The sequence below is a fragment of the Microtus pennsylvanicus genome, chromosome 13 (assembly GCF_037038515.1).
Source record: "Microtus pennsylvanicus isolate mMicPen1 chromosome 13, mMicPen1.hap1, whole genome shotgun sequence".
In the NCBI taxonomy this organism is placed as follows: domain Eukaryota; kingdom Metazoa; phylum Chordata; class Mammalia; order Rodentia; family Cricetidae; genus Microtus; species Microtus pennsylvanicus.
Genome location: NC_134591.1, coordinates 79,758,276 through 79,875,123, shown reverse-complemented (window position 1 = coordinate 79,875,123; position 116,848 = coordinate 79,758,276). Strand labels below are relative to the sequence as shown.

At 53.7% G+C, this 116,848-nt stretch overlaps 4 protein-coding genes and 1 long non-coding RNA gene across 31 annotated transcripts; 1 reads left to right on the top strand and 4 right to left on the bottom strand.

Moving 5' to 3' along the window:
* Positions 1-15,082: 15,082 nt before the first annotated feature.
* Hes2 (hes family bHLH transcription factor 2) lies at positions 15,083-18,693 on the bottom strand. Its single transcript, XM_075945087.1, has 4 exons — positions 18,417-18,693; positions 18,230-18,325; positions 17,900-17,999; positions 15,083-17,813 (listed from the first exon to the last, which is right to left on the bottom strand). Exons 1-4 carry the CDS (start codon positions 18,459-18,461, stop codon positions 17,581-17,583), a joined length of 474 nt encoding a protein of 157 aa, XP_075801202.1. The 5' UTR covers positions 18,462-18,693; the 3' UTR covers positions 15,083-17,580.
* Positions 18,694-25,440: 6,747 nt separating this feature from the next.
* Espn (espin) lies at positions 25,441-58,471 on the top strand. Of its 10 annotated transcripts, none has more exons than XM_075946469.1 (16): positions 25,441-25,927; positions 28,753-28,946; positions 40,330-40,516; positions 40,618-40,800; positions 40,956-41,087; positions 43,486-43,687; positions 44,473-44,744; positions 45,853-45,900; positions 47,561-47,764; positions 47,855-48,050; positions 49,115-49,141; positions 50,189-50,334; positions 50,407-50,691; positions 55,207-55,286; positions 55,374-55,385; positions 57,547-58,471. In XM_075946469.1, exons 1-16 carry the CDS (start codon positions 25,634-25,636, stop codon positions 57,689-57,691), a joined length of 2,607 nt encoding a protein of 868 aa, XP_075802584.1. In that variant the 5' UTR covers positions 25,441-25,633; the 3' UTR covers positions 57,692-58,471. The 10 variants fall into 10 exon arrangements, with proteins under 10 accessions (XP_075802584.1, XP_075802586.1, XP_075802587.1 ...); XM_075946471.1 differs by having other exon boundaries at positions 25,446-25,927; positions 50,410-50,691; XM_075946472.1 differs by lacking the exon at positions 49,115-49,141 and having other exon boundaries at positions 25,447-25,927; positions 50,410-50,691.
* On the bottom strand, positions 41,679-43,302 carry LOC142834216 (uncharacterized). Its single transcript, XR_012907531.1, has 3 exons — positions 43,277-43,302; positions 42,936-42,984; positions 41,679-42,736 (listed from the first exon to the last, which is right to left on the bottom strand). It is a non-coding gene; the product is annotated as an uncharacterized LOC142834216 (long non-coding RNA).
* A 226-nt stretch (positions 58,472-58,697) lies between the features above and the next one.
* Tnfrsf25 (TNF receptor superfamily member 25) lies at positions 58,698-63,614 on the bottom strand. 7 transcript variants are annotated; one of them, XM_075946483.1, is made up of 9 exons: positions 63,011-63,614; positions 62,412-62,538; positions 62,084-62,218; positions 61,632-61,784; positions 60,591-60,653; positions 60,302-60,400; positions 60,062-60,099; positions 59,454-59,637; positions 58,698-59,301 (listed from the first exon to the last, which is right to left on the bottom strand). In XM_075946483.1, the coding sequence occupies exons 1-9, from the start codon at positions 63,041-63,043 to the stop codon at positions 58,973-58,975; spliced, it is 1,161 nt and encodes a 386-aa protein (XP_075802598.1). In that variant the 5' UTR covers positions 63,044-63,614; the 3' UTR covers positions 58,698-58,972. The 7 variants fall into 7 exon arrangements, with proteins under 7 accessions (XP_075802598.1, XP_075802592.1, XP_075802597.1 ...); XM_075946477.1 differs by having other exon boundaries at positions 62,412-63,614; XM_075946482.1 differs by having other exon boundaries at positions 58,698-59,271; positions 62,412-63,614.
* Positions 63,615-63,749: 135 nt separating this feature from the next.
* Plekhg5 (pleckstrin homology and RhoGEF domain containing G5) lies at positions 63,750-109,388 on the bottom strand. 12 transcript variants are annotated; one of them, XM_075946464.1, is made up of 22 exons: positions 109,178-109,388; positions 94,724-94,800; positions 79,645-79,774; positions 73,421-73,520; positions 73,017-73,077; positions 72,623-72,714; positions 71,909-72,045; positions 71,478-71,626; positions 69,849-70,058; positions 69,587-69,772; positions 69,253-69,348; positions 68,602-68,652; positions 68,343-68,492; positions 67,956-68,066; positions 67,707-67,856; positions 67,487-67,624; positions 67,255-67,374; positions 66,247-66,379; positions 66,047-66,162; positions 65,786-65,967; positions 64,405-65,166; positions 63,750-64,136 (listed from the first exon to the last, which is right to left on the bottom strand). In XM_075946464.1, the coding sequence occupies exons 2-22, from the start codon at positions 94,745-94,747 to the stop codon at positions 64,127-64,129; spliced, it is 3,108 nt and encodes a 1,035-aa protein (XP_075802579.1). In that variant the 5' UTR covers positions 94,748-94,800; positions 109,178-109,388; the 3' UTR covers positions 63,750-64,126. The 12 variants fall into 12 exon arrangements, with proteins under 12 accessions (XP_075802579.1, XP_075802572.1, XP_075802575.1 ...); XM_075946457.1 differs by lacking the exon at positions 109,178-109,388 and adding an exon at positions 95,519-95,647; XM_075946460.1 differs by lacking the exon at positions 109,178-109,388 and adding an exon at positions 95,519-95,621 and having other exon boundaries at positions 94,724-94,797.
* Positions 109,389-116,848: the final 7,460 nt, after the last annotated feature.

Below are 116,848 nucleotides of genomic sequence, written 5' to 3'. Positions count from 1 at the left end.
CAGAAATGCTGCTTGCAAGCACAGCCCTTGCCCTCCCGTCTTCCCAGTCTCCACTGAGATCACTCCATCTAGATTTTTCTCCTTACCACAACACTTCAATTCCTTCCCATTCAATAAGCCTTAAAATTCTCCTGGAGAAGCTAACTTCCTGACTCACCGTGATCTCTTTGCTCTGGAAGCACTCTCTCTTCTAGGTTCTCCCTCCACACCCCCACACCTGTCTTCACCCCCCCATGGCCAAATTCTTCCTTTGCTCTGCTCTCTTCCACTCCCTCTCCACCGTCCACCCCAGAACAGCCTTCTGCTTCCCACTCTGTCTCATGATTTAACTCCTCTACATGACACACAGCTGCAGCCAGCCTCGCCTGTCCCTCAGATTCCAGAGTCACATGGCTGTGCTGGAAAAGGTGTTTTCATTTTTGCTGGGGGCTATTTGTACCCTGTGTGAAGAAGGGGTGCTGTGATTGGTGTAATAAAAAGCTGAACAGGAGCCGGGCGGTGGTGGCGCACACCTTTAATCCCAGCACTCGGGAGGCAGAGGCAGGCGGATCTCTGTGAGTTCGAGACCAGCCTGGTCTACAAGAGATAGTTCCAGGACAGGCTCCAAAACCACAGAGAAACCCTGTCTCGAAAAACCAAAAAAAAAAGAGAGAAAAAAAAATAAAAAATAAAATAAAAAGCTGAACGGTCAATAGCTAGGAGAAGAATGTGGGCAGAACTTCCAGGCAGAGAGAGAACTCTGGGAAGAAGAAAGGCAGAGTCGCCAGCCAGAGGAAGCAGGATGAGCAGGACAGAGATGAAGTAATATGCCTCGTGGAATAATGTAGACTAAAAAAATTACGAGTTAAGTTATAAGAACTAGTTAGGAACAAACCTAAGCTAAGGCCAAGATTTTATAATTAATAATTACGTCTACAAGTCATAATTTTCAGACTGTCTGCACCTTCAAAAAAGTACTACTATGAATTTTTTAAGTATCGAAACAATATCAATATGTAACCCATCATCATATCATTTATGCTCGGCAATGCTGAAGCCTGCATGGGCAGCCCGTTTATGGCGCTTCTCCAGTTGTTCCTATCCTGGCAATCCTAGATGCCTGTGTTATTGTCATACCCAAGTTCCACAGTCTTCCTCTATGCTGTCTAGCCAGTGTTTTCTGGGCCTTCCTCTTTGCCTTATCCTGTGCACTCTTCCAAGCAGTGCTGTCTTCATATATCTGCGTCATTCATTCTCATAACATGGCCAAAGTAGCTCAAGCATTGTTGCCGTATCCTGTAGTTCATTCTGTAGATAGAAATGTTTCTTAATGTCATCGTTGTGCAACCTGTCTCAGTGTGATGCCTAGAATCCTGCTGAGACGTTCCATCTCATACAGATTCAGTTGCTGTTCTGAGGAAGAGACCTGCTCAGTCGTCCTCATCAGCTCAGACCATGAAACCCAGTATGGAAGCCAGGCGGTGGTGGCGCAGGCCTTTAATCCCAGCACTCGGGAGGCAGAGGCAGGGGGATCTCTGTGAGTTCAAGACCAGCCTGGACTACAAGAGCTAGTTCCAGGACAGGCTCCAAAGCCACAGAGAAACCCTGTCTCCAAAAACAAAACAACAAACAAACAAAAGAAACCCAGTGTGGAATATGTAATCCAGGTCAGCATCAAACTCTCTATCCTCCTATGTCAATTTTCCAGATGTTGAGACACAGGAAATAATATTTCTCCAGCACTGTGGGGCTGGAGAAATAGCTTAGCTGCAAGCAGCATTTGCTGCTCTTTCCAAAGTTCCCAGCCCCAGGAGAGGGGCTCACAACCTTCCAGCTCCAGGGAGTCCAGTACCCTCTCCTGGGCCCCTTCTGCATTGCACTCACCTAGCAGCCTTGCTTCCATGCGCAGAAGACACCCATGCACATAATAACTTGTAAAGGCTTACCTCACTCAGGATAGTGTTTTCTATTTCCGTCCATAAAATTCAAGAAGTCATTGTTTTTTACTGCTGAGTAGTACTCTAATTTGTATATATTCCATACTTTCTTCATCCATTCTTCCATTGAAGGGCATCTCGGTTGTTTCCAGGTTCTGGCTATTACAAACAATGCTGCTATGAACATAGTTGAGCATATACTTTTGTCATATGATAGGGCATCTCTTGGGTATATTCCCAAGAGTGGTATTGCTGGTCCAGGGGTAGGCTGATCCCAAATTTCCTGAGAAACCGCCACACTGCTTTCCAAAGTGGTTGCAAAGAGGAACATGGGATATACTCATATTTGGTTTCTAACCATAAATAAAGGACATTGAGCCTATAATTCGTGATCCTAGAGAAGCTAAATAAGAAGGTGAACCCAAAGAAAAACATATAGGCATCCTCCTGAATATTAACCTTCATCAGGCAGTGAAAGGAGACAGAGACAGAGACCCACATTGGAGCACCAGACTGAAATCTCAAGGTCCAAATCAGGAGCAGATGGAGAGAGAGCACGAGCAAGGAACTCAGGACCGCGAGGGGTGCACCCACACACTGAGACAATGGGGATGTTCTATCGGGAACTCACCAAGGCCAGCTGGCCCGGGTCTGAAAAATCATGTGATAAAACCGGACTCGCTAAACATAGCGGACAATGAGGACTACTGAGAACTCAAGAACAATGGCAATGGGTTTTTGATCCTACTACACGTACTGGCTTTGTGGGAGCCTAGGCAGTTTGGATGCTCACCTTACTAGACCTGGATGGAGCTGGGTGGTCCTTGGACTTCCCACAGGGCAGGGAACCCTGATTGCTCTTTGGGCTGACAAGGGAGGGGGACTTGATTGGGGGAGGAAAATGGGAGGCGGTGGCAGGGAGGAGGCAGAAATCTTTAATAAATAAATAAAAATAAATAAAAAATAAAACAAATAACTTGTAAAGGGATTTGATGTGTTGGCTCTCCTGATAGGAGTTGCCTGGATGGCCCATCAATGGCTGTCCACATGCTAGAGAGGCAGAGAACCTGGTCGCTGCTCAGTCCATGAAACTGGGTGCCTCAGCAGTCCCAATCCAAAGCTGCTAGTCTTCGGTCTGCATTGGAAGGCTGATGTCACTCGAGGGTAGCAGAAACAGATGCCCTCCTTCCTCAGAAAAAAGTGGAGACAGTCAGGCAACATTGTTTTTTTTCCCTTGGACTATCTGGGCTGCCCTATTGGAGTACTCTCGAAGACACAACTCAGCTGTATCTCCTATCTCTATTCTGAATCTCTTCAAGTTGACAACACATACTTAACTACATTGAGTAGGGTGTGTGTGTGTGTGTGTATTTGGGTGTGTGTGTTGCTTGTGCATGTGCTGATAGGCCTCAAACCTACTATGTCAAGAGTATAAGACAAGCTTTCTACCACCAAACTACCTGTAGCCAATAAAAATCATAGGCTAAAGATTTGGTCCATGTAGAAGTTTGAATTCACAAATTTTCTGCCATAGAAACAACCAAATGAGCATGATTCCTGGGAATGGTCAGTGTGGCCATGTGGCCTGTCCATCTGACTGAATGGCTGCTGAGCTCCAGGACTCCAGAAGGGATTCTGGGAAAGTGTGCAGATCTTCCATCTCAGCTTGCTTCCATCTTCACATGGAGTGCAGGACCTCTGAGAGCCTAAAGGAGCATCCAGCCTACCTGTGTGTGAGTCTCATTAAGGCCCCCTGAAGGCCTTCTGGGACAGGATAGTACCAGGGACAGGCTAACACAGTACAGAATTAAGAGAAAAGGGGCCGCCGACACCAGGATGTGTAGCTTTAGAGGAGCTCCCAGCCAGCTGCAGCTCCGTTCCCTGTGAGTGGAGAGCTCAGAGGACCTGCCCATAGGGTCGTGCAAGGAGTAATCGGATGAGCATTTCAGGTGCTTGGAAAGGGACCTGGGACAGGGAAACCAAAGGGCTACGTGAACCTGCTGGGAAACTGGGCTGTGCTGAAGTCTGGAGCCACAGGGGTGTTGATGAAGTGATTCAAAGAGTCCAGGCCAGAAAGAAGCCCCTTCCTGATGCTGCCCGGCTCAATCTGAGATTGAGAGAGGAGGCGCATGCTGCAGGGTCCCAGGACCTGCATGTCTCCTGCGTCAGAGGACACAGCCAGGAGAGGGGCCCAGGCCTCCCCATCCTCACGGTTCATCCGTCTCTTCAGCCTATGTTGTATTCTTTGGTTTGTAGATTTGTTTTCTCTCTCACCTCAGAGCACTTATGTGTTGGGAAGAGGTGGAAAATGAGGAAATGAAGGCACACAGGAATGAACGCTTACTGAAACAATACTTTACACACCTGTTTGAAGCCCCTTGCCCGAACGTTGGTGTTTGCCTTTGAGGTAAGAGTCCCGGTGCTGAGGAACCTCAGAGAGCACTCCTCCCCACTCAGAAGCTCAACTGCTGTGTAAACACCACCAAGAGCTTCCTGGGCGTTCCGGGCTAGGGTGTTCATTCACCTGAGAACCCGCTGAGTGTCATGAGGCTGCGACAATGAGCTGACCAGAGCACCTCTGCCTGCCAGAGCGCCAGACCTTTAGTCTAGCTGTGGAGAGTTCAGCAGCTCACCCTCAAGGCAGAGGCCTCCCTGCCCAAGACAGCCGTGCTGTTGACTTCACAAGGCACGTGCAAAACTTTGTGCCAACAACCAAATTAGACTGAACCCTAAGAGTATCAGTGGCTCAGACAGCTGCACCCCAGGAAGACCCTTGTGGTGTCCTCTCTATTCGGAGAAACAGCAGAGATCTTATCTTCTGTCCTTAGTGCTTGCTGGGCAAAGCCCCAAGTATGCTGCCAGCAGGAAGTCTATGCAACCCATGAAGGACTTCCCCGCACTTATTGCTACTGGGAGGAGGACCCTGACCTCCTGTCACCCAGCTCCCAACTTAACTTTTAGAGTCACATCCTCTGGCCCAGAACAAACTCCCTGAGAAACTCAGGACTAATAAAGGACTCCAAAATAGGACTCACTGCCAAGAGGAAAGAATGAAGAGTTCGTGATGAGGAACAGCAGCCATGAGTCTGGAGTAGGGGCATATTCATCCCCCAGCATCACTTCTTAGGGCCGGAAATGACTCAGCAGCCAAGAGCACTTCCAGAGAACCGGAGTTCAGGTCCCAGCGCCTACACGGCGGCTCACCACGCCCTCTTCTGGCCCTGTAGGATTGCGTGCGTGTATTACACCTACGTTTATGCAGACAAAACATCCATACGCATGAAGTAAAATAGGATAGAAACTAACTTTAAATCTGGAGTTAGTCCGTGCCTGGTGACTGAAAACTAACGAGTCGTAAGAAAACAGCTTCAAGATCCCGTCCCTTGACATCCTTGCGCTGGAATCTGAAAGCAGCGCGCTCTGAGTTTGTGGCCTTGTGGCGCCACCTAGAGGCAGAGTACATTTCCACACCATCTGGCAGCGCGCTGAGGCAAGAGCCCACCTGCAGATCGCGCGCGCAGCAAGCAGAAGAAACATTTCTCGGTCAAAAAAAAAAAAGAAAAGAAAAGAAAGAAAAGAAAAAGAGAAAAAAAAAGAAAAAATATTTTTGTAGAGCTGGGGAGATGGCCCCACGGTTAAAAGCAGCTGCAACTCCTGCAGAGGACCCAGGTTCGAGTCTCATCTCTAACTCCAGACCCAGGGATCTGATGCTCTCCTCTGGCCTGTGCGGGCACTGCGAGCTTGTGGAGTACATTTCCATATACAGGCTAAACACGTTTTTAAAAAGTGAACAGTGACTGAGGAATGAAGTTGGCTTCTGGCCTGCACCCACAAAAGGAGAGACGGAGCAAGGGAAGGGGGAAACAAGGAAAGAAAACTAACTAAAAGAAAAAAAAAACCCTAAAGCCGCAGAGGGAACCCCAGAGGCTGAGGCCCCAGCCCAGGAGTCTGTTCCAGGCTCTGAATGAAATTCACAAAGACATTAATCACAGTGAAGAGGAAGCAGCAAGGTGGGGAGAGGGACAGGGTGGCACTCGGTGGCAGAGCACTTACCATCCCGGGAGGTCCTGGGCTCCATACCCAGCAAAAGACAAGACAAAAGAATCCAGAGCTGTGCGGCATGAATCCATCTCCAGGCACCCTCCTTCCGGTGTGGCCTCTCCGTGCTTTCTAAGGAATGAAGATAAGGAGAAGCACTGGCTGTGTAAGCATGAGTTCAGATCAACACCACATCAGATTGTGTCTATAGCAGTGCTGGGGATGGAGACCGGTGGATCCTAGGTGCGCGCGGACCCGCCACTCCAGCTGGCATAGCAAGCCTCAGGCTCAGGAGAGACCCTGTCTCAAAATATAAGGTGGAGCGACTGCAGAGCCGGAAAGACGGCTCACTTGTTCTTGCAGAGGACCTGGGTTTGATTCCTAGCACCCGCATGTTAATGTAGGGTGTGTGCGCGTGCACGCGTGCACGCGCACACACACACCAACTGAATAAGAATTTATTACTTATATTATTAATTTTTGTTTCGTTTTGTTTTTGGAGACAGGGTTTCTTGGTGTAGGCCTGACTGTTCTGGAACTATCTCTATGAGTTCAAGGCCAAGTTGGTCAATATACTGTTTCAGGACAGCCACAGCTATATATAGAGAGACCCCGCCTCAAGAATCAATCAATCAATCAATCCCAAGTGCTGAGATTAAAGGCATGTACTACTGCACAACCAGCTAAAATAAATCTGGGTTTTTGTTTTTTTTTTTTTTTTTTTTTTTTGGTTTTTTGAGACAGGGTTTCTCTGTGGTTTTGGAGCCTGTCAATAAATCTGTTTTTAAAAAATGCTTGTGCCCCATAATTTTATTTGGTTTTGGGCTAATGGTGAATTTTTCTTTGTTTGTTTTTAGCTCGTTCAACATGGGTTGGGCTAAGTTCAAATGCTTAGTATGGGTCTACCAGGTTGTAAATTCTCCCCCAGTCCGCGTGACATCTGGGTCAGATAAAAGCATTAGAAGAAATCTCTGAAAGGTCCCAGGGTAGGGTCAGATGCCTGCAGCTGGAAGATGGAGCGGAGGGGAGGAATGAAAGGTGTGACTGAGTGTAGGGGTGTGGCTGAGTGTAGGGGTGTGGCAGAGTGGGGGGGGACACAGACACGGGACTACCAGAGGTGTGGCTGAGCAGGGATCTACCTCAGTTCTGTAACCTTCTTACCTCTCCTTCCTGTAGGAAGCTGACAGGATGCACAGCTGGGGTTAAGCTGTCAGGCTCCCAGTGGTATGAAGCTGGGGGTTCGGTCAGCAAGTGAAGCTAAGATTTGTAATGGGGTCTGGTTCAGTCACTCTGGAATTCAGCAGAGGTGACTTAGATACTGTTGGCCAAACGCAGCTCTAAACAAGGAAACTCAGGTCTGTGTCTGAGATGCACACCTTCCTCCCTGGACACTGCCATAATTCCTCGGCTCCGAGCCAGTCCCTCAGGGTAAGAAGGGCTCATTATAAAGAGTCAGATGTTTTCATCAAGTCCCCCAGGCCCGCGTACACCAGCTTAATTTAATTTGTGGATACCTGGGAGCTTTGCTCACTTTAGCTCTCGCAAAAGACAGTCTCGTGTAGCCCAGGCTGGGCATTAAACTGCCTTCCCAAGGAAGACTTTGAGCTTTTGACCCTCCTGGCTCCACTTTTGAGTGCGGGGATAACAGGTTTGCACCACCACTGCCGGTTTATTCGGTGCTGGAGATCAAACCAGAACTTAGTGCCTCTTGGCATGCACTCCCAACTGAGCTACCCCAGCCAGCTGGGTTCGATTTACTTGTAATTGACTGTGGCTGTCCTAGAGAGCTGTGGCACATCAGCCAACCAGCCAGGCTCTTAGGTCTTAACAATCCTTAAGAGTCTTCCTGTTGACGCTGGCAGGCTTTCTTTTCTTCAGTCCTCCCTTCCTTCCTCCCTCCCTTCCTTCCTAAGGGTTCTTGCTATGTAACCCTGACTGACTTGGGACTCACTATCTAGATCCAAGCCAACCCTAAGCTCAGAGATCTGCCTGCCTCTGTATCCCAAGGGTGTGTGCCACCACACCCCACCCTTCTGCTGGCTTTTCTGATGGGTCACCAGCTACAGATAACTTGTATCACTTCTACATGATTTCCACAATCTCCGTTTCCTTGTAACTGGAGTAAGTGTGCCTGCTGGCCACCAGCCTTTCCGTCCCTGAGCAGACAGGGAGTGTGTGTGTCTCTGGTGAAGTCTGTTTCCCAGAGGGCTCAGTTAAATAATTTTCCAAGGGACAGCACAATTCCTTTCACCCAGACACGCTACATGGTCATCGCTTTTTTCCAGCCTTTGGCTTTTATGATAAAGCTGTCATGCCCACTCACTTCAAGGCCTTGTGTAAATACATTTTCTTTCTCTTGAGTGTATATCTTGGAGTTAGAATTGTTAGTAGGTCATATCTAGATGCCTATATGCCGGTGATGCCTTGAACTCAGGATGCTGAGGCAGAAATATCTTAAATTCCAGGCCAACCAGATTGAATATCAACACCCACATGCCAGCTCCATTCTATTTGGTAATCTCAAGATTACTTCTCAGGCTTCAGGTTTGTCTGGGTTTTGTTTTTGGGTTTTGTCAGTGTTGTTTGGTTTGGTTTGGTTTGGTTTGGTTTGGTTTGGTTTGGTTTGGTTTGGTTTGGTTTGTTTGGGACAAGGAATGGGGATTGAAACAAGATTTCTCTGTGTAGCCCTGACTGTCCTGGAACTCACTTGGTAGACCAGGCCGGCCTCAAACTCACAGAGATCCACCTTTCTCTGCCTCCCAAGTACTGGGATTAAAGGCATGCACCGCCACCCAGACTAGGCTTCTGATTTTTTACTTATTTTACTTTATGTATATGAGTGTTTTGCCTGTGTGCATATGCATAAAATATGTGTGTGCCAGAAGAGGTTCAAAGAAGTCATTGAAGCCCCTGGAACCTGAGCTACAGATGGTTGTGGGCCACCATGTGGGTGCCCAGAATTGAACTGGGGGCCTCTGGAAGAGCAGCCAGTGCTCTCAACCAGATGGCTGGAGTCATCTCTCCAGCCCCCAAATCTACTCCTTTTGTCTATTTAACCTACCTACATACAAGCCTGCAAGGGAAATGCTGCTAATCTCTGCAGCCCGGCGCCTGAGATATACAGCTCCTCAAGTACCTCAGCCCTGCTCAGCCTCAGGTCTCAAGAACCTCACCCCTGCTCAGCCTCAGGTCTCATGTACCTCACCCCTGCTCAGCCTCAGGTCTCATGTACCTCACCCCTGCTCAGCCTCAGGTCTCATGTACCTCACCCCTGCTCAGCCTCAGGTCTCAAGAACCTCACCCCTGCTCAGCCTCAGGTCTCATGTACCTCACCCCTGCTCAGCCTCAGGTCTCAAGAACCTCACCCCTGCTCAGCCTCAGGTCTCAAGAACCTCACCCCTGCTCAGCCTCAGGTCTCATGTACCTCACCCCTGCTCAGCCTCAGGTCTCATGTACCTCACCCCTGCTCAGCCTCAGGTCTCATGTACCTCACCCCTGCTCAGCCTCAGGTCTCATGTACCTCACCCCTGCTCAGCCTCAGGTCTCAAGAACCTCACCCCTGCTCAGCCTCAGGTCTCAAAAGTCTCTCTGCCCAGCATCCATGTCCTTGCTGGCCACCTGCATCTCCTTCTGTTGTTGATTTTTAATTGAATTCTGTTGTGGTTGAAGGGCATTCTATATAATTTCATTTCCTTTAGATTTGCAGAGCCTTGTCTTCCATCCCAGCAGATGGTCTCCTTGACAACTGTTCTGTGACCTCTTGAGATAGTGTTTGTTTTGCTGATAGCGGCAGAGGACCAACTGAGTTAAATTTGTTGCTAACCTTCTAGTCTTCTACACCGTTCCTGGTTTTCTGTATACGGTTACCAGCCACTTAGAGGGGCGGGTTTTACAGCTTTAACCATACATTAAAATACTATTTTTTTTCAGTCAAATATTGTCTAGACTGGGGGTAGAACTAAGGGCCTCACACACGCCAGTCACATGCTCTGCCACAGAGCCCCAGCCTCAGCCCCCAGCCGCACCTACTGAGGACCTCCTCAGGAACTACACGTTTGTCGTTTGTATCTGTCTTCTTGGTTATGTCATTGCTTCTCGTGTCCCGTTCACCACTGAGGAGCCATAGCATCTGCAAACCGTTTGCTTGGGTGGGTGGGTGGGTGGCTAATTTTTGTTTGATCTAATAAATAATTTTTTGGTTACTCTAGAGGATGGGGACACAGCTCGGCACTTAACAGCTTCTTTTTTGGAGGACTTATATTAGTTCCCAGCCCACGTGGGGTGGCTCACAACTACCTGCAACTCCAGTTCCTGAGGCTCTGACGCCCTCTTGTGGCTCTTTCAGGCATCTGCACTCACATACGCATTTTCATCACACATACACAATTTAAAAAATAAAATTACCAGGCATGGTGATGTAAGCCTTTAATCCCAGCACTCAAGAGGCAGAGGCAGGAGGAATCTCTGAGTTCTAGGACAGCCTGGTCTACACAGTAAAGTCCTTTCTCAAATAAATAATTTATTTTTTATTATTTATAATAATAATATATAATAATAATAATAAATATTATTATTTATATAAATAAATATTTATATAAATATATATAAATAAATAAAAATAAATAATAATAATAAAATATAATAAAATAATTTATTATTTATTTGGTTGGTTGGTTGGTTTTTGGTTTTGTTGTTATTGTATATTTTTCAAGATAGGGTTTCTCTGTGGAATTGCCCTGGCTATCCTAGAACTCACTCTGTAGACCAGGCTGGCCTCGAGCTCACAGAAATTGCCTGCCTCTGCCTCCCGAGTTCTGGGATTAAAGGTGTGTGCCACCATGCCCAGCCAAAATATTTTTTTTAGTGTGGCTACTTTAACTTTATGTTCTGTTTTGTTTTGAGACAAGGTCTCTCACTATGTAGCCCAGGCTTTCTCAAACTCCATATTCTCCTGCCTCAGCTTCCCAAGTGCTAGGATTACAAGAGCAAGTCACAATACCTGAATTTAGATTGTGTATTTCAAAATATTTATATGTTTGTTTTAGTTTTTTGAGACAGGGTTTCTCTGCGTAGCCCTGGCTGTCCTAGAACTTGCTTTGTAGACCAGGCTGGGCCTGAACTCACAGAGATCCCCCTGTCTCCCAAGTGCTGGGATTAAAGGTGTGCGCTACCACCTGGTTAACTACTTATTTTTAAATTACGTATGTGTGTGTGTGTGTGTGTGTGTGTGTGTGTGCCCACATAGGCCACAATGGGGCATCTGAGTAACAGGCTGCTGTGAGCCACCTAATAAGGGTACCGGAACCAAACTGGGGTCTTCTGGAAAGGAAACAAATGCTCAAGTGCTCGTAACTGCTGAGCCATCTCTCAGTTGATGGATTCTGTATTTTTAATTAATTTATTTATTGTGTATACAGTGTTCTATCTGCATGTCTGCCTGCAGGCTAGAAGAGGGCACCAGATCTCATTACAGATGGTTGTGAGCCACCATGTGGTTGCTGGGAATTGAACTTAGGGCCTCTGGAAGAGCAGCCAGTGCTCTTAATAGCTGAGCCATCTCTCCAGCCCCCAGATTCTGTGTATTTTTTATGGCTTTGTATTGTCCACATTTAAGCAGTTCCAAGTTTTCTCTGTGAATCCTAGAAGTACCAAGACTCTTTCCCAGTGCATGAGAAATGGTTTGAGCACAGTATTAAACACAGATGGCATTTCCCACTCTCGTTCTCTCACGAGTGCGCGGTGGTGGCCGCAGCTCCCTGTCCTGTGGTGATATTGTAAAAAGGAACAATAGCAGTGGGGGGAGTCGTGCAGCAGCAGGTTTTATGAGCTAGTGCTTTCCAGATGACCAATGAGGTATGCTACCTAATCTTGCATGGATAAAATATCCATTCAAAATGCTAGGAGCAGGGCTGGAGAGATGGCTCAGCAGTTAAGAACAGTTCCCAGCATCCATGTTGGGCAGCTTATAACCCCACCAATGTTAAAACTATCACAAGACCCCAAGAAGATAGGGTTCTGGGCAAACCCTCTACAGCAGAAGCATCAGCAGGCACATACTCAGCCTGAAGTCTTCTCCCTTCACCCTCCTTACTCCTATGCCAGGAAAGGCCACATTCCCACAGACAGGCCCTGTGACAATCCACAGAGCCCTGCTTCCTGCTGCCCCTAGTGGATATTCCATAACAAGTCACCCTGTGTATGGGGTGTGTCCTCCAGTGCCTTTCTCACGCTCCTAAAATCATTATTCATGATTTATTGGAGCTGCTTTAATTGCTCGAGGCTTTGCCCAGGCCTCTGAAAACCCCAAGAGAAACTAGTTACTCACTGGGAAGCCTCGGTGGGTGGCTGACTTCTCCCGGATATCGCATGCCCGGGCAGCTCTCCCAGAGGCCGGTGCAGCCCAGAGATGTGCAGGCAGCCCACATGTCGGCAGCCCACATAGGAACCAACACTTCAAACCATGGGATGTGCTCTACAAAATTAATATGCAAAAGGCTTAAAAATAATCGGAATTGGGATGGCCTAGATGTCGGGTGTGCTTAGGCAAAGCTCCCAGAGTCCGTGAGGAGAATAAAGTCACCCCCAGCCAGCCTGCCTGAGACTTTAACCGCCAGAAACCCCTTGGCTCTCAATGAACCCCAGCGAATTAGAATTTCCCCAGGCATTTCATGCTGAGCCTGGAAGACAGAAAGGGCTGGAGCCTGGTGCCAGCCAGAGGATTCCACACACTTCTGACAACCACAGACCACCTTGCTGGAGATGGGAGCTGAGATCATGATGGGCCCACACCCTGGTCAGGACTGCCTAGCTCACACATCTCTTGTCTTCAGTTTAAACCCCGTAAGACAGACTACCAAAGTCACGGGATTGCTGTGCTTCTCTGGCTGTGTCCACATGTGGTTGCTGGAAATTGCTCCGGAAGAGCAAGCAGTCTGTGCTCTTAACCTCTGAGCCATCTCTCCAGCCCCACCCCTTCTCTTTTGGAGATAGGGTCTCTCTGTATAGCCCTGGTTGTCCTGGAACTCACTCTGTAGGCCAGGCTGACCCAAAACTCACAGAGATCCACCTGTCTCTGCCTCCCGAGTGCTGGGATTAAAGGCATACCTCCGTGCCTGACAACTTTATCTCTTTTAAGATTATTACTAGCCGGGCTGTGGTGGCGCACGCCTTTAATCCCAGCACTCCGGAGGCAGAGGCAGGCAGATCTCTGTGAGTTCGAGACCAGCCTGGTCTACAGAGCTAGTTCCAGGACAGGCTCCAAAGCCACAGAGAAACCCAAAACCAAAAAAAAAAAAAGTTAAGATTATTACTATTGTTGTGGTGGTGGTTATTAATTATTATGTGGCGGGTGCAGGTGGCCATGGGCTGCATGTGGAGGTCAGAGGACAACGTTGTGCAGTTGGTTATCTCTGTCCACCTTTACATGGGATCTGAGGATCGAACTCGGGTCACCAGTCTTGCATGCAAACCCCTTTACTTGATGAGCTGCTTGTCCCTTTATTTGGCTTGAGGACAAGTGGTCAAACCTGGCTCTTGAGAGCTGCCTGGGTCAGCACCCAGTGTCTCACCTCAATAGCCTCTGTTGCGAGTCCACTGCCCTTTCAGCTTTGCCATGGCCAGAGACTGTTGTAGATGTGCCCCCCACACACAAGAAGATCCCTCAACTCCACCACCCCTCCACAGGGAAGACCCCACAGCCCAGAGAGGACTTAGCAGGATTCTACAGGGATACAGATTCGTCTAGGTGTTTCCTGCAAGTTAGGCTCATTCTGCCCATCCCAAGCAGTGGGACCTCCCCTGGCACTGCATCAACTCACAGGTGGGGCAGAACAATTCGACAGGTGCAGGAGAGGCTTCGTCTACATACAACAAACAGCCCTCTAGTCTCAGTCTCACAGAAGGCAGATACCACCTTTCCTCACTCTCTGGTGCCCGAGGGGCAAGCGGGTCTCCTCCAAAGTAGGCATCTCAGCAAGAGTAGGTTCCCAGGCAGCTCAGTCACCTGACATCCCATCCTTGAGGCATAGTCCTCTCTGCCACTGGAGTGAGAGACAATAGGGACCTTTTCTCCAGCTGGCGTGATGACTAGTTAGATTCAACATACAGACACCCCAGAACAGATATCTGAATAGCTCTTGGTCAGTTATGGACTTGTTTAGGGTCGTACAATGTCTGCTTGGCTGTGACCCATAGCAGGTACTTATAATCACAGCCAGATGGAAGAGAGATAGAACCCTGGCAGCTCGCTAATCTAACCTATCTGGGAAAGTTCCAGTAAAAGATCTTATCTCAAACACAGGTAAAGGCACCTGAGGAGTGACCCTCATCTTCCATGTGTACATGTGCATGCTCACACTCACACCAGGGCCTCTCTGAAGCAGCCTCTATCAAACACCAAAAGAGCCACTGGCCTGCTCATCCCAGGCAGGTCTCTGGGCGCAGTGAAGGAGCTGTCAGGGAGAGGTGCTCACAGCGTCTTCTGGAGAGGATGTGAGTATCCGTGTTTCACCAGCCCTGCTGGGAACTTCAGCCTAGACCTTCCAGGACTTCCAGCACACTCCACTGAGAAACTGGCTCTCTGCCTCAGGCTGAGCACCTCACCCACCTGGGCATGCCAGGGCCCTGGATCTCAGGACACCTGGCCCTGTGAGTCACCAGCTTACCCATGCACACACCGCTTCTGAGCTGCTTGCCTAATGGCCTGAGGCCAGGTCAATACGTGTCAGAGAACTAGAAACCAAAATAGACACTCAGAAACAGGATGTGGAGGACACGGAGCTAAAAGGAGGCTTCCAGTCCGTCCGTTCCCACAGAGTTTAAACCTGTGTGGAGGCCCAGCACTTGAGAGAGGCAGAGGCAGGTGGATCACTAGGAATCACAGGCCAGGGCTACATAGTGAGATCATACTTCAAGAAATAAAATCAGCTCTGGAAAGACGGCTCAGCTGTTAAGCGCACTTGTTGCTCTTGCAGAGGACCCAGGTTTGAGTCCCGTCACCCACATGGTGGCTCACAACCACGGGTATCTAGTTCCAGGGGATCTGAAGCCTTCCGACTTTCTCAGACACCCATGTGCTGAAAGCCAAACACCCATATACATACAACGAATAAATCAACAAAAATACATTTAAACTGGGGTGATGGCACACACCTTTAATCCCAGCACTCATGAAGCAGTGGCAGGCAGATAACTGTTAATCTCAGTAAACTAAAATATCAGTGTCGAAAGCCTTTTGCTTTGTTTTTGAGGTGGGCCATGCAATGGTAGTCCTGGCTAACCCTGAACTCAATACTTGTATCCCCTCCCAACGTTGGACTATAGGCATGTACCATCTTGGTGGCTCGTTTTGAGGTTTTTAGGGATTTAGATTTTTGAGACAGAGTCTCACTCCACAGGGAGAGATGGAGCATACACCAGTGTGGAGAGTTCTCATGTGTGGAGACAGAAGGTTGTCCCGTTAGATTCAAGAAGCCCAGAGTCTATTGGATGAGCTCCGGCCACAGCTGGGCCACAGCTGGGCCACAGGCAGGGTCCTCTGCTTCTCCTGTTCCACCAAGACCCAGGAAACAGGCTGTACTTGTGCCTTGGTGGGACAGCTAGCTCAGTGACCAACTGATGTGGGATGCCCCTCTGTATGCTGTGAATATGTTTCATTGCCATTGGTTAATCAAGAAGCTGCTTTAGGCCAATCCTTTAACAGAGTAAAGCCAGGTGGAAAATCTGAACAGAGATGTAGAGAGAGAGTAAACGGAGTCAAAGAGACGCCATGTAGCTGCCAAAGTTGTAACATGCCGGCACCAGTAAGCCACAGCCTAGTGGTGATACATAGATTAGTAGAAATGGGTTAATTCAAGATGTAAGAGCCAGCTCGAAACATGCTAGAGTCATTAGCCAAATAGTATTGTAATTCATGTAGTTTTCATATGATTATTTCGGGTCTGGGCGGCCGGGAAGTGAACAAGCAGCCTCAGCCAACAGGGGTGTTAGGAGAGCAGGTTCTCAACCTGTGGGTCTCAGTCCCTTTGGGGTTCTAATGACCCTTTCGTAGGGGTCGCCTAAGACTATCAGAAAACACAGATATTCACATCATAGCTCATAAGCAGTAGCAAAGTTACAGTTATGAAGTAGCAACGAGAATATTTTTGTGGTTGGGGGGATCACCATAAAATAAAGAACTGTATTAAGGGGTCACAGCATGAGGAGGGTTGAGGACCCCTGAGCAAGGAACTTGGAGTGGTGGTCAAAGCAAAAGTCAGGTTGTCCAAGGTTCATCACCATGTGAGCCAGTCACATCGAACCCTCTGGCCCATAGCGTTTATCAAGCAACATTGTGTGTCGTGCCCCAGAGATACACAGGTGCGCTCTGCCTGCCCTGCCTCCCAGAATCACAGTCTAGGCCACAGGGCCCAGCACAGCTTCTCTGGGAGCCCCTGCCGTCTTCATGTGGATTTTTCTTTCTTTCTTTTTTAAGAATGCCTCCAACTTCCCCACCTCCTTCCTGTCACCCAAATCAGTGCCCAGGGTCATCATGTACATGGCAGAGCAGAGCGGTGACTGCCCCTTCCCTGGTCCGTCTGTCTCCTTGGCTTTAGTGTCCTGGTCCCCAGCACAGGCAGAGGGAGAAGCAACCTTGCTGCAATGCTCAGCAAATCCCCATGACCTGGAGTGACCATGGTTCATGAATTCTCCTGCTTTCTCCAAGCACTCACTCCTGGGATCTGAAGGCCCCTTCTCTGGGTCTTCAGAGGCTTCTGAGTTTCCATTTTAGGAGAAATAACTTCTGAACAAGTTGCTTATAGTAGCCCAACTGCTTGGGTTCAGGGAGTGGTTTAATGAAGAAAGCAGGCATGGTGGTTCATGTTCCTTCACCTGCCACTACCTCCTGGGTCCCTGCCATCCCAAAGTTTGAGTTCTGCAACCTGTGCTGGGTTCCATTCCTCCGAAGCCACCAAGTTCCTTAAGGCCACGGGGAAGCCTCAGACTTGTCTCATCCTTTGTCACCTGTGAAGACCACTGGGCCTGGTGTATGGAAAAGAGAATGCGTGGAGGAGCAAATTAGGAAGTCCTCCCCATCACTACCTGCAGTAGAGGTCACTGGGAGGGGAAGCCTAGGAGTGGAGGAGGTGGTTCGCCAAGCCCTGCTCAGTGCTCAGAAGAGCTTCAGGAGTGGGCAAAGGTCAAAGCCCTCCCACATCATTGCTCTGTTTATAGAGAGGTTCACAAGCCCAGCTGATATCCAGGCGTGGCTGGGAATGCCGTCACCCATCAGAGCAGGTGGCCCAAGTGAGCTCCAAGACCAGAGGTTGGTCTGCTGCCCACACTGGGGCAGGTCTGTCCCTGCTGAGGCAGCTTTGGCTGGCCCAGTGCCAGAACCATTTCTACCCGTCCAAGTCTGGGTTTCTTCCTCACCCGGCAGACATTGCTTTATTCTCCAGCCCAGACATTCTCTTTTCCTTCCAGCTGAGCCCTTGAAGTCTTCATCATCCGGATAGGTCATGAGCATCGGATTCTTGCTAAGGTGTGGGCGCTCACTGTTCTCGAAGTGAGGGAGATGTAGCCATCATCTGGAACTTCCTTGGTCAGTTAGCCCATCCAGGTCCCGGTCCTGGAACATCCAGGAGCCTACCTACCAGGGCCGCCAGAGGCCAGGGCTGCCCGGAGGAGGCACCTGCGGAGAGGGAGCTGGAGCAGGGGCGGGCGTGGGCTTCTGTGAAGGCGAGCCACCACTGACAGTCCTCTGCCTCAGGTGCTCCAGCAGGCGCGCGCTCACGGCCGGCTCCAAGACGCTGCAGGCCGGCAGCACGCGGGCCAGGCGCTCCAGACAGGCTTGGTAACCCTCGAGGTAACTATCCAAGGACCCTGCGGACAGAGAGCAACGTGAGGCTCAGGTGCAAGCACTGTGCACGCAGCAAAGGCCGTGGGGAGCGAGGAGCGTGGTCACTCACCCGGCGCTGCAGTGGGGTAGGGGGACGCAGGCTGCTCCTGCAGGAAGCGCACGGTCATTTCCAGGATGTCCGCTTTTTCCAGCTTCGAGTAGCGGGAAGTCTGCACCAGGCCAGGCAAGAAAGATACCCCATAACAAACCGGGCAGCTGGGTACCTCGTTCTTGTATCCAAGTGCTAGCCAGTTGCCAGATGGTCTCTACCACTCCATCGCTCAGATCTCTTCAGGAGGCCTTCTGATCCCGAAGGAGCCCCGGGACCATGCCCGCCCACCCGCCCCACTGTGTGCCTCAAGACTCCCCACCTCGGTTTTCCGAGCTCCCAGACACTCACCTCCGCGCCCAGCAACGGCAATACCAGCCCCTTTAGCTGGCTCAGGCTCTCGTTGATCCGTGCGCGCCGGCGCTTCTCCAGCAGCGGTTTCAGACTCTGCCCGAAGGTGGATGGGCGCAAAGGCCACAGTTAGGAAAATCACGGGTGCCTACCTACCCTGCCACGAGTCCCTATCTCCCACTCCTACCTTGCGCAGCTCCGCCGCGTCCCCTACTCTTCTAGGCAGTCTCATGCTCCGGGGAAAAGCGAAAAGCGCGCAGGGTCCGGTACCTCGGGGTGGAGGATCCTTGTCCTTGCTGCAAGGCAGAGCTAAGAACGAAGCCGGGAACCAAGTTCAAAGCCTAGCCCAATCTCGCGCCAAAGAAGTGCGCGCCCAGCCAGCCGCAGGCCTTTAAGAAGGCTGTGTCCCTGCTCCGCCCCGCCTCACGGAGTCCGGCCAGTCGCCACTCCCACCTCCCGCCTTTGTCCCTGCACAGGGTGGGGCTGGAGAGGATGAGTCAGTGTTACCCCCCAGAGATGCCACTCTGGCCTTAGAGTCCCTTCTGTGATAGGGTCGCGCGACGTGCGGGCGCTGACTCCCTGGACAGGAAGGGTGGGTGGGGCCGGTTCTTGACTCTTCTCGCACCCTCTGGCTTCATTCACGCCCACCGGGCTTCGAGCTCCTCCCTGGGCCGCAAGGGCTCCAGCGGCTGCAAAGCTACGAAGCCCCGGACCTCAGGGAGACCATTCGCTCTACCAACTGCCCCGAGCTGGACGTGGAAATCCAGTCCTAGCAAGGTCCGATCTGGTTCTGGCTGCCAGAACAAGAACTGAGGTCGCTGGACCCCTGGCTCAAAACACTTCGTAGAATTTAGGGCACCCCACCTGGTTCCCCGGCTCTAGAGTGTGGAAAGGAAACCTGAGCCCCACTCCCCAAGATGAGGCAACCCAAAATCCTCGGAGTTCATTTTCAATTCAATGGGCTCTGGGTTCCCGATTCCTGCTGTCGGACAGTCGGAGGTCACAAGGCCGGGGAGTAGGGGCGGTCCTGGGTGTGTGCCCCGGCTGCTCCCCTCGGCCCCAGCGGGCCCAGACACGCCTCCACAACGCGTGGCCGTTGCTGCGACAAACTGGCAGGCGTCCCCCGCCCATCTGCTGCCGGCTCCCCGCCCTGGGTCGGCTGGCAGGGCAACGGCCGCCTTCTCGGACCCTGTTGCAGCTTTGAGGCAATCTCAGGCCCAGAGAGCGAGGCTCGCTCAACCAGAGCCAGTAGGAGGCGCTCGTGGGACGGAGCCGGGGAATGCTCTGTCCAGGGTACTGGAAGGACCCCCCTCCTTCCTGCCTTTGAGCCGCATTCCCTTCGCTAGCCCCAAATCCTTGGAAGTAATCCCACAGCAGGCCTTCGAAAACGATGGAGGCCAGTGCACCAGGAAGGGGGCGCAAGGCAGCCTGGGCATGAAAGCTCAGCCCTCCTCTATCTATGGCACACAAGGTCCCACAACCACCACCAAGGAGTTACTTTGTGCAAGCTCAGAGCTCGTTTTCGACCATCAACCCAATGATCCTAACATGAGGATTTGTCCCAGCAGGCCTTGAGATGCCTGATTCCCTAGTTCTCTCTCACAGCCCGGTCTAGCATGCCTATGGGCTAGTCCCTCACCATGTAGACCAGGCTGGCTTCAAACTCACACAGATCAACCTGCCTCTGCCTCCCGAGTGCTGGGACTAAAGGTGTGCGCCACCTCACCCATTAATTATTCCCTAAGAGCTCAAAAAGGGCCGGTGGTGGTGGTGGCAGGCGGATCTCTGTGAGTTCGAGGCCAGCCTGATATACAGAGCAAGTTCCAGGACAGCCAAGGCTACACAGAAAAACCCGCTCCCAAACACAAAAAAGAGAGAAAGAAAGCTCAAAAAAGGACTTTAGAATTTTACAGGGCTCCGTGGTTAAGAGCAAGCACTGGACTTGTCTAGGCCCCAAGCTTGATTCCCAGCACCCATGACAGGTGGCTCACAGTTAACTACCTGTGACTCCAGTTCTGGGGGATCTGGCGCCCTCTTCTGGACTGCTCAGACATAGGGGTCATATGCACAAGTCTACACGTAGACACATATACACAGTTGAAAATAAAAAGGGGGGGGGGCTGGAGAGCAGAGGTCCTGAGTTCAATTCCCAGCAAAGACATGGTGGCTCACAACCATCTATGAGATCTGGTGCCCTCTTCTGGCGGGCAGGTATACATGCAGACAGAACATTGTATACATAATAAATAAATAAATTTTAAATAATAATAATAATAAAAGGATTTGTGGGTCAGGCGGTGGTGGCACACGCCTTTAATCCCAGCACTTGGGTGGCAGAAGCAGGCGGATCTTTGTGATCCAGACCAGCCTGGTCTACAGAGTGAGTTCCAGGACAGTCAGGGCTACACAGAGAAGCTCTGTCTTGAAAAACAAAAAACAAAAACAAAATGACTGTGTGGCAGGGCAATGATGGCATGCACCTTTAATCACAGCACTTGAAGGCCGAGGCAGGCAGATCTCTGAGTCTGAGGCCAGTCTGGTCTACAGAGTAAGTTCCTGGACAGCCACAGCCAGGGTTACATATAGAAATCCTGTCTCAAAATATCAAATGTTTTAAAAAGTACAAAAAAATAAAAATAAGGGGGCCTGGAGAGATGGCTCAGTGGTTAAGAGCATTGTCTGCTCCTCCAAAGGTCCTGAGTTCGATTCCCAGCAACCACATGGTGGCTTATAACCATCTGTAATGGGGTCTGGTGCCCTCTTCTGGCCTGCAGGCATACACACAAACAGAATATTGTAGGCATAATAAATAAATATTTTTAAAAAGTAAAAATAAATAAAAATAAAAAGGACAGCCTAAGGGCCCTAAAGCTACAGAGAAACCCTGTCTCAAAAATAGATAGATGATAGATTGATTGATAGATAGATGATAGATAGATTAATTGATAGATTGATAGATAGATTGATTGACTGATTGGCAGATGGTAGAGAGATAGATAGATAGATACATAGATAGATAAATAGATGATTGATAGATAGCTTTATTGATTGATAGATAGATGGATAGATAGATAGATAGATAGATAGATAGATAGATAGATAGGAAGGACAGTGTGGAGTCCCTTCTCCTGCCAGTTCATTCAACTCATCATCCCCAAGCCCACCCTACACTGACCAAATCCCTGGAGACCGATATGAGGCCCTAGGGTGAAGTGTGGGAACATCCCTTTCCAGAGATGAAGATTGCTATTTGAAGACCTGAGAACATGGAAGCAAATTACCTTTGCTATACCAGTTACCTCAACATTAAGTGTCTCTCCCTACCACTCCCATCCCCACTGTAAAGGAGTTTAACCAGGTGCTGCACCTCTCCCTTCAACCAAAAGACTTTGGGGGTTTGCTAGCAATTTGGAAGATGGGGTCTCTTAGAAGCAGAACTTGGGTGATCAGAGAATGAGTCTCAAGCTCACTATAGCACTATGGGGACACACTCTACCCCTGATGCTACCTGGGATATCAAGAAATGTGCTGGCCCTTGGCTGGAAGAGAAGCCTGAGGATTGGTTTGCACCCAATTCAGGAGTGAGAGCTAGGGTGGGCCCAACAGAGGGATAGGAAGAGGGGGGAGGGAGCCAGAGGGGAGCTGCGGGGAGAGGGGATCAGCCTGAGAGGCAGAGAGAGAAAGCACAACTGTACAGTCAGATTTGCCACGTCCCATCTGTGCCATCTCAGGCTTTAAAAAGCAAAGGATGGGGAGACAGCTCAGTGGTTAAGAGCACTGTCTAGGGGCTGGAGAGATGTCTCAGTGGTTAAGAGCACTGTCTGGAGGCTGAAGAGATGGCTCAGCCATTAAGAGCACTGGCTGTTCTTCCAGAGGTCCTCTTGAGTTCAATTCCCAGCAACCACATGGTGGCTCACAACCACCTGTAATGAGATCTTGTGCCCTCTTCTGGCCTGCAGATGTACATGCAGGCAGGACACCGTATACATAATAAATGAATAAATAAATTTTTTTTAAAAAAAGAGCACTGTCTGCTCTTCCAGAGGTCCTGAGTTCAATTCCCAGCAACCACATGGTGGCTCATTTGTAATGAAGTCTAGTACCCTCTTCTGGCCCATAGGCAGAACACTGTATATGTAATAAATAGATAAGTCTTAAAAAAACAAAACAAAAACTGTGAAATGCCTCAGTGGGAAAGGGCACCAGCCACTAACCTGATGACCCAGGTTTGATCCCCAGGACGCACAAGGTGAGAGGAGAGAACCAATTCCTGCAAGTTGTTCTTTAACCTCCACATACCTTTCACATGTACTGAGAACACCCAACCACACACACACACACACACACATGCACACACACAAGCACGTGCACACGCACACAAATGAATACAAACTTCTCATGCCTTTGTCTCCACAGCTATAAAATGAGAGTTGAATCCCTCTCTGAGCCACTTGTGGTATCTCATGCCTGTAATCCTAGCATCATAAAGAGGAAATGAGATTCAGACATTCAAGACCAGCCTGGGATGAATAACAAGTTCAAAGCCAGTCTCCGAAACAAAATAAAATAAAAGCTCCCCCATGGGGGCTGGAGAAATGGCTCAGAGGTTAAGAGCATTGCCTGCTCTTCCAAAGGCCCTGAGTTCAATTCCAGGCAACCACATGGTGGCTCACAACCATCTGTAATGAGGTCTGGTGCCCTCTTCTGGCCTGCAGGCATACATACACACAGACAGAATATTGCATACATTTTTTTTTTTAAAAAAAAGCCCTCCTATAAGGATTAACCATTTGAATGAAGAGCTTGCACCATGCCTGGCTAGTGGCAAGGGTTTCTGTATTTGTATCACCACTGATGGCCTCTTTAAAACTGCTGGGGAGAATTTAGTGGAGTGGAAAGTCCTGATAGGACAGACAGACACACAGATGAAAGGCCTGGCTCTCAGGCTGAGGGTCAGCTGTGTCCTCAAGGAATCTGAGGACTTACTTGGTACTGAATACAGACAATTCTCCCGCACCACAAGGACGTGTGGTAATACCTGGCTTTATGTCGGAGTCACTGGCTGAGTTGGGAATGACTCGGAGGCTTTTGAGTGCAGGAGCAATGCATGAAAAAGCCATGTGAGGTGTCCAGGGTCAAGGCAGCAACCTCAAAGGGTGGAAGGTCTGCAGGAGTTCTGTCGTGAAGGAAGCACAGGGGAGTGGAGCCCAAGTCCAGTCATCATAGTTTAGAGACTCCTGCCTGTCTACCAAGCAGGCATAGTTATGACACAGTAAGGAATCCAGAAATCTCTGGGGAAAGGTCACAGATCCCAGTAACAGCAGGAATGAGGCCTCACCAGCTAGGCAGAAGTGCTTGGACGCCCTTGAGCACACAGCGAAGTTTGAGTTCACCTGGGAGCTCCAGCCACCATGAATGGCGCCACCATGTGGTGAAAACAGAAATGGTAGTAGAGACTGCTCAGGACCAGGAGATCAACGGTTCGGTGTTCTGCAAACAGCTTCCGTCTCCGTTTCCAGCACCTCCCTGGCTGATGGGAGTTAGGCACTCGATTGGAAAACATCGGCCAGGAATGCGCCTGGGTTCTGACAGACCTCCGCTGTGCGTAGGGGAAGAAGAGGGAGAGCACAAGCTGTTTCAAGGTTGTGCGATATGCTTGCTGCGCTCCCACGGCTCACGCGCTCCTTCCTGGGAGCCTTTGCTCCAGTCCAGCAGACCTTGCCTCCTCCAGTTCCCATGATCTGTGTCCAGCCATGGCCCATAGAGTGGTTTGTACTTACCTGCCTGGACCCTCAAACAGGCCCCAGTGTTCTTTTTTTTTTTTTTTTTTTTTGGTTTTTTTTTTTTTTTTTTTTTTTTTTTTTTGGTTTTTTGAGACAGGGTTTCTCTGTGGTTTTGGAGCCTGTCCTGGAGCTAGCTCGGTAGACCAGGCTGGTCTCGAACTCACAGAGATCCGCCTGCCTCTGCCTCCCGAGTGCTGGGATTAAAGGCATGCGCCACCACCGCCCGGCAGGCCCCAGTGTTCTTGATCACGTGGTGATACCGACTCTTTGGACGAAGGCACTGGAGCATCTGCCTACCAGCCCCCCAGACCTCACATTCTTCATTTCTGATCTCTTGGTTTGACAGCCCTGCACCTTCAAGTTCATGATCCACTCTCTCATCCCCCACTGCAGCCTGGGTTAATCAGAATCTCCAGCATCCTGTTCCAAACAGCTCTAAAACACCTCGACACGCTTGTCCTTCCTTCCTTTCGTTAAGAAACAGATCCTTTGGGAGGCAGAGGCAGGCGGATCTCTGTGAGTTCGAGACCAGCCTGGTCTACCGAGCTAGCTCCAGGACAGGCTCCAAAGCCACAGAGAAACCCTGTCTCTAAAAACCAATAATAATAATAATAATAATAATAAAATAAAAAATTAAAAAAACTACAGAGAAGCCCTGTCTTGAAAAACCAAATATATATATCCTATGGGTTTGGGGTTGGTTTTGGTGCTGGTGGTGCTTTGGTTTGGCTTGGTTTTTCAATCATTGTATTTATTTATTTGGGGGGTCCATGTGCGTGTGCATGTGGGGGTCAGAAGACAGCTCATGGGGGTTGGTTCTGTCCTCAACCCTCTAAGTCCCTGGGACCGAACTTAGGTTGTCAGGTTTGGCAGAAAGCCAAACTTTACCTACTCATTTTTGCTGGCTCCCTCCTTTCTTTCTCTTTCTGCCTTCTTCTGTCTCTCCTCCTTTTCTTGGATCTAGACTCTAGAGACACGTTGGCACGCAGAGAGCACTGGGCACTCGGCATTCTGCACGTGATGAGACATTTTTAAGTTTATCGACAGTGGCGTCCAGTTCCCTGGCTTTGAACGTCCCTTCTTACCAGCCAGATCCAGAACCAGGCACCTTCTTGATGCCCATGACAAACCATTTCCTATCTCCAACTTGCCAGGTTCTAGTGACACTTGTAGCTCCTTGTAACTGCCATCAGCTGCTGGCTTATGTTCCCAGCACCCGAAACAACACGCAGTGGCCACTGGGCCGCTGAATGAACGGGTCTGTGTCTGGGTGGCAGTAGAACCCTACTCAATTTTTTACGTGCAGTAAATCAGAAGAGGAACCTGCTGCGCACCAACCCTTGTCACCCGCCAGGGATGGGGGACGGCTCAGAGCCCGGGAGGCGGGGCAGAGAGGAGGCGTGGCGGGGGCGGATCCAAGGCTTAAGCGGGGCACTCTCGGGGTCCCCGCCCCAGAGCGCTGCAGAGACGGAGTTGAGTCCCAGGGATAGCAGAGCCGGAGCCGACGGACAGCCGCTCGGCCTCTGGGATTCACACTCCTGCGCCGCGGGGAGCCTAAGGCCACCCGCATGACGCCCGGGGGAACCCACTGAGCGCGGGTCACGGCGCCGACGGCGACACCATGGCCTTGGAGCAGGCGCTGCAGGCGGCACGCCGGGGCGACCTGGACGTGCTGAAGTCCTTGCACGCCTCCGGCCTGCTGGTTCCTACTCTGCGCGACCGGCTGGATGCTCTGCCAGTGCACCATGCAGCCCGATCTGGCAAACTTCACTGTCTGCGCTACCTGGTGGAGGAGGTTGCCCTCCCGGCCGTGGCCCGCGCGCGCAACGGCGCCACACCCGCCCACGACGCCGCCGCCACAGGCTACCTCTCCTGCCTGCAGTGGCTGCTCACACAGGGTGGCTGCAGAGTGCAGGTGAGTCCACTGCAAGAGAGGGTTTGGGCCCAAAGAGGACTCCAAGGAGGGGCGGAATATAAGTGGTCTTGGCTAAGCTGAGTCCTGCAGGCTTCTCTTTCCAGAAGGCTTTAGACAAGGTGGGCTCCCGAGACTGAGGACATGGGTAGATTCCTGGCTGCTTGATATCAGGGAAACCCAAAGGGGACCGGACTCAGTAGAGCTGGTATCTCCAAGAGCAGGCAAAGCACAGATCATAGAGGGAATGGCCTAGGCTTGGAGGAAGGTGGGGGCCGTGATGGGCCTTGGCTGACAAATTAGAAGCCTGTGTCCTCCAGGCTCAGGTCTGGAGGGAGAGTGCACAAGGTCCCATAACTTACCGTAGGCCAAGATCCAGATACCACTAAGTCAGGGACAAAGGTAGTGGGACGTGAGGTGGGGGAGTTCTAGGACATAGGAGGATCCAAAGGCATCAGCAACACTGGGCCTTCCAACTCCAAGGTCCTTCCCAGCCCAACCTGAATCTTTGTGCCTGGGATAACCACCTGGTTCCTCTGAGGACCTGCCAGGGGGACATCTGGCTGAAGAGTGGACAGAGAGTCCTCATCACAGAGAACTAGAAACGCCCTGAGATGCCCACACTCCTGGGGGAAAGCTAAGGAAACCAGAGTGATGGAGAGGGGTGGGGCCGGGAGGCTGCCAGGCTTGGCCCAGAGGCTCTCCTAGGCTGAGGGAAGGGATCGGTATGATATTCTGGTTGCCTGAGCAGCCAGCTGAGGAAAGAGCATATCTGATCTCCGCCTGACAGAGACCACTGGATGGTTCACATCTATAATCACAGCACTTGGGAAACTGAGGCAGGAGGATGGCTGTGAGTCTGAAGTCACCCTGGGCCTCAGAGTTGAGACCCTGTCTCAAAAAAGCAACCAAACAACAAAACCCCTACAGACCACTGGGTTAACCGCACACCAAAGGGGCACAAGCCAGCACCAGTCTGGTCTGCAGGGACCTAGCAAAACGCAGTACAGCTCCCAGCTCCGGTCCCCCCTCCTGTGGAAGGGCAAGCCCCGCCTTCCCATCTTTCTGGGAGATTCTTTCCTTACCTTATCTCCTGGCCTTGTTATTTCCACGTGGTCCAAGCCTCCCTCTTTCGGGAGGTGCCTGCCTCCCTGATTCCACATCCAGCACTGGTCAGAAGACTCTCTTATCGCTACAGAGGAGGTGGAAGGAACAAGCAGCCTTGGGCCGGCTAATCAGTCTCGTGTCCTGTACACCCAGAAAGCTGGGGGCAGAAGCGTGGAGGGGTGACCTCGATCTCTGGTCCTGTCCAGCCCACAGATAAACAACTTAGGATTTGGGCCTCAGCACACAAGGTTCCCAGGGCCTACCCAGCTGGTGGCACCTTGAATGCAGGCCATTGGCTTCACACTGCCATCATTACCCAGAAACCCTGAGCTGCGGAGATGCCCTAGAGCCTCGGGCCCATATCCCCAAGAGCAGTGGAGAGGGAAGGCCTTTCTCCAGAGCCAAGTTACCAGACCTCCATCATTGTAGTCCTCCTTCGGCCACCTCTGGCCGGCCCATGGCTGAACTCGGGAGAACAGACTAACCAAGCCTACAAGGTGCAGTAGGGAACTGAGGCATCTTCCTTACTCTCTTATGGCCATGGGCCATTCACTTTCTGTCCCATGATCCTCCCCGCCTCTACAGCCTGACAGATAACAACCCAGTCCCTGTGTCCCTTTCTTCTTTCAGGAGGCTCTGAGGTCTCCCTCCTGAGATTCACCTGCCTCAGGGTCTCTGTGCCTTGAGCAGAGGTGTTGCTGAGGTACCTACCCTCTCCCTGCAGGAGAGAAGAGGCCTCACTTCCCGGTCACCGCTCACAGCAACTCCACACTTTCTCTGGTGTCTATGTGCTGGATGCTGACAGATTGTCAGCTTCTACAATAGCAGCTCTCAAATGCAGCAGCCTCAGTGGGGACATCTGGGGTCTCAGTGGTTCTCTCCCTGCCCATGACCTCAGCCCCTCCCCCCAGACACACACACACACACACATATAGATAGATAGATAGAGAGAGAGAGAGAGAGAGAGAGAGAGAGAGAGAGAGAGGTTCTGGACCCAGAGGGTGTCTGCAGGGTTTTACCCAGCCTCTCAAAGAGCCTGCCACTAGTACACACCCACACCATTGGCTGGCTGCCCCGGGCCCTGCCCACCAGTGCCCAGCAACCTCCTCCTCCACAGGGTGAGGACACAGCTTGTTCCTGAAGCTGTGTGCAGGGGAGTGTGCAGGAGGGCAGCTTCTTGCATGGGGGTTGGGTTGTTGGAGGTAAACCACGATGGAAGGCTCTGTCCCTCCCAAAGGACACCTGGGAATGAGGAAGAGGAGGAATGAGGGCTGGAGGCAAGGGGAATCCTAATGCCAGCCTGGTAGAGACCCAGCTATCCCCTCCCTGCCCGCCTCGCTTAGCCCAGCAACATAGTCATGGGTTCACATGTTTCCTAGGTGCCAGGGCTGCGCACAACTGTTGCTGTGACAAAGGGTGCCATGTCCTGGGAGCCTCGTGTACTGGCAGTTCTCCATCATGCCCCGAAGGCCTCCAAGAGTCCTTTCTACCTATGGCCCAAGGGTCAAAGCCAGCTAGGAGTTGCCTAAGGACAGAAGTAGATTCAAATTCCTGAGATCTATTTCCCCTCCAAAGCATGCTCAGCTAGGCACAGCCGTTCCCTCAAGGGAGGGTCAGCACATGGACATGTGCCCCACCTCCCGGAGGAGGCTGGCCGTGGACTGAGCGCCTGGCAAGAACAGGTTCCGACAACAGCGTTTTAACTAGCTCTCTCACCGCAGGAAAAAGATAATTCTGGTGCCACAGTCCTGCATCTGGCTGCCCGCTTTGGCCACCCACACGTGGTGAACTGGCTTCTGCATCACGGCGGTGCGAACTCAGCCATCACCACAAACACAGGTGCCCTGCCTCTCCACTATGCCGCCGCCAAAGGAGACCTTCCCTCCACGAAGCTTCTGGTCGAGCATTACCCTGAGTAAGAGCCTCTCTTTGTGTCCTTGTTCTGGTTTTGTGCTGGGAATTGAAACTGGGACTTGCATATGCACAGAGTCTGCTACGGAGCTGCACTCCCAGGCCAGGTCGCCCTCTTTGTGTTTTGAAACGGGCTCTTATATAGCTCAGGCTGGCCTCGAACTTGCTAAGTAAAGGATTTGGGCCTTGGATTCCTGATCTATACTTTTTTTCTTTCTTTTATTCGTTTGTTTATTTATCCATATTTCTTGAGATGGGTCTTTGGTTGGCCTGGAACTTACTATGTAGATCAGGATGGCCTCAGACTCACAGAGATCTGCCTACGGGCCTCTGCCTCCTGAGTTCCTTCCAGGCCCAGCCTAAGGGTTCTCAGTCGTTCTGCTGACCACTTCCCAAGGACTGGGATTACAGGTCTGACTACCTACCACACGGGATTTCAGGACTTTTCTCTTAAGGAGGTTTCAGAGGCAAGGCTCTAGGGGATACCTGGAGGCAGCCATCAGTGATAATACCGGGTTCAGAAGCCCAAGCCTAAGACAGGTCCAGACAAAGTGAAACTTCTGCCTTTTACACAGCCCGTCGGGGCCTCTGTTTCAGGCTCTGCAAGCAAATGCTTCTTACCTTAGCCCCCCTAGCAGCTTAGAGTTGGAGTTGAAGCTGGGCGGTGATGGCGCACGCCTTTAATCCCAGCACTCAGGAGGCAGAGGCAGGCGGAATCTTTGTGAGTTCAAGGCCAGCCTGGTCTACAAGAGCTAGTTCCAGGACAGGCTCCAAAAGCTACAGAGAAACCCTGTAATGTAAAACCAAAAAAAAAAGTTGATTTGGTACACTGGGCATGCATGCAAGCCCAGGTCACTCGCCCTCCTCTGGGCGCTTGCCTGGCTGCAGCAGGTGGTCTTCGGTCTGTGCTCGGAGTGATGAGTTAGGGGGTCACCTCCTAGCCTGAGCATGGCCGGGAGAGGAAGGATCAATGATCGAGCAGGTAAGAGGAGAGCCATCCTGTAGTCCCATGATTCCTCCCAGCCCCAGAGCCATGAGCAGGCTTCCTCTAGAGAATCTTCCTGCTCTGCGGCCTCTCAACCCATCCGTGTCACTGGGAGATCCTGGGACAGGATGGGGACATGTTGGGGAAAGAGACTCATAGCAGAGCAAAGTGGCATAGGAGAGCCTGGGGGAGGAAGACAGTCAGGTCTGACCTGTCCTGGGCTGAGGACAAGGACCTCAGGGAAAAGACATGGATTCTCCCTAACGGTGTAGGATGTGAGCAGCCACCACCAGGACCTGAGGCTGAGGGGGCTCCTCAGTTTCTGTCCAAGTATGTGTGCCCAGCCTCAGGAGGACAGGGTTAGACACAACACCTATTCATTTCCGAGGTTGCCTCATGGCCACTGCCCACCAGGGAGCAGACTGGCTACAGGGCATAGGACAGACACTGGTGTGGACATAGGACAGCTCTCAGACCAAGAAGGCCAGGCACCAGTTGTCTCCTCAGCTCTGGGTAGGCAGGCTGGGCCTGTTTGGCATCTGGCAAGGGTTTCCCTGTCTGGCATTGGGTGGGTGGGTGAGCCAGCAGGAAGGAACTTTGCTGGGGTGGCTTCTCTGCATAGCCATTTGGTGGCCACTGAGGTGTGAAGGCTTCGCATTCAGACAAGCAGAGCTGGAGGTCAGATCCAAGTCAGTGGCCCCAGGGACTTCTGAGTGTGGGGTCTGACCTGCCACCATCAGCAGCCCTAGGGAGCGCTGGCCCAGATTCCTGTTAGCCCCTTCAGATTGGGGCCTGGCCATTCCTGTGGCAGGTCCTCAGCTAAGGCTGTGGTTCTGGTGTGCTCTCAGGAGCCCTCCCTCTAAGCACAGGACACCGAGTTCCTAAGATGACAGGTTATGGACTATGGACATGGTCCTGCTCTCACCAGCCTCTCCTTCAGACACAGCACACCGAGAGGTCCAGGCTAGTGTGAGTGCTACGAGCAGACAGGGCTCCGAGCCTGCTCTGTGGATTCCAGTGAGAATCACTAGCCCTTTATGTGCCTTAGCGAAAGACCCCCCATGGGCTGAGATTCCTATAGAGGAAGACTCCAGCTCTGCCGTGCAGCACGTTCGTGAGCTCCAGCCCTTGGAGCCCCTGGAGCCCCTGACTCTCCCAGGTTCTGAGGAAGATCAGACCCTGGTGCTGACTCTGTGCCAAATGACCTCATTGAGGGGCTGCTAGACCACCCAGGAGTCACCAAGAATCTCAGGGAGTTAGATGGAGGGCCTGGGGTCCGATCCCTGCCAGGGTTTGTGACCAGGTTGATAAGAAGTTACCTTTGAACGCATGCCAGGCTAAGCTCAGGCAAGAGAGGAGACTAGAAATTGGGGTCTGGCCTTGGGAGTGGGATTCTCTGGGGTCACAGGGTCCAATCGGAGGACCCCCACAGCCCAGCCCTGAGGCTGAGGCTCCATGCTCGCTGGAGCCTCCCAGGCCTGCTACGAAGCTTGTGAATTATTCACAGGGACTCAGCTCTCTCTGGGGCGTTGGTGAGGGAGGAAGAGTGCCATCCGTGGGAAACTCGATCCTGCCCAGGGAGGCTGTGGGTAACCATGGGCCATGGGGCTGACAAGCTGCAGAGGAGCCGGAGGGCTGGGCAGCTTTGGGAAGGGCCCTACCAGTGCAGGCCTATGTCTTCGGGGCATTTCAACGGGCTTGAGGTCACAGGAACACGGAGTACATTCTTTTTTTTTTTTTTTATTTTTATTTTATTTTTTTTTTAAATTTATTTATTTATTAAAGATTTCTGTCTCTTCCCCGCCACCGCCTCCCATTTCCCTCCCCCTCCCCCAATTAAGTCTTCCCCCCAGCCCGAAAAGCAATCAGGGTTCCCTGTCCTGTGGGAAGTCCAGGGAACCCCCACCTCCATCCAGGTCTAGTAAGTTGAGCATCCAACCTGCCTAGGCTCCCACAAAGCCAGTGCGTGCAGTAGGATCAGAAACCCATTGCCATTGTTCTTGAGTTCTCAGTAGTCCTCATTGTCCGCTATGTTCAGAGAGTCCGGTTTTATCCCAGGCTTTTCCAGACCCAGGCCAGCTGGCCTTGGTGAGTTCCCAGTAGAACATCCCCATTGTTTCAGTGTGTGGGTGCACCCCTCGCGGTCCTGAGTTCCATGCTCGTGCTCTCTCTCCTTCTGCTCCTGATTTGGACCTTGAGATTTCAGAATTCTCAACAGAAGAACTTCAAATGGCCAAAAGACACTTAAGGTCATGCTCAACTTCCTTAGCGATCAGGGAAATGCAAATCAAGACAACTTTAAGATACCATCTTACACCTGTCAGAATGGCTAAAATCAAAAATACCAATGATAGCCTTTGTTGGAGAGGTTGTGGAGAAAGGGGTACACTCATCCATTGCTGGTGGGAATGCAAACTTGTGCAACCACTTTGGAAGGCAGTATGGCGGTTTCTCAGGAAATTCGGGATCAACTTACCCTTGGACCCAGCAATACCACTCTTGGGAATATACCCAAGAGAGGCCTTATCATACAACAAAAGTATATGCTCTACAATGTTCATAGCAGCATTGTTTGTGATAGCCAGAACCTGGAAACAACCTAGATGCCCTTCAATGGAAGAATGGATGAAGAAAGTATGGAATTTATACATATTAGAGTACTACTCAGCAATAAAAAACAAGGACTTCATGAATTTTGCATACAAATGGATGGAAATAGAAAACACTATCCTGAGTGAGGTAAGCCAGACCCAAAAAGAGGAACATGGGATGTACTCACTCATATTTGGTTTCTAGCCGTAAACCACGGAGTACATTCTTTTCCTCTAGTCTACCCCAATTCATTGGACTGAATCTCTCCAGAAAGAGAACTAGCCACAGAACACCTCCCTCCCACTCTGGGCAGGAGGAGGGGGGCCTTCCTCTAAGAACCCTGCAGAAAAAGGGCCCCCTAACCTGGGAGTCCTGGAGACAGATGGGCTGACAGTCTGGGACAGAAACACAAGAAACTCACGGTGACTATGGTGTCTGCATCCCCAGACGGGGCGACTGAAAAGCGTAAACCAGCTGGCAGACTTCTTTGCTTCCAAACTCTTTGTTTGCTTGTTTTTTTTTAAATAGTTATTTATTTATTAGGTATACAATATTCTGTCTGTGTGTATGTCTGCAGGCCAGAAGAGGGCACCAGACTTCATTCCAGATGGTTGTGAGCCACCACGTGGTTGCTGGGAACTGAACTCAGGACCCCTGGAAGAGCAGGCAATACTCTTAACCACCGAGCCATCTCTCCAGCCCCCGTTTGCTTGTTTTTTTAAGACAGGGTTTTTCTATGTAACAGCTCTGGCTGTCCTGGAACTCGCTTTGTAGACCAGGCTGGCCTCAAACTCATAGGCATCTGCCTGCCTCTGCCTCCAGAGTGCTGAGATTACAGGCATGTGCCACCACCGCCCTGTTTGGGTTGACTCTTAACAGGGATGGTAAATCCAAGAGTCCCCTTCCCAAATGCCTTTGCCATGTCTGCTTTTGGCTGTTCTCCAGCCTTTACTGCTGGAGGAGGGCCCTGGGCTCAACCCTGACTGAGCTTTGAGACTGGAGAGTGGGGAAGGCTCTGAGGTCTTCCTCTCAGGCTCTTGGGCCCTTGTCATCTGTGAACATAGCCTTCTACATGTCTCTCTGTGTTTTCTTACTGTTGGACCCCATGACTAATGACGCTCCAGGCTTATCTTCCTCGCTCTGTGTGCCCAGTGTCTGCACACCGTGGGCCTTTGTTTGCTGATTGATGAGGAGTCTGGAATCCTGGGTCTGTGCCTGGCGACAGGTTACTGCCGGTGACCTTATCTGGAACTCCCTTTCTGCATCTCCCTGTGCCCATTTGGCAAAGGCTCCCAGCCTACCCGAGAGGCCGAGGCCATGGTGGGCACAGGGCTCCTGGCCTGGCTGCCTCTTTTCGCTTACACACTTCTTCACCGCACAAGTAGGTCTGAACTCTGCCCAGCTCACCAGTACTGGGGACACAGTTGTCCCAGCTTAGGAGACACTCACATAGGTTGAGAGCAGCCCCGGCCCCCAGTTTAGAGGAACACTTCTACTCAGGGGTGTGTGGGTGTGCAGGCTGTCTGTCCCAGCAGGCAGCATACAGCGGCTCTGCCATAAGCCTTTGTGTATACAGAATGAGCTAAACAAAAGAACAAGAGAATACAAGGGTGATCAAGGCTCGGTGGTAAAATTGGGATGTCTGGTAGGAAGTCATGGCAGGATCCCTCAAGTTGAGGGGACCAGGAAAGGCATGGCCGTGGCTGGGGCACAGCAAAATGAATTGAGAGTCAGGCAGAGGATGGGAGAGAAGGCACGTGCTGGAAATGTCACGGGTGTGTGTGCTGTTTCCGTTGCCGTGACAAAATACTGGATAAAAGCCGTTTACAGAAGGATTGGTTTGACTCAGTTTAAGAAAAGACATAGCCCATTATCTTATCAGGCAGGAGTTTGGGGTAGAGGGAGCAAGTCAGTGGGAACCCAAGGTGACATCGTGTTCACAGTCAGGAAGCAGAGAGTTGAGTGGGAGCGGGTGATCAGCTGGCTCCTTGCTTTCTTCCCGTTTCAAATAGTCCAGTACCCCAGCCAATGGGATCACTTCCCACACGCAGGGTGGATCTTCTCAGGAACTGTCCTCACACACTCACTCGAAATGTCTCCTAGGTGTGTCTAGATGCAGTCAACCAGACAGTGAAGCTGGGCCAGGCTTGCTGCTGGACTGGGACACCCGTGAACTGGGCGAGACCCTTCCTAAAAATAATGCTGTGATTTTCATTTCTCCCCTCCCCCCGTCCAAGCCAAGCTCTTAGCATAAACAGAGATGTGATTGACAAATATCTTGTGTGTTCAGGCCCTTCCCAAACTCCCTTAGGGCAGGTGTTATTGGCAGCAGGAGAATAAGGGCCGTGGCCCTCTGGCCTCAGCCTGACGCTGCGGCGAGGGATCACTCCTTGTTCTCGGTGGCTGCATTGGCTGTAAGCAACTCTCTAAGACCCCCCCCCCAGAAGTAGAGTGCACCCCTTTCCCTAACAGAGGGTCTTTTAGAACATATCATCCTCTTCCCCTAGGAGGAAGACTAGAAACTACTTAGGATCTACTAGGTCACCTCACACCAGCAGGCGATCTTGGAGCAGGGTTTTTTAAAATCCCAGAGTTTGGGGTTCAGAAGGAGGGTAGCAGGGCTGGAGAGGTGGCTCACCAATTAGGAGCATAGGCTGGCTTTCGCAGAGGACCTAAGTTCAGTTCCCAGCACCCACATGGTAGGTCACAACCACCTGTAATGCAAGTTCCAGGGTATCTGATGCCCTCTTCTGCCCTCGGTGGGTACCTGCATACATGTGGCACACAAACATTTATGGCCTTCCACATACACATAAAATAAAAATAATAAATCTTGGGATGGAGAGATCAGGGGTTAAGAGCACTGGCTGCTCTTCCAGAGGTCCTCTGAGTTCAATTCCCAGCAACCACATGGTGGCTCACAACCATCTATAATGAGACCTGGTGCCCTCTTCTGGAGTGCAGTCAGATATGCAGGCAGAATGCTGTATACATAATAAATAAAAAAAATCTTTAAAAAAAAAGGAAAAGAAATACATTTTTAAAAGTCTTAAAAAACAAATAATAGATCTTGAAAAGCAAACGAACAAGGGTGTGGGTTGTTGAGGCTCAGTGCTAGAGTCCTTGTGACGCACGCATGAAGCCCTGGGTTCCAACCCCAGCACCCTATAAACTGAGTGATCCCAGAGCTCAGAAGGTAGAGTCAGGAGAACCAAAAGTTCAAGGGCCATCCTTGGCTAAACAGTGAGTTCTAGGCCAGCCTGGACTGCGTGAAACCCTGTCTAGGAGAGACAGCAGAGCGATTGTCCTCCACCCCCGACTGAACGGGGTGGGATGGGGACATGTATTGTCCCAGAAGCCTGTTCTGGGCCCAAATGAACAGGCAGCAAAGGAGCTGGCGCTGGGAAGGGGCCCTGGTGAGCAGTGCTCAGCCAGTCAGGTGTGGATCTAGAAGACCACTGGGTATTGACCGAAAAATAGCCCTGAGACTTTGACTGGACCCGAGCGAGGTTTGGGGGTGGGTGCTGGGCTCAGAAGAAGGCAGCTGGGAAGGCCAGCACCTCCACCCCACCAGGGGACACTTTGCCCTTCACAAGCTGCCTTAATGCGGACTCACAGAAGAGTCAGCTGGGCGGGAGAGGCTGTGCAGGGAGGAAACAGGCTGAGGAGGGCAAAGGACCCTGTGCTGGAGCCTCACGTGATGGGTCATGAGCGGACGCGGGATGCATGGAAAGTCAATATGCTACAGGGGAGCCAGGCAAGAGGAGTCTGGAGGCCCCCCTTTGCAAAGGTCTCCTGAGATCCTTTTTGTCCCCTTTAGTTGAGTCCCCTGGATCATGCACACACACAGTAGACATGAAGTCTGGCCTGACATACGCTTGGCAGGACCCCTGGTCCTGGCTCATCCTCCCAGGCACAGAAGAAACAACCTAACCGTAGGTTTGAGAATTCAGACAAGAAGGGACACTGTGACCCAGTTTGGGGGAGGTAGGACTTACACCTGGTCCTGATCAGCCCTTGTCATGTTCCCAGGCCCAAGCACACCTGAGCCCACCCACTGGCAAAGGGTTCCTGAGAGAAGGGTAGAGGTCTGTGTGCAGAGGGAGACAGACAGACAGACAAGAAAGGTGTGGACACAGCATGGCTGCAGCTGCAAGTTTTCTCTCTCTCTCTCTCTCTCTCTCTCTCTCTCTCTCTCTCTCTCTCTCTCTCTCTCTCTGGTTCACATCATGGCTTTGTTTATTTTGTATCAAATGATCTTAGCCCTCTCTGCCCCAGTTTCCCTGTTTGAGAAAGGGGAACGGTGCTAACATTCACCCCTAAGACCATAGCAAGGACTGAATGGGAAGGGGCGTGAAACTGGCTAACACTGAGCTTGCAGTGAGTAACCACTCAGCTAAAGTAGCTGTTATAGCTGGGCAGTGGTGGCACCACCTTTAATCCCAGCACTTGGAGACAGAGACAGGCGGATCTCCAGCCTGGTCTACAAAGCAAGTTCCAGGACAACCAGGAAGTTACACAGAGAAACAATGTCTCGAAAAACCAGAGAAAAAGGTAACTGCTACCAGTCAGAAGTCATTCTTCTTTAATTAAGAAGAGTCTCTCTATGTAGCGCTGGCTGGCCTGGAATTCACTCTGTAGAACTCACAGAGATCCACCTGCCGCAGCCTCCAGAGTGATATTAAAGGTGTGCCCCATGACACCTGCCCCTGTTTTTCTTATTAGTCTTCTTGTTCATTCGCACACCCAGTCCCAGGAGTTTTACTTCCTTCCTTATGCTTATCCATAGCTTGGGGATTTCTCCCCAGTGAGAGTGAGGGAGCCTGGGCTTCCTCTTACCTCCATGCCAAGCAAGAAGATGGCTGGTTGCCCCCTTCTCACAGCCCATGCTCTGGGCCTCCCACTCCTCAGTAGGAGTCCTGAGGGCAGAGGTTGACATGCTGGTAATAATGGGGCCCTTTACTATGTGCCAAGGCTCTGCAGGGAGGGGCAGCTAGTGACTGACAGGAGGATGTGGGCACCACGGCCCTTTGCAGTCCAGTTCCTCCTAGGTGGATGGATACCCCTGGAGGGCAGCTACCCACCAACCAGAAGGTGCTGGGAAGACAAAGCTCATAATGGCTCTGGCTTTCTTTGTTGTGTGAACTGCCTTGCCCCACCCTGAAAACTCACAGGCCCTGGGGGTCATTCCCTCTGGCTTCCGATCCCCGGGACCCCAGCACTCACTGTGCCTTGGTTACTGGGTGAATAATTCAAGCGGCTGAGTGTTGGGCATGAAATATTTAGCAGGCTGTTCCTGACACACCAGAGTGTGGGGGCGACGCTGCCACTGGGATTGCAGGCTGGGGCTGTGGGCCAGCAGGTATATAAGGAGAGATGTGTGGCCAACCACTGGGTCTTTTGCCGGCCCTGGACTGTGTAGGCAGGACCTACTTTTTAATTTTTTCTCTGTTTCATTTTATTTTAGGTTTTTAGATACAGAGTTTTACGATGTAGTCGAGATTCTCAGTGATTCTCCTGTCTCAGCCTTCCAAATGTTAGGATGATAGGCGTGTGCCAGGATACGCAGTGCATGCATGCATGTGTATGTACATGTGTGTGTGCATGCATGTGTGTATGTGTGTATGTGCATGTGTGTCTACATGCGTGCACGTATATCCGTGTGTGTGCGTGTGTACATACATGTGTGCATAGGTGTCTACGTGCATGTGTGTATATCAGTGTGTGCGTATGTGTGTATATGCGTGCGTGCGTGTGTCTGTGCATGTGTCTGAGTGTCTGTGTGTTGCTGAGGCTGTAACCCAGAGCATTCCACATGCTACCCAGGCATTGTAATACTGAGCTACATCCGCAGCCCTCACTGGAGCGGCATGCTGAAGGATATCTAAAGGGCCAGATCCAACATGAGAGCAACACGCGGCAGCTTTGTGTTGGAGTGTGGGAAGGGTGCCCACACAGGCAGTCAGGAGAGACAGGGAATGAGAACTAAGTTGGGGATGCATACAACTTGAGCGGAGAGGCTCCAGGCTCGGAGCTTCTGGGATGGCTGTGGTTAAGGAGGGGAAGACACGCTCGTCTGGGTAAGAGTAGGGACCTAAATTATGTTGTGGGGTTGGCGCATGGGCAGATCTATCTAGAGGAGGAGGGACATACAGACTATTGGGCCAATGAGGAAGGGGCTTAATGGGTCTGGTTGATATGTGGATGCTTAGCTAGGAAGAATAGTTTGGGTGGAAATATGAAAGACTGGAGAGTAACAGGATGGATCCCCACTCCCAGCTTGATGAGTTTGTAGACTTGAATGGGCAGGTGATGGGTCTGGAGTAGCTTGTGGCTCCACCCAGTGTCCATTCCTGGTAACTGCATCCCACGCAACCCAAACCCGTTACCCACCTAGTGGCCAGGCCAGCTTCAATGCTCTTCTATTGCACCTGTGGGGATGCAGCTCTGTTACCCAGTTAGGAAACTGCTGGGCTGGGGAAGCAAGGATAAAGGGTGCTAACAGTCCAAAGTTAGACCATAAGGAAAGCCATCAGGACACGGGTCCTGCCCGTTTTTCCCCACTCTGGACCACTAGCCGGGTGTCCACTGTGGGTCACACCCATCAGGCACTGAATCCCACAGATATGTAATCCTATCACATTTGCCAGTTGTGTGGCATAAGTTAAGAATGCCCTAGCCTAGGAATAACAACAGTACTTAAGAAATACTTGTCTGGGGTGGAGAGGTGACTCAGCGGTTAAGAGCACTGGCTGCCCTTGCAGCACTGGCTGCCCTTGCAGAGGACCCAAATTCTATTCCACCCACATGGAGGCTCACAACCATCTGGAACTCCAGTTTCAGAGGATCTGAGGCCCTCCTTTGACATCTTGGTGTACCCACATAAATGTAGGCAAAACATCCATACACATAAAATAAATATTTAAAATATAAAGATCCAGGCTGCTGGGGGGGGGGGGGTGGCCTTTAATCCCAGCCCTTGGGAGGCAGAGCCAGGTGGATTTCTGTGAGTTTGAGGCCAGCCTGGTCTACAGAGCAAGTTCTAGGACAGACACCAAAGTTACACAGAGAAACCCTGTCTCAAAAAACTAAAAAACAAAAACAAACAACAACGAAGAAGGAGAAGGAGGAGGAGGAAGAGGAGGAAGAGAGGAAGAGGAGGAAGAGGAGGAGAGGAGGAGAAGGAAGAGGAGGAGAAGGGGAGGAAGAGGAGGGGAGAAGGAGGAGAGGAGGAGAAAGAAAGAGGAAGAGGAGGGAGAGAAAAATATCTAGGCATGCCAGTGCATCCCTTTAATCCCAGCACTCAGGAGGCAGAGGCAGGCGGATCTCTGTGAGTGACAGGCCAGCCTGGTCTACAGAGTGAGTTCCAGGGCAGTCAGAGCTACACAGAGAAACCCTGCTTCAAAAAATACAAAGTCTTAAAATTAGTTAGTTAATTAACTAATTAATTAAATAAAAAGAAATACAGGGCTGGAGAGATGGCTCAGCGGTTAAGAGCACTGGCTGCTCTTCCAGAGGTCCTGAGTTCAATTCCCAGCACCCACATGGTGGATCATAGACATCTATAACGGGATCTGGTGCCCTCTTCTGGCCTGGTTAAATTTTTTAAAAAAGCGGTAGGTTTAGGCACTATATAGAAAAGTTGTGTAGGCTGAAGGAGGTGGAAAGTGGAGAGGGACTCTACTGAGCCAGAGAACTCAGGAACACACTGCCTCTCCAGGCCGCTCTTGAGAGCCAGGCTAGAGGTGGCTTTGAGGAGAGCGCAGTGGGCATCCAGAACCCATGGCGGCGGCGTGTTGTCTATTCGCAGGGGAGTGAATGCCCAAACCAGCAACGGTGCCACGCCCCTGTACCTGGCGTGCCAGGAGGGCCACCTGGAGGTGACGAAGTACCTGGTACAGGAGTGCAGCGCAGACCCGCACGTGAGCGCCCAAGACGGCATGACGCCTCTGCACGCCGCGGCGCAGATGGGCCACAACCCTGTCCTGGTGTGGCTGGTGAGCAGGGACCAGAGCAGGACAGCGCTGGGGATGAGCCGGGGTCTCAAGGGGCTTAGTTCAAGCCCCGCCCTCTGCCCCGCCCACTCCCTCCCTACCAGGTGAGCTTCGCAGACGTGAGCTTGTCCGAGCAGGACCACGACGGCGCCACGGCCATGCACTTTGCCGCCAGTCGCGGCCACACCAAAGTGCTTAGCTGGCTCCTGCTGCACGGGGCAGAGATCTCGCAGGACCTGTGGGGCGGGACCCCGCTGCACGACGCTGCTGAGAACGGGGAACTCGAGGTCAGGGCGGCCCGAGAGGGGCGGGGCGGGGCGGGGCGGGGTGGGGCCGAGCGCTGGGGCGCAGGCGCCCTCTGGCGGCCGCAGGCTCTCCTTGCAGCCTCTCTGGCTTGCAGGGCGTGGAAGGGACCCAGCCCTCTCCTCCTCGCTCCCTGCAGTGCTGCCAGATCCTCGTGGTGAACGGCGCGGGGCTGGAAGTCCGGGACCATGATGGGTACACAGCTGCCGACCTGTCTGATTTCAATGGCCACACCCACTGCTCCCGCTACCTACGTACCGTGCAAACCCTGGTATGACTTTACCCCTTTTACAGAGAAGGAAGCTGAGGGTCAGGGGTATGAAGCTTCTTGTCTGGGGTGGTACAAGGGGGAAGTGTCCTTGCCCACGGCTTGGCACCAGCTGAAATTCAAAACCATTGTCATCGGGCATGAGGATAGGCAGAGGCCAGGAGACACTGACCACTGGGCCCAGCCAACTTCATTTTTCACCCACCCACATGTATTAGCGGACTTAACTCTTACAGACCCTCTCTTGTAGGCTGTGGTAAGTGGTCCCATTTCAAAGATGGGTAAACTGAGTCTCCGGAAGGCCAAAGGTCACACATCCATGATGGAGCCCAATGGCCTGGCGTTGGCTATGAGCTATCTCTTCTCTCCTTCAGTGCTGAGGGTTTGGAATGCTAGGCAAATGGCATACCATTAAGCCACACCTCAGGTCTCTTTTCACCTGTCTTTTTTGTGACCCTTCTGCTGTGGCCTCCTCAGTAGCTAGGATTACAGCCATGCACCATTACAGCTGGCAGGAACCGCCCCTCTTGACTAGTACACAATTGCTCACCTTGTAGTTAATTCATAACCGAAAAACGATGTGACTCTTGTAAATTGTTTTATTGTATGCTTACAAAGCCATGAGATGACCCAGTGGGAATCTAGGCTCAGATGTGGGCGTCTCTAAGTCCAGGGCCTTGCCCCTGCTGGTACAATGCCTACTTTGGGGCAGTAGAGGAGGAAGACGGTCTCACAGCCCCCGCCCCCGCCCCCGCAGAGGGATGCTATCTCCACAACCTAGCCCAGACATGAGGAAGGCTTCCAGATGAAGCCCGGAAGAAAGAAGGCAGATGGCCCTGCTCTATCTGCTAGCATGTGGGGTAACCCTGGTTGGGATCTGAACAGTTCAGCATGACCTAGGTGTCAATCATAGCTGAAGGTTGGGGAGATGAACCTCCAGAAAGTCCTCCCATCACTGGGGCACACAAGCAGGGGTGGGCACTGTGAGTCTCTGTCTGGACCAGGAGTGAGGTCCATCAAGCAGACTGTCTGCTATGGGGCTGCGAGTGTGCAGCACCCGGGATCACCTGAGAGCCTGCCAGGCTGCGGCTGCCACTGCCCATAAACACCAGCGTTGATGTCGGACTCCGGCAGGCTCTCTGTCCTGTGCTGTACAGGTGTGACCCCGGCTCATCTCTGTCGTGTTTGTTGGTAATTTACACTTAAGGCATGTACTGGGCACCATGCCTGTCACAGACTTCCAACACCTTTGCCCCCTGTGGAGCAAATACCATTATCCCCACTTTACAGATGAAGAAAGTCGGGTGCAGAAATTATTGGCATATGCTATGCTCATCATCCATAGGTAGGGAGGGGGTGGGGAGTAAAGGCTCGGCTTCTAGGCTGCCAAGCCTGCGTGCCTGGGTCCTAGCTCTTGTCTTCTGTGGTCTACAGAGCTCAGGGCAGGGTCCCCATGCTGCCCACTCGTGTTAGTTAAGGGAAGAGTACCTTTAGGTTGTCTCCCCCCAAGTCGTCTTCTGGGTCTCTCCTTTCCCTCATAGGGTAAGAACAGGGCTGGACTCCTTGAAGGGAATGAGGTAGGCAGTAGGATCTGGTCCCCTCACCCAGGCAGGCCAGGCAGCAGCCATGACAGATCCAAGCCACCAAGGTAGCTGGCCCAGAAAAGGCAAACACTAATTACAGGGCCAATGAGGGTGGCCGCCAAGCCGTTACCTGGTGCCAGCCTGCTTCCCTGTCCCAGGGGGCCTGTGACACTTCTCAGGCAGGGAGGGGCCAGGAGGGCAGGAGGCAACAGAGGAGCAGGCTTGCCGGTAGCAGGGACAGCATGGGCAACGTAAGTTAGCCCCTCACCCTAACTGCTCCCAGCAAAGACGAACGGACCTGCACTCAGAAGCCCAGCCTGTGGGAGGGAGAATGGGAGGGTTGGCAGCCCCAGCTGGGGCATGCCATCTAGGGCCCAACCTCCCCACCCCCATCAGAAGGGAGCTGGCATGCCAAGCAAATAAAGATGGGGTTGCAGGCAGGAAGTGGAGGTTGTCCCCCTATATGTTTCTTCCTGCAGGAGCAGCCCTTGGGGCCCTCTGCCCACAGATGCATAAAAGCCCGGGCCTTCTGCCCACTGATAAGAGTGGGAAGTCTGATGTAGGGCTGCACTGTGCCTCCAGGGCCCTTCTTTCCAGGTCTCCGCCTACCTCAGCAGGGGGAGAGCCAGGTGGGAATTTCTTTAAGGCCGGAAATGCTGCTGGGAGGGTCTGCTCTTGACACGTATTCAAAGAAGCTGCAGACCCTCTCATGGTAGAAAAAGAAGTGGCTTGGCAGGTCATTCACTGGGGACTTGTGGTAGGACCCCTGTTGCAGAGAGTGTGGAGTTTATCCCCACAGCTGCCCTCTTTCTTCTCAGAGCGTGGAACACCGAGTCCTGTCCCGGGATCCGTCCACTGACCTGGAGGCAAAGCAGCCTGACTCGGGCATGTCCTCGCCCAACACCACCATGTCGGTGCAGCCACTGAACCTGGACCTCGGCTCGCCCACCAGCACCCTCTCCAACTATGACTCCTGCTCGTCCAGCCACTCCAGCCTCAAGGGTCAGCGCTCTACCCGAGGTGAGCGGGCCGGGAAGAAGAGGAACCGGAGGAGCCAAGACAAAGCGCATGGCTCTTCTCTACACGTCACTCACTGTCTTGACGTGGAGAGAGGGACAATAGGGCGTGTCCATTAGGATATACACTCCCTGCCACAAAGCCTGCATGTGCCCCACACAGGGTTTGCTGCTCTCTGGTCTAGGCTACAAACTCAGAGCTGCACATATGGACGGGTGTGCCTAGGAAACAGATAAGCACGCACAAACGCATACAAACAGATGAGCACATACAAACTTACGCTGATACTATAGATACAAACACACACCTATATTACACAAACGGGATACAGATATGAACTACTACAGATATGGACACCCGCACAAAGACCAATACAGACACACAAATATACAGAGGGACCGGGTTAAACACACACATAACAAAAGCCCTCACGGACAGGCATCTGTGTACACACTGACCACACCCTGAACAGTCCAATTACATGCAGTGTCCGCTTCCCACCACTAGGTGGCGGTCTGCAGAGCTGGTTTGAGTGTAGCCATCCAGACTCCTGCCTTGCCTGGCCCCTGCCAGGTGGTCCCACTCCACAGGACCCTGGAACCCAAAACTCCCTAAAGTGACCCCTAAAAACCAGAGAGCATCACCTTCCTGCCTACTGAGGAGGCCGCAGCAAGTGACCCCCATTCGCCTTGCCACTGGTTAAGCCATTTGCAGTGTTGGGATACCTTGGATCTGGGATACATTTTGCAAACTTATACACCCTGATTGCCCTTCTGCCCTCCGCCCAGGGCTTCCCAGTGCAAGAGCTGCAGATTTACAGAGCTACATGGATATGCTGAACCCAGAGCTGAGCGTGCCTCAGGGCAAAATAGGGAAGCCTACTCCACCACCACCGCCACCAAGCTTCCCTCCGCCGCCACCACCCCCAGGCACCCAGCTGCCCCCGCCTCCACCAAGTTATCCAGCTCCCAATCCCCCTGTGGGGCTACCTGCAGATAATATCTACATGCAGACCAAGAACAAGCTTCGCCATGTGGAAGTGGAATCACGGAAGAAGGAGGTAGGTAGAGAGCTGGCCCTGTTGGCAAGCAGCAGGACTAGGCTGGGCCGATAGAGAACTGGCCCGGTTGTTTTGTGGTCACAAATGAGAATTTCTGGGCTCAGGGCAAGTTCAAGTATTGAAAATCTTAGCCGGGCAGTGGTGGCGCACGCCTTTAATCCCAGCACTCGGGAGGCAGAGGCAGGCGGATCTCTGTGAGGTTGAGGCCAGCCTGGTCTACAAGAGCTAGTTCCAGGATAGACTCCAAAGCTACAGAGAAACCCTGTCTCGAAAAACCACAAAATAAAAATAAAAAATAAAAAAAAATTAGCGAGCGCAGAACTGAACATGGTGGACGGGTGGGGGCCACAAAGCAAAGTCGCCATATTCCTTTGGAGGGGGCGAGGCTGAGGGAGCATAGGCCTAGTCGGGGTAGTGAGGAGCTATGCTACATCTTGCACAGAGTGGCAGGGCTGTTGCGGAGTTAGCAGAGAAAGCATATAGATGACATGGATACCCGTAGCGTGGGGCTCACAGGTGGTGGTGGCCTTTGTCTTTAATGCCAGCATTGGAGAGGTAGAGGCAAGCAGGTCTCTGAATTTTGGGAGAGCCAGAACAGGGCTACAAGAGAACTTGTGTCTCAGAAAACAAAAATAAAAAAGAATGAAAAATTTAAAAAGAACACTTGAGGTGTCTTCCAGGTGGGTTAGTCTGGGAGTTTAACTTGAAGGTGAGGGCCAGAAGGTGGGTGGGGAAGTTGAGCAAACACTAGAAAGTTCTGCTACCTACTGGCTGAAGCTGGCTCCTCTTCCATCAGGGTTAAAAAAGGCTCCCTCCGATGCTAACTCCCCTCCCACTCCGTAACCTCTGCGAGGGTGGAGGATGAGCATGTGTGCGAGGAGAGGGAACCCTTCAGAAGGGGCGCTACCGTGAGGGGCTAGAACATCCAAGGCATTTGGACTTCCGGCTAAAGCTGGGGAGCAGAGAAGGGGCAGATGAATGTCAGGGAGGCCCGAAGCCAGGCCAGGGGGAGAGGTGAGGGGACAATCTAAGACCACAGGTGGCCAGGTGTAGGGTGGCAAACCCACAAAGTCTTGCCAGAGCCCAGACCTTGCAATTCTCTCCCCAGCCCAAGGCATGCCACCCCAGGGTGGAGCTGAGTGATCAGTTTGCACAGGTGAGCCAGGTCACAAGGCCATGGGGGCGGAGGTGGCTGTGGGAAGGACACAACCTTTACAGGGACTGCACCGCGGTCTTTATCTGCCTTCCTGTGCACCAAGCTCTTCCCAGAAGGTTCTTTGATCATCTGGAGATGAAAGAAGGCTGGACAGAGGTTGGAGAGAGTTGAGGCCAGCCCACTTTCGCAGCCTGGCGCAACAAACGAACCTTGCCCCAAACCATGCCCCCTCCCCACCCCTGGGCCTGAGTGCCAGCATTATGCCATGCCCGAGCCCCCCTGCGGTGTGTTCGTGCTGAACTGAAGGCGCTCATAGGCTCCACAAAGGGCCCTTTGTGTGCCGGTTGCGTCCCTTGTCCCCTCAGGCGCGGGTGCCTAAACTGAGTTAAGGGGTGTGCGCCTCGGCGGCTGTAGTGGGTGCCTGCCGAAGGGGCTGGCTGACCCAGAAAGCAAATCTGGCGTGTTGTGTTTCCTGTCACGTGCACCTTGTCCAGTGAGGTGCGGAGGGTCTGAGGGCCACTGCAGAGACATACAAACTGGGGACTGGGTCAGGGGACAGGCCCCACCTGGTCATTAGGTCTTTGGCCACGCCACCTTTTCTCTCTCGCCCAGTGCAGGCCTTATTGGGGAGCAACCGAGTGAGAAGTGGCTTTGTCACCCGAGCCCACCTGGCCACCCTTGAAACTTGAGGCCTGGGCGCGGGTGTGGTGTCGTTTACATGGATAGCGATGGGTTCCAGATGCGGGAGGGGAAGGTCCAGGGCGCGACCTGGGTTGGGGTGTGGGTTGGGGGCAAAAAAAAAAAGCGGTTTCGCTGCCTGAGGTCAGCCCGTCTTACGGTCCTGGCAAATGACTGAGGGCGGGTAGGATGAAGGTAGTGTACTCAGAACCTCTAGTCGGGGGAGAGGTGCAGAGGGCGGAGCCGCCCCTGGCACGGTGTGGAGCAGCGGGGCTCCGTGACATCCCCGCCTGCCTGGGGGGTTGAGCCTGGGATTGGCGGACCCTGGGTGATGTCAGGCCGACTGAGCTCATAGGCGGGCCGCGTGCGGCTGGGCTGTAACCTGAGAGGAAAGATCAGGTAACGCAGGTGTCGGGTCCGTGCCGCCCCCGCCGCCAGGTGCACAGCGGGGGCCACCGGAACAGTCGCAGGTAGGAGCAGCCCTAGGCTGTGGGCCCCCTGAGTAAGGAGAAGCGTTCCAGGGCACCAGCTCTAGACAGGGCCCCCTCCAGGCCGAGACCCCCGCAGGAGAGGGTTCGAGGAGCCTTGAGCTCTCACGTGCGGTTTGTGGAGTAGCTAGTAGGGTGCAGCCGAGTCCTGGGGCCGACTAAGTGGGAGCTGTCCTAGCTCAGGCTCCCCCTGGCGTCCAGGCTGGGCCTCCCCGCCCTTGGGTCCGCCCCTTCTGGCTTTAGTGGGGCCCCTGTGCCCTTGGCCCTAACCCAGACCCCTCCCTGTGAGCCGGCCGAGCCTTCGCCCTTTTACCAAGGTCCCCACGCCCCTTGCCCCATCCTGGTCGGAGAACTGGGGGTCGGGGGAGGGGCAGGGACGCGGCCAGCTGCGCCACTCGACGGCCGCTGGCCGCGAGCCCCCTAGGCAGAGGGTGGGAAGGGAGGTGAGAGGGGCATCCGGGCTAAGTGCATCCTCCTCCACTGTCTTCCCGCAGCAGAGCTCGGGCGACGGCCACTCAGGATTGCGAAGGCAGGACTCGGGGCTGCCCTGGCACAACATCGGACTGCGCAGGCAGGACTCCGGCCGCAAGCAGCGCTCGTTCAGCAAACAGCCCAGCACGGGGGACTACTACCGCCAGCTGGGCCGCTGCCCGGGGGAGCCACTGGCCTCACGCCCGGGCATGGCCCACAGTGAGGAGGTGCGTGCTCTCCATCCCGCATCCATGGGCCTTCCGGGCCCGGACTCTGTTGCACGCTCCTCACTCTCTGGCCCCTCTGCACCCCCGCAGGCGGCGCTGCTCCCCGGGAACCACGTGCACAACGGCTGCTCAGCGGACCCCAAGACGTCTAAGGAGCTGCCACCACCGCCACCACCGCCGCCGCCACTGCCCGAGGCCCTGAGTTCGCCGCCACCTGCCCCACCTCTGCCCATCGAGGGCGCGGTCGCAGGCTGCGGGCAGCGTCGTTCCTCGTCGTCTGCTGGCAGTGAGTAGGGGCGGGATGAGGGGTGGGGGCGGCGCCAGCTGTAAAGGGGAGGGAAACCTAGAGACCTCCCCCTCCCCAGCTGCGACTTGCCTTGTCCTTCTCCCTCCTTCCCGGTTCTTCTTTCCAAACCCTACCCTTTGAGGACAAAGGAAAAAAACTTTTGAGTTGCTTCGGTCCCACGGCAGGACTGGGCTGAGTGGGGCTTTTGGCAAGGCCCCTGCCTTCTCTGGGCCTTCTCCTTTTTGGCTAGGGAGAGCCTCCGGGCTCTGGTGGCTGGTGTTTCTTGAGCTCTTTTCTTCCTGTACCTACATCTTCAGTCCCCGCACTCCCCAACCTTTGACTTTGGTTCCCTCAAGCTAAGCACAGCCTTGAGCTTTTCTCAGCTACGACAGAACTCACTGATCAGCTGTGTCTGGCGAGGGGAACAAAAACAATGACCCAGCAATCCATCACAACCCTTTCCTTGGGGTTTGTATGTGCATGGTGATGGTGCTCATGCAGGACACCTCAGGGCCCCCTCAAGCGTGCTAGGCTTGCTCTCGACCACTGGCTGGACGCTGTTGTTTAGAAGTTCAGCTAGGGACCAGGACTGCGGGACCATTCCTTCTGCCAGGGATCCTGGAAGGTTCTGGTTCTGTCATCCTAGTGAGGCAGGGCTGGGCGCAGAAACCGTACTCGGTGGTTCCAGCCCAAGCTTCGTTTCTCTGACTGGACTAGGAGAGCAGCTCCTCTGGAGCCCGTCCGAGTGTGTGCACACCTGGGCCTCTCAGTCCATCCCCCAGCTCTCCAACCTACGCTCTTTCCTCTGCAGTCTGTCCTGGGGACAAAAGGGAAATGCTAGTCTCTAGCTGTCCCAACCAGCCCCAATGCTAAGATGGTCTCCCTGAGAGGACTGAATGGACCACCCTTGTGGGGCCCCCAAGTGGCCTGAGCCAGGGTCACAAGGGCAGGAGAGCTCCTCCCCTCCCCCCCCTCCTGCCCTCCCTGGCCTTCTTGCTGTCCCGGTTTCACCCCAGCCCCTCTTCCTCTAACTTCGCTGTCAATTCTCTCCCCTCGGTTCCTAGAAGTGAGAGTCCTGAGACACAGGAAGAGTGAGTAGCTGCGCGGGCTCACGGCTTAGGCTAAGGCGTGGGGTGGGGGAGGTGGCTTGCCCAGAAATAAGGCAGAAAGGGCCCGGGACTGAAGAAAGGGCTTGCTAGGGGCCAGTAGGTGAGAGGACCTGTTACCCTGAACACCTACGGCATCCCGGCATCCGGTGCCTGGCTTGCAGTTTTGCTTAAGTAAATGAGCCGGCGGTGGCATGCCTTCCTTCTCCTTGGGATGTGCTCCGGATTATCGGCCCCAGCATCCAAGGGCCTTTAGTATCACTTTGTTCTGCCCCATCCGGGGCACCAAAGACCTCTCTCCCCAAGTCCTCATTCACCTCCGCCAGCCCTGCTGGAAATGCAAACTCAGTCCAGGTATTTGCATGCCTTTGACCTGGCCCTTCTTCCTGCATGCCCTCTCCCGTGTCCTCAGCAAGCTCCTCCTTCCACAGTCCCCCAGGGTCATGCAGTGCTTTGCCATAAATGTCTGCTCCACTTGCCGTCATTGTGTCTGCTGTCTGTCTGTGGGTGTGGGGCCAGGGAAGGTCCAGCTGGGTGGCACTCCAGGGTCCTGAGTCTTATAGCCACGGAGGCTCCAGTCTGCTCAGTCCAAGGGTCACTGGGCTTTGCTGATGAAGGGAGAGGGCCATAGGGAAACTCCGCCCTAGTGGGGGCTGAGCCAGGAAACCTGGGACAAAGGTTGGGTGGCTAGCAGGGTAGTGCACTGGAGCTGGGCAGTCGATGGTGGGCAGAGATCCGCTCAAGTCCCCAGGGCTGGCCCAGGAGCCACCATGAATTCCCAGGGGCCTCCAGGTGGGGGCCGTGTGCCCAGTGAGTAAGACTTGGTGGGGTCACCGTGGACTGGTAGCTGATGGCCCACCTTTGGGTGTCCTGATAGCTATCTGAGGTATCCCAGGATCTGGAGAGCTGCCTCTGGGCCCAAAGGTGGGCCCTACCCATCTGGCTTGGAAAGGGGGTCTGGGGTGAGGTAGGGGCAGGATGGAAATGGGAATGCTACCTACCCCCAACCAATCACCTCTTCTCTTTGGGCAGGTACCAAATCTTTCAACATGATGTCTCCAACGGGTGATAACTCAGAGCTGCTGGCTGAGATAAAAGCAGGCAAGAGCCTGAAGCCAACTCCACAGAGCAAGGGGCTGACCACTGTGTTCTCAGGCAGTGGGCAACCAGCCTCCCAGGTAGGCACTAGACGGGTGCCCCGCCCGGGCTCCCAGTGCCTGCTGGGTGCTCAGCCCTACTGCTTCTCCCAGCAGCCTGAGTCACCGTCACCTCAGCCATCGCCACAGCCCTCGGTGTCACCTGCGCCATCTCGAGCCCGGAGCCCCACCCCACCGGCCTCTGGGCCTCAGCCGTTGCTCAATGGCAGCCTAGTGCCGGCACCACCTGCCACGCCAGCACCTGGAGTACAGCTGGATGTGGAGGCCCTCATCCCTACACTGGATGAGCAGGGCCGGCCCATCCCAGAGTGGAAGCGCCAGGTGATGGTCCGGAAGCTGCAGCAGAAGATGCAGGAGGAGGAGGAGCAGAGGAGGAAGGTGGGTGGGGTATGGCTTCCTAGAAAGCCCTGGGGTCCGCACTAAGCCTGCATCCTGTTCTGACCTTTCAGCCTCCAGCAAAGCCCTTGGAAAGAAGCAGGAATATAGGATATCCTATACATAGTGGATCTCTGTCTCCCCACGGTTAGCTGTCCCTTGAAGGGAGCTGTCAATGTTTACCAAACTCTAGTGTGCCTTCAAGTCACTTGGGACCTTATTAAAGAGCTTATTCTGCTTTGGGGACAAGGGTTGAGATTCTGCATTTCTAACAAGCTCTTGGGTGGACCACACTGAGTGTGACCTGAACTCGGCCCTGGCACTGCCACCCTCCAGCCGCTGCTGCTGAGTCTTGCTCAGCGTCAATCCCTTATCTGTAAGATGATTTGGTCATCACTAGCTGCCGGACGGTCACCATTTACTCAGCCAACCAGTGTTCCCTGAGCGCCACTCATGTATTGCACACACGATTGTATCTTCTGAGGCTCACAGTGAAGATACCAAAGCCTGCTATCAAGGTGGCTGTGGAAGTATGTATGTGTGTCAATAAGCAGATAATGTCCCTAAGAGATGATGATGTGAGAACGACAGTTTGGAGTAACAAACAACTAAGCTTTATAATACACTGAGTGATCAGGGGCACAGGAGACTGAGGTGCCACCCAGCTGGTGGCCAGCTGTGGGTTGAGGGGTGGTGTATTAGCCCAATGTGAGATGGGAGCCGGAGACACACAGGAGTTGATTAGGAAGAGTCCATGCAGAGGAAAGCAAGCAGAGTGGGAGGTATGGAAGAGGATGTGTCTTGTGCATTTGCGTTTGGTGTGAGTGGTGGGAGTCAGGATACAAAGTTTCAGCTGACAGCCTGGAAAAGACTAGCCCCACCCCCTCTTCCTAGGAAGCCCACCCCCTCTTCCTAGGAAGCTTGGCGACTCAACATACTTGTGTGGGAGGTGGGCAGTACTAGATCTAGATGGATCTGGCCCTAGAAGTGGAGCTGGGTCCCGCACATTTTATGGGGTAGGAGATTGTAATTTAAGAATGGAATATGGAGCCGGCGGTGGCGCACACCTTTAATCCCAGCACTCGGGATTAAAGCACTCGGCAGAGGCAGGCGAATCTCTGTGAGTTCGAGGCCAGCCTGGTCTACAAGAGCTAGTTCCAGGACAGGCTCCAAAGCTACAGAGAAACCCTGTCTTGAAAAGTGGAGTATGGAGAAAAAGAATGGAGTGGAGTAGGAGGGGCATATGAAACATTGACTTGACCGCTGGGACAAGGATGGACTTGGACCACAGGAAGCCTGAGGAAGGGTCTGTGATCTGGTGACAAGAAAGGAACGTTGGGATCTGGCTTGGAAAGAGCTATGGATCAGGCAGGGGAAGGCCGCTGTGCTTCTCGGCTTCAGTGCCTTTCGCATGTTCTTCGGGTGGTGTAATGAGCGACCAAGCCAGGCATGGAAACCCAGTTTGCCAGTCCGCCTTTCCTGCCTCAGGCAGCACCGCAGCCCCAGCCAATGCCTTCTACCAGCAACTAAAGCGAACAGTGCTCTGAGCTGGGAGCCGAAGCCTTACTGCAATGCAATCGCCCCGCCAGCCAGGCGGCCGGTCCCTGCAAACGCAGCCCACCGGAGCCATTACACCACCCAGGACTTGCAAAAGGTCGCCTGCTCTGCTGCGGGAGCTGGGCCAGAGGGAGACGCTCCCCCTCCCCTCTCTTGTCTTCCCCGCCTTAGCTGACCGCTGCTAGCTCCTGCTGCTATCCCCCTGAAGGCTGGAGGTACTCCCGCGAGCACAACGCCATCCTAGGGCCCTTTGGCGAACTCATGACCGAGGCCGACATCCTCCGCATCGAACAGCAAATTGAGAACCTGCAGGTGCTTCACAAGGCAAACAAGCTCGAGGCGCGCCTAGAGCAGCTAGAGCTGGAGTTGGAACAGCTGCTACCGATCTCGGCTGCTCTGTCGGCGCCGCGCTTCACCGTAGACCCACGCCGCATGCATGGCCACGCACCCAACCTGCCTGCCTGGTGCAGCAAGATCTCCACGCTGCTCAGGAGTATGGCCACGCTGCTGGCCGCGCTGGGAGGCCGGCCCGCACACCTGGCAGAACTGCTGACTGCAGACACTGGCCAACCGCTGGCACCGCTGCCAGACGCACCCTCGAGGCCTGGACCTCTCTGTTTGGGCCGCTCTCATTCACTCAGCTGGTGCCGGGAGGCCGTGGCACGGGAGATCCTCGAATGTGGCGTCTCGGTACAGCACCTCCGCGCCGCGTACGAAATGCGCACTCAGGGCGCGGCGCCCACCCCAAGCCTGCGCCGCAAGCTCCCTCAGCCCGCCAGCACCCCGGACCGGGAACCCATCCTCGAGGAGGACTACGTGGCGATCGGTTCCAGTGAGCCGCGAGCCGCCGTCGCCAATGGCCTGTGGGCTGCAGAGAAGACCCTGGACACCCTGGACCCACCCGAGCCGTGGCACCGTGAGGAAGCTTTTCTGGAGCCCGAGCAGCTGGCTAGCAGGCCCCCACTCTCCACCGAGCTGCCTGGCGTCCAGGACTACATCGACATGCGTAAAGAGCGCATCGTCTACCTCTTCCTGGAGCACTGGCGCAAGTGGACCTTCCAAGGACCTGGGCGTCATGCTCAGGCGCGCCTGCGCAGACTGCTGCCCCGGGTGGTGGCTTCTGGCGCCGGTCCCCTCCCAGAGGCAGACGACACTGCCCAGCAGCAACCAGCTAGTGACGACTTGGACCGTCACCCTGAAGAGCGTCTGCTGCGGCTGCTCAGGCAGCGACAGGTGGTGGGCAAACTGCTGGGCCACTGGAGAAGCCTGCTAAGGCAGGTACCAGCGCGCCAGGTACCCGGCTCGAAGCTGACACATGGTGTGTACTGGCCCGAGCACTTCCTGCCACCACTCGACGGCGGCGCTATGCGGAGCTACGACACTCTCACCCTAGATCTCTTCATGTTAGGCTACTTTCAGCTGCTGGAGATGGGCCTGAGCCGCGAGGAACGGAAATTCCGCCACCTATTGTGCTATGAGATGTTCGACCGGCTGGGCAGCCACCCGTGGGAGCTTATCCGCCAGTTCCACCGAGCAGTGTTGGAGGAGGTGGAGGCTGGAAAGCGTGGCTGGGATGATGGCTTTGAGGATCTCAGGCGCCAGTTCTTCGGAGACAGCCCCGAGTCTGAGACGGCTCCAGAAGAGGCTCAAGAGGAGAAGGGAAAAGGGTCCGGAGAGAAGGAACAAGACCAAGAGGAAGAGGAGGAAAAAGAGGAACAGGGAGAGGAGGAAAAAGAGGAGAGGGGAGAGGAGGAAAAAGAGGAGAGGGGAGAGGAGAAAAACGAGGAGGGGGGAGAGGAGAAAAAACTGGAGGAAGAGAAGAGAGAGGAGAGAGAGGAGGAGCCTTCTGAAGAATCCACTCCTGCTCAAACACAGGACCTGCCACAGGGGCAGCCAGAGGCCCCAGCCCCAGCACCGCAGCCGCCTCCCGCTGCACCTCCCCCAACCTCAGACCGACCTAGTTCGGAACCCCCCACTGAAGAACCCGTGGAGCTGGTGTCCGAGATGGGCGAATTCAGCAACGAGGACATCTGCCGTTATATTGACCGGAGCTTCTCCTTTTGGAAGGAGAAGGAGGCAGAACTCTTTGACATCTGAGAGCAAATGCACAGCTTAGTTTTGTGCCTGGATGCCTGTCTGGCATCTAGAGGCCAGAACCAGAGAGAAAACAACCAGATTTTTAAAAGCCTACTTCTCTGGGACCTTTGAGGTCCCTAGGAGGGAGGAAATGGAGGCATTTATGAGACGGGTTAGTCACAGGGTCACAGGGCAAGTCAGGCGTTGCTATGAAGCCAGGAAGCACAAGTAAAGGAACTCTGGGTCCCCTGAGGGCAGTGTGGTTTTGTCTCTGGTTTTTCACCGGAGTTCACAGCTACTACCTCCTTGGCTACCTGTGCAGTGTTCTGTGTGGTGTGTGATGTGTACAGACCCTTGCTATTCTGTGACATCAAGGAATAAAGCGCTCTGTCATAGGCTGTGTTGGTGCCCCTTTCCCCATGTCATTATAGCCCCACATAGTGGAATAATTTCTGTCCCGTTAAGAAAAGAGCAAGCATGGGCCAGAAGGCCCTCCATAGGGATCCGGAGCAGACCCAGGTCTTCCTGAGCTGACCCGGTGTGCGGTTCAGTTCTCTATCTTCCTAGAAATCCGGAAAAACAGACTAGGAAATTAGGACCCAGCTACTTTTCTGCTTCTTCCCTTTTACCTTCCCTGATCTATCTGGCTCCACTTCTAGGAAACAGGTTGGGTCATTGGGGAGCAGAAGGCCCCTTTTGAGCAGGCTACCACCAAGCACCATTATCTGATTGTACCATAGCAGGCCACCAAAAAGGTCTTTCTTATAAACACATATATATTCTTCTGCCCCTAAATTCTCCATGTCCCCTGGGTTGGAAATGCATGCCCCTGGCCTGCAAATCTCAAGTCAAGCTGGTCCCTGAAGCTGTGTGGTTGTGTTTTAGGAGGAAGAGGAGGAGGCCCGGCTGGCCAGCCTGCCTGCCTGGAGGCGTGACATCCTCCGGAAGAAGCTGGAAGAGGAGAGGTGAGTGTCTGGAGGAGGCTGCTGGGCACTGTCCTGATCACCTCTGAGGTTGGGATGCCATCTAATCCTGTCTCTTTCTCATTCCAGGGAGCAGAAGCGGTAAGTTCGATCCTGGCCCAAATCTGTCACTTCTTTCTACAACCACTCACTGAGGCTTGTCCCTTATGCGCCTTCATCCAGCCCATTGCTTCCGTCCTTGTATGATAACCTTTCTGCGCCCACTAATGGCATAAGACTCTTAATTATTTAGCACCTGTCCCTCAAAGTCTAGCTCTCATGCTCAGATCACATGACCTCGACCCCCCCTCCCCATCTCCTATCACTAACCTAGCTTTTCACCAACTGTATTAGCACTGTGTGTGTTAGTATATACCTAGAATCCCACTTGGTAGGAATAGGCAGAATTACAAGTTCAAGGTTATCCTTGGCTTCACAGCCAGTTCAAGGCCAAATTGACCTACAAGGTGACCTTGTCTCAAAACGAGAGGCAAACAAAAGCTGGGCTTTCTATCCTACAGTGCTGGCTTTTCTGCTTTAATTGTGTGTGTATGTCTGTGTGTCTCTGTGTGGGTAGGCACACATGAATGCAGGTGTCTGTGGAGGCCAGGTGTCAGATCCCTTGGAGTTCCAGTTACAAGTGGTTGTGAGCCACCTTGTATGGGTGCTGGGAATCCAATTTGGGTCCTCTGCAAGAGTAGTCCATGATCTTAATTGATAAGCCATCTCTCCAGCCCCAAAGACAGTTATTTTAACCCCAGGATCAATAAACTTGATCATTCACATTCCCCTCAACTTAATTTCTGTACCCAGGAATCTATCCTGGTACTGCCAGCTAGAAGTATAATGTGTACCACAAATGTAATTTTAAATTTTGTGGTAGCCACATTGAGAAAATTTTTTTAAAGATATAGGTAAACTTAATCTGAATGCTCTAATTTAATGTATGAAGTCTTATTTTAGCAGCCTGTGTGAGGGTGATGGAGGAGTCCTAGGCTCACGGCTCAGGTGGCAGAGTGCTTGACCAGAGCACAGGAAGCCCCGGGCTCAGTCTGCAGCATTGCCTAAATCTGGGGCCTGGGACTGGAGAGATGGCTCAGTAGTTAAAACACTTGCTGCCCTTCCAGAGGACCCAGGTTCAACTCCCAGCACCCACAAGGCAGCTCAAAACCCTCTGTAACTCTAGTTCTAGAGGATCCAATGGCCTCTTTTAGCCTCCTTGGGCACCAGGCACACATGTGGTGCACAGACATAAATGCTGGCAAAATACTCATTCATACTCAATTAAATAAAATTGAAAACAATAACACACACACACAAAACCAATCCTGGAGTGATAGTACAGGCCTGTAATTCCAGCATGCAGGAGAATCAGAAGTTCAGAGTAACTGTGTCAACATAGCAAGTTTGGGGTCCCCCCAAATATATCACACATACAACTTTTAAGATGTTTTTTTTTTAAAGATTTATTTATTTATACAGTATCCTGCCTGTAGGCCAGAAGAGGGCATCAGATCTCATTACAGATGGTTATGAGCCACCATGTGGTTGCTGGGAATTGAACTCAGGACCTTTGGAAGAGCAGTCAGTGCTCTTAACCACTGAGCCATCTCTCCAGCCCCTTAAGATGTTTTTCTTAAAAAAAAAAAAAAAGCTTAGTTTTGAAAATACCATGTGTATGCCAATTTGAATATTTCAATTGCTCCATAACTAAATAGGATTAGCGGTGACCCTGTCAAAAAAGCAAATCTATCCTTCTGCTTCTTTAGAGTTAGGGCTCAAAGCTGAGTGTTCTAGGCAAGGTCTAACCTGGGGAGCTATACCCCAGTCCGTAGTCGTAGTCCTGTGTTCTGAGAACCTGTCCCTAGCTGGCTGGCCTGCTCCCCTGTAATGAGATCCCCAGCATCTCAACCCTATTCCCTGGTAATTTAGATTGACAGTTCCCTAACAACTCAACTCCTGTCTCCAATGACAGGCCTCTTGTCATTGATCCCCTGAACTCCGAAACATTCAATCCTCACACAGGGCCATCTGTGTGAGCCCTGTGTGACCCAGCACCCCCTCCTGGTAACACTCCTCCACAAAATAACCCAACCTTAGCCTCCACCTGCCCATCTCTCCATGACCAACATGACCCCATAAAAACCCCAGGGTCGTAAGTGGAGAAGGCCCTGCCCTCATTTACTCCCTCTCTCCCATCCTGGTGTCTGGCCGGCCCAGTACCTGGCCCCAGGCATCACTGAGTTTTGCCACCCATAAACAGAAAAGAGGAGGAGCGACAAAAGCAGGAGGAAATGCAGAGGGCGAAAGAACAGTCTGAGAAGCTGCGGACACTGGGCTACGACGAGGCCAAGCTCGCACCCTGGCAGCGACAGGTCATCTTGAAGAAGGGGGAGATCCCTAAGTAATAAGAGTCTCTCGTCCTCTTGCGTGTAGCCTCACCAGTTCTGAGAGATGGGGAGCGGCCCCCCAGCCCCCGCCCCATCCTGTCAGGTTGGTGCGAAAGGGCTGGGAGCCTTGCCGCCCTTCCCTTCGGTGCCGGAACCCTCCCTGTTTCCCCTCCCTGGCCCCACTTGCCCAGCCCTGCTGCTGGAGTGCTTGCGCACTGCTGCTGTCGCCTGGAAAAAGTGCCCAAGCTGTTGACGCAAAAAGAAAAAAAAAGAAAAAAAGATGCTGCTTATTTGCATGCTCACTTACATACATTTGCATGTTCGTCTACCTTGTGCTGAGCTTTCCCCAGTGCCGTGGGTGGTGACTTTCCTGCAGGGCGCACACCGGCTGCAGCCCCCTCCCCCACATCCCGGAACCCACACTGCCAGCCCATCCTGGGTGGAGGCAGACCCCGAGCTCGGGGAAGGGGTTTTCCTCCCTCGACGACCCATATCTGCGCTAGCCAAGGCCAGGCTGCATTTCTCATCCCCGGTGAGGGTTTCCTCTCAGTCATTTGTTTACCAGAACCGATGAAACTTGCCTGTCGGGGCGGAGCCACCGCTCCCAAGGGGCCCCATCTTAACCCCCTACCCCAGTCAAGCCCTCCCAGCCCCCAGCCAGGACCTTCGCGCTCCCCTGACCGTTTCACTGCCCCAGTGGTGTAAGTGGAGGGTCAGGGACCCTGCACCTGGAGCCGCAACTATTCCTGACCCCATACCCCACCCGTTTCCTTCCCCCATTAAACCTCTATCCGCCAACTGTGGCTCTCATTCACTCTCACTCGCCGGCTTAGTGACTTTCTCCTGGGGCCACTGGGTTGTGGCGGATACAGGAGGGGTTGATATAGGAGCCACGAAGACCATTGGTTTCCATTGCGCTCCCCAGTTCCCGAGGCGTCAGGACCCCTAGCCAACTCAACGCCCAGGTAAACAAAGGGAACTAGAGCGCCACTCAACAGCCCCAGCCCCACTGAAACACCAAGAAACTATTTAAGATATTTAATACCAACTACAAACTCAGGTTGATAGACAGTTGTGCAACTGATCATTTGGCCCCTCTTGATATTTCTCCATGACGCTTCACTTCCCTTAGCTGGAGCTCCATAGGGCAGGTAAGCAGGGGCAAGGCCAGCCGGTGCTGCTACGCAGGACCGTGTTAGGGGGGTAATACATGACATAAAATGTCTACACGCATAAGTAACGATACTTAAGGCTCCTGCGAGGGTCACTAGAATGACAACGTGACTGGTGGGTCTCACATCACGGGCCGTGCTGCAGACGGCTGCGCAGGTCCTCGGCACAGCCTTCCAACCCCATGCGCTCCAGGGCCGCATAGATGGCACCCAGGCCTGCAGGTTGCTGCTGGCGCCAGCGCTTGAGCATCTCATACTGTTGGTCTCGGAAGCGGCAGATCTCCACCTCCACAGCCTCAATTTCTGCCTCCCGCAGCCCCAGTGTGCGCACGAACTCCTTCCACCGTCTCGCTGGGACTGCATCCATCACATCATAGAGCTGCGGGCCAGGCTGGAGCATAGCAGCTGGCGAGCCTGCGGGGGGCGCTGGCGAGAGCGGAGGTGCCAGAGGAAGGCCTGAGGTGGGGTCAGGGAAGTGAAGTAGCTTTCCACGAGGAGGCCTAATGGACTTCTTTGGGCAGGCCAGATACTACTCAGTGAGGACAGGAAGTCCACCTTGGACTTGGGATGAGGGAGTCAGGCCTTCCTTAGCCACTTCAATCACTTACCAAGAGTTCTGTTTGGCGACTGATTCCAGGGCTGTGGAACCTGGTTGCAGGCCATCTCCTGAGTCTGGGATAAACCAGGGGTCCAGCTGTTGCCTACCAACTGGACAGTGGTGCAGACTTTTCCAGTACTGCCTTGTGGTGCCAGGACGGTGTGGGCACTGTCTGAGGCTGAGGGATGGATAGTCTGGAGTGGGGAGAGGCACCAAGTCAGTCATGTGTGTCTAAACAGGCCCCTTTGCTAGTTTCTGCCCAGGGATGGCCATTCTCTGGCTCAGGAGGCAGAACTGCCTCCCCTAGGCTCTGGGTGCGTGCAAGCGCACACACATGCGCACACACACACACACACACACACACACACACACACTCCTGTGGCCCAGCAAATCCTTTGGAGTTGTTCATCCTCTCAATGTTAGGCCTGGGGCACTTGTCTGACTCGAGGGGGAGTCACTTGAGAGCGGGTGCTGTAGCTGGTCCTGTCACTGATAACTCAGCTCTTTGACAGATGATAGCACTGGTCTGTTAAGTCTAATCTGTGCTAGCAACCATACAGAGCACTAAGGACTGTAACTCTCCTAATTCCAGAAGCTTCCCAGTCCTGAGATAATTACCTGTGGTGAGGTCAGGGTCTCCATCTCAGTTGTGTCTGCTGAGAGAGAGAGAGACAGACAGACAGACACGCCATGTCAGCAGCAGCCAAGGCCCCTGGACTTAGGTGCCAGTCCAGGCATCTTGAGTCCCTTTGCACCTCATACTCCCTTCTGCGCAGAGTTCCAGGGGCTCTAGAGTACCTACCTAACTTTACCCCATGTCTCTGGTAACACATGTGTGCAGTACATGCATGGACTTACCAGGAACCACAGGCTTGCAAGGCTGGCGTCGGCAATATGAACAGATCAGGGTGGCCCCAAGCAGGAATGAGGTCCCTAGAAGCACCTGGACCCAAACTACTGTGAAAACAGTAACTGGTGAGTGCCAGCCAGCAGCCATCCCCTCCATCCCAGCCTGCAGCCATGCCCTCCCCACACTGGCCCCCTCCATCCCAGCCTGCAGCCAACCCCTCCCCACACTGCCCCCCCAGCCTGCAGCCACCCCCTCTCTACACTGGCCCCTCCCCCCCAGCCTTCCCACTAGAGTTACCACCTACTCCACTTCCAGGCACAGGCTGTTGTGTAGGCATCGGGACAGATTCTGCAAAAATCCCTGCAAAGGGAGTGGGGCAGGACTGAAGGCTACCCAGGACTGCCTGGTACCTTCCCCATCTTTTAGGAGGTGGGGGCGTCTATTCTGTGAGCCTCATTCCGTCGTCCATTCCCTGAGCATCACTGAAATGTCACTTGGGTCACTAATATCAACCATCACTCTTGAGCGTCCAGCTAGATCCACAAGAATGGGAGGTTTGCATCTTAAGTTCCTGGGTGGTCCTCACACCTAGAATTAGTGTCTGTGAGGTAGGTAGCAGATAAGCAAACGGTTGAGCCAGTAAGGTGCCTTCCCCTTATTACAGCTCTGGGAAGGCGGCACAGCACCCTCATGCTCAGAGGGAAAACTTGAGATCTCAAGCAGCAAATCCAGTCTCAGTGCAAGCGGCGGAGCTTGTAACCAATAGGAGGGCGGAAGGTCTAAGGAACACTGTGACAGAGGGGACGATACACCCTGTTATGTATCTGCACAACCTTTTACCAGCCTGTTGTCTGAAATGTCACTTCCATGGCCCAGCCAAGCTGCCCCCACCTACATCTTTAACCATCTCTAAACCAGTAGCTCTGTCCCCAAAGTCCCCACCCTGCTCCCAGCCTCCTACTCGGGGCAGCACATACAGTCATTGCCATGTTAATTGAGCCCTGCAGACCAAGAGATGGTTTGTTTCAGGGCAGGAGAGGAGGGAGATGAAAGAAAAAGGGTTTAGGGGAGCTGGAGGGATGGTGGTGCATACCTTTAATCCCAGCACTCAGGAGGCAGAGGCAGGTGGATCTCTGTGAGTTCAAGGCCAGCCTGGTCTACAAAGTGAATTCCAGGACAGCCAGGGCTACACAGAGAAACACTGTCTCAAAAATAAAGAAAGAAAGAAAGAGAGAGAGAGAGAGAGAGAGAGAGAGAGAGAGAGAGAGAGAGAGAGAAAGAAAGAAAGGTCTTAAGGGTAGACAGCCCAGGATGGGATGGAGTACTTGGGGTACTCACCGAGGGTTGGGGGAGCAGTGCAATCTGAACATGGGAGGCAAGACAAGGGCGAACTTTCCCCGCATGGCTCGGTGGAGCAGACATGCCGGCCTGACTGGCAGCCACAGCGGGTATCCGACACGGCTGAACAGTTCTCCAGGGTCACTTGGAAAGCTGTCAGGGGTGCAGGAATATGGGAACGTGGGTGCGTTCAGGCTACTGACCTCCATAGAGAGAAGGGGGTACTAGCTAGCCCCACAGGTAGAGAAGTAGGCATCTCATAGTGGACCAGAGGCCACAGCATGTGAAACAGGAAGGCCACAGGGGAAAGGAGAAGAACATTTGGAAGCAGAATATATGGTGGCCATGGAGTGGACTGAACACAGGGACCTCACACCCACAGGTTGGGCCCAAGCCAGCTTTCTGAATGGCCTGTCCGCAAGAGCCCCCTGAGCCCTGGGCAGGCCCCTCACCCCCTTCATCACAGGCTTGGCAGCGGGTACAGTCAGTCTTAAAGTGGTTTCCCCTGGTTAAGAAGGTGCCCTGAGGACAGGGAAGGCAGGTGGAGTTGCCACAGGGCTCCGTGCAGGGGGCCATCATGTAGTGTCCTGCGGAACCCAGGCAAGTGTCAGAGTCAAACCATCCTACCTGCTTCCCACTGGTCGCCATCTCTCTGGCTCTCTACCTGCCTCCCCCCTGTGGCTGCCACCCCAGCCTCCCTGGACCCCATCCCCAGCCTGTCTCACCCTCCCCCACCCTCCTTTTCCCTGCTTCACCCTCTTTACCCTTCCAGCCACCTACCTTTTGGGCAGCCCCTGCAACAAAACCGGCCATCCCTCTTCTGTGAGTCATTGGCACAGTCACACGGGCCAGGAGGGCTGCCCTGGCCCTGGCCCGTGGGCAGCAGCAGCAGTAGCACCAAGAGAGCCTGGGGAACATGCGGCTGCTGACCCCAGGATGGCTCCCAGGCTCCTCCTCCATCCCAGAGCCTTAGCATCTGCTTTCTCAGGCTTCTGGGCAGAATGGGGCCCCCATGGGAGGGGGAGCGGGGCCAGTTTCCTTCTCGGTCTACAGACCTAGCTTACGCACGCACAACACACGACGGTCCCTTGTCAGCCCTTCACCCACTTCCCCTACAATCATCAAGACCGGGCCACCCTGCCCCCATTCATGCCTTCTGCGATATAGAGGCCCCCAGACCCCTCTTTCCCCCCCGGAGCGGGAGCGTGTGCTTCCTCTCAGCGGAAGGGCGCGCCCGAACCTAACTAGGTCGGTGGGTGGAGGCAACCCAGCCCTCAGGGAGGTCGGAGTGGAGGGCACCCCACCACCAAGCTTCATAGACACTTAGCTCCTGGGCTGCAGGACAAGGCTGTTTCCAGGTCTCCCTCGATCGCACTCACCTCCTTCATGTATCCCCGTGGCAGTGGTTCCATGGCGGTCTGTACCGCCTGGGACCTTTCAGTGCTACTCTGGTCCCGCAGCCCGGGGCTTCCCCACTAGCCCAGCCCGAGTTCCTAGCCCAGGCCTGCCCGCCCGCGCCATCCAGAAAAGCCCGCCTCAGGGGATGGCCAGGGTGGGGTCTGCGGTTCTTCCGCAGTTAAGGGGGTGTGACTCTCTACCAGAAAGAGACCTTCCCGGCGCGGCGCGGTGCACTTCAGGTACTGGAAGCTGACACAGGCTTTGACTAAACCTATATAGGACATGGTTGCATCCTAACCCCACCCTCGGGCTAGCTCCAGTCCTGAGAACCGTTTCTTAGAGGTGGGTCCAGGGCAAGTGTCTTTTCTCCGGGCCTGGAGTATTTGGGATGGGGTTGGGAAAAGTTAGGTCTGCAAGAGACCTACATCTCCCAGAACAGCTGGGTGTGGAACCTGGGATGGATGGAGCCCTGAGTTAAGCAATACCCTCTAGAATCTAGAGTCTAGAAGGGTTCAGCAAGGGCGGGGACAAGAAGCATTTCCTGGGGTCTCCAATTTAATGGTGACCTCCTGGTTGTGGCAGGAAACAAGTTGATCTTGGGGTACTAGCTTACAGTATCTTCCACAGGGGCCCCACTACAGCTGGGACCCACACACCCCAGCCAGCTCAGTGCATGTGAGCAGGGAACAGATCTGGTTCCAGAACCACAGGACTCTCTCCCGGAGAGTATATACAAGTCTTTATAAAAGAGCCAAACTCAATAAATACGCAGCTTGACAGAGTCCAGCCCGAGCCTCAGAGGTGAGCATGAGTCCAACCAAATGAGGGTGGTGGGGAGGGCTGCTTGGGAGCCTCGCCCAGAGGGTTAGGGCCAGCCATGTCAAGAGCAGAGGAAAAGAGGCTGCCTGGGCAAGGGGTGGAACTTGGCAGAGTCCTTCTCCGTTCAGTCCAGTCCGGCAAAGTGCAAACTCGCCACGGGGTGATGGGCAGCCATGCTGCCCGGCACATGCGGCAGCGGTGAAGTAGGTGCCATACCCCCAGGTGGCAGTGTTCTCTGCTGTCCCTTAGTCAGTGGCACCCTTGGGGTCTCCTTCCGCTCACACCTCCCTGTAAGGGGCGGGGAGAAAGTCCATCCTTGGTTGATGCCATTCACGTGATGGCTTTAGTTAACCCCGCTCTTCCCCATGGTCCTTTGACCCCTTCCCTGCTGCCTACTACAGATAGTCCACAGGAGCTGGGGCAGGTCTGAAGCTCCTTTTCACACTCCATCCCCACGCTGATGCTCACAGTCATGGCTACATCACTACCCACCCAAGACTCAGTACTACCCACGCCACACTGAGTCATCCGGTCCTCCCCCAGCCGGGCCACTCACGAGGCTGTGAGCGTGGAGTTAAGCAGCAGGGTGGTCCTGATCCGATAGAGCTGGGCCAGGGTCAGCTTCCTGTGCTGAGCGGAGATTCCTGGGGGAGGCTCAGGTTGCACCCTGGGAGCAACCCCTGAAGGCATGTCTCTCCTGGCACAACCTGTAGGTCCCCTGGTCAAGTGGCTGGCTCTGTTCTCAGGTTCTGACAAGTCAGAACCACGGCCAGGGCCACAAGCCCCTGGGCAATTCCAGCCAGGCCCACCTTCCTGAAGGGAGCTCCGAGTCCTAACCCCAGGGGCAGTGACCAGGCACAGTTCTGACAGGCTGCGGCTGGGAGCTAGGGGCACTCCACAAGTGGCAGTTCCCGAGAGAAGCTGTAAGAGACTAGCCTCAGATTTGGACTTGAGCAGGCGGGGCAGACAAGGGATCAGCTGGACAGGAGTGCGGCGGCGGAGGCAGGGTGAGGGGGTCTGTGGTAACTCCGGGGGCTGGGGCAATGGCACTGGCTCTACCACAGGGGGTGGAGCCACAAAGTCTTGCAGAGAAGTGGGGGACAGAGTGCCATAGGCAGAGTCCATGGAACAAGAGCGGCCGTCCACCGGGCCCAGGGGCAGCAGCTCGCTAGTGGGAGTGACGGATGAAGCCGTGGTGCTAAGTGAAGTGCCGTCCGACTGGGAGCTGAAGGGACCACGGTCAAACTCCGGAGAAGACAGCGTCTCCCCAGGCTCTACCACAACCATGGCCAGGGTCTCCGTGGAGCCATCTGAGGCACTGTAGAGGCAGAAGGAGAGTCAGCCAGCCAGAAGATCCCTAAAAAGCCTAAAGCAGCCTAGAGAACCAGGGGCTCTGAGGTCAGGGCTTCCGGTCCTATCGTCACCGACCCGAGACACCTGTGCATGGCTGCAGGCAGCGACACGCAATGGGTCCACCATGCCTGGACTCTGGTAGGAGACAGAGCTGTCCCCTAACAGTCCCACTGGGTTCATAGCATGAAGCGATTCAGAGGGCAATTCCTATGTCCTGGGCTACCTGGGGTCACTTATCCTGATGGGCCCTACTGAATGCTCTTTATTGTGTGTGTGTGACCTGGTCTGGCTGTAGAGCCCTAGAGCTCGCTACAAAGACCAGGTTGGCTTCAAACTTCTGGCAATCCTCCTGCCTCCACCTTTCAAATGTTGGGATTAGAGTCATGTACCTTAGCTTGGTGGGTAGATTGTATGTCGACCTGTCTCTTTTCTTCTTCTTTTTCTCTTTTTTCTTTCTTGAGACAAGGTCTCACTTTGTTGCCCAGACTGCCATACGCCTGAGATAATCCTCCTGCCTCAGCTCTCAAATGCCGGGATTATAAGCACGAGGTTCGAGTTTACCGGGTAGTCTTGGATAAACGTACCAGTGCTGAGAGTTGAGGCTGTTGCTGCTCTTTCGCAGGATGGTGGGGGAGCTGGCGGCCGATGCGCTGCTCTCCCCCTCCTCTTCCTGTTCATCCTCCTCCTCTTCCAGGCTCTGCAAGGGCTGGCTGCCTGGATGCTCCTCCTGGGCACGCAGCTGTGCACGCAGCTGCTGCAGCTGGTTCTGCAGAGTGAGCAGGCAGACACAGGATGAGCTGTGAGCAGCAGACCCCAGTTCCCTGCGCCCGTCACTCTGTTCTCACCTGGGCATTGTAAATAGTGTCCACCCAGCTTCGGCACAAGGCCTGGCTGCTGGCCTGGAATGTGTAGGCCCCCACAGCACTGTGGAATTCATTCAGGTAGATGAGGAGGAAGGAGCCTGGTCATGGAAGGGCCAGGTTAGTATCAGAGCCCTTGTCTGTGGCAGCCCCTTGACCAGGAACAGGGGGCCAGAATTCCTCACCAGGGTCCCGAAGCTCCCGGCACACAATCTTGTCCACCAGCAGTGGTGGCCTGATGACCTTGGTTCTCTCGGCTTTCTTCACGGCCTTGGTCACCAAGAGCAGATCAGTGAACAGGAAGCAGTACACATCCATCTGTGGCAGGAAGCAAGAGCTGTAGGGTCACGAACAGGACCCTGAGGTCACTGAAAACCTCTGCTGTTGTTCATTTTCTGTTGTTGATTTTCAAGACAGGGTTTCTGTGTAGTCCTGGCTGTCCTGGGACTCGCTCTGCCTCTGCCTCCCAAGTGCTGGGATTAAAGGCGTGTGCCACCACTGCCCAGCTTCATACTTTGTAAATTTTAAGCAGGGGACCAACTCTGCTGTGACATCTGTCACATGTTCTTAGGTCAACGCACTGGTTAATTCCTATGTTATTCTTGTTTCTAGAGACAGGGTTTCTCTGTGTTGCCCTGGCTGTCCTTGAACCTCTGCCTACCGAGTGCTGGGATTAAAGGTGTGCGACACCATGGCCCTGGTTAGTTTCTTTGTCAGTTTGACATGAGCTAGGGTCATCTAGGAAGAGGGACCCTCAACTGAGACAAATACTTCCAGATTAGCCAGTAGACAAATCTGTGGGGCATTTTCTTAAGTAATGATTGATGTGGGAAGGCCCAGCCCACCACAGGCAGTGCCATCTCTAGGCAGGTGGCCCTGGACTGTATAAGAAAGCAAACTGAGGAAGCTAGAAGGCATCCTTCCAGCATGACCTCTGCTTCAGCTCCTGCCCTGACTCCCCTCACGGATGGCCTGTCACATGGAAGTCAAAGAAATGTTTTCCTACCCAAACTGCTTCTGACCACGGTGTTGTATCCCATCTATCAGAAGCAGACCAGGACAGTTATCACATAATTAACTAGGCAGCTATGAGCCACCGACTCAGGCCCAAGGGGGAGCCTCAGGAAGGATGGTGCCTATAAAGTAAGAGTGGGCAGGGCAAGGGCTCAGGTGTGGGGTGGTCCTGGGGTCACCTTGCTGTCTCTTCCCTCCTTCATCCTCAAGCTCCCTTCCAGCAGCAGCTGCCGAATCTCTTCAGGGGAGGCGCCAGGCATGGGTGCGGTCAGGTCCAGATGCAAAAATTCCTTCAAGAGCTTTAGGTGGAGGGTGCAGATGTCAGGGAGGTCAGGGTCAAATCTGAGAGGCCCCCCAAAGGAGATCTGCAGAGCAACCACCCCCTCTACTAGCTAGAGGCTCGGTGCTCACCTTATCCACCTCGTCATTGCTGCCCTCCACAACCTCGTAAGCATCAATCCGGCTCACCACCCCTGCCAGCCGCTGGCGCTCCTGTCGCTGCCGCATGCATGTGTTCACGTGGTGGATGAAGCATTCCACAGAGCTGATCTGAAGACAGACGATGGGGTTTAGGGCCAGGATCTGGGAGAGACACAGACTGGGAGGGCGGTATGTTCACAATTCGAGTTACCATGGTGATCACCGCTTCCTTGGCGCGCGGCGCATCGGTCTTCCTCAGCACTGACTTGAGTAGCAGTGGGTATTTGGTGAGCCGCTGGTGGGGCTTGGCCAACATGTCACTCAGCTTCAGGCGCTGACACTGCTGGTGCTTCTCAGCCCACTGTAGAGCGGGGGCGGAGCTCAGGCTTAACCTCGCCCCCTCAGGCCCCGCCTACCCAGCTGTGCCCAAGGTCCTGCACCTAGAGCTCCAGACCCTCACCGTGACATAGGCGCGGAACAGGTCGTTGTCGCGCAGCAGGCCACGCATGTATTCCATACAGCCCTCCTCCTCCATACAGTATCGGATGTATGGCTTGAAGAGCGAGCCGAACTGGTCCGGGGCAGAACCACAGCACCTGTTACTTCAGGATTTCAGGGGCCCTAGGGGCTTCCCATACCACCCCGGAGTGGTTTCCAGGACAGGATACTAAGTCTCAAAGATACCACCCACAATCGGGAGGCAAGGACTCAAACCCAGGTCACCAACACGCACTACTTCCTCTCTTGGCCACAGAGTTAGCCTGGGATTAGGGTTAGTGGGAACTAGAGGGAATGGACAGGCAGACAGGATCTAGCCCTGGGGGATTTTCAGTGTCCCTGCCCATACCATCTTGAAGCCTTTGAGAAAGTCCCCAGGCTGCAACAGCGCCCGCGTGCGCCGCGCCTTCTCCAGCACCGGCACCATCACGCTGCCCCACAGCCTGCGGTGCAGCCGCACAATCTCAGGGATGTTGCTGAACAAGCGTTCAACCTCCACCTAGACGAACACAGGCGCGGGTCGGCTCCGCCCCGTCCCACCCACTCCTCCCTGCTAACCCCGCCCCTGCCCCGTACCTCCCCCGACGCCGCCCCAGGCCAGATCGCACCTCACACAGGAGCCCCGACTCTTGCAGGTTAAGAAGACAGCACAGGAACAGCTGTAGGGGGAGGGGACGCTGCAGCAGGGGTAGGGGTGGGGTTCCCAGCCCTGAGGCCCTACCCAGACTCTTAATTACCCCTTCCCCCTAAGGCCCTTAAGCAGCCAGAGAGAAAGAGGGTGTCTGGATCGCCAGACCCAGAAGGGCCAAACCAAGCATGGTCTAACTGCGGGGAGGGGTCACCCTGACTGTTCCCACCAGGAGGAGAGCTGGGGAGAATGGTTTCTCAGCAAACCTGGAAGGTTCTGGGTCACCTCTGCCCTGGTTCCTCCTCCCTCCAGGGCAGGTGCTCGCCCTCCCTTGTTTAAATCCCCTAAGTGCCTATCCACTCTCGGTTCCTGGTGACTTGAAAGCAGGTGTTCAGAAACAACCGTTGAACAGCTCGGGCCTCACCTAGGATAAGTCAGCTTCACCTGGCCGGCAAGACTGATGTCCCGTCCCGTCCCCCCACCCGCCCCACCTCCCAGACACCTCAGAAATCCACACCCAGGATGCAGCCTGGAGCCCTTTGATTTTCCTGCTTTCAACCACAGTCAGGTAACCACCCTGCTTAGCCGAGGGTACACTCAGCTGGCCTCTGCACCCGGATCCCACACTCACGTTGGTGATCACACGCAGCTTCCGGATGTAGGAGACTTCTGTATGCAGGAGTTCCCACACTGCCTCCTGTTGGTGGCACTGCCGCCGGGTCAGCTTCTAGAGGGAGGGGCAGGACAGGTTAGCCAGTAGCCTAGGATGTGTGGGGACAGTCACGGAGGGTGGGCAACCCTGCACACAACGTCCTCATTTTTTTGACAGGAACACAGAGATCCGGAAGGAGAGGCATCCCCATCATTTGGATTGCGACTGTCAAGACACCCAAGATAACGCCACTATAGTGGGCTTCCTCTACCACAACACAGCCAAGCAGCCCCCTTTCCCCAGCTACACCCACCTCATGCCCATCAATGAGCTCCCTCCAGCTGTCCTCCAGCCTCAGGCTTGCGTTATCTTCATCCTCATCCTCTTCCTCCTCCTCCCAGGAGTCATGGTCAAAACGCAGCCTCCTGGGCATCCGGGGTAGCCCGAAGAGGCTGTAGGCTTGCAGTTTGCCCTCCAGCTGTTCCATCTTGTCCACTTCCTGGAAGGAGACCCAGGGCCAGGGTCAGGGTCAGGGTCGGCTAGCTGCTCTGCCCTGAGCCCTTGGCGCCACATACCCGCCCAAAGGCACTGGTGCTGGGGCTGGAGCTGAAGAAACCGCTGAAACGACTGGCTGCCCGGTTCTTCCAGCTCTCGCTGCTCCCACCGCCGGAGCCTCCACTGCTGCCAAGAGGCAGAGAACAGCTGGAAGGCGTGGAGGGCTCCTGCCCCGGGATGCTCGTCTCCCCCAGGAACTCAGACATGTTCTTGCGACGGCGGCCAGGGGCCTGGCCAGGGAGGAATGGTCAAGCGCAGCTCCCACTAGCCCCACAGCTCCACACTGGGGCTTCCGGAACACAAATCAACCACGCAGGCAGAAGTGTCTCTGCATCCTTGACCCAGGGTACCACCTCCTCTGAGACCAGATGTCCAGACACAGATTCACCCCAACTACTGCCCCAGGCCACCCAGCCATAAGCAGGGAACAGGTAGGAAGAAACTCAGGGTTACACACACACACACACACACACACACTAAGAAGCCCCCACAAGCAAGAGCTTCAAAAGGTTCCATTGGTGCTGAAGAGATGGTTCAGCAGTTAAGAGCAAGAACAAAGAACACTGGCTGCTCTTGTGGAGGGCCTGGGTTTGGTTCCCATCACCTACACGGTATCTGGCAACTGTAATAACAGTTCCTAGGGATCTAATGCTCTATTACGGCCTCCAAGGACGCTGAATGTATGTGGCACACATACATACATAAGCAAAGTCCTCATACACATAAAGTAAAAGAAAATCCTAAAAAATTTAAATGCTCACCGGGCAATGGTGGTGCACACCTTTCATCCCAGCACTTGGGAGGCAGAGGCAGGGAGATCTCTGTGAGTTTGAGGCCAGCCTGGCCTATGGAGTGAGCACCAGGACAGACGCCAAAGCTACACAGAGAAACCCTATCTTGAAGAGAGAGAGAGAGAGAGAGAGAGAGAGAGAGAGAGAGAGAGAGAGAGAGAGAGAGAGAGAGAGAGAGAGAGAGAATATCTCTAAAAGAGCCAGGAGTGGTGGTGCATGCCTTTAATCTCCTGGGAGGCAGAGCCAGTGTGATCTCTGTGAGTTTGAAGTCAGCCTCCGCTATATAATAAGTTCCAGGGACAGGCAAGGATACACAATGATATCCTGTCTCAAAGATAGATAGATAGATAGATAGATAGATAGATAGATAGATAGATAGATAGATAGATAGACAGACAGACAGAGAGAGAGAGATAGATAGATAGATAGATAGACAGACAGACAGACAGACAGACAGAGAGAGAGAGAGAGAGATAGAGAGAGAGAGATATGGATGGACGGACGGACGGACGGACGGACAGAACAACAGACAAGAAAAGGGACAAAACCCACGAAACATTCATACCCAGTGGGTAACATATTCTGACTTCCCAACACAAACATGCTGTTGGGAAACCTCATTCCTCCTGCCCCACAGATAACATACCCCACGTCCTCTGACTCCCTGGGCACTAGAACAGAGACAAAACCCACCATCTAGACCAATTACATACAGAGAGAGACCCCTGTCCACACAGCCAACCACACCTTGCAGAAATGGGACCCAAGCCCCAAGAGAGATGCCGAGGAGAGTCCAACATGACTCTTCCTTAGGAGGTTTCCTGCCCTACATCCGTCCCGACAGGCCCTCCTGCTCACCAAGATGTCCAGACTGTTCTCTCGGCGGCTCTGAGGGTCCACACGCTCCGATACAGGTGGCCCAGCTCCTGTGGGCCTCAGGATGGGCAGACTGAGGGACTTGGAGTCCTTCACTCCCTGTTCCACTTTGCCTTCATCTCCCGGCTTGGCTAGCATGGCATGTGGAAGCGCAAGATGCCCTCAGTGCCCAAGCACAGGAGGCACAGAGGCCCTAGTCCCCTTTCCCCTGAGGATTCCTGTCTAGGCCTCACTACCCTCCCTGGAAGCCCCACCCTGCCAACCCAGCAAAGACACCTGTATGTTAATGAGTCTGTTCAGGAGCATGGCCAATGGAAACCTGAGCCCAGGAAAGACTCCACAGCCTGGATGCCCCAACAAGCCCCAAACACCCCACCCAGCTAGCTGGCCCTGGAGCCTGCTGCTCTGCTCACCTTTGACCCTCAGGTAGTGTCCTCCAAACCGGTAGGCTTCAAATGTGAGGGACAGAGGTGTGTTGGATTGGTCCAGGTAGATATCCACTTTACCCAGTGCGATGCCTTTCCTTTCGAACACAGGCAGGAGCACCTCCCTGCCCCCAGGAAGAAAGGCATGTTTTAAGGGAGCGATCATGTGACTCCCCAGCCCATCCACAGACACAGTTCCAGCCACCTCCCCAATAAAAACACAAAACGCAGCAGGCACAGCATCTCACACGCAGGTACAGACACCCACCCCCAGGGCCTTACAGGTCCTCTTGGGCACACATGGAGGTACAGACACCCGCCCCCAGGGACTTAGAGGTCTCTCTTGGGCACACACTCAGGTACAAACACCTGTCCCCGGGGCCTTACAGGTCCCTCTCGGGCACACATGGAGGTACAGACACCCGCCCCAGAGCCTTACAGGTCCCTCTCGGGCACAGCTGTACAGTCAGGATTAGAGTGCACAGGTGAGCCTCGTGACCGTGTCACATCCACATGGGTCTGCCCACAGGAAGGGTGTGCACATACATGGGAGTGCATAGACACACGTATACACACAGAGAGACGCAGGCAGGCAGATGCTTGCACACACACACACACACACACACACACACACGCACGCGCGCCAGGAGCCTTGAGAAAGGAACTCCATCTGTCCTACCCCACTTCCTCCTCAGGCCCTACCCCAGTGACTTCTTCTTCATGGCCGGCACAATTTCTGTTTCAATGTCCACGTTGAGGTCAAATTTCAAAGTGAAACACTCCTTGCTTGGGTCCTGAGGGCACATGTATCTGTCAGCATCTCCACGGCCACCCCACTGCTTACCTGACACATCCTGTGGTCCAGATAAATCCCAACAGGGGCTCCCCAGTCCTACTCTTACTCCCAGAGTTCCACCGGTCCAAGGAGTTCCAACCCGCCCCCGCCCCCATCACATCTGGGATATGCAGGCAGCTCTGAGCTCATCTAGACCCCCATCTCTGGCTGGAGTTCTCAGCAGGGAGACTAAACTCAGGGAAAGAAAAGGCCTGGAAGAGAAGGGGGTTTTCTGGGAGCATGGCCCTCCTGGCTCCTTACATCTGTGTGCCTCCTTCTTGCTTTCTTCTTGGAGATCTTTAGGCCGGTGCTCTTCCGGTCCCTGTAGGGAGGCAGATATTGAGGTGCAGGTGGGTCCTTCCCAGTGTGGATGTAAGTGGGAATCTCCCACCCTTGATCACTCGGAAGTTAATTTGGATGCATTCTACCAGGCTGCCTCTGTGGGACTATCTGCCCTCTGGTGGCCAACAAGGGAATCACACACAATGGTTAACTAGTCAGGATGAGCCAACCAGGCGTGTTGGCCTGAGCAAGGGTCGTTTCCTCGAGAACAAGGCAAGGCAGGGGTGCAGAGGGATCAACCATCATCTCTGGAGAAGGACACTGAAGTGTGTGATCCCTGGTCTCACTCCTAAGGTGACGCTCTGTTCACAGACCACACCTACCCTCTTCCATCCACACAGTCCTCCTCTTCCTCCAGATCTGCAGCAGGGCTAGTGCGTGGGGGACAGGAGCGGGTGGAGACATTCCGGGCCAGGACAGAGCCTTTGAAGAAAGGGAGCAGGGGTTATAACCTGACCCCGCTCCCTCTATGATCCATCCTTAACCCTGAAATCAGCCTCTTCCAAAGGCAGAGCCTGGAGCTCCCCAGCGGCTCAGGCCCTTCAGTTCTGCCAAGAATGGGATGTTCGTTATTATCTATTTCCCCAGACCCTGAAGGACCACAGGCCTTTGGATGACATACCAGTGATGCCCCACTCCAAATACAAATCCACCTGTAGCCTCAGTTACCTTTCTACAGCACGAGGACCAGAAAGCCATGCCTCTGGAGGCTGCCTCAGACAGGGACCAAATCCACAGACCTTCCTTTTAGGCCTCCCCTCCCCCCTCTACCACGACCACACCTGAAGTCCCAGGAGCCCTGGAGGAGTGGAGAGTCCCTTTGTGTCTCTAACCAGCTGGGACAGGTGACAGTCAGACTGGGTTGTCTTCCAGAGCCATTCAGCAGGTGAGTGTCAAACCCAGGACCCATCTTTGGAGGCCCCTCCCTTGTGCCCCTTGAACCTTAGTCCCTCCCTGAGGAGGGTCAAGGTAGCCCGCCAAAGCTTGACCCCTCCCCCAGAAAGGTCAAAACCACTCCCCCAGGTATTTAAGACTGCTCCCCCCACCCCCATTGGTAAAGTTGGCAGCTTTTCGGTTCCCCTCAGGGCCACCCGAGAGCTCAGGAGTCCAATTAAAACTGGATATCTTTTAATTTCATATGGTTTGATTTGGCTTGATTGCGATTATTTTGCGTCGGCAGACAGCTCGCATTAGAAAATATTCCTAACATCTTGGAGGTCCACGGGGTGAGGGCAACCTTTCCCGTGGCCCACAGCCACGTGTTGAAAGCACCCTTGCCCATCCGCACCCCACCCCCCAGATCTCTGTGCCAGGCCACAGCGGCTGTGTCTTGGTGAGTCCCTTTTTTTTGTCCATGCTATAGGGTTTTGGGGAACCCATTAATGTTTACTTTTGTCGATTATCCGACTTTTGTGGGAGACGCGGGTGATGCCCAGAGCGTGACCCAATGACCCAAGCGGTGAAAGCTGAGGTGGATTTTGTTTTAGGGATGCCTGGCATTCAATTTTAACAGCCCCGTTCTGGTCTAAGAGCTTTTTTTTTTTTTTAAGTTTTTCGAGACAGGGTTTCTCTGTAGCTTTCAAGCCTGTTCTGGAACTAGCCCTTGTAGACCAGGCTGGCCTCGAACTCACCTGCCTCTGCCTCCTGAGTGCTGGGATTAAAGGAGTGCACCACCACCGCCCGGCCGCTGTATTAGTCTTAAGCCACACAGTTGGGCATAGACTTTTAAAATGGGCGCTTACAATTCTAAGCCAGATCCGCTATCGCCCTGGGATGCCTCTTACAAAATCTTTTTTTTTAAATATTTATTTATTTATTTTGTAAAACAATATTCTGTCTGTGGTGCAGGCCAGAAGAGGGCACCAGACGTCATTACAGATGGTTGTGAGCCACCATGTGGTTGCTGGGAATTGAACTCAGGACCTTTGGAAGAGCAGGCAATGCTCTTAACCTCTGAGCCATCTCTCCAGCCCTCTTACAAAATCTTTATAAACTGGGACTGTCTGATACAATCTGTCTCGAACGGCTAATTTCTCTATGCACTAAGATTTGGCCTCAATACTATCTTGACAATGAGACACATTGGCCACCAGAGGGAAACCTTGAGCTTACCGTCCTCCGGGACTTAGAAAATTTTTGTCGCCGTGGGGACAAGTGGACAGAACTCTCCAGTGTCTGGGCTCTGCGTTCTCGCCCCTCCCTCAGTAGCCAGTGTCTTGCAGCGCCTCCAAATTGCCGGTCATCTGGGAATTGAGACCCTGACAATTCCGGCTGGACCATGCAACCAGAGGCACTGGCACCTCCCCCGCTTGAGCCCTCACTACCCACCCCCCTCCTGAGGAGCTACATTCTCCACATTCCTTTCCTACCCTGCCCTCACCTACTCCCTCACTAGCTAAACGGAAGTTCAAGATCAACTGTCCCCTTACCCACCAACCTCCCTCCAGCCCCCTCCTCAGCATCTCCCAACCCTTGGACCCCCTATGCGCACTGGGCTAGCTCCGCCCATCCCTTCCCTGTCTCCTCCCATACCAGGTCACCAAAACTCTGCCCATATTCCATTTTCCCTTCCAGATATCTCTCAGATGGAAAAGCGGCTGGGTTCCTTTTCTGCTAATCCTTCTGCTTATTAAAGAGTTTTGTTATCTGTCCCAGGCCTACGATCTAACCTGGCATGGCTACTATGTCATCCATGCTTCTACTCGAAGAGCGAAGTAGGATTCAGTCAGCAGCTAGACAGTATGCAGACCAGACTCATCTGGCAGACAGTACGGTTCCTGTGGGGGAAGTGGCTGTGCCGGCCACAGAATCACACTGTGACTACCAACCTGGTCAAAGCAGCCAACAGAGGCAGGGCATCATGGTTTGTTGCCTCCTTCAGGGTATGGAAACGGACTCAAATCGGTTACAAGAGACCATGGTCCAATATACCAGGCTAGATCCAGCCTCCCCAGCGGGAGCCACGGTCCTAGCTACCCATTTCATTTCTCAGTCAGCACCAGATATAGGAGAAAGTTAAGAAAGGTTGAGGAGGGTCCCCAAACCCCTATACAGGAATTGGTGAAAATGGCCTTTAAAGTTTTTAATGCCCACGAAGAAGTAACTGAGTCTCTCCGACACACAGGCAGCAACCCTGCAGGCTCAAGCCTTAGCAGCTGCCCTAAGGCCACTGGAAGAGGGACAAGGGAAGTCAACTATAAGGCTCCATCCTGGTGGAGCCCAGGCTAAGTCAACCTCACCTGCGGGCTGCTTCAAATGTGGCCTAAATGGACCTCCTATGAGGCCATGCTCTATCTTCCAGCAACCTGGACAGTGGAAATCACAATGCCCCCGTGCGGGCTCGTCCTCTATGCTACGCCACGGAGGTCCAGGCTCACCAACATCGGCAAGTGAGACTGTGTCAGCCTTTAAACTTCTTAGCCTTGTAGAGGATTGATGCAACCCAGACTTGGTAATTCCCGTAACCCTATCTGAGCCTAGGGTAAAGCTGCAGGTAGCGGGTAAGTCCGTTAGCTTTCTTTTGGACACGGGAGCTACCTATTCTGTTTTAACATCTCACTGGGGCCTCATGTTCCCCTCATCAATTTCGGTTATGGGGGTAGACGGGACCCATTCCTCCCCATCTTAAAACGTTGCCACTGCCCTCAGGAAACCCCAGGCAGCGTATGCAGTAGTCACTTCCACTGACACAGTCCAAGAGACCCGCCTGCCAATGGGAACCTCCTCACAAATGGTTAAATTAATTGCCTTGACTAGGGCACTCCAGATAGCCAAGGGCCAACGGGTTAATATCTACACTGCCTCTAAATATGCCTTCTTAATAGCCCATACCCATTCTGCACTCTGGATGGAAAGGGGCTTCCTTACTACCAATGGCACTCCCATAGTTAACGGACCCCTTATAGCCAACCTTTTGGAGGCCCTCCAGCTCCCTGCAAAAGTAGCCATTATTCACTGTAGGGACACCAGTCCTCCAAGGACCCAGTGGCCTTAGGCAATGCCAAGGCTGAATCAGTGGCCCGGGGGCTTCCAGCTCCTCGGATTCCACAGAACATTTTGTTCTTAACTCCCTCCTATCAGCCCTGTTACCAACCAGAAGAGGGACGAGCTCATACAAAGGGGGGCACAGAAACAAAGGACGGCGGCTCTATTTAAATAACCGCTGCATCCTTCCTCAAGACCAGGCATTGTCAATCATTTCAGACATCCACCAGACCTTACACATGGGCCCTAAAGCTTTGTTCTGCTTCTTGAAGCCCCTTTTTGACCCCACCCATCTCTGACATCGTATTTCACAGGTTCACTCCTGCCAGACCAACCCACAGTGGGCTCTCCACATACGTCCCTGTCTCCTCCCATACCAGGTCACCAAAACTCTGCCCATATTCCATTTTCAGCTTCGTGGACACCGACCAGGTGAATATTGGCAGGTTGATTTCATCCATATGCCTACTCATAAAAAACTCCGTATCTGGGGCTGGAGAGATGGCTCGGTGGTTAAGAGCATTGCCTGCTCTTCCAAAGGTCCTGAGTTCAATTCCCAGCAACCACATGGTGGCTCAAAACCATCTGTAGCTGGGCGGTGGTGGCGCACGCCTTTAATCCCAGCACTCGGATCTCTGTGAGTTCGAGACCAGCCTGGTCTACAAGAGCTAGTTCCAGGACAGGCTCCAAAACCACAGAGAAACCCTGTCTCGAAAAACCAAAAAAAAAAAAAAAAAAAAACCCATCTGTAAAGAGGTCTGGCGCCCTCTTCTGGCCTTCAGGCATACAGACAGAATATTGTATACATAATAAATAAATAAATATTTTTTAAAAAAAAACAACTCCGTACACTTTTACAGGCTGAATAGAAGCGCTTCCGGCCTCCAGGGAAACGGCAGATGTGGTGGCTCAGGTACTCCTGGACCACATCATTCCTAGGACGATCCCACGGACCATCCAGACGGGTGATGGGCCAGCCTTCACTTCCAGGGTTGTGGGGCTTATGTCAGAAGCTCTCAATATCTCCTGGAAATGCCACACCCCCTACCATCCACAATCCTCGGGAAAGGTGGAGAGGGCCAATGGGCTCATCAAACAACAGCTAATCAAGCTCTCCATAGAACTCAGGTTATCTTGGCCTCCTTCTCCCCATTGCCTTTACTCACCTCAGGGCCACATTCCCCTAGGGCCTGAGCCCTTTTGAGCTGCTTTATGGAAGGCCCTTTCTCCTTAACCATCACCTCCCAGTCCAAACTCCCCCACTGGCGGGGTACCTACCCTACCTCTCCCTTTTAAGGTCCCTTCTCCGTTCCCACGCTGACAGTTGTCTCCCTGCCACCACACCAACGGACCCTAATGCCCCTAAACCTGCCCCACTCTCCCCAGGGGACAGAGTACTCCTCAAACAATTAACTCCTAGGTCTCTCGAACCTCGATGGACAGGACCTCACACAGTAATCCTCACCACCCCCTCAGCTGCCAAGCTCTTGGGACACCCATGCTGGTACCAACTCTCTAGGCTCAAGTGGGCACCTACTCAGGACACTTAGTCTGTCCAGCAGACAGGACCTTCCACCCTACGGTGGATGCCACAATGAAGGGCCTATCTGCTCCTCATCCTGGCACACTCATCTTTGGTGATGCAAACAAGACAGGTAATAACAATTTCTTTTTTCTCCTAGACACCTGCCTTCTTATCTCCTTTAAGAAGCAGATGCCTGGATGCATCTCCAGGATGACAGTGTACAGGATGCCTTTCCAGCCACACCTCTCGCTGTGTGGACCCACCAACACCCAGCTCTCCCCACACACACGTCTCCCGTGCCCGCAGGAAGTAGCCAGACTTGAGTCAACGCCCCTTTTCCAAAGAGAGCCTAAATGTTGGTCATAAGTATCACCTCAGCTTCCTATCACCCCTTATACAAACAGTCTGGAATGTAAATCCCAGTCTCTGGCCTCCATCTTTGGAGGCCCTACCCCTGTGCCCCTTGAACCTTGACCCCTCCCCAGGAAAGGTCAAGACCACTTCCCCATGGCTATTTAAACTGCTTCCCCAAAAGAAAAAAACATGTGGTCCTGCCCCCCCCGCCCCTCCCCTTCTTGTGGTCGCGTTGGCAGCTTTCCGGTTCCCCTTGGGCCACCCTGAGGGCACAGGAGTCCAATTAAACCTGGGTATCTTTTAATTTGGTTTGTTTTAATTTGGTTTGATTGGGATTTTGCGTCGGCAGAGAGCTCGCGTTAGAAAATATTCTTACAGTGAGGTTTCTGATTCCCTTCCCCAAGTTCTTTCCAATCACAGTGGCCACCAACCTGCTCTCCTAGGCCAGTGGCCTGGTGTGGAGAGTTCGCCCAGAAGCTGCTGGCCTCAAAGATAGGCAGAATGAGGAAGAAAGGGGGCTCCTGTGCTGACCCTGGCCAGCGGCAGGGACAGCGGCGGGAGGTAAGGAGGTTTATCTGTAAATTTGTATTTCGTTCTTGTGTTCTTCACGTGGCCCTCCCTACCAGGGTTCCAATAGCTAACCAAGCACCACTTCCACCAGGCCAGGTCTGCTCTCAGGCTTACCTTGCGGGGGCAGGTCAAAGCGAACATGTCCGTCATAGTGCATGGCGCTGTGGAACTTGCTGTCACAGGCCTCACACAGGTTGAGGGGCCCCCGGCGATGGAGCTGCTGGCAATCAGCATGGTGGCATACCTGTGGGTGAAAGGTGCAGTCAGAATGTGCTCCGGAGAGACACACCAACACTCAGACCACCGCTGTGGTCGTCCACCATCTTCTCCATGAGATGCCCTCTGCTCCCCTTAGCCGAGTCATCTGGACAGCCTTCCCGGGGCACCCACTGCCTGTTTCCAAGGAATGAGCGAAAAACAAGCCCTGCTCCTGAGACTTCAAAGGATCAACGGTGGGGCAGGGGCTACCGGACCTTTCTGGCAGGAAGAGCCCTCGGAAAGATGCTTGAGACTTCTTCAGTCAGTATCAGAACACCTTAAGCTGTGATTAGCATGAAAGTCTGGCTGCTTGGACCCTCGGCTCTCGGCTCTGTGGTCTGCCTGAGTCTCAAATAGTAGATTCCACCTAGATTGCTACAGACACACGCGGTGCTCCCGAGGAGTCCAAAGCAGGTGCTGTGGCTCACACACGCATGCCCACACCACACACACACACCCGCAGGCCTGGAGACTAGATTTGTATCTATCATATTTATCTATATTTATCTCTTCCTCCCCCTTCCTAGAGAGCTGTCGGCTTTGTAACCTTCTAACTGCCCAAGGCCTAGGAAATGGCCTGGCCCCAACGCAGACCCACTTCGCCTCCTGCTTTTCCACAAAAATTTTTAAAAATATCAAAAAAAACAAAATAAAAACCAGAAGCTAGCAAGAAGCCCACAGCCTCCAACCATGTCCACACCCAGGGCAATCGGGTCTTCCTATGATTGGCCCTGATCCAATCTGCAGCCAGCTCCTCCTCCCAGATCTGCCCTCACACTTTCACCCCAGACCTCCCATTTCCTGAATGGTCAGGTTTCCCTCCCTCAGCACAGGGCAGGCTCCCCCTCCGCAGCCGCACAGGATCCGTCTTCACGGCTTAAACGCAATTCTCCACTCTCCCTGCCTTGGCCTTGTGACAGATCTGGGTTATCAGAGGTTTCTCGTTTTGAGATGGTGGGAGTACTAGATAGGGCCTCGCTCTATAGTTCAGGCAGGCCTCAAATTCAAAGCAATCCTCCTGCCTCAGCCTCCCTAGCGCTGGTATTACAGGCATGAGCCACGGTGCCTGGCTCTCCCCCAGTTTTCATCTTTAAATAGTTCAAGCCCACAGAGAGTTATAAGAATAGTTCAGCCTTCTGGATTCTGAGACTATCTGCCTCCTCTCATCCTTTGTCATTGTGTCTCTGGTGCAGAAATCCCACACGGCCCTGAGTAACAAGAACCAGTAAGTCCTCAACCATGAAGCATTCCTCTCTACTCTCTTCTCGGCCTCACCAAGCTGCAAGAACCTGTGATCCTCCTCCTGAGGCTTCCCTACAGGACCTAGGATGACAGGCCTGTACCACCAGTCCTAGCTGATGTCCTTTTCTTTTCTTTTTTTTTTTCAAGACAAGACAGGGTTCCTCTGTGTAACAGTTCTGGCTGTTCTGAAACTCACTCCATAGACCAGACTGTCCTCAAACTCAAGAGATCTGCCTGCCTGCTGGGATTAAAGGTGTGTGTGTGTGTGTGTGTGTGCGCGCGCACGCGCGCGTGGATCAGGGAAAAACCTTTAAGAAGAAATTCTCGAGGGTGGTAATGGCACATGCCTTAAATCCCAGTACTCAAGAGGCAGAGTCAGATGGATTTCTGAGTTCAAGGCCAGCCTGGTCTACAGAGCTAGTTCCAGGACAGCTAGTACTGTTACACAGGGAAACCCTGTCTCAAAAAACAAACAAAACAACAAAAAAAGAATTCTCTACCCTGCACTGTGGGTTTCAGGGAACACAGGGAAACCCTGTCTCAAAAAACAAAACAACAAAAAAAGAATTCCTACCCCGCACTGTGGGTTTCAGGGATTGCGCAGGGTCATAAGCCTCTCCCAGCAAGCACTCTTACCTTCTGGGCCATCTGGTACACCAGCTCCCCTTTCTTGTTTATGTATAGATTTATTGACTTAGAAACAGGTTATTTCCTGCAATGCCCAGGCTGGGTACAAATGATCCCCCTGCCTCAGCCTTCCAAATAGCTGGGACTTGTGCCGGCAAGATTTTCCTCAAAACCCCACACAATGTCCAAACCTTGACAGAGCCCAACTATTGTCCTCTGTGCTCACAAGTCTTCTCCCAACCGGCTCAAGGCCTTCGCAAACCCTCCCACCCTGAACCCGACTGAAATCTAGGCTCACACAAGAATCTTCATTTGCTTCTCTTTTTTTACTCATAACATTGACTCTCTGGAGGTGTCTGAATGTTTGCCAGGACAGAACATCACTGATTCTTTTCATCAGAACACTGGATATAGCGATCACTTGGGGAATCTCCCTAAAGCCCCTTTCCTCCTTACAGTTTGTGTGTGTGCGTGCACACATGGAGGCCAGGAAAGTGAGTGAGTGTGAGTGGGAGGGGGCGGGGAGGGTGGGAGTGTAGAAGAGTTTCAGGTTGGTGGTTTCAAGCCACCCAGCGTGCGTGCTAGGCACTGAACCAGGTTTCTCCGAAGAGCAGCCAGTGCTCCTAACTGCCACCTTGCCCTCTACCTGCTCCTGGTAGTTAGCAAAGAGTTAATGGCTCACACTGAATCTGCCATCATCTCCGGTCACCTCAAGGGTGACCACAAACACTGATGGTTTGTGCCTGAATCAATCACTCCTGCCGTGGTGCAGGCTACAGGGATTTCCCTTTTCTTTGTCCTGGGCAGGAAAGGGAGGGCTAAGAGGCTCTCGTGTACCCCAGCTGGCCTGCAACTTACTATGTAGGTGAGAACGACCCTGCTGTTTCCCTTTTTGTTTTTATAGGTTCATTTTATGTCATGCACGTGAGTGTTTTGCCTGCTTGCATGTGTAACATGTGTACCGTGAGCATGCAGTTTCCACAGAGGCCAGAAGAGGGCGCCAGGTCCCTTGGAAATGGAGTTGCAGGTGTGCTTGTAAGTACCTGAGGGGCTAGGAAGGACTCTCAAACTTGTGTCCTTTGGAAGAGTAGCCAGTGCTTTTAACAGCTGAGCCTTCATGCTGCTGCCCTGAGGGTATCTCAGAAAAATGGAATCCTAGCCTGCTAACTCCCCAGCCCTTAGCTGGTTGGCTGTCCATGGGTGGTCAGAGGGACTCACAGCATATCCACTCAGAACCCTCAGTGACTCTTCCTCACTCTGAGTAAGAACAGAAAGTCCCCAACAGAGCCTGTGATGCTAATGTTCCTCCCTTTACCTTGTCTCCAGCCTGGCAACCCTGCTCCCTTCCTCTCCTGAATATTCCACCCTGGTGCCACCACACGGTGAGCCCCACAAGGACTGGTATTTTAGTCTACCCGACTCAAAAGCCTATCTCCAGGCCTAGACACACCCAGGCTGTCAGCTTTTGTGGCAAGTGCCTTTCCCCCACAGGGCCATCTTGCCAGCTCAGTACTTGTATGGTTTATTAGTGAGACACTGGAGGGTGTTTGGTTGAGAGTACCTGAACAGAGACGTCCACGATGACAGACAGACGGAAGATGGCCGAGACAGCGGAGGAAGGGACGGAAGTGGGGAGTGGCGGGAAGGTAGGGGAAAGTCAGAGCTCCTTTCCAGGGGCTGCGTTCAAGTCTTCTCTGTCCTTTCCTCTCAACCTCCTTTACACAGGTAAAGCTCAGAAGACAAACTGCCAAAGGTTGCACACCCAGCAGAGCCAGGGCTTGAAGCCAGCGTGTGGAGCGCCAGACCACAGATTAGTCTCATTCCTGCCACCGCCAGGTACCAGACAATGGAGAAATAAATGGGAGGGGGAGGCGGACCCGAGTTAGCCTTGAGGGAGGGTGGCTTCCAGGAAGAAACCAATCTGAGTCTGAGGCTTGGTGTTCGCGCTCTTGTGTCTCTCCTCTCCCCCAGAAAGGACCGTCGGCAGGTGGCCCACTTGCCCCAGGGGAGATGACAGGAACTGAGTCCTGTGCATTGGCAGCAATGGACATTATGATGACCCAGATTCCGGACAGCGGGTAGCCAGCTCCAGTTCCTGTGTTAATCCACTGCTAATGAAGGCAGGAAAACACGTACCTGCCTACAGCCACAAATCCCAGGGAAGGCAGAGAACAGCCTGGCTTTGTTCAGTTAGGGGCCTCCCAGCTTCAAGAGCCTCCTCCTGACAGTGATCTGGGGGGGAGACACCTGCTCCCCTTCAATCTTTGTCAGGCACTGCCAGGCTTCTGGCTCTAGCCCCCCTGCTGACTAGGATAACTTCAGCCTATACACCAGCTAAGCCTGGTTCTGGCTCAGTGTGACAGACAGTAAGGACTGCTCTACGTCGTGTGTTCAGGAGAAGGGTTCCCAAGTAGGGGCCACAATTCTGTTTTTAAATTAAGTCAACATCAAGACAGCAGATTCGGGCAGGACGAGGTGGCTCAGGCCTTTATGCCCAACACTGGACACAGAGTCCCGGAGATCTCTGAGTTCAAAACCAGTCTGCTATTCCTAGTGATTCCAGAACAACCAGAGATACCCAGTGAGACTCTGTCTCAAAAGTGAAAGTCCAGGAGCAAGAGCGGATTTGTTCAGTGCCTTCTGGCTGATGCATCAGACATGGCAGCGATTGCTGCCTCCACCTCTCCTGGCCTATAGTGTAGGTTCAAGGGACCCACAGGGTCAGTTTGCAGGAACTGAACCTGAGTTTCCATACAAAGTAAGCAGGCTGTTCTGGAATCGCCAGAGAAAATCACAAGCTCAGATCAGAGGTTGAGGCCGCGCCTGGCAAAGCCCTCTTGGGTAGCCTTCCCACTTCCTCATATCCCTCTTGCCAAGTAACAGAGTCTCCCAGCACTAACTAAAGTAGGCTCTTTCCTGGCGCTAGACTCTCTGATCTTTCTTCCTAGAATCCCCCGACTTCCTTACTGTCCTCCAAACCCACCTCCATATGAAACAGCACCCCACTCCACAGGAGAAAGTCAGCATGTCGGTAGGGAAGTTCCTCTGGAGACAGACACACACACACAGAGGACACAACCAACCCCCTTCCACCCCACTCCTAGGCCAAGGCACGGAGCTCGGAAAACAGGGTCCCTGCTCACACAAGGGCCTAGACTAAGGGCAGGAGAAGCAGGGCCTGAGGGTGTGGGACAGAGGAAGGAAGGGGGGAGGGGCGGCTTGGGCCCCACAGGTGTGTCCGGAGGCAGCAAACACAAAAGGCCCAGGGGTTGAGGGGCATCTCTGCCCACCAGCTTCTTAATCCCAAGGTGGGGACCCCCCTCTCAAGCCCCCACTCCCAGCTGTATACAGTTCACAGGTTCAGCCACCCTGGCCCTCTGGAGTGGGGGACAGAGAGGACCCAGTTAAGCATACCCGCTAGTCTTTGGCCCACCCACGTCCCCCTACCTGGCTGTCGCTGCTGCAGGTGTGACCCCCGACCCAGGGGGACTGGGAGTCTGGGGAGGGCAGCTCGGAGCCCGGCCTGGTTGCTGCTCGGCGCCCGGAGACGCCGGGTCCTGTCCCCATGGTGGCTGGAGGAAGCGGCGGTCTGCACTGCGCTCAGGACAAAGCGCGCAGCCCCGCTTCCTGCCATTGTGCAGTAGCGCCTGGGAGGGGGTGGCTGGATCGGTGACACCCCGCGGAACCCCAGCCACTCCCAGGCAGAGCCACTCAGCTTTGAGTACAGCTTGGAGACCCTGCCTCTGGGACTGAGCCCACCCCAGGGGCTCGAGACACAGCACAAGACGGGTGCAGCAGGTTTAAGGATCAAATCCCTTAGGATCCCGCCCTGGGCCAACTCTTTGCTGGGACTCTGGCATCTTGTTGCATCCTGTGTTGAGTCCCATGCCAGCTCCATGCAAGGTTCTAGGGGACCCCCACCAGACACACCCACATATAAACCCCAAGCAAGAGCCTGGGGATCTCTGCTCCAGGGGCAGAGGTAGAGACTCCAAGGCAACACCTGACCTGGGAGAGAAGCGGGAGGTGCGGGGAGGGCTGGTGAGAAAGAGTGGAGGAGCTGGGCAATCTTCAGCTGTCCCCCGGGAGCTGGGCCAGGGAAACCCCTCAGCCAGGCAGGCTTTCGCGGGAGGTCACTGGTATCGCTAGGACGGGGCACTGACGCCAGAGGGCGCTCAACACAACATGACAAGCCGCCAGCTCTCCCCCCCCCCATGGGGGTGGGACTGTCTCCACTCTGGTTATCAAGGGTTTCTACACTCATTCCAAGGAAGCGGGGTGGGGGTGGGGGGCCGCACTAATTTTTTGGTTGGTTGGTTTTGGTTTTTCAAGACAGGGTTGATCTGTTTAACAGTCCTGGATGTCTTGGAACGCGCTTTGTAAATCAATCTGGCCTCAAACTCAGAGATCCGCCTGCCTCTGCCTGGGTGCTGGGATTAAAGGCAAGCTCCAAAACCTCTCAGCTGAGGGGTGCGGAGGACACCACTATTATCCCTTCCCGTTACCTAGGGGATAAAGCAGACTTAAAAAAAACAAGTGCAGAGTCATGGCTAAGCCCAGACTGGTTCATACAAGAACTCACTGTGTAGCTGAGAATGACCTCGAGACAGGGTCTCCAGAAACTCCAGAAAGCTGCGATCACCACGGTTTCAATTTTGTTTTTAGAGACAGGGATTTCGAGTGCTGGGATTAAAAGCCCACACCACCACCGCCTGGCCACGAGCGTTATTAATGGATGTCAGTTGTCAACCTGACTACATCTGGAATGAACTACAACCCAGAAACGGAGGACACACCTGTGAGATGATGATTTGCTTGGTTTGAAGGAGATGAATCCACTTCCAATCCAGACCTCTGAGGCAGGAAGATACATCTTTGATCTGGGTCATACCTCCTGCTGGAAGCCCAAATAAGGGCATGGAAGAAGGAAGTTTTTGCCTGCTAGCAAGTCCATTCCTTTCCTGGCACTAAGACTCCTTCAGGATTCCAGAGTCTACCATACACCAGCTGAGAAAGTCAGTCTTGTGAACTCCTGGACTTTCCAGTCACAGCCCGCCATGACTGGATCAGCTGGCGCATAGTGATTCTATATAAAGAGATTCATTCTATAAATTCCGCTATTCTAGAGACCCACACCTGGTTCCCCAGTTCTGGGAACCGAGTGCTAGGCAAGCTTCTACTGATGGAACGATATCCAAGCCCTGCTTTGTTAACAGAGCATTGTTCAAAGACAGGATCTCACTCTTGCAGCCAGCCAAGGTTGGCCTTGAATTTGAGCCAATCCTCCTACCTCAACCTCTTTTATTTTATTTTATATTTTTATATGCACAGGTATGAAGGTGTCAGATGCCCTGGAACAGGAGATACAGACAGCTGTGAGCTGCTATATGGGTGCTGGGAATTGAACCCAGGTCCTCTGGAAGGACAGCCAGTGCTCTTAACTGCTAAGTCATCTCTCCAGCCCCCTACCTCGGCCTCTTAAGCGCTGGGATTATAGGAGTGAGCCACCATGCCTGGCTTAAACGCAGACCTCTGACTCAGGTTGTGGCATCGCTTCTGTGGGCACTCCTCAGTCCCCTCTGAGGACCACATACTGCCAACTGGCACATCTACCCCCTAGATAGCCCCTGCATCTGACACCGTGGAAGACAGCAGGAAGCAGGGACTTCTGAGATGGTTCTTAGGGCAGCAATTAAGCATTCACTTCAAGGGCTACCTTTATCCCCAAAGCCAGATCACTCACCATCTACAAGTAACTCCCCTGAAAACCAAAACAAAAAATCTCACCAGAAACTGATTGCCCTCATCTCCTAGGTGGTCCCATGTAGTCATCTGTCCTCTGGCCTTCTGGCTGACAGCCCTAGGGCTCCCCAAGCTCAGAGCCCTCACCCCTCCGTCCAGAACTGTATGTGCTCTCGACCTTCAAATGGTTGGCACAGGGCCCCAACCCTACCTCCCCAAAGGACTCTCAAAAGTAACGCCGTGGCCTCCTCCTTAGTCCCTAAGGTCAAATGAATCCCTTCTTAGCTTTCTTATAACATGACATTATTCTGCTTCCTTGTTCTCCGTCATTCTTTCCTGCAGAGGCCAGCGGCCTAGCTCTCTGGCTCACTCGGTGTCCTCGGCCTTCAGCACACAACCACAAGCAAGAGCAAAGGAAGGGTCTTCAGCTAACGAAGAACTTGGGACAGAGAAGTTCTCAGGGAGGTTATCCCACCTGGGGCCACGGGTCAACCAGAGCCTTCCCCACAGCTTAACTAAAAGGATTTCTCCCTCTTCCTGGAACCTATAGGTGACCTTGGGCCTGCTGGCCTCAGAAAGGTGAGCTTCCATTCAAATTCTGGTGGTCCTCAGCCTGTCCCACGGTCAGAGGGCTACTGCCTTCCACTGAGTCCTCCCAACTTCCTGTCCAGGAGTTTGAGCATCAAATCCCACTCAGACTGTGGAGACAGTGACTGTCCCCAACTTAACAGGAAGAAGTTAAGGCCCGAGAGGCGGCAGGTTCCCCAAGGTGGCTAGTACGCAAGTCGGCAAATGCACGTCTGTGCTTGGAACTGCTGCCCACAGCTCAGGCCCAGGGTGGGGCCGGGGCATAGCACAGGCTAAGTGCTGGTTTGGACAAGGTCTTGAAGACTACCTTCTGGAGAAGAAAGCAGAGCTCAAAGACAGCTTGGAGGGAATCCCAATGGTATGAGGGTAACTAAGTCCCGGAAAGTAAAGATCACTGGAGCCAAGACATTTTACCTCAAGAGGACTTCCGAGTGACTGGGCTCTTGTCATTCTCTGTCTTGGCTATTCTAGCGTGGGGGGGGAGGGGGGAGGGCTGCTTAGGGGACCAGGAACTGCTGCCCCTTGACCAGAATGTAGGGTCAAGTTAGTGACAGAGTGGGGGTGAGGGAAAGAGCCAAAGTTCCTGCCATGAAAGGGGAAAAGCCTCCCACCTAACAGACTGCAAGGAGCTAAGGGGCAGACCTGAGGTCCTGGCCCTTGGCTCCCTGAGGAAGGGGGCCCCTTTCCAGACCAGCCTGGCTCCAGGGTGTGAGTCAGGGCTGCCTTGCTGAAACTGATACCCAGAAACCAGATGCAGAAGATGATAAATATTGGAGTCTCTGAGGCACCCCAAGCAGGCACTTTCCTCTCTAGGACACTTTCCCCAACCCCAGAAAGTCAGAGGATTCTGTGGCCATCGATGGTCCACACAGGGCCAGCCTGGAATAAGAGGAGTTCTGGATCCAGTAGGAACTATGGATCTGGGGCAGGACGCGGAACCAGCTCGGTGTTCGGCACACAGCAGATGGCCCCAAAACAGCAGCCTGGGTTCTTGTCTGAAAGACACACTTGCCCTAGGCTTCTCTAGCAGGGCTGGGCTCCCCTGAGAGATGGCCCAGGGCTCTACCCGCCACCTCAGATATCCAAGGGTGGAGCCTGCATGCGTGGGCAGGCCAGTCAGGGTGGGGTGGCTCTGCCAGGCAGCTCTGACTGCAGGCGGTTCACGGGCCTCTTCCTTTCCCGAAGGCTGGGCCTCACCCTTTTGTCCTATGGGTCTCCAGTCCTGCTTGGAGGCAGAGCCTGACCTTAGACAGATGGCACAGGAGCAGAAGCCAGACTACAGCTCCCTCAGCACAGGCCCCTTCCTTAGCCAAGGTCCCGGCTGGGCTGCGGTCTGTGAGTTTTACCCCCCCTAAGGCAGCACCCGGATTCCAGGGACCTGCTTCACCAGTGGCGCTCCAGAGGATCATGAGGAAGGAATCCTTAGAGGTTTTGTGCCCCACCTAGCCCTGCTCTCGCCCAGCGGCAGCAATCTTCTCACTGTGTGAAGGCAGCGCTGGCCGGCCACCACTAGAATGTTCCACAACAGCTGTTGTGTCCTAGTAGGCACTGGACCTTGATGTGGGACCCAGGAACAGTAAAAACCCAAGAGCAAGGTCACTGAGGAGGGTCACCCAAGGAAGGGGAAGCATTTGTAGGGCCTAGGGACCCTTAGACTTCTCTTTCCCTGTCTCCCACCAAGACTGGCAGATTGGTCTCATTCATTGGTTCATCAGGCAGCCTGAGGCACAGCCTCTTGCGACCCCTGCTGGCCCCCAGGGACCTTTTCATCTGAGACCAATCGGGATTCCCGCATGGGACAGGGTCATTCCCTACATCCCCACCCTCACTAGCCAGTGGCCCTCACCCCACGGTCAGACACAGGAGCAGTGTTTGAGCACATTCCCTCATTAAATAAGAAGAGAGGTGTCAACGGGAACCCTAAGCAGGGAACTGCAGGCCTTGTGAGGCCCCCTAACCTGGACCACTGAGGGATGACACTGTCTCCTCCTTATAGCCCAGGCTTGAGCTACACACGTCAAACCCAGAGGTGCAGAGCCCAGAGCAAGGAGAACAGCAGACACGGGCCCTGACTCACCCATCAGGCTGAGACATAAGGTGTCACGGCAAAATCCTGCTCACCAACCAGAGGGTGGCAGGAGGCCAAGCGGTGGCTCTGGGGGATAAGCTAGGATCCTGGATACCAGGAGTGAAGAGCGGGCTTCATGGCATGTGACAGGCTGGCACTCCACCCATCTATAGCAGTCAGAGTCCCCGGTCCTTCACCCGGGTTTCAAGAGAGGACATAGGGAGAGGAGGGGCTGTGACAAGAAGCTGTCCCGACAGGAGCAAGCAGGGGACCAGGCTGAAGCACCTGCAGCCTGAGTCTATGAGGAAACTGCCTCAAATCAGACTGGCTTCTGGGTATCTAAACAGGGTGTCCCAGAGGTGTGCCTGCCTCTCTCTGGTTCCTTACAAAAAACACGCATTGATTTCTATTTGACGTGTAAGTATTTCATCTGCATGTACGTATGTGCACCACAGGTGCGCTTGGTGCCCACACAGGTCAGAAGAGGGTGTCAGATCCCTTGGAACGGGAGTTATAGACAGTTGTGAGCTGCCATTGGGGTGCTGGGAACTGGATCCAGGTTCTCTGCAAGAGAAGCCAGAGCTCTTAACCAATGAACCATCTCTCCAGTCACCTTACCCCCTTTTGGAGAGGATTTCATTGTATAACCCTGGCTGGCCTAGAACTCTCCATGTAGACTAGGCTAGCTTTGAACTCACGAGTTCTTAGTATTCTGAATGCTGGGATTAAAGGCATGCGACCACACCTGGTGTGTTGTTTTTATTTTTATGTGTGGGAATGTTTTGTCAGCATGTATATATGTGCACCAGGTGTGTGCCCGGTGCTGGAGAAGAGACTAGGGTGTTAGCCCCCATGTTGTGATCCACCATGTGATGCTGGCAATAGAACCCGGTCCTCTCCCAGAGCAGCCAGTGCTGCAACCCCTGAGCCACCTCTCCAGTCTCCCTCTCCTCTATGCTTTTTTATTTATTAAAGATTTATTTATTTTTATGTGCCTTGATGTTTTGCCTGCATGTGTTTGTGTGAGGGTGCCAGATCTCCTGAAACTGGAGATACAGACAGTTGTGAGCTACCATGTGGGTGCTGGGAATTGAACCTGGATCCTCTGGAAGAGCAGCCGGTGCTCTTAACCACTGAGCCATCTCTCTAGCCCTGCTTTTTTTTTTCTTTTTTAATAAAAGGTCTTGCTATGTATCCATCCTAGGCCAGCCTCAAACTCACAATAATCCTCCTGCCTCAACCTCTTGAATACTATAATTACAGGCATGTACCATCATGCCTGGCTGGGGCCCTTTGCAATTGGCCCATGCCTGTCACCCTGGGTGGATTGTAGCTCTCCTCTCTCAGCAGCCTGTAACTTACTTAGGACTGGGGGGTAGAGAGCCACAGTGGAACAAACGACCCAACCTTCTTTCCTTACCCCAGAAGGGTAGAGCTGGGGTTCCAACTACCAGCACTGGCTCTGTGGAACTGGACTTCACCAGGCAACTCCTCTCCTCTGATCTTACTTGCTGGGCAGGTGCCCCGAGTTTTCAATTGCTTCCCTCAGATTATTTAGCCACAGCTTAGGCAATCGACACTCATGGCTTCTCTGGTCCTGCCCTGTTCAGCAGTGACGGGACCACCACCCGCTCACAGCTGACCAGCCTCTAAAAGGACCATCACCTCCAAAAGCCCCCAAACCTGGCCATTCCCAAGGGAAGCTGGTATCCTGGCTCTCACTCCCAAAGCACTGCCCAGAGAACAGGCCAATCCTGTCACCTTGCTCATGGCATCCCACCTACCCCTGCTCAGGGACATCACAGGTGCAGTTCACTCTCTCCTTCGGCCCCGAGGACACAGGCCTTCACCTGGACACAACCCCAGATTACTCCTTTCTCCACTCCACAACACTGAGAACTCTGGGGGTTACATCCATACCCACTCCATCAATCCTAGGCTCCTCATCTGCTTGAATATGCTCAAGGACGGGGGGGGGGGGCTCATGACTAGACAATGGAGGAACAGCTCCAGACGCTGAAAACGTCTCTATATAGAATCAAATCTCGCCTCCCTAGCCAGGCCCTAAAGAGCAAAACCTCTCTCCCTCTCTCCCTGGTGGCTGTTTGGGACCCTAGAGCAGGAAGTCCTGACTGAGGCTCAGGCCCTGCCTTGACGAGTCATCGGCACAGCGTGTTGGTCACTCTGCGGAAATGGAGTTGCCTCTACCACCCAGAGTGGGCTGCTGGCACAAGGCACACGCTGGGGCTAGCACAGGATTCTGAGCAAACACAGCTTCTACGTCAACATTCCCAAATCCTTCAGTGGTCCAGTATCGGCCCTCTGCCATGTCCCCTTATGACCCAAATTGTGGAGCAGACTTACCAGAACGCTTGCCACAAGGAGGCCCAGCAAAGAACAGGGCATCAGTCACCGCCCTATGGCTATTTTGTGGGAGGGCTAAGGACACCCATGACACTCACCTGCCTTGGTCACCCCCCACCCCCAGTGTGTAATATGCACTTGTCGGGCAGAGTCTGGTAGGGAGCCCTGTGAAGTCTCTCTCTCAGGGAGACACAGAGGGCACACCCAAAGCCTGGGAGATAGGCTTGCTGATTCCCCCCACACAGTACGGATGAAGTCCATGACGGCATCGAGCATTCCCATATGCCGTGGCATGCACGCCGGGCACTGCACTAAGCACGCTACACAAGGGGCTTCTTTTCATCCCGGACAACTGAAAGAGGCGCACTGGACTGCCCAGGGTCAGACAATTGCAAAGAAATCCTGGAACTCGACAGTATGAGCTATGCATCCTCATCCTGGACAAGGAGAAGCGGTACCACGTCTCTTTAGGGTCTCCACGGCATACAGCCCTGCCACTCAGGACAGGACACGTAGAGTGCTCCTAATGCAGCCCACCTTCCTTCTCTTCAGGGTCTGTCCTCTACGGACCGCTCTCCCAACGCCCCTCCCCTGCTCACTCTGTTCTCTGTCTCCACACCGCCTATTCCCAGGACCAGAGTTGACTTAAGAAAGTCCACCATGGTTACCCTGGCTCCAGTGAGTTCCAGAGACGGAAAGCCGGGGTGAGGCAGATCTCAGAAGTCCCAGCACCCAAGGGAGCCCCCACCAGACTCAGGTGCAGCCCTGTCTGCAGACGGCCTTTCCTGCTAGCAGCTCCTGGTGCAGCTGGAGATTGAGACCTTATCCTCAGAGAGTCTCACCCTGGGACAAGCTCCACCACGTAGGCAGGTTCCTTTGCCTCTCTGAGTCTGAGCTTCTCCACGGCACCTGGTACATCACCACAGTGCTAAGTCAAAGCACCAACAAGAATCTTCGTCATTCTCTCCCCGAACCAGTCCCTGTCCTCTCTGCCTACCTCATCATCCCCTTCCCTGGCCCACTCCTGCTTTCGTCCTGTTACCGCCCATACCTCCACTTCCGTCAGGGTATCCTCTCCTTGCTGAGCTGAAACCCAGCAGGCCAGGGTATGTCTGAAGGCTACAGAGGGCCAGCTGCTGAGACCAGCCCTCTTCTCGTGCCACTTGGGGCCCTGTGGGGGGTGGGACAGTGTGTCTTGTCCCTCTGTCACCCCTTCAGGACAGATGCTTCAGGCTCCCAGCAGATGTGCTGAGGGAGCACTGGCCAGCTTGCTTGCCAATCTGGGGGAGAGGCAGCCAGCCAACACCAGAGCCCAATGCCAGGCACCACCCGTGCCAGCAGATTGTATCTGACATCACTGCCGCCCCCTTGCCTGGTGACCACGGCAACTGGAGGCCGCCCCCTTCTCTTTCCACCCCCAGAACAGTCCTCATGTTCCTTCTGACCATGGGCCCCCTGTACCGGATGAATGGTGGCGGTGGGGCGGCATTTTAAATCTCCCCCACAGCTGGCTAGGGCCAATCTGCGTAGCGGTAGGAACGTGGGCGCTGGCTTTGCACACCTGACTCCTGGGTTCGGATCCCCAGACTACCACTAGCCGGCCATGTGTTCATAGGTCGACCATTTCAGTGCCTGAGTCTCAGTTTCCTCATCTATTCCATAGGTGAGGGGATTGAGGCCAGGACCTACCCCAGAAGAGAGGAGCAAGCTGCTACAGCTCTCTCAAGAGCTATTGTCACACAAATGTGCTAGGAGTGTGGGGCCTTGTCCAAGTCACGGGACCTCTCCGAACCTCGGTATCTTCATCTGGAAAGCAGAGTGACAATACCTTCCCTGCTGAGCTGCCACAGCCTCGGGTAAGCACAGAAAACGTGTGGCATGGAGCCCAGGGCATCAAAAGATATTCTTGCTGCCACCTCTCTCCCTGGCTCCCTTCTTCTCAGTTTATCCAAGGCCAGTGGCCCCCCTCTCCTCCCCTCTGCCATCTCCACGGCTGTACTCAAGCCCCACAGTACCCCAGAACAACGTCCAGGTCTGAAGTGCGGCCAGGTGCCGAAGCAAACCCTGGGGACCGCTTCCCTTCCGCTGTGGCTCCCATCTTCTCAGGCAGTGACAAGGACCCCATGAGGCTGATCTTGTTTTGATTAAAGTCCCCCCACTCCACTGTTCCTCGCCATGGACACCTCGCCTCCTAAACCAGCCACCCTGAATCCAGAGGGCACCGCTATGCCCTGGCAAGGAGACCATGGATGTCCTGGGAAGTGAAAACTTGTCCTCCCTGCCCCAAGCTATCCAGTCCCCTACCTTGGCAGCCCGGCCCTTGTCCATGCAGGCTGGGTTCTGGCAGCGCAGCCCCTTCTCTTCTGCTGGGCTCTGGTCTTCTGTGGAGAAGCAGAGGGCATCAGTTCATGGATGGTGGCGGGGACCTACCCTCCCCTGGGCCCTGGTGGCCTCCAGACCAGGGAACTGGTAGGGCAGACTGCTCAATCCTGCCTTCAAAGGAAGTCAGTGTCCTTTTCTCTTTTAAATGCCAACTTATCTGCAGGGGAATCTGTTTGCAGAGCCTTTTTCTGTGTAGTTCCCTGGGGAAAATTGTCCAGATTCCAGGGGGGAGTCCTTGGAAATCAGCTACTCCCTCCCTCAGTCCCACCAGAGGGAGGGGGGTAACTCAATGGTCTCCTGGGGCCCCAGACTTTCTAAGCTATTCCAGGCAGGGCCACGGGGAGGGAAGAGGGGTTCAAGGGTCCAGGATGCCCTTCCTAGCCTAGTTCACTAAACTCAGACCCTTTGAAGCTAGACATTCCCTTCCCGAGGCCTGGGGCGACCTCTGTTCCCCGCTGTCCATCTCTGACCATGAGTTTGGCCCCCTCCAAGCTGATGCCTTTTCTTCTCGGGGGCTGGGGCGCCGCAGCGAGGGGGCAGGGGCGAGGGCAGGGCAGCTGCAGCCAGCCCCGGGTGCAGAGGCCGGCGTCCACCGGGCTCCAGCAAGGCCCTCCCCAGGGGCAGGCCCGGCCCCCACCATGCGCGGAGCCCTCCGAGCCACCCTGGCGACCAGCCGGCCTGCAGGGCGGGAGCAGACGTCCGCCGGGTCGCACTCACCCATGGCGCCGAGCCGCCCGGAGCCGAGCGCGGGAGCCGGGAACCGAGCGCGGGAGCGGGGAAACCGAGCGCCGCGGCCGCCTGGCGCGCGAGGCGGGGCGGGGCAGGTGGGCGGTGGGAGGAGCGCGGGGCGGCCCGCGGGGGGCGGGGAGCCGGCGGCCCCCGACGGCGCCTCCCCCAGAGACGGGGTGTGTCCCAGGTGGGGTCCCAGGCCCGGCCCTGCTCCCCGCCCCGCAGGCCTCTCCACGGATGGCCGCGCGCGCGCCTAGTGCCCCCCGATTCCTCTCGGCCTCCTGCATCGTGGGCCGCACGGCGGCGGTGGCAGAGGGGGCTGTTGCTGAGGCCGGAAGTGCCTCCAAGGAGAAGGCGCCTCCTGCACCCAGACACGCGGGTCGGCGACACACACGCACCCCCACTGCTCCATGCCGCACCCCCACTCATTCTGAAAGGCTGCCACCCGCGGTCCCAGGGTCTAAGGACGCGGTGGAGGTGGGCGGGCCAGGGGCGGGTGGCCTCCTTGAAAGGCAGCTGCTGTGGTTTTAGTGTTCCCAGCTCAGCAAACACACAGAACTTAAGTTTCTCAAAATTTCCAGCATTCCCCCAAGCAGCTCAGCACTCAGAGACCGCCCCTCCCAACCCGGCAGGCCCTCACGGGCTGGGTTTTTTCGGCTAGTTAGGAAGGTTTCCCTAATGGTTTATGGAAATGAGATTACCAATAGGTGGACAGCTTTTATTGTTGGGTTGTTTTGTTGTTTTTGAGTCAGGGACTCACTGTGTAACCTCGAACTTACAGAGATCCACCTGCCTCTACCTCGGGAGTGCTGGAATTAAAGGCGTGCACTCCCACACTCCCACACTCCCCACAGGGACAGCGTTTTTTAAACCCTTGTTTAAGAGGCCCAGGATAAAGGATTTTGCTGCCCAAGTCTGACCCCCAACCCAAGATGGAAGGAGAAATCCAACTGTCCTCCGGCCTCTCTGCGTGCACGTTTTGGCAAATCAGCAAGCACACACACACACACACCAAATAGCTCTGGCTAACCTTGAACTCACAAAGGTCATCTCTTCTCTGTGGCTCCTGCGCAGGGATTAAAGGTGTGGGCCACCACACCCAGTTTAGAAGGGAGACTTTTGTAGAACAACAAAACTCCTCAGGGTAAGGAGAGGCCCTGGGGCAAAGGGCTGTGGTGCTGAGTAACCTGAGGCCTTTGGGCTGAGAGGAAAGCTTTTGCAGCCGCCCCTCAGGCTTCTCTAAAGACGCTGAGACCATCCCTGCAACTTGGCTCACTTTCTCTGGTCCAGCCACACACCATAGAGCACGGACCTTCTCGGAGTCTCTGCCTCTTCAGTTGTCCAGCAGGCCAGGTCACTTGTCCTGGCGCACAGGTGGGACTGACCCTCAGAAGACCCTGACCAGGCTATCTGGGTCACCAGTCCAGCTGACCCCAGCAGCCTTGCCTTTCAGGGGCTAGCTAACTCGACGACGTTCACAACTACAGCAGCCATGGGGGGTATTTCCCATGCATCCTGCCCAAAGAGTTTGCTCCTGAAAGATTCCAGGCCTCTGGGTTCTTAAAATATCAGTCAGGTTCTAGCATCCTTTGACCCCAAAGACCTCAGAATTCTGAGTCCTTATTCATTCTCCCCAAACCCCTCCCCGGGGTTTTATATAGCCCAACCTTGAACTCATGAAAAGGCTGAAGATGACCTAGAATCTCTGACGATCCTGGCTCCTCATCCTAGAAGCTGGGATTACAGATGTGCACCTTTTGTTTATCTGGCTCCTTACTCAGGACATTCGGTTGTTCCTCTGCCACCAGAAACCCTGTGCCCTTTAAGTCCTGCTGCACCTGTTCCAGGACAAGCCACCAGACAGACTGTGGTGGCCACAGCCTGAGGATGTACTTCTAGATGTATCTCTGGAGTGTCGTGTCCCTCACTCATGTTTCTGGGTGCTATGGCCTTTGCCTCCTGGGCTCATGTTCAAAGCACAAAGTCTCATGGGAGAAGAACTTTGGCGTGTCTCAGGGCCCAGAGTGGTGCCTGGGCTGAGGGAGCAGGCAGAGAGACAGACATGCCCCCCCAACCCTGCCCAGGGCAAGCATGACCTCCCTTCCAGGAAATCTGCTGTCCCTGAAACCTAGGTGGAAAGGGTGGGCCTGGAGGGCGACTTGAGGGGACACCTCCTTCTGGTTGTCATATCTTGAACACACTGATTGGGCAGAGGTGGCCACCTAGCCTAGCTAGCTTGGCCAATTAGATCTGTTCTCATGAGAGTTTGAACTGGGCCCTGAGGGCTTAGAGAGTCAGTCTGAGTGGACCGGAAGCCTCAAGCTTGTTGGGAAGCAGTGAGAAGGGGGCTTTCAGGAGAAACTAGTCAGTGGAAAGACACGGGGCAGAGAGGATGAGGAGGTCGCCACTGCTACCTGTCCTGAGCTTACCCAGGGCTCCTGTACCTTAACTCGGCCCCAGGCAGACCTGGAACTCTGAATTTGCTCTTCCTTGACCCCCAGCCCCACCACGCTAGAGATCATCTCCCTGAGTCTAAAATGACCCAGCTGACCTTCTGCTCCTCTGGCTCCTGCTAGCCTGAGGAAAGTCAGGGTCCTTCAGCCAGGAAACAAGCCCACTAGCTCCTCGCCCCCTGTGTTAGTCACAGGACACCCAGCTTTGGCTCCCCGCTACCCCCCACCCTGCAGCACGTTCTCTACCAGAACTAGGCAGAAGCCAGAGCCGGCAGACGTGTTTTGTTTGGCTGAGCACAAGGTTTCAAAAGAATCTCAGTTGGTTGCCAACTTTGAAAAGTCAGTAGATTTTACATAAAAATCCAGATTGTTGGCTCCCCTTGACAAACCAGAGGAGCCTGGCAGCTCTAGATCCATATTCCAGAAGGTTCCAGTTCTCAAGTGGTGTCTGTCTCGGATCGGTTCAAACCGCCGCCATCCAGAGACCTTGCTACACCCTGTGGCTCACACCAGCCCCTCCAGGGCTACTTGGGCACTTTCCAGGGCTCTCTTTAAGGCCCTTTCTGCACTGGCCAACAAAGTCTTGCCCATTCTTCTTGGCTCAGGAATGCTGTTTCTGCCCTGTTGCAACACATTTTAGATCCAGGTGGATCTCCCTGCTTGACCCGCCCCACCCCCTGTCCTGGGCTGTGCCTTTGAAGCAACCTATTATTTTCTCCCCGTCCTCTCCAGATAGCTCCCAGAGCAGCCCTCACGTGTTGAGCACCGAAGGGAATTCTGCCTGCTCCCTTGAAGGTTTCATTTCACAGTCAAACCTTTGTGGCAACTGCTAGTCCCAGATGGGAGCCACTGGCCCCTGCAGTGAGACAGCCCAGGCAAGCTCAACATTCGGGTGCCCTGTGTATATGCAACCCGAACCAGATCCCTTAAGAAATAATTTATTTTGTATGTATGTATATGTTTGTGTGCTTATGCACATATGTGCAGGTACCTGCGGAGGCTAGAAAAGGGCGTGAGCCTGCCAGCTTGGGTGCTGGGAAGTGAACTCAGATTCTCTGCAGGAGCAGCGAGTGTTCTTTGCCACTGATACACCTTAGCAGTCCCTTAACCCATCTTGAAGACTTAGTGTGGGGTTGGGGGAGAAGGTAAAATATTTCAATGATGTTTGTTTTGGTTTGGGCTTTAGTTTTTTGAGACAGGGTCTCTATCTAGTTCCAACTATGCTGAAACCCCACTAGGCCTAGCTGAAACAATGTCTTTCTAGAAAAAAATTTCAGCCAGGCAGTGGTGATGCACGCCTTTAATCCCAGCACTCGGGAGGCAGAGGCAGGCGGAGGGACAGGTTCCAAAGCTACAGAGAAACCCTGTCTCAAAGCCAAAATAATAATAATAATGATGATGATGATGATGATGATGATGATTGAAGAAGACACCTTACATCAAACTCTGACCTCCACATGCATATAATACATACAGTCATGTATATATGCCATACACAAAAGCAGTTAAAGAAGGGGAGAGAGAGAACAAGAAGGCCCAGCACTTGAGAGCGCTGACTGATATTCCAGAAGACCTGGGTTCATTCCCAGTACCCACACGATGGCTCCCAACAGGCTCTGTATCTCCTGTTCTAGGGACTCTGGTGCCCTCTTCTGACCTCTGTGGGCACCAGGCACACAAGCAACACACAAACAGGAAGGCAAAACACCCACATACATAAAATAATTTAAAAATTAAACTGAAATCGAGGCCAGCCTGGTCTACAAGAGCTAGTTCCAGAACAGGCTCCAAAGCTACAGAGAAACCCTGTCTTAAAAAACCTAAAAAAAGTTCTATTTGGTAGAATTGTTTTCAAACACTTGAGAGTGGAAGTATGATCACTGCCTCCATTTATATATGAAGAAACCGAGTCATTCTAGACAAGCAAACTCATCTAAGGTTACAAAGGCAGCCAGTGATGAGACTGGAACCAGCCCATGTCTCTAGGACTTCAAGCCTGACCCTAACCATCAGTCTACAGAGCCACCATTGTGCCCGGCACAATTAGGTATTAAACAAAAATAAATAATCCTTCCAGCATGAACGAGCGCCTTCCTTCTTTCCCCGTGGGCCTTGGGCTAACACAAACGCACCTGTCCTCAAATTCTCCGGCAGAGCCCTCATCTAGGGGCTGGCACACAGATGAGCCTCCCTGTCCACTACCTCCCAGCCCCAGGGAGGACCACCAAAAGGCTGCCCCTCCCAGGAAAGAGCTGTGACCTTAGATGCCCCCTCCCACGCTAGCCCTGCCCTCCCAGAGGCCTGTCTATGCCTGAGCAACTGTGCCAATCCTTGATGGGATGCAGTACTCCCCAGCCCCTCCCCCACACATCCACACTGAGAAGGCTGAAGAAGGCAAAAATTGTCTCAGAAGAGGGCTGTGCCCTGAACCAGTGACCACTGGCCCGGATATCTGCCACTCCCGTTAGCAGACCCCAGTCTGGGCATCCCAAAAGCCTAAGGGAGAAATGGAACAGGGCCAGGGTGCAGCTCAGCTGGTAGGATGCTCGCTGAGCATGCAGGAAGTCCTGGGTTCAATTCCCAGCCCTGCATGTGAGGTGTGGCAGAGCCACCTATCCCAGAAGCTCACAGGCGGAGGGAGACGTCAGAGCCAACATCAGCTACATAAGGCGTTGACACAGATTTAGATGTTTCTGGGAACATCTCAGTGGAGGAGCTGCCGCCATCAGACTGGTCTGTAGGCAAGTCTGTAGGGTGTTTTCATAAATTAATGATTGCTATGGGAGGGCTGGTGCCACCCACTGTAAGGTGGTCTAGGCTACATAAGAAAGTGAGCTCTGGCGAGCAAGCCAATAGAAGCATTCCTCCGCAGCCGCTGCTTCATCCTGCCTCCTGGTCCCTGCCTCTGCTTCCCCTGATGGTGGACTGCAAGCTGTAAGTCAGATAAACCCTCTCCTCTCCAATATTTATTATGCATACAGTATCCTGCCAGCATGTATGTCTACATACCAGAAGAGGGCGCCAGATCTCATTGTAGATCATATGGTTGCTGGGAATTGAACCTAGGTCCTCTGGAGGGGCAAGCAGCCAGTGTCCTTAACCTCTGAGCCATCTCTCCAGCCTCTCCAAGTTGTCTTTGACCATGGTGTTTTATCACAGCAACAGAAACACTAAGACAGAGGCCAATCACTAATACATGAAACCCCGTCAGAAAATAGAACCAGTGAGAGGCAGCGGTGGCACACGCCTTTAATACTAGTGCTCGGGCGGGGGGGGGGGGGGGGCTGGAAAGATAGCCCAGTGGTTAAGACCACTGACTGCTCTTCCAGAGGACCTGGGTTCAATTCCCAGCACCCACATGGCAGCTCACAACTGTCTGTAATTCCCGTTCCGGGGGACTCAACACACCCATGGCAAAAACACCAATGTACATTAAAAAAAAAAAAGAATAAATACAGAGGCAGGTGGATCTCTGTGAGTTCAAGGCCAGCCTGATCTACAGAGTGAGTTCCAGGACAGTTAGGACTGTTACACAGAGAAACCCTGCCTTGAAAAACCAAAAAGAAAAAAGAGAAAGAAGGACAGAAAGAAAGAAAGAAAGAAAGAAAGAAAGAAAGAAAGAAAGAAAGAAAGAAAGAAAGAGCAAGCTTGAGCCCCTTCCCAAAGTGCTATGGCAGTGTTTCTCAACCTTCCTAACACTGAGACCCTTTCATACAGTTCCTCATGGTGTAGTGACCCCCCAACAATAAAATTACTTTTGTTGCTACTTCATAACTATAATTTGCTACTGTTATGAATCATAATGTAGATATCTGATATGCAGGATAGCTGATATGTGACTCCCCCCTCAAAGGGGTCATGACCCACAGGTTGAAAAGCCTTGTGTTGTGGGAATCTGGGGTGTGCGTTAGTTAAATGCGGATCCCATGGAGGAATAAGCACAGGCCATGGGCCTTAATGCAGCTCCTGCCTACAGCCCAGATTCACCGCTGCCATCATCCGGGTTGCCAGAGTCTAACCATCACCCCACACCCACCCCACCCCCTCAAGCTCAGTCAAAGGTGGGAAGACACATCTAGAACTCCTTCCGGTGGCTAGGAAAACTGTCCACACTGTTTCAGCACGTAACTTGTGGCCAATTGGCCACTTCCTCTGCCCGAGGCTGCCATGGGTCCCTGCTCATCTGTCCATCTGCCGGCTGTGGGCTTCCTCCTAAGGCTCCGAGAAGGAACTGAGAGAAGGACAGGAAGAGAGGCTGCAGAAAGGGTTTGAGATTCTGACTCTGGACAGCCGTGCTCCATGGAGGGGCCCCACCCCCGACCAGGCTTGGCTGGTTCCAGGACCCAATACCCACCCACATGGGTCCAGGCCAGGGGCTGACTGGCAGCAAAGGACTGAGCCCACACAGACAGCTGTGTGCCCTGGTTCCCCCACCCAGCTGCCTCAGCTCCTCCCGGGATCAGCTCACGTGCTGTTAGTGCCTCGCCAGGACTTCTGCCCACCGTGCAGAGAACTGGACCTGGGAGCAAGTGGGCGGGAGAGCCTCAGCTGAGGGCTTGGGCTTAGGGTACATCTGAGTGCTGTCACGTACGACCTCACGGAGCTTCACCAGAATAAAGGCACCAAAAGAATAGCCCTGCCCCAAGAGGATAGGCATAAAGATTCAGGACCAGGGCTTAAAGCCCACCCAGGGAATGTCAGCTAGGGGATCTGTGTGTCTGAGGAACCCAAAACTGCAGGCAGTTGGTCATTATGGAACCCCAGAGGCAAGAGAACACCCTAGGCAAAGAAGAGACAGGAGAACCCTGGAGAGAAGGAGGTTCGGCACATTGCAGTTGCCACCGTTGTGCCCGTGAAGCTCAGTCCATTCCTGCTGAGTCTCCCTGGCTTGCAGCCTCCCTGAGACTGGGTATCATGGAACTTGACAGTCAGCAGGACTAGCGAAGAAGATGGGCCTCCCGCAGCTGGCTCCATCCCACCCTCTGATTGTGGATTTCTCTGGCTGAGGCCAGATTCCAGCCACACGTTTCTCCCCACACCTGCCCCTGCATCCTTTCTCCTCTGCCACTTTGCCATGCTCCTCGCAGACCCATGTTCAAGGCAGCGTGGCCACTGCTCAAGACACTTGGACACACTTCTAATGGAGCCCAGAGCTCGGGCCAGCATGGGCAAGAAACCCATCTCCGGGACTGGAGAGATGGCTCAGTGGTTAAGAGCACCGGCTGCTCTTCCAGAGGTCCTGAGTTCAATTCCCAGCAACCATATGGTGGCTCACAACCATCTGTAATGAGATCTGGCGCCCTCTTTCGCCGTGTGGGCATACACGGAGGCAGAATGTTGTATATATAATAAATAAATAAATCTTTATTAAAAAAAAAAAAAAAGAAACCCATCTCCTCCCAGCAGTGACAGCGGGGCAGCAGGAGGGCTGTCCAACACACTTTTCATGCCTCCATGTGGTTCAACGGCTCCCCCAACTTCTCATGGCAGACCCAAGGCCTAACCTAGCCCTCTGGACACAGGACAGTCTCGTGAGAGGACTCTAGGCAAGCTGGGGAGTTCATATCCCTGGTGAGACTCCCGCTCTCTTTTCTTTGGCCTCCCAGAGCATGAGGTTAAAAGTAAATGAACCAAAGCTGGAACCCAGCCATTCTGTGGGCTGGTCATCAGCTTCTGGCTTGGCTGCTGTGGTCCAGGACTGTTTTCCAGCAACCAAGCCAGAACAGATCACGGGTCAGGCCCACAGAACCAGTCCAGAGCGGATCAACGTTGCTGAACTTAGACTGGCAATTACAACAATCACAGCCTGCCCAAATTGGGCCCTATCTGACTGCCACTGTGGGAGGTGATCCACCCAGTCACCCCAGGAACTGCTCTCAGCCTCTCATGATAACATCAGGGATACTATTGTCCCCAACTATGCCAAGGCCCCAGAGCTGAGCACCCCAAAACTTTGCCGGGCCTCTTGAGGACCACAATCTCACCATGGTTCTGTTTGCGTATTTATAAAGTGGAGGATAACATGGCAAATAACCCACATCCCTAAATTAGATCAGAAATATTCCGGAAAAGCTCAGCCCCTGGCCTCATCTTGGAGGAAGGGATAGGGCAGAGCCAGAGCCTTGGCCTGACTAAGGCCGGTGGCCACTGCCACCATTGCTCTTCAGCGGAGACCCCAAGGTTAGTGAGGGGCAGGCGTGCCCAGCTGGCCACCCGGAAGGATGGAGCACTTTGACACGTTCATTACCATCTGATCATCACGTTTGGGGCCCTGTCCCTTCTGCGGTGGCTCTCCAGAGGGACCCCACACCACCATAAGCAAGTGATCTTCAGCAACACATGCCCAGCCAGCAGGCCACAGGCTTTGGCCAGCAGGAGTGGCCAGGCAGACCAGGTACCCACAACTCCTCCAAGTCCTCAGAGGGAAATGGCTGTACCTACCCTCCAAGTCCTCAATGATATCCAGAGCCGAGCTCCAGGAGAAGCGTTCCACGGCCCCCAGCTCCAGCTGGGTCAGGTCACGGGGCAGGGTCTCCAGCTCATAGGCACCCCGCTTCCTCCAGTAAAGAAACATGTTGACACCTGGGGTTCCCCTTGCCTGGCCCGCACCTTCAGAAGCTGGGTGGTTCTGGGGACCTCAGTCCCTGAGGCCTGGACACGGTGGTACCAGGATGCAGAGGGGCTGCAGAGACCAGTGGGGCAGGCTTTGGGCTGGTAATCATGGCCCTCCCCAGGGAGGAAAAGGAGCATTCTGGGAGTGGCCGAGGGCCTTACATCTGACCAATGGCCGGGGCCCCTGCCTCACACAAAGCCCCTTTCTTCCCCTCCTACAGACATTTTACACATTTTGCCTTCCCAGCCCCCTCAGAGCCCCCACCCAGGAGATGGGCCGTCCGTCTGGGGATGCAGAGGCCTGGAAAAAAGTGCAATTGTTTCCTGTCTCTTTGCTAAGATAAGTTTTCAGAGGAGAAAAATGTGCTGCCCCAGGGACAATTCCAGGTCTCCACCATGACCTATGACCCGGAACAGCCCCAGCTAGCTCACAGATTCTCAATGAAAGATGAAGGCACCTGTGGGAATGCCAGGAGGTACCCTGAGAGCATGCTCCAGGCTCTCCCCGGGAATTTCAGATATATCTCCTGCTTCTGTTGAGCGAAGGGTTTCCAGGGAGTCAGAGGGCACAAGCCCTTGCCTAGTAGGCCAGTTATGCCAGCTGGACTTTTTCTGAGCTTCTCTTCACCCTTCACCAGGCTCCCAATCACCATCTCCTTCCTCAGCCTGTGACCCACAGCAGGGGATGAGCCCTGGGTGGCTGAGCTTGGGCCAGGGACCCCTAGCATCATCAGGGAGCCTCACTGTTTCCTGCAGCATAGGCCCCAGGTCAGGATCTGAGAAGAACGGAGCGGAGCGAGAGTGAGGGCTCGGTGGTAGAGAGTTTAAGACAGGAACCAGGGGAGGAGGGGTAGGACCTAGGTGCATGTGTGTGGTCTGGCTTCCATCTCAGGCAGGGGTGGGGGTGACAAGAACCATGGAGGAGAAGAACCAACAGCATAGGTTGGAAAAGAGAAAGTTCCAGGCCAGAACTTGTCTCAGCAACAGCAAAGCTGGGCATGGAGAATCAAGTCTGAAATCCCCAGAAGTCAGAAGGCTGGGACATGAGAATCCAGAGCCCCAGGCCCTGGGAGGTTGGGTCAGTAGAATCGAGAGCCCCAGGCCAACTGGAGCTATATGGCAAGATCCTGTCTCAAAAAAGAAATATCAGGCCGGGCGATGGTGGTGCACGCCTTTAATCCCAGCGCTCGGGAGGCAGAGGCAGGCGGATCTCTGTGAATTCGAGACCAGCCTGGTCTACAGAGCTAATTCCAGGACAGGCTCCAAAGCCACAGAGAAACCCTGTCTCAAAAAAACCAAAAAAAAAAAAAAAAGCAAAAAAGAAATCTGAAGCTGGAGAAGAAGACAGCTCAGCATTTAAGAGTTCTTGCTGCTCTTCCAGAGGACCCGAGTTCAATTCCCAGCACCATGTCAGGCAGTTCACAACTGTCTGAAACCCCAGTTCCAGGGGACCTCACACCTCTGGGCCCTGTAGGCACCTGCACTCATGTGCACACACTGTGCAGACATGCACATAATTAAAATTAATAGAAATCCATCCTTTTTGTTGTTTCTCTATGTTACCACTGTGTCTGTCCTGGAACTTGCTTTGTAGACCAGGCTGGCCTCGAACATACAGAGATCCCCCTGTCTCTGCCTCCCAAGTGCTAGGATTAAAGGTGTGTGCCACCATGCCTGGCATAAAAATAATGTTAAAACAACAGCAAAAGCCAAACCAGCCTTTTCCCTCATTCAAAAACTGAAGGCAAATGGATCACTAGAAGGTCTCCTGGAGTCACCCCCAAAAATTCATCCCTGGAATCTCTCACCATGTCTTTTGAAACCACCAAGACCTTATCCCAAAATCCAGGCTGAAAATTTCCCCCAAGTATTTCTCCATCAGTAGGCAAGGACACAGGCTTCATGAAGTTGTGTTAAGCCATCTTTTTTTGTTTTGTTTTCTGTGTCTGGGTGTTTAGCCTGCATGTATGTCTCTGTACCGTTTGTCCTGGTGCTCTTGGAGATCAAAAGAAGGCACGAATCCCCGAAACTGGAGTTACAGTGGCATGAGCCATGTGGCTGCTGAGAATTGAACCCAGGTTCTCTGGAAGAACAGCCAGTGCTCCCACCCCTGAGTCACCTCTCCATCCTCTGGAAGAGCAGCCGTGCTCCCACCCCAAATCACTCAAGATTCTGGACCCAGTAAAGAAAGCATGCCATGCTTTGTATACAAAAATGAAAAGATCAGGGGTACAATACCTGCAAAATACCATACACATGAAATATTTAAAAATATACAAAACGTTAATACTTCTCAAAAAGCAAAGCACAGTAAAACAAAAGCCCAACTACGAGTTTAAGGCAGCCCCATGGCGGCTCTCCCGAGAGAGGAGGGCACCTTCTCTACACCACCCGCAAAGAAGAAGCTGAACTCTGAGCAGAAGCTGGGGGTGTGGAGAGATGTCTTGGAGACATCTTGCCGCTGCATAGGACCTGGGTTACATTCCCAGCATCTTGTGGTGACTCACAACCATCTAACTTCAGTCCTGGGGGTTCGGAGTCCCTTTTCTGCTCTCTGTAGGCCACAGGCACTCTTGTCGTGCAAAGCAGCCACACACATAAAAAACATTAAAAAACAAGTAGAACTTGGATTTAAACTCAGGACTGTCCATCTTGATAGCCAACCGGAGGCCAGGAGACAGGACAGCAAGGTGGCCGTTAGAAATCCAGACTTGAGGCGGGCCTGGCGGCACAGGCCTGCAACCTCCTCCACTACTCAGGAAATTGAGGAGGAGGACCCCAAGTTCAAGCCAGCCTGGGCAACTTAGTGAGGCCCAGTTTCAAAACAGAAAATACCAAAAGGAGGTTGGATATACAGTTCAGTTGGCAGAGAGTGATTGCCTGTTGGGTACAAAACCGTAAACTTGATTTCCGTTATTGTATAAGCTGGGTGTGGTGGCTCATGTCTTTAATCCCGGCCTTGGGAGGACCAGAAGTTTAATGTCACCCTCAGTTACACAGCAGGTTTGAGGCTACATGAGACACCCCCCCAACACACACACACACACACACACACACACACACACACACACACACACGTGCAAATATAAAAAAGGCTGAGACTAGAGCACAGAGATAGTGTGGGGCCAGGTACAGTGGGAGCCTGGGGCCAGGCACTGTGGGAGTGTGGGGCCAGGGCGCAGTGGTACTGGGGCCATGGCACAAGGGGAGTGTGCTAGGATGCATGAGGCTTTGGGTTAAATCCCAAGCACTACAAAAGGGGGAAGGGGAAGGAAATAAAAGAAATTCCGACTTCAGTGTGGTAAAGGCACCCTGTACTGGCTCCCAGCCATTTGCCGTCTGACCCTGCCTCTACATCCTCAGCCTGTCAGGTCTGTGGGACCTGGCCTGGGCGTGGCAGTATCAGCCCTACCAGATCCGATGCCTGCAATAGAGAGGCACAGGCAGAGGGGACTAGCTGCTTTGCTAAGGGTGGTAGAAGGGTTACCCCAAGCTGTAGGGGACGGGGAATGGCAGAAATGGCCATCCAGGCAGGCTACACACCCCCAGCTGAGGGCTAAAGTGCCAAGAGGCAGCACAGGCCTGCCTGCCTCCCTGCCTTCCAGCCTCACAGGGTTGTGGTGGACAAGCACAGGCCCCCAAGCCTAGATCGCAGGCATCTACATAGACCCGACATGAAGCTATGGGGTGCTGGGGATGTCCTGGCTCATGTTCAGTACAACGTGGGTCTGAGCGCTCAGCAATGAGACTGTTCAGTGCCCACCAGCACCCTCTCCAGTAAAGGCCAGAGCTGCAGAACCGGCTGCAGGACTGGGCAGGAGCCACACCTGCCTCTGATTTCAGAGTAGCCAGTCCAGAGCGGGTCACCAGATGGGGAGGAGCTTCTTTCCTACCCCTCCACAGACAAAACACAGGGCCCTGCTCCAGCTGGTGTGCACCCACCTGAGAGGTCACAGTCCTGGACTGCGGTGCAGGGGCAGGCTTCCAGGCTGCGGCCTCCGTGGGTTCCGTATGCACCCTCACTGCCCTCAGGCCCAGCGGCTCTCCTGGTTTTCTGTGCTTGTACCTCCCTGTCTGCGTTCACACCCACCCAACCTCATTGCCTCACCTCTCCACCCAGGAGAGCAAGAGGAACCCTCAGTGGATCCAGACTGACTCCCCACACCTAAAACAATGGCCTGCAGTGCTCTGTCCAAGCCTCAGCCAACCTGAAACAGCTACGATCAGACGTGGCCGGACAACCTCAACAGACAGCGGGAAGAAGGCAACGACAGGTATTCCCGGGACCTGGTCCCATGCTGGGCACCTGTTTCTCCTTTAATCCCCACCTCACTTCCAGGGCAGAGATGGAGACGCTGATGTCTCTGGTGGGTAACCTGCCCGAGAGCCACACAGCGCTAGGCAGGGCCCCAGGACCATCTTCTCAGAGCTGGGCCACACTATTCTGAGCTAGGGGTGGCTCTCATCATCTAGCCTCACTTGCTCACAGAGCCCTCTTGGTCACCTCGGGGTACAGAGCTAGGGGCCAGAGCAAGTCAGGTGACCCTGAAATGGAAGCCCATTCATTTAGCCCTAGGCTTACCTCAAATTCAGGGCTCTTGGCACCTCTGTTTCCACGTGGAGTGTAGACCAATTGGTAGTTTCCACTTGGGCCTCCTGGGGCTGGAAACCTTGGACCCCAGAGGCTTGCCCCTCGTCCAGATTTCTGGATCCTTCCCAGCTCCAGTGAAAAGCTGCTGGCCCAGGAGTCAGAGACAGGACAGACAAAAGTACAGGGAGCTTGGAGACCCCAGTGCCTGGCAGTGGCATCGGACTGGAGAGAGGTTGAGTCCTCTGCCAACCACAGCTGCTTCCCTACAGTCCAAAGTGCCTTCTGAGGGCCTGGCCAGGGACCACTGCAAGGTCTTGCTGAGTAAGGGGTCGAAAGAGGAAGAGGTGCAGGTGGCCAGAGCTGGCCAACCCCATGGAAATGACACAGCTGTCATCCTTGGCTCTGGGCGGTCTTTTGTGAGTGAAGCCACGGGGGTCCTTTCAGTCATTCTGGATGACCTCTGACCCTAAGAGCTGGGCCACTGCAGGCAAGTCTCTCTGGGTTGGACTTGGTTCTGAGTCCTGCCCCCTGCTGCAGTAGCCAGTGGGTGCCGGAGTCTCAGATTCTCCAAAATGGATTCAGAGGGGTGTGGGCAGAGGGGCGAGGTTTTTTTTTTTTTTAAGATTTATTTATTTATTATGTATGTACCAGACCTCATTACAGATGGTTGTGAGCCACCATGTGGTTGCTGGGAATTGAACTCCGGACCTTTGGAAGAGCAGGCAGTGCTCTTAACCTCTGAGCCATCTCTCCAGCCCCAGGGGCTAGGGTTTAAGAGCGAATATTGCTTTTGCCAGGGACTGGAGTTCATTTCCGGGGACCCGTGTTACAATTGCTGTAACTCAACTCCAGGGGATCTAACATCCTCTTTTGGCTTCCTCAGGAATTGCAACTGTGTGTGTGTGTGTGTGTGTGTGTGTGTGTGTGCGCGCCTGCGCCCGCGCGTAAGCACAAGCACAAGCACTTAGGTACACCTCTGCCACTGCATTGGTGGTGGGAAAGACACCTGACTCACAAGGCCATACATGAACTATGGCAGAGAGACAATGCTGACCCTGAGGGGAATAGCATGGGGGAATTTTGTTTTTAAGACTTCTGTATGAGTATTTTGCCTGCATGAATGTCTGGGCAACATATGAGTGATTAATCCTGATGGAAGACAGAGGGCAGCAGATCTGCCTGGAACTGGAGTTACAGATGGTTGTGAGTGATCATGTGGGTGCTGGGAATTGAACCCAGGTCCTCTCTTACCCTCTGAGGCATCTCACCAGCCCCAGGGGTGGGCTTTCCCCCCTCCCCCCAACAGGGCTCCATGCCTCTCACCAGGCAAGGCTCACTATGACCCTTTGTGGTTTCCTGGGATGCCTGGGACAGGTGACCGTCTCTTTCTCATCCTCCTGGTATCTGAGGCCCATCAACATGCTGGGACAGCTGAGTAAAGCCAGCTGTATGCCAGCTGCCCAGCCCACTCGTGTGTGAGGTGGCCCTCTCAGGTCTGCCATGGCGCCTGTTGAAAATTAAGTTGCATCAGGGCGCTGTTATATAACGTGGCAGGGACGGATGCTGGCTGCTCCCCAACCCCTTGGCTCTCCTGCTTTGGCTTGGCCCCTGTAACTTCCAACCAGACTTCTGATCCAGGTAAACAGGAGAATCACCCACCTTCTGGAAAAGCACATGTCGAGGGACCAGTGTCCCCTGGCAGTAGGCAGGGTGCTCGGCATTGGTTCCTGCAGGAGGGCTGAATTGCAGAGCCCAGTGTGGGCGGCACACGTCCCTCCCTTCGGTATTAATTTTGAAGGTTAGATGCATGGCTGAGGTCTCAGCCTATTTGTGGGTAACCGCTAGGTCTCTAGCCAGCCCCTCTCTGCAGCCTCAGCCAGGCCCCAGTCCCTCCCCAGTCCCTTCTGCCTCTGACAGGCTCCAAGCACTGTTCACAGTAGACGGACCAGGGGTGGAGCAAGCACTGAGGATAGTCACCAGTTCCTCGGGCCTCAGTTTCCCCTTCTCCCACCCCGAGGACAAACAGGCCTGCTGAGACTCCAAGAGGGGATGAGAGTGCACCCCCACCCTGTGCTGTCCTGGGCCTGTGGTAAGGGGGCTGCTCCTGACCTGGGAAGCAGGCCTGCAGGATGCCTGGCCACCTCCCTCATGACCTCCTCATGACCTCCCTCATGACTGCATTTCCAGGCCTTCCTCCAGAACCCCCCTCGCTTATGCCCTCTCTCATTTCCACTTAAGCCAGGGACCCAGTACATCCTCTTCTCTGGTTCCCTAAGTGGCACGTGCCAGGTGCTAACATTTGCTGGACCCCTCTTTGGGTCAGGGTCCAGACAGGGAGCCTGGGGATTTCTTTCACTTCGCTTAAGGGCTGTGTAATTGTTATCACCGTTGCCCCCATTCTATGGAAAGGAAAACTGAGACTTGGGGGGGACAAAGATTTGCCTGGGCCGGCTTGGAGGCTGGGATAATGTAGTGGGTGCTACGGCCTTATTCTCCTACCATAGGCCTTCAGGTATCCATCCCAGGCTGAACCAGCCCACCCTGCCCCTCACCACTCAGTGCTCATATCCCAGTCTGGCTCCCTCCTGGATATGCATCCTGCCTTGGGCTCTGAGAACACTTCAAGCTTCAATCCTCCCCGACCTTATAGCCACTTAACTATGGGCCTCTAAAGCACGGGGACAGTGCAGATAACAGGCCCCTCAGAGCCGGGAGGTCCCAGGGCCTCCCACTCCTGTGGGAGGCTCAGTCATTGTCCCATAGCTGGCCTGACCATTGTCACCCACCCGGCCACCCACCACAGCCTGGGGACAAGCGCGGCCTGGGGCTGGCTGGCTGCACACCAGCTGCCCACGCCATTCTAGACTTTGCTTCCAGAATGTCTAAGTGCTCAGACCCTGCCCTGTCCCAGGCTCCGGCCTCACCCTGGCCTTCCCTTCCAGAACCAGCCAGGCTGTGGCATCTTGGGCAAGTGGCTCAACCTCTCAGGGCCTTAGCTCTCTCACCTGTAGATGGAATTTACAATATTGCTTCTCAGGGTGGCTCTGGGAACTGAGTTAGTCCACAAGACTGACCTTGCCATCAGTGTCTGTGCGACATGGAGGACTTAGAGACAATAGCCAACAACACAGCGCAGACAGACAGACGGAATATAAACCTGAACTTGTCACTTCTCCCACTAAAATCCTGCTCTTTCCTACCAGGGGGCGTGGCCACATGCCCAGAGGTGGCCCCCTCAGACCCCAGGACCTGACCATCAGGCTCCTCCCATCAGCCGGTGTTGACCTGTGAGAGGGTCTTTCCTGCTTTAGAGGACAGGCTCACTCTGGGCCTGGAGCCTCACTCCCAGCTCTGGCCGATCAGCTCCTGGCGTCTCTCCTCCGGATACAGAACCCATGCCCGGCCTGGCCCGGAGCTGTAGGTACCAGGGATGTTCTCAATGACCTGAACTTGAGTCAACTCACAGATAACTGTCCTTAAGCAGGGGTTGACTTCCAAACCCCTCTAGGCCTGGTCCAGTGGGTTCTGCCTCACCTGTGTGGGCAAGATGGCAGACTGCCTCACTTCGAAGGGGACCTGGACACTTGGTAGTAGGCCAGAGCTGACAGCTGCCCTCTGCCCCAGTTGTCCAGCCAGCTGACTGCCTGAAGCATCTCAGCTGGGTGGGGAGAAGTCTAGGTTTCCAGAAGCCTATGGCAGCAACAGAATGGCCACACTCCAGTGAATCCCGGCTGCTGGCCACACAGACTTTCAAACCTGGCCAGACAGACTGAAAAGGCTGAGCCCTCTGGAGGCTGCGTCTGTCCAGGGAACAAAGGCTTCTAGACCAGTCTCTGACCACAAGGAGAGCTTGAACTCCCAGGGCAGCTGGAATTTCAAAACATCTAACCCACTGTTAGGATACTGACCCTGTTGGCTGGAAATGACTGTCACTGTCTGGTGGACGTGCCCAGCTAAACCAGGCCTCTGACAGGTTGGTCACTGTACTAGGAACCTCAAGGAGATGTGTGGAGGGGAAACGGGAAATAATGGAGCCAGAAAAGGGCCCCTTGCCCCTAAGGGGCCTTCACTTTTTATTATCCTGAGTGGTTGTATGCCAGTGGAAGTTACCAGAAGACAGTGTGTGTGACTTCAATTTTATTTTTGTTTTCTTTTGTTTTTTTCTTTTGAAACAGGGTTTCTCTGTAGCTCTGGCTGGCCTCGAACGCAGGAACTCAGTCTACCTGCTCTGGCCCCTTACCCCAAGTCCACGCTACCTGGTGCAGTTATGTATATAGGCTCTAAGTTTGTGGTCCTTCTGCCTCTGACTCCAGGAGCTGGGACCTACTGACATGAGCCACCTTGGCCGCCAGGCTTTCCTTCCAGTGGCTTCATGGGGCTGACAGACAAAGCTCTAGGGAACCACAAGCCTTACAAGAAGATTAAAGCCAGCTTGCAAAAAATTAAAACAAAGTTTCTCTGTGTAACAGCTCTGGCTGTCCTGGACCTTGCTCTGTAGACCAGACCAGCCTCAAACTCACAGAGATCCACCTGTCTCTGCCTCCTGAGTGCTGGGATTAAAGCCATGCACCACCATCACCAGGCAGACAAGTTTCCAGAGTCAGTTATCTCCTACTACACAGGCCCCAGAGATGGAACTTGGGCCATCAGGCCTGTTGCCAATCCCCCTTGACTGCTGAGACATCTAGCTAGCTTCTGTAGATACTTTTTGAAATGTAGCAGTATTTTTTTGAGTGTAGTGACACAGGCTCACAATGTGGGAGGTGAGGCTGAAAGATCAGGAGTTCAACACCAGCTTTAACTACAAAGTGAATTCAAGGCCAGTCTAGGCTACAAGAGGCCCTGTTTCAAAAACAACAGCAACAAAAAGCAAACCAAACCCTTGAGTAACTAAAATTCCCAGACAGGAACTTTACCACAGACACAGTGACAGTCACTGTGACGGTCCTGGACAATGAAAATGGTGCAGAGAAAGCTTACAGGCAGCTGGCCCGTACACCGGTCCTTGGCCTGCACAATCCAGGCTGTTTCAAGCTCCCTCTGTAACTGAGGGTCCTGGGTCACACAGAAACTGCAGGGCTGAAGCAAATTTTGAGTCCAGCATGGGCCACAGAGTGACTTCCAGGACATCACGGGCTCCCAGCATGGGCCACAGAGTGACTTCCAGGACATCACGGGCTCCCAGCATGGGCCACAGAGTGACTTCCAGGACATCACGGGCTCCCAGCATGGGCCACAGAGTGACTTCAGGAACAGCACAGGCTCCCAGCATGGGCCACAGAGTGACTTCCAGGACATCACGGGCTCCCAGCTTGGGCCACAGAGTGACTTCCAGGACGTCACGGGCTCCCAGCATGGGCCACAGAGTGACTTCCAGGACGTCACGGGCTCCCAGCTTGGGCCACAGAGTGACTTCAGGAACAGCACAGGCTCCCAGCATGGGCCACAGAGTGACTTCCAGGACATCACAGGCTCCCAGCATGAGCTACAGAGTGACTTCAGGACATCACAGGCTCCCAGCATGGGCCCCAGAGTGACTTCCAGGACATCACAGGCTCCCAGCATGGGCTACAGAGTGACTTCCAGGACATCACAGGCTCCCAGCATGGGCCACAGAGTGACTTCAGGACATCACAGGCTCCCAGCATGGGCCACAGAGTGACTTCCAGGACATCACAGGCTCCCAGCATGGGCCACAGAGTGACTTCCAGGACATCACGGGCTCCCAGCATGGGCCACAGAGTGACTTCCAGGACATCACAGGCTCCCAGCATGGGCCACAGAGTGACTTCCAGGACATCACGGGCTCCCAGCATGGGTCACAGAGTGACTTCAGGAACATCACAGGCTCCCAGCTTGGGCTACAGAGTGACTTCAGGAACAGCACAGGCTCCCAGCATGGGCCACAGAGTGACTCCCAGGACATCACGGGCTCCCAGCATGGGCCACAGAGTGACTTCCAGGACATCACGGGCTCCCAGCATGGGCCACAGAGTGACTTCAGGAACAGCACAGGCTCCCAGCATGGGCCACAGAGTGACTTCCAGGACGTCACGGGCTCCCAGCTTGGGCCACAGAGTGACTTCCAGGACGTCACGGGCTCCCAGCATGGGCCACAGAGTGACTTCCAGGACGTCACGGGCTCCCAGCATGGGCTACAGAGTGACTTCCAGGACGTCACGGGCTCCCAGCTTGGGCCACAGAGTGACTTCCAGGACGTCACGGGCTCCCAGCATGGGCTACAGAGTGACTTCCAGGACATCACGGGCTCCCAGCTTGGGCCACAGAGTGACTTCAGGAACAGCACAGGCTCCCTAGCAAGGCTGTCTTAAAAGCTTCCTGTAGAAAGAACTAGAGGGTTAGTTATACGTGTCCCTCTACCTCAGTTCTCGAAGCATGAGGCCAGATCCCATAGCAGCTGCACACACCCACGCCCCTCTGCCAAGAGCCAGGGCATGTCAGTAATGGGAGTGGATGAAGAGCGCCGGGGATCACGTGAGGGAATACAGCCTCCCACCTCCTGTGCCCCTATGTTGGAAATACAGTCATGTGACCAGACCTAGAAAGTGACCAAACACTGAATACAGGGCGAGCGGCATCCAGGATCTTGAACTCATCCACCCAGAAATTCCCTTTTTCTAGTCCATCCTCTGTGGTCCTTTTTCACAGGTGCAGAGGTAGACGGGCATCTACAAAGGCATCATTCACGAGAGGGACCCAGATGCCCATCACGAAAGACAGGCTTCCGGGTGAGGGGTCTACGGAGGTGGGCCAGGAGGCAAAAGCTTTGGCTGTGCAGCAGAGACGACCTGGTTCCATTCTGGGCACCCCTGGTGGAAGGATGGGGGACGCCCAAGACTGTCTTCTGACTTTCACAAGCAAATCAAAGTGAGCGTGTAAACATCACGAGGCAAGGAAAGGCTGCGCTGGCTCTGTGGTAAGGCACTTGCCTGGTGTGTGTGAGGCCCTAGGTTCAGTGGGCACCACCACAAAAGGGAGAAAACAACTGAGGGGTGCAGGAGTTTGGGGACCAAGCCTGTCCTAGCAGAGGAAGTCGAACTCTGATGTATACAAATTGGCCATCTGTAGGGAGGTGTTAGGTACCCTTAATATTTTTTTTTAATAATTTATTTAACTTTATTTCATGTGCGCTGGTGTGAAGGTGTCAGATCCCCTGGGACTGGAGTTACAGACAGTTGTGAGCTGCCATGTGGATGCTGGAATTCGAACCCGGATCCTCTGGAAGAGGAGCCAATGCTCTTAACCTCTGAGCCATCTCTCAAGCTCCCTCTTAATATTTTTTTTTCTTTTTCTTTTTTTTTTTTATTGAGAAAAGGAGAAAAAAAAAACAAGTTTCCACCTCCTCCCAGCCTCCCATTTCCCTCCCCCTCCTCCCACCCTTCTCCCCCTCCTTCCACCTTTCTCCCCCTCCCCCCACTCCTTTCCCCCTCCCTCTCCAGTCCAAAGAGCAGTCAGGGTTTTCTGCCCTGTGGTAAGTCCTAGGTCCTCCCCCCTCCCCACTGAGACAGTGGAGCTGATCTATTGGGAGCTCACCAAGGCCAGCTGGACTGTGACTGAAAAAGCATGGGATAAAACTGGACTCTCTGAACATGGCGAACAATGAGGGCTGATGAGACGCAAAGGACAATGGCACGGGGTTTT

Excerpts from the sequence above, each read along its gene's own strand:
- Hes2 (XM_075945087.1), bottom strand. The coding sequence starts at position 18,461 with ATGAGACTGCCTAGAAGAGTAGGGGACGCGGCGGAGCTGCGCAAG. Across the intron at positions 18,326-18,416 it reads ACGCGGCGGAGCTGCGCAAG|AGTCTGAAACCGCTGCTGGA; the intron begins GTAGGAGTGGGA and ends ACCTTCGGGCAG. Across the intron at positions 18,000-18,229 it reads TGCCGTTGCTGGGCGCGGAG|ACTTCCCGCTACTCGAAGCT; the intron begins GTGAGTGTCTGG and ends GGCCTGGTGCAG.
- Espn (XM_075946466.1), top strand. The coding sequence starts at position 25,634 with ATGGCCTTGGAGCAGGCGCTGCAGGCGGCACGCCGGGGCGACCTGGAC. Across the intron at positions 25,928-28,752 it reads AGGGTGGCTGCAGAGTGCAG|GAAAAAGATAATTCTGGTGC; the intron begins GTGAGTCCACTG and ends CTCTCACCGCAG. Across the intron at positions 45,901-47,560 it reads TGAGTGATCAGTTTGCACAG|CAGAGCTCGGGCGACGGCCA; the intron begins GTGAGCCAGGTC and ends GTCTTCCCGCAG.
- Tnfrsf25 (XM_075946477.1), bottom strand. The coding sequence starts at position 62,607 with ATGCTAAGGCTCTGGGATGGAGGAGGAGCCTGGGAGCCATCCTGGGGT. Across the intron at positions 60,100-60,301 it reads TTGCAAGCCTGTGGTTCCTG|CAGACACAACTGAGATGGAG; the intron begins GTAAGTCCATGC and ends TCTCTCTCTCAG. Across the intron at positions 59,302-59,453 it reads GTCGCCAAACAGAACTCTTG|GCCTTCCTCTGGCACCTCCG; the intron begins GTAAGTGATTGA and ends ACCCCACCTCAG.
- Plekhg5 (XM_075946455.1), bottom strand. The coding sequence starts at position 85,224 with ATGGGGACAGGACCCGGCGTCTCCGGGCGCCGAGCAGCAACCAGGCCG. Across the intron at positions 69,773-69,848 it reads GCACCAGTGCCTTTGGGCGG|GAAGTGGACAAGATGGAACA; the intron begins GTATGTGGCGCC and ends GTCTCCTTCCAG. Across the intron at positions 68,653-69,252 it reads AGCTGCGTGTGATCACCAAC|CTGTTCCTGTGCTGTCTTCT; the intron begins GTGAGTGTGGGA and ends CTCCCCCTACAG.